This window comes from Mustelus asterias, chromosome 1 (genome assembly GCF_964213995.1).
Source record: "Mustelus asterias chromosome 1, sMusAst1.hap1.1, whole genome shotgun sequence".
Lineage (NCBI taxonomy): Eukaryota > Metazoa > Chordata > Chondrichthyes > Carcharhiniformes > Triakidae > Mustelus > Mustelus asterias.
The window spans coordinates 150,537,152-150,681,330 of NC_135801.1; the positions used below are offsets into that span (position 1 = coordinate 150,537,152).

Consider the following 144,179-nt stretch of genomic DNA (forward strand, 5'->3'; position numbering starts at 1 on the left):
ACTAGCTTGCTCAGAATGTGGTCAGGAAATCCTGGAAGTGTAGGATCTTGTTCTTCCTATCTGAATCTTATATTTAAAATACTGATATCTCCTTACTGGATCAAAGTCATACATTTATTTTTCTTCTCTCCCCTGCTGAAAGCACTGGGTCACGTTTGCATATGTTTCACTGAGTACTAGCAGGCTTCCTGAATATTTAGAGTGGGTATACCTCATGCTCAAGTGTCAATTTATGAAGAGTATTAATAACCAAAGCCTGGAAAACATGCAAGGAACTTACTATTCCCACTGGGGAGCTATGTAGATTAAAGAATCAGGGCTCCAGTGTTGTAGCTTTATCTCTTAACTCACAGTCCCTGCAAACGCAACTTCCTGCCTGGGAGCATCACTATCACAGACTTAACCAAGCCAGTCTCCAATTATTCATCTGTAGCACATAAAAATTGACTGTGAATGTTCTGCTGGATAGACTGTCAATAACAGATTCAATTCCAAACAAATTAACTGATCAAAATTATTCCGAGAGATTAATGCCACGGAGGTCAAACAGTTTTGCTTTTTCAGATAGGGTTCCGAATATTCAGGAACCCTACTCACTTCTGTCAGATAAAAGGTGTTGCTATGGGAATCCACATGGGGTCCAGTTATTTCTGTCTTTTTTGTAGGATATGTAGAACACTGTTCCAGCTTTCCCAGGCCCTGAAATGACCTTTTGGTCTATTACATTTGACGACTGTGTTGGTGCTGCTTCCTGTGCTTAATCCAAATTGAAAAAAAAATCACCCAAGCTTCCCATTTCTACTCACACCTCATCTTTACATCTCTGACTCTTCAATTCCTTTTCTGAACTGACGCATCACCATTTCAGAAATTGATTTTTGATAGTCCTTTAATACAAGGCCATTCCTTTCTACCAGTTTTGCAGTATCCAATCATATCTCTTCTGATGATTCTTTCGCTACTTGAGCTTCTCAAATGGCCTTCTGTAACCTCAACCAAATTGTCATTCATCTGTAGTCATGAGGGCTTTGACATATCTGTCTCATTTCCCACGATGGCACCCGTTGTTTACACCTTGTATTCTCCATATCAACTGCATGACCTCTTTCACCAAGCACATTTTGCCTCTGCTTTCCAGAGATTATTTTGTCCAGGATATTCTTATTTATTCTTCCATCGCCCTGACTTTCGAGCTGCCTTTACCATTGGAACTTTCCTCTCCAGCCAAAACTGCTATCCCTTTGCCTTTTCCCGGACTAACATCCAAGAATACCAGCATTCCTTCCAGCCTTCTCCCCATAACAGTAAGTTTCTTTTCAAATAATCATCCAATTCCCTCTTGACTGCTTTGATTGAACCTGCCTCTACCACACTCTCATGCAGCGCAGTCCAGATCTGCGAGAAAATATATTTTCTCGTATTGCTTCTTTTATCATTACCTTAAAACTGTGCCCTCCAGTTCTCAACCCTTTCGACAATGGGAACTGTTTCTCTCCGTTACCCTGTCCAGACCCCTCATGATTTTAAAAATATCAAATTTCTCAGTCTTCTTTTCTCCAAGGAAAACAATCCCAATCTGTCTTCGCAACTGAAATTTCTCATCCCTGGAATCATTCTCAGAAACCTCTCCTGCACTCTCTCCAATGCCATCACAACTTGTTTTACACAAGTTCAACATAATTTTTTTGGACTTGATTTATTGTCACATGTATTAGTGTACAGTGAAAAGTATTGTTTCTTGCGCACTATACAAAGCATATTGTACATAGAGGAGAGAGTGCAGAATGTAGTGTTACAGTCATAGCTAGGGTGCAGAGAAGGATCAACTTAATGCGAGGTAGGTCTATTCAAACGTCTGATGGCAGCAGGGAAGAAGCTGTTCTTTAGTCGGTTGGTTCTTGAACTCAGACTTTTGTATCTTTTTCCCGATGGAAGAAGGTGGGAGCATGTCCGGGGTGCACAAGGTCCTTAATTATGCTGGCTGCTTTTCCGAGGCAGCGGGAAGTGTAGACAGTGTCAATGGGTGGGAGGCTGGTTTGCGTGATGGACTGGGCTTCATTCACGACCCTTTGTAGTTTCTTGTGGCCTTGGACAGAGCAGGAGCCATACCAAGCTGTGATACAACCAGAAAGAATGCCTTCTATGATGCATCTGTAGAGGTTGGTGAGAGTTGTAGCAGACATGCCAAATTTCCTTAGTCTCCTGAGAAAGTAGAGGCATTGGAGGGACCATGACAGGTCGTTGGTGATCTGGACACCTAAAAACTTGAAGCTCTCGACCATTTCTACTTTGTCCTCATTGATATAGACAGGGGCATGTCCTCCACTACGCTTCCTGAAGTTGATGACTATCTCCTTCGTTTTGTTGCTCTTGTACTCTATACCCCTATTAATAAAGCCTCAGATATTGTATGCTCATTAACTGCTCTTTCAACCTTCCCTGCTACCTTTAATGACTTTGGCACATATACACACAGGTCCCTCTGCTCCTGCAGCCCCTTTAGTGTTGTACCTTTTATTTTGTACTGTTTCTCCATGTTCTTCCTATGGGGCAGCATGGTAGCACAGTGGTTAGCACTGCTGCCTCAGAGCGCCAGGGTCCTGGGTTTGATTCCTGGCTTGGGTCACTGTCTGTTCTCCGTGTCTGCGTAGGTTTCCTCCCACATTCTGAAAGGTGTGCTGGTTAGGTGCATTGACCCGATAAGGTGCTGGACTGTGGCAACTAGGGGAATTTCACAGTAACTTCATTGCAGTGTTAATGTAAGCATTACTTGTGACTGATAAATAAACTTTTTAAAAAAGTATCACCTCATAGTTCTCTGCACTGAACTTCATCTGTCACCTCTGCACCAACTTATCAACGTTCTTTTGAAGTTCCACACCATCTCCTCAAAGCAGCTGAATAAATTAGGCCTATACTCTCTGGAGTTTAGAAGGATAAAAGGGTAACTGAAACATGCAAGATTCTCAAGGAGCTTCCTATGTGGACACAGAGGTTTCTTCCTCTGGCTGGGGCATCGAGAACACAGGTCACTGGCTCTGGATATGGATGAACCTTGTAGGACTGAGATGAGAAGAAATTTCTTCAATCAAAATGTTTGTAATTCTCTAGGCCAGGAAGTTGTGGATGCTCCATTGTTGAATATATTTAAAGCTGAGATTGACAGATGTTAGGTTTTTCTGGGAACCAAGGGATAGGGGGAACAGGCAGGAAAGTAGAGGTAAGACAGATCATCAACCACAATCATTGAATAGCAGAGCAGGGGCTATATGGTCTCACAGTGCCAGGGACCTGGGTTTGATTCCCGACTTGAGTCACTGTCTGTGCGGAGTCTGCATGTTCTCCCTGTGTCTGCGTGGGTTTCCTCCGGGTGCTCCGGTTTCCTCCCACAGTCCGAAAGACGTGCTGGTTAGGTGCATTGGCTATGCTAAATTCTCCCTCAGTGTACCCAAACAGGCGCCAGAATGTGGCAAAAAGGGGATTTTCACAGTAACTTCATTGCAGTGTTAATGTAATCCTAATTGTGACACAAATAAATAAATAAATACTCTTTCCCCTATTTCTTATCTTATGTTCTTATGGTATAACACCCCTTTCCAAATTTCACGTTTAGGTCCCCGAGTTATCAATAAGCAAGCTAGGGGAATGTACAGGTACAAGGCCACACTGGACCTTTTGGCCAGGGCTGAACTGTGAATAAAGGGAGATGCACGGTTCATCTTTCAGAACAAAGTTTAATGGATAACAGATTACACTAGTAAGGCTACAGTGGACATTAAAGGTTTTAATTGTATGTTTTACAAAAAAAAATTCCTAAAAGACAAGACATTTTAGACACTCATCAATACAAGGTAAAATTGTGATGACGCATGTCTGTTACAATTTATTTGAATCCCTTCATTTTTCTGGCTGATTCTGCTTCAGCTTGTAGTGAACTTCTGGTAGATTCCTCAAGCGCTCAGCAGCCTGCAGGTTAAAGGATGGTTCAGTCACAGCAAGTCATCATTGAACTGACACAATAGATTAATTAAAGTGCAATTTAGGGACTGACAGGAGATTATGAACATAATACTGCTGCAAAATCTTCTGCCACCTGCTCCAGTAACATCTGTCAGGTGTAGATTATGTTCAGCTGAGTAACTCGTGAGTCTAATGGGGTAACGTTTTCAAATCTATGCCTGATCTGCTTAGCCTTTCATCTATCCAGGTGTCTCCAGGTGGGTGAGATACGTACTACACAGGTCACAATGTCTGGCAGAAGCTAGAGACTGCAGGCAGTGCTTGCTGCGTTATTACAGTATCTGCTACAAAGCTCCCTGACTGCAGCAATGGAAATAGAGAGCAGCATCTCATACAATTGTGTAATTTCTAAGCAGTCTCCTCGGAAACTTGCCCTTCCTAGTTTGATAGCTTCTATAAATTTGATCGCTTTGCACAGTTTTTGTGTCCAAATCATTGATGAAAATTAGAAAGAGGAGTGGACCCAGCATTAATCTTTGGGGTTCATCACTTTACTTTTCCCCTTCTCATTATAATTCCTTTAACAGGTATTTTTAGCTTTCACTCCTTCAATCAAAGGTTTAAGTTGAACTAATAAACTGTTATTGAGAATGTTGTCAAATGCCTTTTGGACATCTAGGTGCAATGTCCTGAATGACTTCTTATCTGTTGCATTGCTTTCTCAGAAAAGGCCAGGAAATATATCAGAGAGCAACTGTCTCTTCCAAATCCCTGCTCACTCCTGACAATCAATTCCACTGGGCGGGATTTCCCAGCTGGTTCCACTGGCGGGATCTTGGGGTATTGGGTGGGGGGAGGGAATCACATCCATTATTTTACATGGGGTTGAAGTGGGGTTAATGGGTCTGTGGTTACCCATGTCTATGTTTCCAATCTACTGGTACTTACACGGTGTCCGTAACTCCTCCTTCATCTTTCTGAACACACTGGGATAAATGTTGCCCCTGGATTATAACAGTTTTGAGCCCTTTTAATCTGTCTACAATCCTCATCTAATTTATATCAATTTTACCTACTGTCATTTTAAACTTTTATGGTGTAGGTCTCCTCGCAGTGTTGCGAGGTAGGGAGTTCTGGCATTCAGATGATGAAGGTGGATAATATATTTCTAAGTCAGGGTGGTGAATCACCTTCTCGAACCACTGCAGTCCATGTGGCTTGGCACACTCAGTGCTTTTCGGAAGGGAGCTCCTGGATTTTGACCCAGCGACAGTGAAGAAATGGCAATATGGTTTCAAGTCCAGATTGTGTGGGGCTTGAAAGAAAACTTCCATGCATGTTCCTATGCATCTGCTGCACATGTCTTTCTAGGTGGTAGAGGTTGTGGCTTTGGAAGGTGCTGTCAAAAGAGCCTTGGTGAATTGCTGCAGTGCATCTTCTAGATCAGACACCACTACAGCTTCTATGCACCAAGAGTGGAGGGATTGAATATTTAAGGTGGTGGTGGATAGGTGACAATCAAGCAGACTGCTTTGTCTTGGATGGTGCTGAGCTTATTGAATGTTGGCAGAGCCGCATTCATCCAATCAAGTAGAGAATAATTCTTCATACTCCTAACTTGTGCCTTGTCGATGGCAGACAGGCTTTGGAAGTCAGGAGGCAGGGACATGGCTATCAAGTCTTCCTTAGTGAAGCAAGCACTCAAAATATTTGCTCATGTGGAAGTAAGTCAATCTGCATCTGTTATGCCTCTTCATTTTAGAGAGTAGTAAATTCCACAGAGAAAAATTAGCAATTCTTCTAGTGGACAGTTATTATTGTTTCAATGTATATTCTGCGATGTGACTATGGACGTATACAAAGTGACCTCTGTGCTCACCTGTTCAGGTGTCAGATCTCTTTGGGCCTGAGCTAGCAGCTCGTACCCCACCATGAATTTCCTGATTGTTGCAGACCGTAACAATGGTGGGTAGTAGTGAGCATGAAGCTGCCAATGAGAGTTGTCATCAAAAATGGACTGTCCTGTGGGGGCACCTGTTGAAATACAATTGTATTATTAACACAACAGTGGCAGGTGTTGTTTTTATCAGTGTGAGATCGAGTACAACTTGACATTTCTACATCCTAAACTACCAAACTGTGTCTCGAATGATTAACAAATTAGTGTCAAATTAATAACCACTTAATGCTGTGGCCCCATGCCCATTTGGAATTACTGCACAAAATGAGCAAAAGAGCCATTTGACTGCTTTTTAGAGTCAGTACGTATTGGTGTTCTCTCAGTGGTATGCCAGCATTTTATACATATTAATTTACATGTTCACCTCGAATCTAAGGAATTCACCTTCACTGCTTCATTTGGAAGCTATGGACTGACGTTAAACTTGCGGTAGGTGTACCGCAGAAAGGACGAACAGCAATGTGTGTGGGTCCGCTAGAGTAAGGCCGGGGCTATTTTAAACTTTTGGGTTTTCAATACCATCTCTAAAGATTGACTGTCATCTGACTAGGAGTGGGATTTTGTCCGTTGCCAAGATTAATTCTTCTGGGTCCAAGTGCAGGGAAGCCTGTGGCAAAGGAGATCTTAATTTGTTGAACCTCTTCTGGTGACAGATCCATCTGGCAGCCAATTTCCACACTGCATTCAGCACTGTGGCGGGATTTAACATTCTGGAGACTAAGTACAGTAGCAGGTAGGAAAGTCGCTATGATTCCCACTGGGCAGTGGGTCAGATGAATCTACGTGATCTTCCATTTTTTAGTTAATTAATTATGCATCAGTGAGGAGTTTGGCAGCTGGGGGAGGCAGGCAGGGATTTGTTCATCCCACCATTACCTCATGGGGTCAAAGGTCCTGACATCATATTTAAATGGCACCTGGGCAAACATTCACTCACTGCAAGCCAGATGTTGTGTTGTTCAGGGAATCCACAGTATCTCAATGGTCCTAACCTTATGCTTCACTGTTCAGCAAGGCCACTCTGGGGATTCTCCTCCAGGCTGTTCAGGAAAGGTGGATTGTCCTCTTTCCTTGGGATGTGGGCAGGAGGCCCTCCCACCTGTTCACACCGGCTTGGGAGGAGGTCGCCAGGGAGGTCGCCAGGGAGGTCAGCACCCATGGTAAACAAAAAAGAGCCACTCTCCATTGCAGGAAAAGGAGGAATGATCCGCTGCTCTCCGCCACACTAAGTGAAACTTCTACTCACTCCAAACTTACATTCTCAATAAGGGCATCAGGTAGTCAAAGGGTTAGAGAGACCATACATGACCAGCAGACGGGACATCAGCAGTAGATGTCTGCTAGCTACTTTAACATCCCCAATCGCATGCAAGATCCCACAAAAACGGTGTCTTAATCTCTTATTGGCAAGGACTGAGCACACACAACAGGCATGCATGCTTCTGAACTGCTCTTATATCCATGGTGCTTATAGGCAATCGATCTGTCTTTATACAGGACAAGGTAACCCAAAACAAAAAAAAAAGAAAGTGAGGACTAGAGTAGAGGGGACCCAGAATTGAGGATGCATTCTCCCTATAACAGGCCACAGTGCCGGCCTGGAGGATAGGAATCATCCCTGCATGAAAGACGATATTGTCCTTCCCAGCAAGCCAGTGAGGGTGCATCCAGCATACATCGGTCATATGCAGGCAATGACTGTGAGTGACCACAATGTAGGAGACTGCTTACTTAATCACTACTGATCTCTCTACTCCAGCTATCAGCAAGCAAAGGTGAAGGATGTCCTCCTGCAAGAACTCAGCCCCTGCCCCAGACCAGCTCAGATGAGGATGCAGAACAACCATCTGGCGTACACCTGCATTCTCCACCAGCACAGATACAGGCACATCCATGGGACAAGTTCTCGAGTCGACTCGGGTTCAGAATCTGGTAATTATCAACAGACACAGCTGGCGGATACATTGTCAGCCGAGGTACCTGACACTCAGAACACTGCTAAAAACCACAGCTCGGCTGAATCTGAATCTGATGATGAGCCTCTGGAATTGGCCCTGAGAGAAATTTTGGAGATGCAGATACAGGCAGGGGAACGTTAGGCAGAGTTTTCAAAGGTTGTAAGCAGACTGGACTGAAGGCTGGAGGAGTGTGTCCATGTTTTATCTGCTGTCATGGGTTCACATTACGAACACTACAAAGTCTCTATAGGAAAGGCGGTGGCCACTTTGGAATCTCAGGTCCAGCAGATTCTGCTGGATTTGTGCTCAGAACTGCACACCATTCTGTGCACGGCCGTCACTGCACAGAGGGGCTTTATCTCACCCAAGACTGGAACCACAACATGTGTGCCATGCAGAGCCCTCTAACATGGCCCGTACAACCCCAGGACAGCCCCTTCAATATGCCCCGATGATGGGGCCTCAGCCCAGAGAGAGACTCTGACTCTTCCATGGACAGTCTTATAAACCTTTTCCCTGGACAGTCTTTCACTACTCCACTCCGTTCCTTGACCATCCCCTACTCCTGTCTCCATCACAGCCCTCCTCTCTCATGTGTCCCCACCCGCCTCCCTGTCCGGCCTCCATCTGCACTCTTCCCCTCTCGTGTCAACACCCAGCCCTGCCTCACCTGTCCCCCCTCATGTTTCCTCACCAGCCGTGCCTCTGTCTCCCCTGCTGCCTCTAGTATTTCACCCCTTTCCACCCAGTCAAGTCTCTGTGTCATCCCTCCCCAATGGACTTGCCTCCCGTGCCTGGCCTCGGTGCCACTTGTGCTGCAGGAATGTGATATTTTGCTGTCACGGTCTTAAAAGACGGCGAAAGTAATATCTATTGAGCTCCAGGTCCTGGCAGAATAGAAGGTCGCCAGGTGCTGGAGCACCATAAAGTTGGGAAATGCAAATATATTTCCCAATATCGATCGTCGGGAAATCTGACCTGCTATCAAAATGTCAGCAGAACAATATTCCAAATTAATTTTCCACCAGCGGAAACAGTCTCTTCTAATCACACCAAAACCTGCCACGATTCCCACTGCCATCAGCGAGTCACGCAACCTGGAGTTAAAATCCTGCCAAGATCCAAATGAAGTCAGCAGACCCCAATTGACTGTGGTGAGTGCTTCACACTCTTTCATAAACCTGGCAGTGAAGCTGGCATTGGGCAAGAGTGGCTCAAACCCTCCTCATTCTCACCGGCTGCAGGGGCTTAAATTCAAGGTTTCGTCATACATTATAGAGGGCAAATATTGAAACAAATAACCTTTCACCACATTAGCCACTGTGGAAATGAGTTGTCAGAGACCAAATTAACTGATGAACATCATAATAAATCAATAAGGGAAACACAGTTTAAACACTCAAATCCCTGATCAGCAGAATAGCCTGGGTTAATGTGAAGTAGTTTATATATTACTTTACCCAAATGATCGCTATATCCATTTCCAATTGAGAATAGAACCACATTTTCTAAATTGAACTGTCAGACTTTGAACACTCAGTACTACAGCCACCACCCACCCCCCAGTCATCTCCTTCCAAGAAAAAACTGATGAGGTCCTGGAACTGACATCTACACCAAGCACTCTAAATTCTCTTAAAATACGACCAGAAGGTAAATCAGGACTTAAATGAAGTAAGTTTTAGCTGCTGTTCCAGCCTCTTCAATCCTTTTATCCACTCTTTCCTCAAGCAGCAGTCTGATCCAAGATCAAGACGTTAGGGGCCTATTTTACCATTTTGATTCTAAGTGCTGGGCGGACTTGAAACTGGGAATGTTTCAGATCCGTCTTTTAGACCTGTTCTGAGGCGCCCCCATTCGCACTCTGCCTGCAAAAATATCAGTGATTCTGAATGGCGCTGCACAAGCTCCTGTGGGAGGAACTTAACTCACCCGAAATTCTGCAGCTCCGATCGGCGCCTCCAACTGCGCAAGCGCAGAAAAAAATGATAGAATGTTGCTCCCCTGCCACATCCATCCTGAGCTGGATAATGCCTCCCCCGGCCCCCAGAAACATTACCCCATCCCCCAACAACATTACTGACCCCTTCCGCCACCCAGACTGATCATGGGCACCCTCCCCTTTCCCTCCACCAATCTCAGGCAGAGTGGTAGTGGACCCCCCTCCACCCCACTGATCTCAGGCAGAGTGGCAGCGGACCCCCACTTCCCCGCCACTGATCTCAGGCAGAGTGAAACCCTCCTCCCCACCACCCCGGACCCTCCTGAAAAGGTCCCCATCTTCACCTGACTCCAATGGATGTACGACAACTCCCTATCTCTCCTCTGTCCCCAATCATTGAGGCACGGATCCGGCCCACCCCATCAGCACACCTGCAAATGCTCAATTGCCTTCCCCTCAATGCTAACACGCAAACTGCATGAAACTTGCTGGAATGCTCTGCCAAACTGCCTGCAGCTGACCTGCCCGAATGAGGGGCAACTCCATAAAAACCCAAGGATGGACAGGCAGGCAGTACAGGAAAAATTGACTACATGACAAGCCCTCCAATTTACTGAGGGCGACTTAGGGAGGCAGCTGGATGCGGCAGAGGCGAGGCAGGACACTCTCTTCTGTCCAGGATGCAGATCCAGGGGGGCTGATGGCAATGGAGCCTGGGAGTCAGTTGCCGCCTTGGTCAGTGCCATGGCACTGGCCCCCAGAACCGGGAAGCAGTGCCGCAAGGAGGTCAATTACCTTATCCAGGCAAGGGTGAGTGCTGAACCCCATCTTGCATCTTCCCCCAGATCTCCTCATGCCCAGCACCCTGCATGTTTCCAGCCTCTGAACCCCAAGCACCTCCAACCTATCCTCCCCAAGAACACCACTGTGCTTGCCCTCTAAGGGCCACCACCTGATACAGGGGGGTCACATCATCATTTCTTTCATGGCTCCTTCTGTCTCCACAGGAGAAGATCGACCATTACAGCAGAGAGAGGGCGGAAACAGGGGGTGGTGAGCCAGACCTCCGGGTCCTCACCCCCTTTGAAGAGCGGGCGCTGGAGATGTGCAGGGAAGGGGAGATGTGGGATGTCAGCGACAGCATGGTCGGGCTAGAGTCAAGAAGTGAGCACCTGTCATTCCTCCATTCAGTTTGAGGCAACTTTTCGGGGGCATGGGTTTTGGGTGCGAGGGCTAAGGTTTAAAGGCGATGTAGGAGGCATGTTTATTTGCACAAATAGGGGGGTAGGTGCCTGGAACTCACTGCTGGGGGAGGTCACGGAGGCAGATACGAGAGTGACCTTTAAGGGGCGTCTTTACAGCTACATGAATGGGATGCGAATAGAAGCATGTGGTCCCCAGAAGGTTACAATTCAGATGGGCAGCCTGGTCACTGCAGGCATGGAAGGCCGAAGGGCCTGTTCCTGTGATGTAATCTTCTTTGTGCTTGTTTCTATGTTCAATGGTGAAATGTGAATCATGTTGTTTGCATCCCAGGTTCCTCTCCCTCCCTTGTGTCCTGTGTTGCAGATTTATGAGCATTTAGAGAGGGTTGGTATGCTCAAGAATACTCAGCATGGCTTTGTCAAAGGCAGATCGTGCCTTACGAGCCTGGTGGAGTTCTTCGAAAATGTGACTAAACATATTGACGAAGGGAAAGCGGTAGATGTGGTTTATATGGATTTTAGCAAGGCGTTCGACAAGGTCCCCCATGCAAGGCTTCTAGAATAAGTGAGAGGGCATGGGATCCAAGGGGCTGCTGCCCTGTGGATCCAGAACTGGCTTGCCCAAAGGAGTCAGAGAGTGGGTATAGATGGGTCTTTTTCTAAATGGAGGTCGGTCACCAGTGGTGTGCCCCAGGGATCTGTTCTGGGACCCTTGCTCTTTGTCATTTTCATAAATGACCTGGATGAGGAAGTGGAGGGATGGGTTGGTAAGTTTGCCGACGACACGAAGGTTGGTGGGGTTGTGGATAGTCTGGAGCGATGTCAGAAGTTACAGAGGGACATAGATAGGATGCAAGACTGGGTGGAGAAGTGGCAGATGGACTTCAACCCAGATAAATGCGTAGTGGTCCATTTTGGCAGGTCAAATGGGATGAAGGAGCACAATATAAAGGGAAAGACTCTTAGTACTGTAGAGGATCAGAAGGACCTTGGGGTCTGGGTCCATAGGACTCTAAAATCGGCCCCGCAGGTGGAGGAGGTGGTTAAGAAGGCGTATGGTGTGCTGGCCTTTATCAATCGAGGGATTGAGTTTAGGAGTCCAGGGATAATGATGCAGCTATATAAGACCCTCGTCAGACCCCACTTGGAGTACTGTGCTCAGTTCTGGTCGCCTCATTACAGGAAGGATGTGGAAAAGATTGAAAGGGTGCAGAGGAGATTTACAAGGATGTTGCCTGGATTGAGTGGCATGCCTTATGAGGATAGGCTGAGGGAGCTCGGTCTTTTCTCCTTGGAGAGACGTGGGATGAGAGGAGACCTAATAGAGGTATATAAGATGTTGAGAGGCATAGATCGGGTGGACTCTCAGAAGCTTTTTCCCAGGATGGAAATGGCTGCTACGAGAGGACACAGGTTTAAGGTGCTGGGGGGTAGGTACAGGGGAAATGTTAGGGGGAAGTTTTTCACACAGAGGGTGGTGGGCGAGTGGAATCGGCTGCCATCAGTCATGGTGGAGGCAATCTCAATAGGGTCTTTTAAGAGACTCCTGGATGAGTACATGGGACTTAATAGGATGGAGGGTTATAGGTAGGCCTAAAAGGTAGGGATATGTTCGGCGCAACTTGTGGGGCCGAAGGGCCTGTTTTGTGCTGTAGTTTTTCTCTGTTTCTATGACAGATCTGGATGCCCTGAGGCCATCTGGCATCGTGGTCCCCACTACGGCTCCAGCCCATCCTGCTCCAGACAGCTTGGACAAGTCCTCGGGGGATATGGGTGAAGGGTCCTCTGAGGGTGGCACCATTGTGGCGTCAGCTTCCACCTTGCAGTTCACCATCCCAGATACTGACATGTTGGTGGGCCCAGTCAGTGGTGAGGCTTCTGGGTCACTCTCTGGTGAGCATAGCACATCTGATAATGTACATCGAGTGGAGGAGGGAATGTCCGAGGCCTCTGGCATGTGGGGCCGGCTGGAGGCGGGGACTCAGCTGGCCCCAGGTTACATGCTGGGCCTCTGCGATCACTTCTACCTCAGCTCCTGCAGATGCAGCAACAGAGCAGTCGCTGGGTCAAAACCCTGGAATTCCCTCCCTAACGGCATTGTGGGTCAACTCACAGAACATGGACCACAGTGATTCAAGAAGGCAGCTCACCACCACCTTCTCAAGGGCAACTAGGGATGGGCAATAAATGCTGGCCAGCCAGTGACGCCCATGTCCCACGAATGAATTTAAAAAGCCAGGGAATGCTGGAGAGGCTGACGGCCACACTGGACCGACTGCGAGGCTGTTGGGAGGAGTCCCAAAGCTTTCAGATGGACCAGCTATTGCCTGTCTTGTGTGGTTCCCAGGCTAACACTGCAAGGGTGGCGTCTGCAGGGAAAGCCTGGGGCAGGGGATCCTCACCATGAGTGGCAGGCCCCAAGTGATGGCCGAGTCACAGCAGGCCACAGCAGAGTCCCAGAGGGCCACGGCCGAGTCGCAGCAAGCCACAGCTGAGGGACTGAACAGATTCTGTGGCCCAAGGCTGAGAGGTTCGAGAGCTTGCAGGAGACCCAGCGGGACAGCACTGAGACACAGCGGGCTATGGCTGCAGCCCTTGAGAATGTGGCTCATTCACAGACGGCCACGTCTGAGGGGCAAGGCCGAGTCTCAAAGGGCACTTGTTGCAGCTGTTGACAAGTGGCCCTTGACTCAAGCCGCCATCGCAGAGGGTTCGACCACCGTGGGTAGAACGCAGCTGGTCTTCCAGGACGAACAGGGCCAGGTGATGCCAGAGTTCCTGGAGCTCACTGCAGAAGCACCTCCGTCTCATGGAATGACCCAGGGGCCTACAGGAACCCCAAGGGAGGAGGGAGGGCTCGAGCCCATGCCGGTGCCTTCCAGCCAGGAGACTGTGACTACACCTTCTGACCCCCACCCCCTCCGTCCTCCCCCTCCCCTCCTGACACCGGGGCATCTCAGGAGCAGCGGGATGAAGAGGGTGTCATGGAAATGTCCCAGACGCCTGGAAGCAGGCCAGGGCCCTGAAGATCCACGGCCTCCAGAGGATGCCCGCCACGCACATCACAGGCAATGGGGCAAGGTAGGCAGCTGGTCCCCTCCATCTCCGATGTACATTCTGAAGAGTCACTGAGACGTAGTGATGGGCCATGTAAGGTTAGGAAGTTGTAGGTGCACTAAGATGGCTCGGGTGAAGGGCTGCACTAGTTAGAAAGATCTTGAAGCACCTTAACGTTTTCCGTTCACAAGTTTTTATGTTAGAACTTATTACTTGAACACCTTTACTGGCATCATTAAATGCTTTTTCATCACCCACCTGTGACTAATTGTCTCGAATAGAAATCCTCTTCCATTGATGATCAACGGAGGGGTGCTGCATGTTAATGTCAACTGGGGAGGCCACTCAGTGCTGTGTCACTGAGAAAAGGAAGCCATGGGTTCCCCAGAACCCACGAGCGATTCCCTCCCCTCCCCTACTCCACCCGCTCCAGAGCCCTGTATGGGGGTTTCCGATCCCTTACCCACTACATAGACATAGGCTCAGGTGCCAGCGTGCATGCGGAGCTCAGATAGGAGTCAGACTAGTTTGCACCCAGGCATCATCATAATGGTGCTTAGCGAGTTGTCATCACCCTCCTGCCTGCCAAAGAAACTCGCTGACACAGCGTATCCAGGCCCACCACTCTGGTGTGACAATATCGCAGGAGATAGAAGGACTTTGGGGACTGGAGGGATGGAACCCACAGACACAACACAAGCACCGAACGACTGAACTGCCTGGTGATCAGGGCCTCCCTAGCTGCCCTCGCAGCCTCATTCAAGCTGCCAGCCCTCCAGTGGTGTTGCTTGGCATGCTCTTCCTCCTCTTCTTCCTCCTTCTCCTGCTGGGCAGCCTCCATGTCCCCCTCCTCACCTCTCTGCTATGCCAGATTGTGCAGGGCACAGCACACCACGACAATGCAGGAAGAAATCACAGGGCTGTATTGTAGGGCCCTGCCAGGCACCAGAATCTCAATGAGGAGCCCAATGCACCTCTCCACTATCGCGCAGGTGGCTACATGGGCCTCATTATAGCGGGTCTCCGCCTCAGACACAGGCGTCAGTAGCCATGTCCGAAGCGGGTAACCCATATCACCCACAAGCCACCCCTGCAGCCTAGGCTCATCCTCAAATGCCTCAGGGATGTCAGAACTCCTGGCATGAAGGTGTCATGCACGCTGCCTGGGTGTCTCGCACAGACATGCGTAATGTTCATATTGTGGTCACGCACCAGTTAGACATTCAGGGAGTGGAACCCCTTTCTGTTGATGAATCTTCGTGGATTCTTCAGGGAGGCCTTGAGGGTGACGTGGATGCAGTCGATGTCCCCCTGTACATTAGGCATCCCCGCAATGGCTGCGAACCCTCCAACCCGGGCTTCCTGATGAGCCTGGTCCAGGTTAAAATTGATGTACTGCCCTGTCCAGGCATACAGGGCTTCCGTGATTTGCTTGACACAGGTGTGCACAGCTGACTCCGAAATACCACATAATCTCCGCTAGGGGTCTGGGAGGAGTCAGTTGCATAAAAGTTCAGAGCGGCTGTCAATTTGACAGCCACTGAGAGTGGATGCCACCCCTTGCCCTGAGGTGCCAGGTCCTGCAACAGGTGGCACAGGTGTTGCACTGTCTCCTTTCGGAGGTGGAGACATTAGCGGCACACGGTGTCCGACATCTGTTCAAGTGACACTCGTGCACGGAGCTGCCGGGGTCTCTGCTCATGAGGAACACATGTAGAGATTAAGGAACGCTGCTTGCCCAAAGCCCATCTACAGTCACTGTTCATACTGCCCATTCCCCCACATACATGCTCCCCAGAATCACAGCTCCTTGAAAAGTTGAGTGGCTGCAGCAGTGCAATTTGCAAGGGCTTTTGTGCACATTCTTTAGTTGGCAGAGTGCTGAGTGCACTAGGACCCTGCAGCATCCACAAGACCCGATGTCAGTGCTGAGACCCGGGTCAGTGCTGCAAATCGGACACCCTGCTGAACAACAGCCCCCCCACCCCTCACACACTCGCAGAGCACCCACCGACCCTAGAAAGAAAATGGCCGCAACAAAAGGAGTAAGCAACAGAGAGCCTTTGGACCCTAATCTTTTACCTCCTCACTAACCCTCACTGATGCAGCGCATTTAAATGGCTGTCCCAATCACGGCCATTTTTGGGCCTTGGTTAAAGGGTGCTGAGGCAGGCACGGATTGTGCTACTCGCCTCACGCCCAACTTTACCAAGTTTTCGCACCTGAAAACTGGCGCAATTTGATGGTAAAATCGGGCCCAAAGAGCCTCTTCTCATTTCATGAATATTTACTTCTGGGACATCTCATAACATGGCTTACCTTATGTTAGAAAATTGACATGTTTTGAACATTTTTGGATCACGATTCCAGTAGTTATGCAGTGTTTGAGGCATCTGCTTTATTGTGAATGGTAACATAACAGCAGCCTGCTCTCTCACACAGTTCATTATAAGATTTCTTTAACCTTACCATGCCATCCCATAGAGTAGGGAAACGAGACTTCAAATAGATTGTCATATTTTGTCAAGAGTCTTTTCATAATAGAAGCAAGACCTAAGAAAATGTCAAATGAAAAATTAGTTCAAATAATACATCTTCATCATCAACATTTGAACATAAATTAAAGTAAAAACTTGCCTGGATAATTTACACATAACTCCCCCTCCCCAAACCAAGAAATTGGATTTAAGACAATCAATTTTAGTTGGAAATTAGTTTATTTGATTGTCTCCCAAGGAGTTAAAACCAGCTGCATTCACACAAGCTATGCCCATTGTGTGCTATCATGAGAATCATTTTGACTCCTGACACCAACTTGAAAGCATTCTTGGAATCTTTACCATACTCATATGTCAGGCAACAGGATATGGGTTTCTTAATAGCCCGCATAAGGAAGTGCATCCTTTGTAATTTCAGCATCACCAAATGCAACGAGACTAGAACTATTTCCGCTAACTGCAAAGACTGGGACTAGAGGTACTGTCTACAAATCAGACTTTTCAGGAGTGAAACTAGGAATCATCTCTTCACACACAGGGCAGTAGAAGTTCGGAATAGTCCTCCACAAATGGCAATTAATGCTGGACCAAGTGTTAACCTTAAAACTGAGATATTAAGATTTTTCGTAACCAAAGGTCTTAAGAGAAAAGGGGCAAGGGTGGATATCTGGAGTTAAATCACAGATCAGCCATGAGTAGCAAAATAGGATTGAGGGTTTAAATGGTCTACACCTGTTCCTGTATCCATAAGCAATGTGCACATAAGGAGGTTCCACAAGCAGCAGGCAACTGGAGTCATACCTAGCATAAAGAAAGGTGGTTGTGGTTTTTGGAGGCAATCATCTCAGTCTAGGATGCTGCTGCCTGGGTTTCTCATGGCAGTGTGCCAGGTCCAAACATCGTTAACTGCTACATCAATGACCTTCCCTCCATCACAAGGTTATAACATAGGAACTAGGAGCAGGAGCAGGCCATTTAGCCCCTTGAGCTTGCTCCGCCATTCAATAAGATCTTTTCGTGGGCTCAGCTCCACTTACCCGCTCGCTCACCATAACTCTTAATTCCTTTACTGTTCAAAAAATCTATCAATCTTTGCCTTAAAAACATTCAATGAGGTAGCCTCAACTGCTTCACTGGGTAGGGAATTCCAGATTCACAACCCTTTGGGTGAAGAAGTTCCTCCTCAACTCAGTCCTAAATCTGCTCCCCTTTATTTTGAGGCTATGCTCCCTAGTTCTTGTTTCACTGGCCAGTGGAAACAACCTTCTTGCTTCTATCTTATAACATTTTGAAGGGAATAAATATGTTTCTGTAAGATCCACCCTCATTCTTCTAAATTTCTAAAGAGTATTGTCCCAGTCTACTCAGTCTCTCCTCATAAGCCAACTCTCTCAACTCCGGAATCAACCCAGTGAATCTCCTCTGCACCCCCTCCTGTGCCAGCATATCCTTTCTCAAGTAAGAAAACCAAAATTGTACACAGTACTCCAGATGTGGCCTCACCAGCATCTTATACAGCTGCAACATAACCTCCCTGTCTTTAAACTCCATCCCTCTAGCAATGAAGGACAAAATTCCATTTGCCTTCTTAATTACCTGCTGCACCTACAAACCAACGTTTTGCAATTCACGCACAAGGACACCCAGGTCCCTTTGCACAGCAGCATGCTGCAATTTTTAACTATTTAAATAATAGTTCATTTTGTTGTTATTCCTACCAAAATGAATGGCCTCACCTTTACCAACATTAAAGTAGAAATGTTCACTGACAATTAGCGTTTGGTTTCTTTTGTCATTTCATAACTAATTAAACAGTCTGTACACATGCAGCGAGACCTGGACACTATTTAGGCTTGAGTTGATGGCAAATGGTCAGTTACATTTGCATCATACAAATGCCAGACAATGACTGGGATGAAGTTAAAGTTAAAAGGGGATTTTCACAGTAACTTCATTGCAGTGTTAATGTAAGCCTGCTTGTGATTAATAAATAAACTTTAACTTTACCTTTTTTAACTTTGAGAAGTGTGTTTATTATCTAGCCCCACTACATCACAGGTTTTTTAAAAATTCATTCACAGAATGTGAGCATTGGGCTGGACCAGCAATTACTGCCCATCCCTAACTGCCCGCCATTTCAGAGCATTTGAGAGTCAATCACATTGCTGTGGCTCTGGAGTCACATGTAGGCCAGAATAGGTAATGACACCAGATTGCCTTTCCGAAAGGACATTAGTGAACCAGGTGGGTTTTTATGACAATCGACAATGGTTTAATGGTCATCATTACACTTTAATTCCAGATACTGAATTCAGATTTCACCAACTACCGTGGTGGGATTCGATCCCAGGTCCCCAGATATTTCCCTGGATTACTAGTCTATTGACAATACCACTATGCCACTGCCTCCCCTCCAAGTCGCACACCATCCTGACTTGGAGCCATATCGCTGTTCCTTCATCATCATTGAGTCAAAATCCACAAATTCACTGCCTAACAGCACTGTGGGTACATCTATTCCACACGAACAGCGACAATTCAAGGCAACTCACCACCACCATGTCAAGGGCAATAAATGGTGGTTTTGCCAGTGATGCTCATTCCTGTAAATGAATTTAAAAAAGACCAGGCAATCTGTTTCTTCATGGTGTTGTTTGAGAAAGGAAAGTTGGCCAGAACACTGGACGATTTCCTCAAATGCTCTTCAAACATTGTGGACACAATAATATTATGCTGTGCCTTGATTGGTACTATATTAAAGGAGGCATGCCAGGGTAATCAATAAAGTTAAATAGCTTCTAATAAGGCTGTTAAATGTTATTGGGATGAGTAAAAATAAGCTTAACATAAACATTAGTTTAAAATTCAGAAAAAGTAAACCTTCGAGCTAAGTAACATATTAGCTACACCAAAAATAACACCACTACTGGAGGATAAATTAATTTATACATTGCCACCAACTCCACTGCAAAGCAGATATCGTGCTAAAAATATCCATCACTGATGTAATCATTGACCTACAAATGACTCCCAAACCAGCAAAGCCTCAATTTTAAAATTTTCTAATTCCTCCATGGCCTCAGCCCTGCCTATATCTGTAACCTCCTCCAAACCGAACCGTTGAGACCTCTGTGCTCCTGCTATTCTGGCATCTTGAACATCCCCAGTTTCATAGAAACATAAAAAAAAGGTGCAAGACTAGGCCATTTGGCCCTTCGAGCCTGCACCACCATTTAATATGATCATGGCTGATCATGCACTTTCAGTATCCCACTCCCACTTCCTCTCCATACCCCTTGATCCCTTTAGCCACAAGGGCCATGTCCAGCTCCCTCTTGAACATATCTAACGAACTGGCCCCAACAGCTTTCTGTGGCAGAGAATTCCACAGGTTCACAACTGTCCGAGTGAAGAAGTTCTTTCTCAACTCAGTCCTGAATGGCTTACCCCTTGCTCTTAGAATGTGACCCCTAGTTCTGGACTTCCCCAACATCAGGAATATTCTTCCCGCATCTAGCCTGTCTAGTCCCATCAGGACTATGAGATCCCCTCTCATTCTTCTAAATTCCAGTGATACAAGCCCAGTCGATCCAGTTTCAATCATTGTGCCTTTAGCTGTCCAGGCTCTTGGCTCTGAAATTTCCTTCTGAACTTCTACACCTCTCTCTCCTCTGTTAAGGAGCTTCTTAACAACTAACTCCTGACCAAGCTTTTGGTCATCTGTCCTAATATCTCCTGATGTGGAGATGCCAGCGTTGGACTGGGGTAAACACAGTAAGAGTTTTAACAACACCAGGTTAAAGTCCAACAGGTTAATTTGGTAGCAAATGCCATTAGCTTTCGGAGCACTGCTCCTTCGTCAGATGGAGTGGAAATCTGCTCTCAAACAGGGCACAGAGACACAAAATCAAGTTACAGGATACTGATTAGAATGCGAATCTCTACAACCAACCAGGTCTTAAAGATACAAACAATGTGAGTGGAGGGAGCATTGTGTATTGTCTCCAAGTGTATTGGAGACAATACACATCTCTTTAACCTGTGCTTAATGCTCCCTCCACTCACATTGTCTGTATCTTTAAGACCTGGTTGGCTGTAGAGATTCGCATTCTAATCAGTATTCTGTAACTTGATTTTGTGTCTCTGTATGCCCTGTTTGAGAGCAGATATCCACTCCATCTGACGAAGGAGCAGCACTCTGAAAGCTAATGGCATTTGCTACCAAATAAGTCTGTTGGACTTTAACCTGGTGTTGTTAAAGCTAATATCTCCTTACATGGCATTGTCAAGTTCTATTTAATAATGGCTCATGTGAAGCATCCTGGGATATTCGATTACTTTAAATGTGCAGTGTAAAAGCCAGGATGCATAAGGAAAGCCTCACATTCTTATAAGGACCCATGACAGAGTCACATTTTAAAGCAAACTAAACTTTCATTCTGTTACTGGCACTGGATTATATTTATATATTCAGCAAAAGATATCATTTAAAAGAGGCAGTTTAGCCAACACTACTGGAACATTTATATTGTCCCTTGCTTGAAAGATTTATGCAATTAACTAAAAGCAATGAAATGTTTGTGTATTATATTTCTTCACCCCTCCCCATCTCCCCCCCCCAATCCCATTCCATGAGATATGAGATAACTCTGTCCTTTTCACAAGGCTGGAGTGAATCCAAGTGGTTTCTCTGGAGTTGGCCCCATGCTTAGGGTGTTATCCTAAAGATCTGACAGAAATCAGATATTCCCAACTCTGGTAATTACTCACAGGCATATATCCTATAACTCTCATTACGGGACCACCTTAGTTTTAAAAAAAAATCCAAAAAAAGCTCTTTGCCAGTTAGCAACAGAGATCACCATCTATCCAGAAAGAAGTATTTCATGGTCATGGCATTGGGTGCGTGCTACAATGACAAGGATAGGAAGAACACAACAAAAATTTAATACTATGTAGAGTTTAATTAATTAATGTAAATTGGTCACTCATGTCTTTGTGTCTTAACTTGCTTCATGTTTTTACTTTGGTAATGCAATACATTACAAAATGTTCTAAGCCAAGTTAAAGAATGAATTTTGGCTGCACGCATGACAGGAAAGGCACTAACGATATAATTAACTGCTTTAACCTCCCTCACCTTATGAGAAACTCTTAAATATGTACACGCACAAGAAATAAAAATAACTTTCTTACTGTCCCTTTCTTTATCAGACAAGTCTTGTAAACGAAGAATGCGCCTCCTTGGAAGAAGTAAAGTCTGAAAAGGCCATATCGCCCAATATGGAACGACCACCAACCAATCTTCATTTTCAACCACAATACGTTCCTTCAAAACAAAAAAACCATTAAAAAAACATTAAGGACTGTTTACTTCATTCAAACCACATAATTACAACTGGGCAGTTAGCTGTAGGCCCATCAAAGTTTGCTAACTTCGACTGGGAACATTAGAGACGCAGAATTACATCCATGTGAGCATCTTTCCAGTTTGCAAATTTAAAGGAGCTTTAGCTGCAATGGTGAGGTCATTAACCCTTACATTACCTGCATAATATTTTGCTATGACTGGGTATAAAGTAATGAGAAATACAAAAGGTAAAAGCAAGATGCCATTTACTTCCCTCCTAGGTTTATCGCATCCCAGGCTAAAGCAAGTTTGGTCCAGAATTCTCCCGAACAGGTCTATAATCGCTGGCCTTCAGGGTAGATCGAAATAACACCTGAAGACAATGGGCTTTAGTAATGCATTCAGGACCTGGCAATCTTATGGTACACTTTTGATCTTTGCTCTTCTCACATAAATGTTAAATACGCCCTCACAATTTCTTTGGCACTATTTTGAATTGTACCTACCTCAATTTTCTTAATTTCTACGTTTACACTCAAGCCTGATCCACAATTCCTGTCCCAGCGATAGAAACCAAGCAAGGATATTACCTCCACATTTTATGTTCAAGTTTATTCATTAGTGTTATAAACAAGTTACTGTGAAAATCCCCGAGCTGCCACAATCCGGCACCTGTCGGGGTACACCGAGGGAGAATTTAGCATGGCCAAAACACCTGACCAGCATGCCTTTTGGACTGTGGGAGAAAATTGGAAATCCAGGCAGGCACGGGGAGAACGTGCAAACTCCATACAGACAGTGACCCAAGCCGGGAATTGAACCTGGGTCCCTGGCGCTGTGAGGCAGCAGTGCTAGCCACTGTGCCACAGTGAATTGCTATTATACATTTGATGAAAGAAAATACTCTTTAATTTGATTTATTACTGTCGTATGAATTAGCATATAGTGAAAAGAATTATTTCTTGCATGCTATACAGACAGCATACCGTTCACAGAGAAGTAAACGAGAGACTGCAGAATGTAGTGTTACAGTCATAGCTAGGGTGTAGAAAAATATCGACTTAATGCAAGGTAGGTGCATTCAAAAGTCTGACGGCAGCAAGGAAGAAGCTGTTCTTAAATCGGTTGGTATGTGATCTCAGACTTTTGTATCTTTTTCCCGACGGAAGGAGGTGGAAGAGAAAATGTCTGGGGTGCGTGGGGTCCTTAATTATGCTGGCTGCTTTGCCGAGGCAGCGGGAAGTGTAGACGGAGTCAATGAATGGGAGGCTGGTTTGCATGATGGATTGGGCTACATACACGACCTTCTGTAGTTTCTTGCGTCTTGGGCAGAACAGGAGCCATACCAAGCTGTGATACAACCAGAAAGAATGCTTTCTATGCTTCATCTGTAAAAGTTGGTGAGAGTTGTAGCTGACATGCCAAATTTCCTTAGTCTTCTAAGGAAGTAGAGGCGTTGGTGGGCTTTCTTAACTATAGTGTCGGCATGGGGGAACCAGGACAGGTTGGTGGTGATCTGGACACCTAAAAACTTGAAGCTCTCGACCCTTTCCACTTTGTCCCCATTGAGGTAGACAGGGGCATGTTCTCCTTTCTGCTTCCTGAAGTCAATGACAATCTCCTTCGTTTTGTTGACATTGAGGGAGAGATTATTTTTTGCCGCACCAGTTCACCATATTCTCTATCTCATTCCTGGACTCTGTCTCGTCATTGTTTGAGATCCGACCCGCTACGGTGGTGTCATCAGCAAACTTGAAAATCAAGCTGGAGGAGAATTTGGCCACACAGTCATAGGTGTATAAGGAGTATAGTAGGGGGATGGGAACACAGCCTTGTGGGGCACCGGTGTTGAGGATGATCGTGGAGGAGGTGTTGTTCCTTATCCTTACTGATTGTGGTCTGTGAGTTATAAAGTTCAGGATCCAATCACAGAGGGAGGAGCTGAGGCCCAGGTCACAGAGTTTGGAAATGAGTTTCGTAGGAATAATGGTGTTAAAGGCTGAGCTGTAGTCAATAAATGGGAGTCTGACATAGGTGTCTTTGTTATCTAGGTGTTGCAGGGTTTTGTTCATGAATTGACAGTCCAATTTCATATGCCATTGTTCATCTTCCTCTGAAACATTAATAAATTGTCATATGCTTTAAACTCAACTAATTCAAAACTGAACTCTCCTTGCCCAAGTAGTCTGTGTGTAACAAATAATCATAACCATAAGTCCCCAGTGTAGAAGGAGGCCATTTAGCCCACCTCGTCTACACTGACTCTCTGACAGAGCATTTTAGCTAGGCCCACCTCCTGGCCTATCCATGTAACTCCTTGCATTTAGCAAGTCATCTTTGATCTGAAGTACTGGCTAAAGTGACCTTTAAACTTAACGATTTGAGCATTCTTCAAGCCAACTTCAGCTCATCCAAAATTCTGCTATCCATATCCAGACTTGCTCCAAGTCCGGTTCAACGATCATCATCTCCATGCTCGCTGACCTACAGTAACTCCCTGTATTGTAAATTCTTGCGCTTTCTTTAAATCCTTCCATAGCCCTTTTCTATCTCTGTAACCTCCTCTAATTTTACAATCCTCAAAAATGCTACAATTCTTCCAATTCTGACCTCTTGGGCAAAGCTGATTTCCTTCACAGCTTCCTTGGCATTTGTATCTTTTGATTACCTAGGCACTAAGCTTTGGAATTCCCTCCCTAAACCTCTCCTCCTCATTCACCTCCATGAAAATGTTCTTTTTAAAACCTACCTCTACTTCCTAAATCTCATTGCGTGTCAAATTTTGTCTGATTAAACTGTTAGAAGAGCCTTGGGACATTTTGCTATTGTTAACTGCAAGCTGTTGCTGCTGATACAAAGAGTGCATCTTTCCCTGCCTCACTCAGTCATGTGTGCAGAAATAAGTGGAACATCCTGGAAACAGTGGAATTGGGAAACACATCTAAAAATAAATAACGAATGACACTCAATCTTGTCTCCTCTGCTAGTACTAGAATATCAGGAAACTAATCATGAAATTTCTCTGAGCAGATAGAAGAACACATACAGCTTAAAATAGTTTTAATTTTGTAAATGAAGGGGACTGAAACATCTTGAAATATGATGCAAGCACTATTAAGGAGCTTGCAACCTGGCCTCTCAAGTTGTTTGTAGGTGGACAAGTCAATACATTCCTCATTAATCAAGAGGCTGACATTTCACATAAACTTATGGAAATGGACCCCAGTGCTAAAACATGGAGGCTTCAGAACACTGCTGTCATGATCAAATGGGATTCGGAAGTCTGCACAGTGTTGGGAACAGTCATCCAGCTGGGACTTCCCTGAAATTGGACAATTAATGGCCAGTGGGTGGGCTTGTCATCCAATTAAGAATGTCAAGTGGCCTCTCAAAGCTAAAGGGCCAATATGAGATCCACCAGCAGCGAAGAAGCATAAGGCTGTCTTTTCAGGTAAATGAGAGAGAAAAAAAACAATTCCACATCCTCTCACCTTGGTACCCACACGACTAGGGCCTGAAAATCAACCCGACACTGACAACAGAATTTATAGATTTTCTATGCAGCAAAAGGAACTTCTTGCATTTCCACCCAAATGGCAGATATTTTCCAGCTACTTGTTCTGGACTCGATTGAAACCTGGATCTCCAGCAGTGATTAGCAATCTGTGACAGAAGCATCAGCTAAATAAGGTCACTTAATTCCTGGACTATTGGTGTTTGAAGGGAACATGATCAACGATTTTGGAAATCCAACGCATTAATTAAAAGGACCATCAGTGGCATCCATTTGAATAAAACTGGCTTCTACCATGTAAAATACATGGTAGAATACAGGTGCGGACATCAAAACTACCTCTGAGGCCCTGGTGCAATTTATTTTTAAACAACTGGTCACAGTACATATTCATGAAAATTAAAAAGCTACATAAAAATCATGGGTCAAATTAATAATTATTGAAAATAATGATTTTTAGATAATTTTGAACTAAATCATTGTGTTGGTGTTCAGTAGTGAGAGGAATGATGTGGGTATAGGAATCAGGGAGAAAGACTGTGATACAATTAAAGAAATTAACAAACTGTGAGGTGGTTCTGAGTGATCTGGCAGTCTTAAAAATAGATAAATCTCCAGGGCTGGATGAAATGTATCCCAACTCTTTTGAGTGAGGCAAGGGAGGAAATAGCAGGGGTGCTGGCAATAATTTTTATTTCTTCTCTGGCCACAGAAGAAGTTCTGGAGGAGAGCCAATATAATACTATTATTCAAGAGGGGAGGAGGGGATAAACCAGGAAACTACAGGCCAGTCAGTCTAACCTCATAGGTGAGAAAACTATTGGAAGCAATTCTGAGAAACTAAATTAAGCTGCATTTAGAGAGGCAGGGATTAATCAAGAACAGTCAGCATGGTTTTGTTAAGGGAAGGTCATGTCTGACTAACTTGATTGAATTTTTCAAAGAGGTGACCAGATGTGTAGATGAGTATACTGCATTTGGACTTCAACAAGGCTTTCGATAAGGTCCCACCTGGAGACTGATAGCGGAGGTAAGAGCCCATGGGATCCAAGGAAATTTGGCACATTGGATCCAGAATTGGCTGAGTGGCAGGACAAAGAGGGTGATGGTTGAGGAGTGTTTTTCTGACTGGAAGCCTGTATCCAGTGGAGTTCCAGACTCCCACCACCCTTACCGTTTGTGGTTTATATAAATGATTTAGACTTGAATGTAGGAGGGTTGATCAGTAAGTTCATGGATGATACGAAACTTGGTAGGGTGTAAATAGTGAGAATAGCCTTCGATTACAGAGGATAGAGAAGGGCTGATTGATGGGCTGATCTGTGGCAAATGGAATTCAATCTGAATAAGTGTGAGATGATGCACTTGGGCAGGACAAACAAGACAAGGGACATACATGATGAACGGGCATGTCAGTGGAAAACACCGAGGATCAGAGAGACGTGTACACCAGTTCCTTGACGTATCAGGACAAATGGATAAAGTGGTTAAGAAAGTATATGGTATATTTGCCTTTATTAGCCAAGGCATAGAGTTCAAGAGCAGAGAGGTTATGCTGGAACTATACAAAATGTTGGTTAGGTCACAGCTAGAGTACAGTGTACAGTTCTGGAATCCACATTATAGGAGGGATGTGACAGCACTGGAAAGGGTGCAGAGGGAATTTACCAGGATGCTGTAGGGGCTGGAGAGTTTGAGTTATGAAGAGAGATTGGACAGACTGGAGTTGTTTTCCTTGGAGCATAGCAGACTGGGGGCGGGGGGGGGGGGGGGGGGGGGAACATGATTGAGGGGCATAGATAGACAGGAAGAAACCTTTTCCCTTGGTGGAGATCAATGAGCAGGGGCATAGCTTCAAGGTACGGGGCAGAAGGTTTACAGAGGATGAGAAGAAAAACATTTTCACCCAGAGGGTGGTGGAGTTTGAAACTCACTGCCTGAAAGAATGATGGAGACAGAGGCCCTCATAACATTTAAGCAGTACTTAGATGTGCACTTACAAATGCCAAGACATATAAGGAAATGGGCCAAGCACCGGAAAATGTGATTGGAATAATTGGGTGACTTGTCTTTGACTGACGCAGACTCAATGGGCTGAAGGGCTTTTTTCTGTGCTGTAGACCTCTATGGCTTTAATTGTTCACTGTGCCTTAACTGAAAGGATTTATGGGATGGTAAAGAAGGCACCCAACAATTTCAAACAAATAGGGGGTGATTTTCTGGCCTCCGTGCGGCATGTTTCTCATGGCGGGAGGCAGCACAACCTTTTGCTGGTGACAGGATCTTCTGATCCTGCCGTTGTCAATAAGATTTCTCATTGACTGCACTCTATGATGCCCGGAAAGCTGTTGGCAAGACCAGAAGATCCCATCCGCGTTAACCGCTGGAAAATTCCAGCCGTGGTCTCTGTTACAGAGTTAGCAACACTGGAGGCAATTGTTATCTTGGTGAAATTTTCAAAATTATGTATCCATATCATGTTGCTGAGAGATAATTATCCTTAGGGCCTTAAAATTACATTCATTGAAAAAAAGTTAAACCATATTGATATTTCAGAAATGTTTCAATGCTCATACTTAAAGAATTAGAATTAAATAGATATAGAATTAAAGAGGGAAAGGGTTACAACATATTGCCAATAGGTCAACTTAGCTCAGAAATCCAGGCATGTTTGTGTTTTTTTTAAATCACTGTGAATTTCATTGCAGCAGGCCCAGGAAATAGTTAAAATATGCCTGCACCCAAAATGTTGTCCAATAATACTACTAAATTAAACACTATGGAGATTTCACAATAAATCTTCACCATATGATGAGCAGATACAAGAAAAGTTAATAAAAACAAGTTTGCTTTGAAATTTTATTAATTAAGCAAAATGATGGTAAGTTGTGTGGTTTTGGGGAATTGTCGGTCGTCCTTAAAAAAGCCAAAAACAGGAAGATGCATGTTATGTTTCTGCTGGTAAGAAATCTGTCAGAATCCTTAATGTGGTAGAAGGAAGGCATCAGCTGTACTATTTCAAACAAAACCTTTGGTAATGGTTCCCACAGTTTAAAATCAAGAACCTAAAACAACTCAGTCAGATAAGAGATCAAAAGTGGAAAGCAGTCTGCATGCATTTATTGTCAGCAGATTTGGTATTTTCCAGCATCTTAGGGTCAAGCAGGTTACAAGTACTGACTTGCAAAGGCGTTTGTTTCTCATCTCAATGTACATTCTTTGGTCGCTTCTGACAACTTAAAGACCACTACACATTTCATAGAAATGGGATAAAAATTAAATTCTTCTTTACCGAAGATTAACTTTATTCTTTCCTGGTGCTTACTGCTGGCGGACAGATTATTTATCGACTGGTGATAAGCTGCCTCATGCAGAGTTACACAGGAGTTACTAAATCTAAGATAACGAATGTCAACACCAAGCAATTAAAGACTAGATATTCTATGGATGAGGTTACCTGTAGGACTTTTAAATTAGTTCACGTGCTTGGTTTGGTCCAATCTGAAAGTGACGGTATGAAACTCTCTTGACACTTCCCTTTCTCAACAATACACCTTTGCCACTTACTACAGAGGATGATATTACTATCTGAATCATTCTTAGTCTCTCTGAACAATATCAAAAGAAATGTTACCTTTTTGGAATTACAATAGAAAATATTGGAAATGTACAATTCATCGATCAGCAATTGTCACTACTTGCACTAATCCAGCTTTTACCATATTAAAATATATATTTCAGACAAAGAAATTCATAGAAACCCTACCGTACAGAAAGAGGCCATTCAGCCCATCGAGTCTGCAACGACCACAATCCCACCCAGGCCCTACCTCCATATCCCTACATATTTTACCCACTAATCCCTCTAACCTACACATCTCAGGACACTAAGGGGCAATTTTTTTTTTAGCATGGCCAATCAACCTAACCCGCACATCTTTGGACTGTGGGAGGAAACCGGAGCACCCGGAGGAAACGCACGCAGACACGAGGAGAATGTGCATACTCCACACAGACAGTGACCCAAGCCGGGAATCGAACCCAGGTCACTGGAGCTGTGAAGCAGCAGTGCTAACCACTGTGCTACCATGCCGCCCCAATGAATTACTTGTTGAAATGCAATAATTGTTACGAAGTCAACTGAAACGTCTGCTTACAGGTTCCAACTTAAACATCTCTATCAAATACTGAGCAAACAAATGTAGTTTTATCTTTATATTCGTTCATGGGATGTGGACGTCACTGGGCCAGCATTTATTGCCCATCCCTGAGGGCATTTAAGAGACAACCACATCGCTGTAGGCCAGACCAGGTAAGGATGACAGAGTTCCTTCCCTAAAAGATTTTTTTAAAAACAATAATTGACAATGATTTCATGGTCATCATTAGACTTTTAATTCCCGAGTTCTACTGAATCCAAATAACACCATTTGCAGTGGTGGGATTTGAACATGGGTTCCCAGAGTGCCACAAGCAAAATACTGCAGATGCTGGAATCTGAAACAAAAACAGAAAATGCTGAAAAATCTCAGCAGATCTGGACAGCATCTGTGGGGAGAGAATAGAGCCAACATTTCGAGTACACATGATCCTTCGGCGTATTGCCCTGGGTCTGTGCATTATTCGTCCAGTGACAATACTGCCTCCATGCCTCCATGACAAGGTGGAATCTGTTTCTCCCAGTGAACTGCCTGCAGGAGCCAGGTCCCCATATGTGTAGCTTCCATCAACAGACATATTGCAAGCCCAGCTGGTAATCTTAAACTGGCTGTTGTTCAACAAGCGCTGCCTAATTTTAGAATTACATCTAACATTGGACATTATGTTGAGCTTTGCAAGCATGGACTGGTTGAGTATGGTCAGTGCTCTGCCTATTGCGTACAGCCAAAGGGACATACGATCTACCAGTTGTTGACCTATGCACCTAGCATAGCACTGGCACTGCAGGCAAAAAGAATACGTCCAGACATTGCAACTTTTTGAATAAACAAAAACACGGGGGACATTAGTTCCCTGGTGCATTTGCCATTGCAACGTTTCAATCATTCACGGCCAACTTCCCAACCACCAGCAAACCCTTTCTCATACAGTATAAATTGCTGTTCCTTTTGAAACTTGTCATTCCTTTCATGCGTCTGAACCAGCACATCTTTCAGACTGTGGGAGGAAACCGGAGCACCTAGGGGAAACCCACACACAGTATCCATAAAGTTCCATACGTGCAAATTCCACACAGACAGTGACCCAAGCTGGGAATCAAATGCGGGTCCCTGGCGCTGTGTGGCAGCAGTGCTAACCACTGTGCCGCCACCTCATTCCATTCATGCGTGCAAAATGAAAAGCTTCAGCATCTCTTTTTTCAGCAATACTCAAGATCTAAGCCATAATCTTCCATGTTAGTACACTGACACTGGAGGGATTGAATGCTTAAGCCAAGGGATGTGGTGCTTGTCAAATGCACTGTTTCGAGGACAGTGAAGAATATTCCATTACTCCTGACTTCTGCTATGCATATTTTAGGGAGGCTAGCCACTCACGACAGAATACAGAGCCTTTGAACTGCTCTAGCAGCCGTGGAATTTAAGTGACTGCCTTATGATATGGTTTACCAAATCATCAATGTCCGCAGATTACCCTCCCATTCCTTCCCTTTAGTTTCTAATCAATGGTAACACCCAGGATGGCAAAAGTAAGAAACTCGACGATGGTAAATGCGGCATGGTGGCACTGTGGTTAGCACTGCTGCCTCACAGTGCCAGGGATCTGGGTTCAATTCCTGGCTTGGGTCACTGTCTGTGTGGAGTTTGCACGTTCTCCCCATGTCTGCGTGGGTTTCCTCTGGGTGCTCCGGTTTCCTCCCACACTTTCAAAGATGTGCGGGTTAGGTGGATTGGCCATGCTAAATTGTCCCTTAGTATCAGGGGGACTAGCTAGGGTAAATGCATGGGGTTATGGAGATAGGGCCTGGGTGGGATTGTGGTCGGTGCAGACTCGATGGGCCGAATGGCCTCTGTAGGGTTCTATGATTCTATCTACAAATACCATTGAAGAAATTATTGTTATGTTTAGCAGTTTCTACGCTTGTTTTTCCGTTCATTATCATCCCAGACTTGGATCTAGCTAAAGTAGGGTATGGAACTTTATGGATAGTGTGTGCACCATATTTCAGGCGAACAAAGATTCCGGCCAGGAATTTCAATAACATAAAATCGGCAGATTGGCAGTAAATTTCTGCACAATCTCCTTAGCACACATTGGCCGGCATCTTCTGGACGTTCACACTGGTGGGACCTTCTTGTCTCACTGATGACAAAGCCACGTGTTCCTCGGGGGTGGGGGGTGCAGACAACGGAAAACTCCATTGACAGAGGTGGGACCAGAAGACCCTGTTGCTAACCAATGGCGGGTCGCCTCCGCTGCTGTGAAACATGCTGCAGGTGTGTGGGAACACAGACCCACTGAAATGTAAAATCGAGTAGAAATGCAATCATGGCACCTTTTCAAATTTTAAAACAAAAGATTTTGCTGCCATAAAAATGTAGGTACAGAAAATATCCTGCAGGTCTCAACAAGTTATTGACAAAGAAAAATTATCTTAAAACACCAGAAGTATACTTTGAGTCCTGTTGCGCAGAAGATTTTAGGTGTGAATTTAGAACATTTGTGTACATTGCACTTTAGCATGGAGGTGGGGCTCTGTTAAAGAGTGGCTGAGAGGGCTAGAATACAAGAGCAGGGATGTACTTCAGAGGTTGTATAGGGCTCTGGTCAGACCCCATTTGGAGTATCGTGAGCAGTTCTGGGCCCCATATCTTAGGAAGGATGTGCTGGCCTTGGAAAGCGTCCAGAGAAGGCTCACAAGAATGATCCCTGGACTGAAGAGCTTGTCGTACGAGGAACGGTTGAGGACTTTGGGTCTGTACCCATTGGAGTTTAGAAGGATGAGGGGGGATCTTATTGAAACTTACAGGATACTGCGAGGCCTGGATAGGGTGGACGTGGAGAGGATATTTCCACTAGTAGGAAAAATTAGAAGCAGAGGGTACAACCTCAGGCTAAAGGGACGATCCTTTAACACAGAGATGAGGAGGAATTTCTTCAGCCAGAGAGTAGTGACCTGTGGAACTCTTTACTGCAGAAGGCTGTGGAGGCCAGGTTATTGAGTGTCTTTAAGACAGAGATAGATAGGTTTTTGATTAATAAAGGGATCAGGGGTGATGGGGAAAAGGCAGGAGAATGGGGATGAGAAAAATATCAGCCATGATTGAACGGAGGAGCAGACTCGATGGGCCGAGTGGCCTGATTCTGTTCCTATGTCTTATGGTGTCAGTGCAGATTTCATGGAATTGATACAAAAAAAGTGCAGAAATTTGAAAGCAGTGTACAAATCAGTTACAGGTCGTTGACACCTGAATTTACCCAGTATTTTGTGCCGAAGATCTGCATTTCACATGCCCTTCATTGAGGAAGTGACAAAAACGGTTGATGAAGGAAGGGCCGTGGATGTCGTCTATATGGATTTCAGTAAGGCATTTGACAAAGTCCCACATGGCAGGTTGGTTAAGAAGGTTAAGGCTCATGGGATACAAGAAGTGGCTAGATGGGTGGAGAACTGGCTTGGCCATAGGAGACAGAGGGTAGTGGTCGAAGGGTCTTTTTCCGGCTGGAGGTCTGTGACCAGTGGTGTTCCACAGGGCTCTGTACTGGGACCTCTGCTATTTGTGATATATATAAATGATTTGGAAGAAGGTGTAACTGGTGTAATCAGCAAGTTTGCGGATGACACGAAGATGGCTGGACTTGCGGATAGCGAAGAGCATTGTCGGGCAATACAGCAGGATATAAATAGGCTGGAAAATTGGGCGGAGAGGTGGCAGATGAAGTTTAATCCGGATAAATGCGAAGTGATGCATTTTGGAAGAAATAATGTAGGGAGGAATTATACAATAAATGGCAGAGTCATCAGGAGTATAGAAACACAGAGGGACCTAGGTGTGCAAGTCCACAAATCCTTGAAGGTGGCAACACAGGTGGAGAAGGTGGTGAAGAAGGCATATGGTATGCTTGCCTTTATAGGACGGGGTATAGAGTATAAAAGCTGGAGTCTGATGATGCAGCTGTATAGAACGCTGGTTAGGCCACATTTGGAGTACTGCGTCCAGTTCTGGTCGCCGCACTACCAGGAGGACGTGGAGGCGTTAGAGAGAGTGCAGAGAAGGTTTACCAGGATGTTGCCTGGTATGGAGGGTCTTAGCTATGAGGAGAGATTGGGTAGACTGGGGTTGTTCTCCTTGGAAAGACGGAGAATGAGGGGAGATCTAATAGAGGTGTACAAGATTATGAAGGGTATAGATAGGGTGAACAGTGGGAAGCTTTTTCCCAAGTCGGAGGTGACGATCACGAGGGGTCACGGGCTCAAGCTGAGAGGGGCGAAGTATAACTCAGATATCAGAGGGACGTTTTTTACACAGAGGGTGGTGGGGGCCTGGAATGCGCTGCCAAGTAGGGTGGTGGAGGCAGGCACGCTGACATCGTTTAAGACTTACCTGGATAGTCACATGAGCAGCCTGGGAATGGAGGGATACAAACGATTGGTCTAGTTGGACCAAGGAGCGGCACAGGCTTGGAGGGCCGAAGGGCCTGTTTCCTGTGCTGTACTGTTCTTTGTTTCAGCATCTTAGGTCTTCAGGAAATTCCAGGTCCCCCTGTCTGTGTGAATTTCAGTAATATGGTTTGGAATTATCCAGCTGACTTAAAAAAGGAAATTTGTTTCTTGAACAGATGCAGGACATTAAAATCTTTGAACTTTTATAAATGTTCTAACCATATCGTTGTTTGCACACAAATACTTGGGAGAACACATTTTCTGTATCTTTGAGTGATTGTTATCTTAAGTTGAAAAAGGGTATACGGTTCCAAAGACCATCAACAAATTAGTATTCTCCACCTAACATTCGCTATTCGTAAATAAATTGCTTCATATTTGACTTTGTTGCTGAAACACTACAGCTCTTTTCAGAAGAAAATAAAATATCCTAAAGGAAGTCCCACTTGTTCTGAAATGTGTGCCTTCAGCTTTTTGCTGTCAAAAGCAAAGAAGACAAAGCTGAACACATGCAAGATTTTCTTCATAAGTTTTTCCATGCAACCCATACCGACTGAGCCAATGCCATGACTGGCATGCACCTTTTCTATATCATAACAATATTATATATAAGTAATATTATTTAAAAGAATCTAATTGAGTAGATCGGATTACATCCATGTCAGCTGGTTCAGTGAGAAGACCATGATCCAATTACAGAAGGAATCTGTCCACTTCAATTTATAATTGATTTCTGATTGAGCGCAGGCTTGTAATAGACCAGCACTTTGGGTACTAAATCTGGACTTCACATTAGTTAGTAACTAATTTATTGTGAAGGAGGTTAGGGTCAAATTAGTGTCAAATAATTTATCAACGTCACAACATTACACAAGCAATGTCTCTATTTTTTTTTAAATGGGACACCGTTTACATTTACACACAAATGCCCTAATCATCAGAAAAGATCTAGAATCTGCAGAACCTTTTCCCAGAATAAAAAGCAGCATCCTTCAGACAGGGCAGAAAATAAAGAGCAGAGATCCCTCACAGTAAACTCTCTGTGCTAATGATATCACTGATGGTGAAAAGGGCTGGTTTTCACAAGGAGAGATGAGGAAACAGGGCTCCGTACTGGTTGCCACTTACATAGTGAAGTTGATATAAGACCTGAAAAAAAGTCACCTGTATGGTGACCCAAAGCAGTTGGAGGTGGATAAATAAACATTCAGGATTTTTTCAGCATAGATACTTGGATTTTTTTTAAATAGTAGAAACAGAATGCAGTCCAAACAAAAGGCTCGCCACAAATGATTACAGCATTTCACATTTAGTCCAATAGAACACATGCAGGGATTAACTTCTGAAGTAAGCCATGACAAAAGCCTACAAACACTAAAGGCATGGCGAGTAGAACAATTTACAAGCATAGTTAAAGTATTGAGCATAATGCGCATTTTCCTGGCATAAAACTACGACACAAACGGAGCTCTTATTCATTCTCTTAGCCTCATTGCATGAAAATGTAATTGTAAATAAAGTGAAGGGAATGTGCACGTAAAGTCACGGCTAACAAAAGAAAGACAGATTCTATGTAGCATTTTATCAAGATGTTAAAACCAACCATTTTTTGAGATTCTAACTTGGCATACTCCAACAGCATTGGCACCTTGTGGCAGTTGTAATAGTCCCGTTGCGTCTGATCCGCTACTCTTGGCTCATTGGGAAGAAAGGAACTAGCCCACACCTGAAAGATGCAAAAATGACTCTTGTAAAACTGAACAGTAGACCTTAAAGATGTTAGTTTGTGCAGATGTCTGAAGGCAAATATAACCAACTAATTTGATCTGTGACATTTTGATCCTTCCTAAAAGTACACAACTGGTAAAGAGTTAAACATTTATTATTTGAGTACTGAGACAACTTTTGAACATTCAAAAGAGAATTAGAGCAATTGACCATAAGATGTAGGGGCAGAATTAGGCTATTCGGCCCATGGAGTCTGCTCCACCATTCAATCATGGCTGATAAGTTTCTCAACCCTATTTTCCCTCCTTTTCCCCATAACCTTTGATCCCCTTACCAATCAAGAACCTACCTATCTCTGTCTTAAATACACTCAATCTCCTGGCCTCCACAGCCTTCTGTGGCAATGAATTCCATACATTCACCACCCTCTGGCTGAAGAAATTCCTCCTCATCTCAGTTCTATGCCTTCGGATCCTCGTCTCTCCTACTAATGGAAACATCTTTCCCACGTCCACTCTATGCAGGCCTTGCAGTATTCTGGAAGTTTCAATGAGATCCCCTCCTTAACCTTCTAAACTCCATTGAGTACAGACCCAGAGTGTTCAAATGCCCTTCCTTAAATTGAGGTGCCATACAGCTGTGCCACAAAATTATCAGGACTCCAGCTTTGGTATTAAGTTCCCAATTGGTAAATTACCGGTTAGGTTTAGAGATGAGGGGGCCCCAGGGAAGAGGGTGGGGGGGCCTCCAATTTGCAGAGGGCAAAGGTGAGGATGGGAGCAGGAAATTCCATGGGCGAAACACGGTTACATTGGCAGGATTTCCTGTTCCAATTGTCCTCACCCCCACCAATGACGTCACGGGAATCCCGACATTGAATGTCTGGATCGCTATTTTAAATGTATTAAAATTAAATTATCACGTCTTTAAGCCTGCTAGCGACCCCCCCTCCTCCCCGCCATTAGATTGAGCACGTCAACGTGAATCACAACACGCCCCCCACGACGTGCATCTAGTGAGCAGAACCCGGTGCGCAGGTGAGTACATCCCCAGGGGGAAGAGGGTCATGCCCGAGTAATAGACTGGCACTTAATCTGATTGAGACCCACCCCTTAATTTTTTTTAAAGCAAGTCCCTAACTGCCCCAATCAATTGCCACCTCTTGTCAACCAGCTTTATTCTCAAAGAACTAACACCAGGACCTAAATATTTCAGATGGTGGGGTTTCCCTTCCCGCCATCCAAAAGAATCTGCAAGGAAAATATCCCCACTGACTCTGACTGCCACGTAGCCATTTCACATTTGAATGAGCATTAATTAGCTGTAGGCGAGACTCCTGTCCCTCACTCAGGAGGAAGTCCTGCCTTAGATTGGCAGGCAGCCAATCTGATTGGCCAGCAGCTCTCTGGTCCCTGCAGCAACAGGAGCTGCAGTGGACAGAAGAGGACTCTTGCTTCAACAAGCTCGAGTCTAAGCTATGGGACCGGACAGGAAGGTGCATTTTGGGGGTTCCAGGGTAGGCCAGGGGCAGGGTGGAATGTGAGCATTTGGGGCAGAGGCCTGGCGGCCGTCACCAGATCTTAAGAGGGTGGGAACCCAAAGTCAGAAGGGAGCTTCTGACAGAGGCGTACCCCATCCCTGCCCTTCTCACCCAAGACCTAAGCTTGTTTATTTTCAGGTTTCCCCTATGTCAGGTAACCCTTCCCACTATTGCATTATGGGTTAATTTGACATCTCAATGATGAGATCTTGAAATTTGTATGTTGAAACAAAAACCATTAATTGTTGACCTGTAACTATGCATGGATCGCAGTTATTGACATGAATGGCATTACCTCCATGCCTCTAGAGTCTTATATGAGTCTATTACCATGTGACCCTACACATCATACTGTGGGCAGTGCTATTCTCTAGTCTCACGTTATTCCTTGCTCCGCCAGCACTTTTATGTTACAATGGCGCACAGGCACACAGAACATCATACAACACCCACCAACCTAAAAAACTGAGGCTGGGCAGGAAACAGCCTTTAAGTGGCCAATAATTGGCTACTAAGGGCCTCAACTGGGGAAAGGATGGGAGGCCCATCTAAAGCCTTGCCCTCCCCGGTGTAAAATCGTTGCGCGGTCAGGGCGTGCGGAAACTCAGTTCCTTCAATTTCATTCTCCGCTTTCCCCACCCCTGCCTAAAACCCTGCCAGTGGGGCAGCACGAAATTAAGGCCATCGGACTGCGAAAAGATGTGCCCTTTATATAAAAAGATTAAAATGATGACAGAAGTGGTGATATTAAACAAACCTTACAATTAAGAAAAGCTAGAGCGTCCCTTTAAGGAAATAATTCATTTGGAGACAAGTCTTTTATTAATTTTGTTGTTTTGTGTTTTCCTTCAACATCCTGTTAAATTTACTTTGATGAATTCTATGGCTTCTATCCTCAGAAATTTAACACTAACCCAAAAAAGTTACACGTGGATCTGTTAAATTAGACTACAGACTTTGAAGTAAGTAATTTCCTATGTATGATGATATCCAGGTGCACTCAGGGTCTGTGCTAACATGAAGATATCCAGGTGCATCACACGCACACTAGAAGGGATCTGCATTTAATTTCAGGAGACAAAGTACACGTTCTCTTGCATCCCTGCAATGGACTTACCAGAGATCTTTCACACCAGTAGATCTAGTCAAATCATCACTCACATGGAAAGAAATATAACAGTGAAGAATTATAACTTTTGGGGTAGGCAGCTCTTCTAGTTTTCTTAACAAAACCGTTAAAATGGAACACATTGCTATTTGTCAATCCGTGCAGGGCAATTTCTGTTCCTTTATTAATTTTAATGGAATCTGGCATTTCAGACTTGCCCGAGAGTCAATCTGGAGCCGCCCAAACCCAGCTGGGTTAAATGGGTCATATTTGGTTGGCAAGCTGTAACTAGTGGAGTGCCACAGGGATCAGTGCTGGGACCTCAACTATTTACAATATACATCAATGACTTGGATGAAGGGATTGAATGTATGGTAGCTAAATTTGCTGATGACACCAAGTATGTATGTAAATAAGTTGCAAAGAGGAGGTAGAGAGTCCACAAAGGGATGAGGACAGGTTAAATGAGTGGGCAAAGATCTGGCAGACGGAGTATAAATGGGCAAATGTGAACTTTGGCATGAAGAATATAAAAGCAACATGTTACTTAAGTGAAGAGAGATTTCAGAAATCGGTGGTACAGTGGGATCTGACTATCTCATACAGGTATCAAAAAAGGTTAGTGTGCAGGTGCAGCAAGGAAGGCAAATGCAGATTAAGAAGGCAAATGGAATCTTGGCACGTATTGCAAGGGGGAACAGAATATAAAAAGTAGGGAAGATTTACTGCCGCTGTACAGGGTGTTGGCAAGGCTACATCTGGAATACTGTGCACAGTTTTGCTCTGCTTATTTTTTTAAAAAAGATACAAGATCATAATGTACAGGAGCAGAATTAGGCTATTTGACTCATTCAGTCTGCTCCGCCATTCAATCATAGCTGATAGGTTTCTCAGCACCATTCTCCTGCCTTTTCCCGTAACGGCACGGTAGCACAGTGGTTAGTACAGGGACCTGGGTTCAATTCCTGGCTTGGGTCACTGTCTGTGAGGAATTTGTACATTCTCCCTGTGTCTGCTTGGGTTTCCTCCGGGTGCTCCGGTTTCCTCCCACATTCTGAAAGACGAGCTGGTTAGGCGCCAAACTGTGGCGACTAGGGGAATTTCACAGTAACTTCATTGCAGTGCTAATGTAAGCCTTACTTGTGACAAATATATAAACTTTATTAAACCTTTGATCACCTTACCAATCAAGAACCTATGTCTGTGTCTTAAATATACTCAATGGCCTGGCTTCCACAGCCTTCTGTGGCAATGAATTCCATAGATTCACCACCCTCTGGCTGAAGAAATTCCTCCTCATCTCAGTTGTGAAGGGTTGTCCCTTTACACTGAGGTTGTGCCCTCAGATCCTAATCTTGCCTATGAATGAATACATCCTCCCCATGTCCATTCTATCCAGGTGTTTCAGTATTCTCGAAGTCTCAAGGAGATCCCACCTCATCATTCTAAACTCCATCGAGTACAGACTCAGTCATAGAATCATAGAAACCCTACAGTGCAGAAGGAGGCCATTCGGCCCATCGAGTCTGCACCGACCACAATCCCACCCAGGCCCTACCCCCACATATTTTACCCGCTAATCCCTCCAACCTACGCATCTCAGGACTCTAAGGGGCAATTTTTAACCTGGCCAATCAACCTAACCCGCACATCTTTGGACTGTGGGAGGAAACCGGAGCACCCGGAGGAAACCCACGCAGACACGAGGAGAATGTGCAAACTCCACACAGACAGTGACCCGAGCCGGGAATCGAACCCAGGACCCTGGAGCTGTGAAGCAGCAGTGCTAACCACTGTGCTACCGTGCCGCCCCAATGTGGCAATGAATTCCATAGGGTCCTCAAATGCTCCTCATATGTCAAGCTTTTCATTCCTGGGATCATTCTCATAATTGTGTTAGAAGCAGTTCAGAGAACGTTCACTTGACTCATCCAGAGGAAGGGGCCTGATCTTATGATGAAAGGTTGAACAGGTTGGGCCTGTACCCACTGGAGTTTAGAAGAATGAGATGTGAGGATGTTTCCACTCGCGGAGAGACTAGAATTAGGGGGACACAGTTTAAGAATAAGAGGTCTCCCTATTAAGATGGAAGTGAGGAATTTTTTTTCTCTCCGAGAGTCATTAGCCAATAGAATTCTCTTTTCCAGAAAGAAGTGAAAATTGGATCAATTAATTTATTCAAAGACAGAGTTGGACCAGATTTTTGATAGATAAGGAAATCAAGGGTTATGGGGAGATAGAGGGGAAAGTAGAATTGAAATCACAACCAGATCAGTCATTATCCTATGGAATAGCGGAGCAGACTTAGAGGATCAAATGGCTTATTCCTACTCCTAAGTCCTATGTTCCAATGACTCAGTACTCAGCTGGTAAGTAGGTTTCCAGCACTGTCAAGTCCCAGATCAACAGTATACTGGTCCAAAGCAGTGAGCCCATTGATATCAATGGAGTTACTCCAGAGTATGTACAACTCCTCCCAAGAGCTTGTATCATTGGTGACCCAAATGGACTCCAGGGATTGTAAACCAACAAGATCTATGATAAATAAGGTAATTCCTGTCAAATGGACACTGAGAAAATACTTAGAACAGAAAGTCCTTCTCCAATGTTGTTTTGTTCACAAAAATCAACACCTTCATAGGGGACTATTGAAAAAATTGTTTGAAAAGCGTTTTTACAAAGCAGACCAACAGCCAACACAAACATTGGTTCTGTACCTTGATTGAACTGTTTTTTTATGCACTTTGCTCCCCTCTACACGTCCCAGTTGTTTTTTCCTGTCTGTAACAAGTAGAAAACAACTCAGGCTTCCAGCCTTAACTGTTTCCAAAAGAATTACATCTATTACCAATGTCATGGTTAAATGGCCCATCAAAATAGAACCAATTTCTTACTGATTAGCTGTTTATTTCCAGCTACCTTTATGCTTAAAACATATTTTAGATGGTTCTCAAATATTATACTTATCCATTTTAACGCAATTCCTGTTTCTGTTCAGTCTTTGGCTGTGTAATTCTTTTGTTCAATTCCCTCAGCATTTGAGTTGCTATCCTAAATAGTTTTTGTTGCATTTATTGATTTTTTGCATCATTTTTGGTCCATTCCCCTTACCCTCACTTTCATTCTCTGTTCAACTCCCCAAAGGGAAACAAACTACTGACCACAGTATAAAAAGAGAATGACAACTGAAATTCTCAAAATGTCAGGGAGAATATGCATAACCATCAATACAGCCACCGGGTCACTTTAGTGGAACACAGGACACAACCACCAGCTCAACACTGGAAAGACCAAAACCATCTTTGGTCCTTGCTGCTTAGCCTGTGGGTGGATTACTCCCATCCCTCCCGTGGCAGGTTAGCTGGTGGGCAAAAACTGAAAAGAATCTAGCAGGAGTCAAAAAGTTGGAAACCCACCAGTGTAAAATCACTTTTCAAATCTCCCAATGACGGGATAATGGCGGGTCAATTTTCTGCTAGCTGATGGCATGAATGTATTTGCATCTCATGAATGCTCATTTAAACAGCTGCCCTTTGGCATCTCCTTAGGCCTTCCAAACTTGCATCATGCCAGTGTGAAATTCTGGTGGTCTAAAATCCAATGGATAAAGGGTGGTGGGCACAAGGCAATCTTCAGTTCACTAGAGACTTTGGGGTCAATGCAACAACCTTCCTGCCATAATGCTGCACTGCTTCTGATACGGTGCTCACCAGTCTGTTGGGACAGACCGGTTTGTGCCCTCTATCTCCATGCCGAGCTGGTCTTCATGGACAACACCATGCTGCTGGACCCATGGACTCTCTTGTCTTACCATCAGTACAGGTAAGTACAGTGCCTGGGGTTGGCGAGTACAGGGTCTCCTTCCCCTTGATGCTGCACATCAGTGTCTATCTAGAGAGCACTGTGCTATAGGACTCATGTAGCCACTGCAAAGGTTCACAATTCGGCCAGGGGTGGAGTGCAAGGTGAGGCTGACAGGGGAGAGGGAGGGGTGGTACTGACTAAGACAAAGAGGGGAATGTGGAAGGAGAGCTGTGCAGGAAGGGTGGGGGAATGAGTGAGGTCTCACGACGGCAAGCACAATGGCAAAGAGGTGGATGAAGATGACGAACAATGGAAGGCAGAGGGGGGAAGACCGAGGGGAGAGAAGCTGCACCCTAACAAAGCTGCATGAAAAGGTCACACACAAGGGAGTCAAATGAATACCACATTGTTTACTGGAAGGCGATGCACCAAGACTCCAGATGCGGTGGGTAAAGTTCCAAGTTGGTCATGGGTGCCTCGCAGGTGATGTGGTTGAATTGAGGAACAAGCTTCTTCTTGAGGCTGCTGGTCTTTTTCCTCTGGCATCCTGCACAGTCTGGTGAAGTCAGGTGGGCTGGAGAGATTGACACGATTGTGCTGGACTGGTATTTAAATATGGCACGTGAACCTTCGAACCCACCAACTGACAGCAGGCATGCCAAGTGACTTGGGGGGGAGCTCCTGTGCATAATTAGTGAGGTTTCAAGCATAAAATCTGGCGTGGGATTCTGTCATTCTTACCATCAGTACAGCCTGCAGAAAAAGAACCATTGGAGCTGCCCGCCACAATGCGTAGTCTCAAAAACTGAGAATTCCATCTATATTATTGTTGCAGATTCCATGCCACTCACCAAACTTTTGACTCAGACTGAACCAGATTGTTTATAACCTCAACATCCCATATAACATTGAGCTCTGTTTCTGACCCCATACGCTCTCTAGCACAAAGCCCCTACTTTCACACTCAAAATATTGCCCTTCTTTCCACTTCAGTCTATTCAATGCTAAAATCATCATATATGCCTTTCTCAAAGATTTAATTCCTCCAATGTTCTCCTTGCTGGGAAATCACCCATTACAATCTCAATATTCTCCAAAACTATTCTGCTTGCATCCTGTTCTGTGCTAAATCTCATTTGCCTGTTCTCCTCAACCTAGAAAACCTACACTGGAACCAGTCTAATCCCTGCATTGCCTTGCAATCTCCATAAGCCTAGCTCCATCACAAGCCTCAATGCCCTAATCCTATGACTCAAGCCTTTTGTGCATATCCTCCCGCTCTCTTCCAGTCAATATGCCCTTGGCCGCCTGAGCCCCATGCTCTGGAAATCCCCATCTAAACTGCTCCCTTTACTCCTTCCAGAACCTCCAGCACCTCTGCAATTTTTCAGATTCTCCCATCTACATTTTCATTCCTTGGCATTTGCATTTAATCCACTTGGTTTTGATGTTAAATGTTTGTGCCGCCATGTTCTGGGTTCCCTTGCCAGGAGGATGAATCATTCTGTCATTACCTGGTCTGGCCACAGCAATGGAAACTCCCAGCAATTCCTTCTTGTATCTGTATGTGGCATCAGAGCATGGGAATTCCACTAGAAGTTAAAAATGTAGCCTTTCTCAGTCACTCAAACAGGTTGTTTCAATTAGCCTGAGGAACAGAAATAGCACTCAGGCTCCCTCTGGTGTGTGAAGCAATCATTGTGCATTACTCTTTAAAATATGAAAGATATGCATATTTTTAAACTTTGTGTTATTAATTTGTGGCATACGGACATCACCAGCAAGGTCAGCATTTACTGTTCACCTTAGTAGCCTTTGCAAAGGTGGTGGCGGTTCAAGAAGAAAGCTCACAGCCACTTAAAGGGTCTCAATTGGTGTGAGGATGTGTGTGCTGCCTGAGGCCTTACCCGCTGCCCATTAAATCACAGCCATGACAGGGGCGGGCGGGTAGGCAGGCAGTGAGAAAGGGACCCGTGGAGTTTTACAGCTCCCCTGCCCCCTCCACAAGCCCACCTGCCGGGGATTGCAAAATTCTGCCTAAGCCGCAGACACCACGAGCAAAAGCACATTTATTGTCAAATCCTAGTTTGCCCAAGGCAATGTGTGAGACCTTTCCCGTGGACAACTGCGGTCCTTCTACTGATAACAAATCTACTTGAAAAGCTTAATAATAAAAATGACAGAACCCAAGCAGAATACAGACTATTTTGTTCACTGCTTCGAAGTATTGAAACCCACTTCAGGTATGTAATTAGAAATGATTTTGGAGTCGTTTCCCACGGATACAAATCAGTAAGGTTTTTTTAGTCTTGCTCACTTTTAGTAAAGCATTCACATAAAGTGGAATATTTGCACGATTATTCCTATTCATAAATTCCTTGGAAACTCTACATTGGCTACATTTGTTTGTCCTGTGTAACACTGATGTTACTGCAGCGTGTTTTTTGGAATACAACAGCTTGAACTGCTGTTTTTTTTCCATCTCTAAAGTGATCATTCAACATCAAAGAAATGGCATTTGCAGAGAACAGCAACTTCTTAAACAAAAGTTTCATTCCCCCTGCCTGTGTGCCTTCCAACAATGGGATCATACTGCCACCTAGTGATTAAACTATTAACCATAAAAACTGTATATAAGGGAGGTCCCACTAAAGAAGTCATATTTACACATAACAGTGGACACTAAAACGGGAAGCACAGGACAAGAAGCAACTTGATGCCAGAACAGCAAAGTGTGTACAGGTACATGGATTGTGACCATGGAGGGAATTGAAAGTAATCAAGAGAATATTGAAGTAATTTACAGAGGAATCTCAGAGAGGATAGAGCGATTGAATTTGGAGAATTGAATGAACCAGGATGTTGCCTTTTGTCTTTTCAATGAATGGTTATCTGTGGAGGGTTGAGACAACAAGGCAGGCAAAGTGAGCATTCAAGAAACTGAGGTTCAAAGTGATAAAAGGCCTGGGTTCTGACAACAGTGAGGGGAGATAGGGACAAAGTTACAAATGTAGATGAAAGCAGTTGTGGTAACAAAAAAGGTTTTGAAGTCAGGTATTGGTGGATAAGCTTTTGGTCACTTGTCCTAAAATTTCTTTAAGAGGCTCAGTGAAACTTGCACTAATTTATTTATTAATTTCAGAAACTTTGGCAGGAATTTTCCAGCCTTTCCTGCCACCAGGATCTTCCCGTCCCGCCAAATTCAATGGAATTTTTAACAGCTCATTGCATTTTCCATCCCAAAATTCCACCCATAAAACGGAGTGAATTTTGTTCAGTTAAAAATGTATTTATTAGTCACAAGTAAGGCTTACATTAACACTGCAATGAAGTTACTGTGAAATTCCCCTAGTCGCCACAGTCCGGCGCCTGTTTGGGTCAATGCACCTAACCAGCACGTCTTTCAGACTGTGGGAGGAAACCGGAGCACCCAGAGCAAACCAACGCACACATGGGGAAAACATGCAAACGCCACACAGACAGTGACCCAAGCCGGGAATCGAACCCGGGTCCCGGGCGCTGTGAGGCAGCAGTGCTAACCACCGTGCCACCCAATAGTCATAGCCATTACATAGCCATTATACAGACATACATCAATTCCCTGCAGCAGGGCGCATTGCGGGCCTTTACTAGCATGGCCCAGACAGCATTCTTTATCAATATCATTGAACACTGCTTTACACTTCATGGCCTATAACACTGCCTGTCCAGTGGAATCAGGCTAAGGCACTACAAGAACAAATTTTTCCCCCAAAACCTATTACCTAATTTTTCTTTCTAGTGTGCTTACAATTATCCTTGTAAAGGAAAATAATTTACATCTGTTAAATACTCAAAAAGATGTCAACATTTTACATCTCTTCCCAATGTCAAACATTCTCAGGTCAGACATTGATTAATCACGGGGTCATGTTTTCTACAACTTCCCCAATGGCAAGTGATTAAAGATGCTGCCTGGTTTAGATCAGCGAGCTCCAATTCCAATTCCCAGGCTCTGCTGGGGCACTACAATGACCCCCAGTGCTCCAGGAGTGGCAACAATAAGGAACACCTCTGCTAAGACTTGTGCTTAAGATGTACACATAAAGAACAGACACCTGAAAAATGTATTTTCAACCTAACCTGAGAGAAAGACCCTTCTTTGTACACCAGGAGCACTTTCATTTCCAATGCTGCATTTTTGTGGCATCTAAAAGGCGCACAAGTGTCGGTATGTTTTAAGCACCAAGCCAACAAATAATTGTAACTGAATGAAAGCTACTAAACCTTTTTTATTCATCCATCAATGGACATGGGCTTTGATGGCTGGGCCAGCATGCAGTGCCCATCATAATTGCCTTTAAGAAGGTTGTGGTGAGCTGCTTTCTTGAACCATCGCAGTCCATGTGGTGGAGGTATGCCCAGAATGCTTTTAGGGTGGGAGTTCCAGGATTTTGACACAGCAGCAGTGAAGGAATGGCAATATGGTTCCAAGTCAGGATGGTGAGTGGCTTGGTGGGGAACTTTCAGGTGGTGGTGTTCCCATGTGACAGCTACCCTTGTCCTTCTAGATGGTAGTGGTCATGTGCCTTAATGAGTTCTTGCACTGCATTTTGTAGGTAGTACACACTGATGCCACTGGGAGCGAGTGGATGTTGAAGGTGGGATAGCGTGCCAATTAAGCAGGCTGCTTTGTCTTGGATGGTGTCAAGCTTCTTGAGTGTGCTGGAGCTGCACTTATCCAGGAAAGGGGAGAGTATTCCATCACACTCCTGACTTGTGTTTTGCAGATTGTGGCAGGCTTTGGGGAGTCATGGGATTCCTAGCCTCTGACCTGCTCGCACAACCACAGTATTTATATGGCTGGTCCTGTTAGGTTTCTGGTCAATGGTAACCCCCAGGATGTTGATATGGGGGAATTCAGCAATGGTAATGCCAGGGGCAATGGTTAGATTCTCTCTTTTTGGAGATGGTCATTGCCTGCTACTTGTGTGGCACGAATGTTACTTGCCGGATACTGTCCAGGTCTTGCTCCATTTGGACATGGACTGCTTTTAGTATCTGAAGAGTGCAAAAGGTGCTGAAATCATCAGTGCACTTCACTACTTCTGACCTTATGATCTCAGTGTTAGGATGGCCACAAAGGCCACAGGGGATTGTTGATAGATCTCCCTGTGGGCTTCATGGAGTATGAGCTCCAAAGATGTGCAGGTCAGGTTGAATTGCCATGCTAAATTGCTACTTAGTGTCAGGGGGACTAGCAGAGTAAATATGTGGGGCTACGGGGATAGGGGCTGGGTGGGATTATGGTCAGTGCAGACTCGATGGGCTGAATGGTCTCCTTCTGCACTGTAGGGATTCTATGATTCTATAATTGAGCAGACAGAGGCTTGCCCAGTAGGAAGTGTTCAGCATGGACATTTAAACCTCTTACTTCACCCGGACCAGTGTTGTGAGGTGTTGCACTACCTAGCTGTGAGCCGTGGGAGTGGTCTCTTCCTTTGTTCAAGATAAAGGGCTCTTGGTGATGGGAAATTGGCTTTTGGCTGAATTATTACATTGGCAACAAGGGAAAAAAAATTTCCATCTCCCTCCTCCGGACAACCCTTAAGTCAAGAAGCTTCTCCGGTAAGTAAAAGCCATTATGTCTCTTTTCAGAAAGTCTGAACCCTATGATACCAGTGGGAAGACTGGGCCCAGTACACTGAGCATGTGTTACTTCTTCCATGCTAATAACATTGAAGGAAATGAAAAACAACAGGAGATATCATTGATGGCATGTAGGGCCCCACTTCCAGATTCCAAAAACAAAAATAAAACCAAAATGGTACCGTTTATCACATAGCAGGCAGACAACTACTAAATCACAGCACAGTAAAGAAGAGCATTGAAATCTCACAAATCCCTACATTTAAAGATAAATTGGTTTCAGTCTATATTTCTTTGTACTAAAACAGAAGGTTGAATATTCTTACTCAAACAACTTGTGGAATAGCGCAGGATTAACACACTTCATGACCCTAATGAAAGATGCACAACCCAGTTTGTCACTGGAATGTGCGAATACAAGGTGCACAATGTGTAACTGCCTTACCTGACAATGTGGGTGTGGGTTTGAACATCCCATCATAGCACCTTTATTTTCAAAAATCTGAAATCAAAATAGTAACCAAATCTGTGAGAAACAATGACAAAGAAAGTTACCATTTCATTCAAGTTGATCAGCAATGGATGCATGCATTCTTTTCAGATGTTTTCTCTCAGACTTGTAAAGAACTGGATCAGAAAAAAAATCTGCTCTTTAGAATATTTGGTGTTGCTAAATCAGAATGTGGTTTCTGATCACATCTACAACGTTCCTGTAATCATTTTTAAAAGGTACTTCATGTCACCCAACTTGGTGAAAATCCAGGCCTATATCAATAAAAGGTTCAATAGTTCTTACTGAGCCTTTTATTGATATAGTCCTATTGATATAGTGGAGGTTCTCCTTCACTGCAATCTTAGTGCCTCAGTAGCTGTTCACTCAAGTAGTGGCTATTCAGCAGTTTCTGAGTCTCAATTACTTACTAATCCTGGTCAACATCAATTCACAGCCCTGGCCCTGCAGTTTCAGTACAAACCTCAGATTCCCTCAGCAACACAAAACAAAATTCCAAATAACTTTAGCCCAGATGTTTATGTACTATCTAAACTGTATAAAATTTTGAAATTTTGCCACTCAAGCTTCATGGTGGTCAGTAAATCTTATGCCTGGTTATAAGAAAAAGATTGCATTTATGTAGTATCTTTTATGACTTCAGGATGCCCTGAAATGCTTTCCAACTAATAAATATACTTTTTAACTGTATACGCACATAAAGTATCATGTGATGAAAGTATCATGTGATGCAAGTTATTGCAGTAAACTCTGGGTACTGTAGTCTACTACTGATTTATGGTGATTACAGCACTCGATGCATCGCTAACAAATAACATTTAAAATCCTTGCATCCAACCCAGGTTATATTTCTAAGTCAATCCCCATGCTCCAGAAGAGTAGGCCCATGGGGAGGACAAAGTATTAAGTAACCAACTTTTCTCAGGATTCTGTATGTTTTTGTGGCTGTGTCTTTTCCAACTTCTTACGCTAACCTGACTGAAGGCGAAAACGGATAATGGAGAATGATAAAACAAAATTAAAAAAGCAATTTGATTAGTTGACATTGTGGTGCATACTATTATGGAATAATCTGACAGCACAATTTTGCCAAATACTTGCTTTTTGCTGCCATAGTATATACACACAATGATCTTTTACTAGCATACTGTAAGCCATTAAGATTTTAGGTCACAATCAATTCATATGATAAATAATGTACCTATCCATAGAATTTTCCACAAGACTTCATTGACATATTTCTACATTTCAATAATCCCGAACTGACTAATGACAACGAAAGTTGTCATGGTGCATTGGGGAGACCATGCAGACGCTACGACAGCGGATGAATGAACAGCGCTCGACAATCACCAGGCAAGAGTGTTCTCTTCCTGTTGGGGAACACTTCAGTGGTCACGGGCATTTGGCCTCTGATCTTCGGGTAAGCTTTCTCCAAGGCGGCCTTCGCGACACACGACAGCGCAATCGCTGAGCAGAGACTGATAGCCAAGTTCCGCACACATGAGGACGTCCTCAACCGGGATCTTGGGTTCATGTCACACTATCTGTAATCCCCACGATTTGCCTGGGCTTGCAAAATCTCACCAACTGTCCTGTCTGGAGACAATACACATCTCTTTAACCTGTGCTTAACCCTCTCTCCACTCACATTGTCTGTACCTTTGAGACTTGATTACCTGTAAAGACTCGCATTCCAACCATTATTTTGTAAATTGAGTTAGTGTCTTTATATGCCCTGTTTGTGAACAGAACTCCCACTCACCTGACAAAGGAGCAGCGCTCCGAAAGCTAGTGGCTTTTGCTACCAAATAAACCTGTTGGACTTTAACCTGGTGTTGTGAGACTTCCTACTGTGTTTATCCCCTTTTAAAGCCCATCAGTTTCTTGTTTTACCAGCCTTGCTGTTCTTTCTGTTCTTTCTAACTGACAAAAGCTTATTTGCAAAGCAAAACATCTCAAGCCTGTTGTAACGTTGAATACTAACAATTTCTACTTACGTAGTGCATTTAACATGGGAAGGCAATGGCCTAGTGGTATTATCGCTACACTATTAATCCAGAAACTCAGCTAATGTTCTGGCATCCCGGGTTCGAATCCTGCCAAGGCAGATGGTGGAATTTGAATTCAATACAAAATATCTGGAATTAAGAATCTACTGACGACGTGAAATCATTATCGATCGTCAGAAATACCCATCTGGTTCACTAATGTCCTTTAGGGAAGGAAATCTGCTGTCCTTACTTGGTCTGACCTACATGTGACTCCAGAGCCACAGCAATGTGGTTGACTCTCAACTGCCCTCCAAGAGCAACTAGGGATGGGCAATAAATGCTGGCCAGCCAGCGACGCCCATGTCCCACGAATGAATAAACAAACTTAACAGAGTAAATGTCACAATCGCTTTACAGGAGCGTTATCAAACAAAATTTGACATCGAACTATATTCTGAGATCTTAGGATAGGGGATCAAGAACATGATCCAAATATGTAAGTTTTAAGGAGTTTCCTGAATGAGGAGAGATAGATAAGATAGAGATGTCCAAGTATTCTGTTACTCGGGGAAAACAGCACATGAAATAGGGATGGAGGACCGTGTTAAAACAGATACACATGGTTCTGTATGCTAGGAATATAGAAGGAATATGGCACATCTACTTAAAACAATAAAATGAATGGCTTTCTGCCTCTGGTTACCTGCACCCACTGATATGTCGATCCTAGTTCCACCATGAGTTCTGCCCATTTGTCAATCACGGCTCTGATTTCTGGAATGGACATCAATGGCAGGGTGATGTCGGAATGTGGATGGAAACACATGACCTTACTGAAAGAGAATGTGCAACTGAGTACAGGACACAAAGCAATAATTAAAGGATTGAACCATCCCTGTAATATGGAACACTTAATTACCACAAAACAATTATTGCAATATTGAGCTTGCAATGGGTGTCCAAAAATAGAATTGCCACCAATGCAGTTTTTATCTAACAGTTCACTTCTGCGTTATCCAGAAATTGCTGAAGTATAAGCCAAGAGGCTCCTTCAACAGCGCCTTCCAAATTTACAACTTCTATCACCTGGAATGGCAAGGGCATAAGACACAAGGGAGTGCTACTACCTGCGATTTCTCTCTAATCCACATACCATCCTGACTTAGGACTATAAGCCGTTTCATCGCTTGCACTGGGTCAAAATCCTGGAACTACCTTCCTAACAGCACTGAGTGGTACCTACATCGATTCAAGAAGGCAGCTCAGCAACACCATCAGAAGGGTAATTAGAACATAGAACAGTACAGCACAGAACAGGCCCTTCGGCCCACGATGTTGTGCCGAGCTTTATCTGAAAAAATAATTACAGCTGGGCAACAAATGCTGGCCTTATCAGCAATGCTCACATCCTATGAAGGAACTAGAATGCAGAAAAGATTTACTAGAATGCTACTGAGACTTGATGGTTTGAGTTATAAGGAGAGTCTGGATAGACTGGGACTTTTTTCTCTGGAGTGTAGGAGGCTTAGGGGTGATCTTATACAGGTCTATAAAATAACGAGGGGCATAGATCAGCTGGATAGTCAATATCATTTCCCAAAGGTAGGGGCGTCTAAAACTAGAGGGCATAGATTTGAGGTGAGAGGGGAGAGATACAAAAGGGTCCAGAGGGGCAATTTTTTCACACAGAGGGTGGTGAATATCTGGAACAAGCTGCCAGAGGTAGTAGTAGAGGCGAGTACAATTTTGTCTTTTAAAAAGCGTTTAGACAGTTACATGGGTAAGATGGGTATAGAGGGATATGGGCCAAACACGGGCAATTGGGATTAGCTCAGAGGTTAAAAAAAGGGGCGGCATGGACAAGTTGGGTCGAAGGGCCTGTTTCCATGCTATAAACCTCTATGACTCTATGAATTAAAAAATGCCAACAAAGTGGCAATTTTACAAACCCATGCTCCCTATAAAGAGTCTCCCACCAGAAGTGGATATGAGGGACTTCAGCATCAAATTCCTCAATTTTTTCAATAAAAATAAAATCCAATTAATATTTCCCTCTCTTTAGGCCTGACTTGACATTGAATTCACTATTACTTACTCGAACTGGAGTTAGTAATAAGAGTCTTTGCTGTTCATTTCATAATTCTTCAATCCGAGTGGTTAAGGAGATAGTTGTTTATCCTGTTCATAAGAACATAAGAACTAGGAGCAGTAGTAGGCCATATGGCCTCTCGAGCCTGCTCTGCCATTCAATAAAATCCTGGCTGATCTTTTTGTGGACTCAGCTCCACTTACCTGCTCGCTCACCATAACCCTTAATGTCTTTATTGTTCAAAAATTTATCTATCCTTGCCTTAAAAACATTCAATGAGGTAGCCTCAACTGCTTCACTGGGCATGGAATTCCACAGATTCACAGCCCTTTGTGTGAAGAAGTTCCTCCTCAACTCAGTCCTAAATCTGCTTCCCCTTATTTTGAGGTTATGCCCCCTAGTTCTAGTTTCACCCGCCAGTGGAAACAACTTCCCTGCTTCTTTTTTATCTATTCCCTTCATAATCTTATATGTTTCTATAAGCTCGCCCCTCATTCTTCCGAATTCCAATGAGTATTGTCCCAGGCTACTCAGTCTGTCCTCATAAGCCAACACTGTCAACTCCGGAATCAACCTAGTGAATCTCCTCTGCACCCCTCCAGTGCCAGTATATCCTTTCTCAAGGAGACCAAAACTGTACACAGTACTCCAGGTGTGGCTTCACCAGCACCTTATGCAGCTGCAACATAACCTCGCTGTTTTTAAACTCCATCCCTCTAGCAATGAAGGACAAAGTTCCATTTGCCTTCTTAATTACCTGCTGCACCTGCAAACCAACTCCTTGAGATTCCTGCACAAGGACACCCAGGTCCCTCTGCACAGCAGCATGCTGCAATTTTTTACCATTTAAATAATAGTCCATTTTGCTGTTATTCCTACCAAAATGGATGACCTCACATTTACCAACATTGTACTCCACCTGCCAGACCCTCGCCCACTCACTTAAGACTATCTATATCCCTTTGCAGACTTTGTGTCCTCTGCGCACTTTGCTCTGCCACCCATCTTAGTGTCATCTGCGAATTTTGACACACTACATTTGGTCCCCAACTCCAAATCATCTATGTAAATCGTAAACAATTGTGGTCCCAACACTGATCCCTGAGGCACACCTGTTCACAAAGGTCCCAGATGCCATGTAAACAGTACCGTACCATTTCCATCTCCCTTCCCAGCAACTTCTAGTGCATGACCTCTTGGAAATAAAAATGGGAAAGAGTAACTCTATGTCATGGATCTGCTGGGCAACAGCAGTAATAAGAATTTAACCAGGCCTGATAGGATGCGATCTGCCCAGCAACAGTTAAAAATCTGCCTAGCAACAGCAAACCAGCATTCCAAAAGGCATTTCCAGTAACAAAATTTGCAGGAATCTAATCATGAAGCAGTTGCAAATTGCCCTATTAGTAGGAAACAGCTTATCTGGAAGTCTGAGAGATCAGTGGAGGTATGCACATGCTAATTTCTAGAGGCCAGGAATTTGAGATACAGACAACCAAATGCACAGAATGACAAATCAAAGAGGAAAATGGTATAATTGTCAATATCCTCAGAAGCAGGCAGGCAGTTTAAATCCAACAGCCCGTCCACAACTCACAGCCAGAAGGCCCGCATACAAGTCCTAGAGCTAAGGCAGCAGAGGAACCTTTGTAAAGGCAGTTTAAATATCTTTGCTAGACCAGGAAAAGATGTTTCCGAGACTTGATCCTCAGCCTTACATTGGGTGCCAACGAGAAGCTAGATTTGATGTAAAGATATATTTTTGAACAAAGGGGTAATTTCTACACGTGTATTTAGTGATTCATATGCTTAATTTTCTTATTGTAATTTTACATGTGTATTTGTCTTTTTTATAAATTTATTAAATAGTCTTTAATAATTGGTATACGACAACTGGACTGACCTGAGTAATTATTGTCACATGTATTAAAGTGAAAAGTATTGTACCTTGCACGCTAAACAGACAAAACATGCCATACATAGGGAAGGAAAGGAGAGAGTGCAGAATGTAGTGTTACGATCATTGCTAAGGTGTAGAGAAAGATCAACTTAATGCGAGGTAGGTCCATTCAAAAAGTCTAATGTTCTTGAGCCAGTTAGGGCCATAACAGAGGTTTACAGCATGGAAACAGGCCCTTCGGCTCAACCTGTCCATGCTGGTTGGTATGTGTCCTCAGACTTTTGTATCTTTTTCCTGACAGAAGAAGGTGGAAGAGAGTATGTCCGGGGTGCATGGGTCCTTGATTATGCTGGCTGCTTTTTCGAGGCAATAGGAAGTGCAGACAATGTCAATGGATGGAAGACTGGTTTGAGTGATGGACTGGGACTTAGTTCACGACCCTTTGTAGTTTCTTGCAGTCTTGGACAGAGCAGGAGCCATACCAAGCTGTGATACAACCGGAAAGAATACTTTCTATGGTGTATCTGTAGAAGTTGGTGAGAGTTGTAGCGGACATGCCAAATTTCCTTAGTCTCCTGAGAAAGTAGAAGCATTGGTGGGCTTTCTTAACTATAGCGTTTGCATGGAGGGACTAGGATAGGTTGTTAGTGATTTGGGCATCTAAAAACTTGAAGCTCTCAACCATTTCTACTTCGTCCCCATTGATGTAGATAGGGACATGTCCTCCACTATGCTTTCTGAAGTCAATGACTATCTCCTTCGTTTCCTTGATATTGAGTTAGAGATTACTGTCATCGCACCAGTTCACCAGATTCTCCATCTCTTTGCTGTACTCTGTCTCATCATTGTTTGAGATCTGACCCACAACGGAGGTGTCATCAGCAAACTTGAAAAACGAGTTCCATGATATACAGAGGGAATCGTTCGGAGAATTCTTTGTCATGTTTGTTTCCTCTTCCTCCACTACATCAAAATACAATCACTTTGCTTAAAAAAACAAAGCCACTATAAAAGATACAGATTTTCCATTGATACCATATATATTCACAGCATCTTCACTTTATAGGTTCTCACAGAACAGGTATTTACCAAGCTCCTCTAGCAGCTTTTGTCTGGAACAACGGGTGCTCACCGAGACCTAGGGGTTCAAAAGAAAATAGGGTATTACTTAAAAGAAGTGGAATCCAAGGAAATCACTTTTACTGAGTATTTAAATTGATTTTATAATACAACTGTGACAAGAGTAGTCCTTGTACATGATATAATTTTTGCCCTTTAGTTCAAAACAAGTATTTACAAAACCCTTAAAACCCAGTGGTATAGTGATATTGACACTGGACTAGTAATACAGAGATCCAGGGTAATGTTCTACAGACCAGGGTTTGAATCCCACCATGGCAGGTGTGAAATTTTAATTCAATAAAAATCTGGAATTAAATGTCTAATTGTGACCATGAAACCATTGTTGATTGTCGTAAAAACCCATCTGGTTCACTAATGTCCTTCAGGGAAGGAAATCTGCCGTCTTTAACTGGGCTGGCTCACATGTGACTCCACATCCACAACAATGTGGTTGACTCTTAAATGCCCTCAGGAATGGGCAATAAATGGTGGCCTAGCCAGCAACATCCACATGTCATGAATGAATAAAAAAAAGATTATCTGGTCACTTCTGTTTGCTTCGGGAAACCTTGCTATCCACTATTTGGCAGCTATATTATAGTGGCAAAGGTAGTTAATTGGTTATAAAGCACTTTAGGACATCCCAAGGTCATTAATGACATGATAAAAATGCAAGTTCTTCCTTTCTTTCTCTACCATTGACTGCTTCCCTTTTCCTCTTACCTCCTATGAAGACCTGAAACCAGAATTAGAGCTCTGAAGCAATTATTTCATTGATTGTTGTTTAAATTTTAAGTTTATTTATAGCGTTGCAATAGGCTTACATTAACACCGCAATGAAGTTACTGTGAAAATCCCCCAGTCGGTGCCTGTTAGGGTACACTGAGGGAGAATTTAGCTTGGCCAATGCACCTAACCAGCATGTATTTTGGACTGTGGGAGGAAACCGGAGCACCTGGAGGAAACCCACGCAAACAGAGAGGAACAAGCAGACTCCGCGGAGACAGTGACCTAAGTTGGGAATCGAATCCGGGTCCCTGGCGCTGTGAGGCAACAGTGCTGACCACTGTGTCACCATGCTGCCCCTTGTTTATGAAGGATGGCAAGCCATCAGAATCTCAGCCTACAGGGGAGATTTTGATATGAGGATCTTGGGGGGGCTTTAGATCTAAGATCCAATGGATACTACAGTAAGGACAGAGCAATACCCTGACCCAATGCTGACTGGTCTTCCTGCCACTTTGAAACTGAATATTGAGCTGTACTATCCACCATTACTGGTAAATCGGAGAAGTGAGGTAACAAGCCTAACACTTGGGACTGGGCTCGGACAGAGAGTGACTGACGTTAGATGGTGGATGAGGAGCAAAGTTTGAATTCTGTCGCTGCGCATGTGGCTAGCATTGTATTCCTCAGCTCGCACGAGGATGGAGGTGAGAACTATTCTTCAGACTGGGACTGAGAAATCAGGACTCATGTTTATTGTGGAGAAACTGTGATCTACCTAACAACACTAAGGATATATTGTAATGTGAGAAAACACTTGCAGATGATTAACAATAAAATTCCCAATCCATACAAGACAATTGAAACTGTTGAAAGATTTTAGAAAATATTATAATAGGTGAGAATAACATGGGGTTTAAAGTACCTGGGTCTGGAGCATCTGGTTGTAGACTTGGAAAATCATTATCAAACACGTAAGTACTTTCATACTCTGGGTTCACCTTTACAATGTGAAATGAAAATATAAATTATTTTCTGCCATATCTGCAACAAGCATCATTTGAACAGTCAACTTTACAGTAAATGTTTCCTTTGGGAGATCAAATGCAACCCTTCCAACAGACAATATGATTTAAAAGAGCCGTGTCACCATGCAACATTGAATGTTAGTCTATGGGCTCAAGAATGGTATCAGTTACAGGAATTACAATGATTTTTATTTCTAAATATGTTTGAATCTTTGAAAAAAAATCTTGCAAAGCTAATCACACAAATTTACAACTGTGTAAGCCCCACCCACCAAGAGCTACCATCCAATCCAGCTCTTCAATGCTCGGCACCGCCTGGGCACTAATTTCCTCATTGAAGGGCCTCAATTAGTGATGGAGGTGAAAGTCTATCCACAAGAGCCTTCCTGTCATGTACTTAATCAGGCAGGGTTCCAAACTGATTAAATGCCCCTCACTACCAAACTCGCCACCGAGACCGGCATTAATTTCACCCATTATTAGTCAAGTGACAACTACCCAGGCATACATTTTATCATATACCAGAATTGCCAAATTCAGTAATTAAAGAGTGCAAAGCCAGTTTGTTGTAAAAACACAGGTATATACAAGGTATCCTTTTGATAAGGGAATCTGTAATCCCCTAGTCAGTCTGTCCTGCACACAATTCCAATCCCAGAGTGGCAATTGACTCTTACTGCTAGCAATGAAAAATAAAATCTCATTCTTCCCGCCTCTCCCCAATTAGGAAAGAATAGAAAAGGGTTTTCTCATGAAACAATTTTAATTTTAAAGGGCATTGATCCCCCTAACTTGACAATTGAGATTCACAAATCAGCCTCTCAAATTTTCTGAATCCTTTTCAAGGCATCAAGATTTTTTTGAAGGCAACACGGCTAAATTTGAAGATGTGATCTTACAAATGAACTATTTCAAGCAACTTCAAGCAAGGTTTCAAGCAAAGCATTTTGTTCTATTAAAGAATCTTGAGATGAATCCTTGTATCTGTCTAACCTGACTAATAAAATCTCACATTGGATAAGAGTTTTGATAACCATGTCTTAACTTTCGACCTTAACTACACTATGGACACCTTGAAGAAGTGAAGTTACCTATCGGCTGTTGTACATATTTAAATTCCCTTGGCCTTTAATATATACCCATTTAGTGTGTTTAGATTAGTTTGAATGTTGTCGGGAAATGTAATATTACCAATCCTCGATCTGCCAATTTTAAAAATTGTTTGTAATTCTCCTATTCCTGTGATATCAGTAAAACAAAATACAAATTGTTTCAGTAAAGACCAATGGTAGTATACCCTGCATCCAACTTGTATCTCAATGGGGCCCAATTTTAACTCATTCAAAATCCATTTACCTGGACAAATTAAACTCAATGTATTTGTACAAAGGTTTCTGTGAAGCAGTATTTCCAGAAGGTTTTGAGAACTAGAGCTATACTTGAGGCAGAGAAGAGAAATACCAATCAGCACGACTGCTGACTTCATAATTCAAAATGCTGAATAGTTGATGTAGAGCAGCGTTACAGTATAGCCCACTGGACTACAGCACCATAGATCAGCTATCACAGAGCATCTGTTATCCTGTCTTTTCGGCTGTCCATGTTTGCTCTTTTATTGACTTTTTATACACTGTAGCTACAACATGGCTTGCAGGTTGTGGATACGATTGGCTAATTGAGGGATTAGCTCAACCACCTTTTAATGGCATTTCCACCATGAAGAGCTCAATTGCCTTCCTGCAGGGACCCATCTGCCCAAAGGCACAGACATTTTCTGGAGTTGATTGCTCACCTATTCACCACTTGGTAATTGACCAGTCTGCCATCAATACAATTGCAGGTTTTAACACCTGACCTAACAGTCGACTCAAGCGCAGCAGAGGAAACAATTGTAATAGCTTCCAGATTATCTATTGAAATAACAACCCTATGCAATTAATTTCAAGAAGCCAGGACTGTAGAGTGACCAAGGACCTAATCTAAGAACTAATCTTGCTCTTCTATTGATGCTTCAATGTGGCAAACATGAAAAACGTGTCGTGTATCAGGGTTCAACTGAACAAGGTTCGTTAACTACTAACACTAATTTCAATACTGTATGCATGCTATGTATACGTTACCTCCCCATTTGCCCTCGTCGCTCCTGGACAGAGCGGGTTAGCTGGATCATGACGTGCAATGTTCACCTCTGTTTGTTTCTCAACTTGTCCCTTCCAGGGACGTTTCATCCGGTGAGCAGAGACCAGGACCCACTCATCACGAAGAGGATTGTAGCGGATGTGCTGGTGTTCTAGTTTTAGAAACAAATTGAAAACATGGTGAGAACTATCTTATTTCTTTATTTTTCCTTACCAACTACTCATTGCTGCATGACCAGTGCAATGAAGCTATTGTGAAAATCCCCTAGTCGCTACACTCCGGCACCTGTTTTGGTACACTGAGGGAGAATTTAGCATGGCCAATGCATCTAACCCGCATGTCTTTTCGACTGTGGGAGGAAACTGGAGCACCCAGAGGAAACCCACGCAAACATGGAGAAAACTTACAAACTTGCACAGACAGTGTCCCAAGTTAGGAATTGAACTTCGGTCCTTGGCACTGTGAAGTGGCAGTGCTAACCACTGTGCCACCGTGCTGGTAATAAATGGAGAAGCAAGAGGAAACAATTAGAGGAAGTCCAAGGTCTGGACGTTCACCATGATGGAAGAGGCCGAATCCTAAAGTCCTGCCCCCAAGCACAATACCTACCATTTTCACAGGAGCAGGAATAGACTTGGGTCAGGATTTCCACATTTACATAGACAGTCACCCATAGAAATCAGCAGCTGACCCCACTCACGTGTGATTTTGTGTTACATGTGTCTGAAATCTGACATGCACACATTAGACCTGATAGGAAAGGTACCTTTGGATATGGTCTCAGTACATATTTGGGGGCAATCAGATACTTTTTGGTGGAGGTCAGGTGTCCTTTGCAATCACTAAACATAGACATGAATGCAAGCAAAAAGTGCATAAATTCATTGGAACTGTGAAGCTCATTGGAGCTGTCCAAAACAAGTGTTAAACATGCCAAGATTAACTGTCAAAGTGAGCTATTAAAAACTGTCAAGATGAACTGTCAAACAGTCTGAAAGATGTGCTGGTTAGGTGCATTGGTCATGCTAAATTCACCTTCGCTGTACCTGAACAGGCACCGGAGTGTGGCGACTAGAGGATTTTCACAATAACTTCATTGCAGTGTTGATGTAAGCCTACTTATGACACTAATAAATACTGCCAAGACATGGAAAGCTCCTGCCTTTTAATTCTTTGAAAAAACTGTTTTGACTGTTTAAAAAAAAAGACTACTTGCTATTTCACTCTGTCCATTGACATAGGCCTTAGGCTTACCATTACTGGATTAGTGCTGCATCACTGATTGCACAATTATCCATCTCCACGGTAGGATGCCTGCCATTTCACTGTTTGACAGCTCCAAGTGGTTATGGAATTCCAATGCTCGTTTAAACAGAGGATTATGCATTTGAATGAAATGCTTATCAGTAATAATGCAGGTGAAGGAATGTAAATGAAAGAGCGTGTTTTCTTTTAGTCTTCAAAAGTCACTTGGACTTTATTTTGTTTAATCTCAGCATGGGTCCTGAGATCTGCCCATGGTGGGTACTGGTTAAGTTCATATGGTAAGTGCAAGGGCAAAGGGTGGCAGGGCATAGATGTGATATGGGGAGTGTGAGGACTGTTTTATGTTTCTTTTAAGTCTTCCACAAAGTGCCAGTGCACGCGGTATGCTTTCCACCCAGCACACCTCTGCACTTGGAAACCTTCGCACTTGCTCTGGGGTTGCCCAGCCTGACTCCCTGAGAAACCTACAACCCAGAATGAAAATCCCAACTTTCCGGCTACTTTCTCCTTGGTTAGGTTTGTGGGGCTGGGAAATGTCCGAACTCTGCGCTGCAGACCCGAAAGCAAAAATTCAGGCCCAAATTCAAAGTCAGTGACACCTTGGTGGATTCAGGGTGAACTGGTGTCTATGTTCAGACAAAGGTATTGTGTGCAGGGGGTGGGGGCAGCGTGGGTTGTAGTTTTTCAGAACTTGTAACACTGATGGTATTTCAATTGAATATTAGGATGTGTGCAGAATCAAATAGGACTGAGAATTATGGTGGCAAAGTTGAAGATGACTATAAAATTTAGGAGAAGTGACAAAGACTATGACCCAGGAGAACAAAATTCTGACCAGGACTTCCTGTGTAGCAAATAAAGCTGAAAAACCAGTAGAAAACAGCCATAAATTCAAGTGGTAGGAGATGGGTTGGAAACTCTACAAAGTTACCTTAAAACAAGCATTACTCCCTCCTCCTAGTCATATCGAACTTTCATGATGAAGAAATTTAAAAAGTAGCACAACAAGGGTGTCACATCTCAAAGATATTAACAGACTGATGTAAATTAAGTGGGGTATGCTGAGAGAGGACAGATGGCAGAACATGGGGATGGACATGGACAGATTCTTGACATTCCTGAGACACATTTGTGATTGCCTTACACAATCAGGCACTTATAAAAGGTTTATTTCAGCACGGAGCATACTAATTAATTGAAATAGGGGAAGGGGGTGATCAATTTAAATATCGGTGACTTTTTCCTTGATACTCCAGGTTACAAACTTCGGTATTTGGGGCTTTTTTTTCCCCTGCTGACTCCCTTTAAACTAAGCTACGGGGGGGGTGTGATGGGAGGTAGGGTTGAAAGTGTTCGTGCATTTACGGTAGTGACTTTTAAGGGGCGTCTTGACAAATATGTGAATAGGATGGGAATAGAGGGATATGGTCCCCGGAAGGGTAGGGGTTTTAGTTAAGTCGGGCAGCATGGTCGGTGCAGCCTTGGAGGGCTGAAGGGCCTGTTCCTGTGCTGTAATTTTCTTTGTTCATTGCTAACTTCTTTACAAGTGCTCCAAGCAAATGAAAATCAACCAGTCTAAAGGACTAACTAACAAAACTAATTCAGAGTTCGATTAAATACTTACACTAGGGTTGTATGTGCATATATCTATTCCAGGCAAGGGGATGACCAAGTTGGTTAACTGAATAGCTTCATGCATCTAACTGTATTTTACATATGCGTAGTGATGTTCAATTCTGAAGACTATTACTATAAATTAGAAACCAAGGTTAGGTGGCTATTAACAGTATCCATAATAGATAACTACATTAAATCAATAGTTCTGCAAATGAGCAACAGTAACCCATGTACATCAACCTTAGCAAACTTAATTATGCTTAAAATACAAAAGTTTTAAGTATTACAATCAGAAATTAAGATGGAATAGATATTTCTTGTAACTTCACAGAAGACAAACTCACCAGAGGAAGTTAAATCCTGTCTGATACCATCTAGATACTATTTTAATGATGCAATAAATGCTAATTACAACCAAAGACACAGTAGCAGTAGCAGTGCTGCTTCACAGCGCCAGAGACCTGGGTTCGATTCCCAGCTTGGGTCACTGACTGTGTGGAGTTTGCATGTTCTCCCTGTGTCTGCGTGGGTTTCCTCCGGGTGCTCCGGTTTCCTCCCACGTTCTGAAAGATGTGTTGGTTAGGTGCATTGACCCGAACAGGTGCCAGACTGTGACGACTCAGGGAATTTCACATAACTTCATTGCAGTGTTAATGTAAGCCTTACTTGTGACTAATAAATAAACTTTACTTTAAAAGTTTCTGGTGCTGAAAATTAACTGTTAGAAATATGAGGTCTCATTCATTCAAGTTTTAAAATCAGACCCAATTTTTAAAAACTTTTCCTTTGTCTCTTTTTTCTCTCCCTTAATCTAATTTTACTCCCCCCTCTCTTTGCTTCTCTTTCTGTTCCTGATTCAACACTGAATTCACCCACTCTAAAACTAACGCCACTTTCTCAATCCTGGTGCTTTTTTATTTAACACTCCTTCAGCCTGATTGATTAAGGAGATACTCTCCCCATCAGGACCCAGGTGCCTGTGTCAGCTTCCAGAAAACCTGGCGCACAAAAATGTTTGAAAACCTAAGCGTGTCTAAGAGCAAAAGAAGTGATGCCCTTTGCTACAGAAAATTAACATGCAGCTCAGCAAACTAAAGTTCCAAGTAAGTAGATTAAACTGGATTTCGCACAAATAAATGGATCACAGCAAAAAAATAACTTCTCTGCAGAATTAACCATTCAGCTTTTCCAGTAAAACAAGTATCTGTTTTAATGTTGTTACCACTGGGCTCGAAGATCTGCTTGCTGGTGACCTGAGGGTCCATTGCGAATCCGAGACTGTCAATCACCGACCCCTCCCCTGCAGATTCTCTGGAGATCAGTTACCGCAGAGCTCTGTGTCGTGTGACATTTAAGGAATGTGTTTGATTGCAAACAATGGCAGCGATTGTATATAAAACGAAGCAAAATGCACTTGTCTCCAACCTTTGACAAAATCACTTTTAAACCCACTTTCCTGGATGTTTTTTTACCACCCCCACACTGATCAGGCCAACCATAACTAAACCCTATAACATGGCTGTTCCTGATCTCACCCCTCCCTTTTCCTACTCCTCCCCACGTATGCAAATCACTAAAATCTAAAAGACGAGAATTTAAACATAACAATAAAGCTAATAATTTGTTAGCCTTTAGTTCTGGGTTCGATTAACCTGGGTTCGATTTCCGGCTTGGGTCACTGTCTGTGTGGAGTTTGCACATTCTCCTCGTGTCTGCGTGGGTTTCCTCCGGGTGCTCCGGTTTCCTCCCACAGTCCAAAGATGTGTGGGTTAGGTTGATTGGCCATGCTAAAATTGCCCCTTAGTGTCCTGAGATGTGTAGGTTAGAGGGATTAGCGGGTAAATATGTAGGGATATGGGGGTAGGGCCTGGGTGGGATTGTGGTCGGTGCAAACCCGATGGGCCAAATGGCCTCTTTCTGCACTGTGGGGTTTCTATGATTTAGAATTAGAGGGTGAGAATATAGAGAGGGAGTTTTCCTAAAAAGTAAACTAAAAGTAAAGTTTATTTATTAGTCACAAGTAAGGCTTACATTAACACAACAATGAAGCTACTGTGAAATTCTCCAATACCATACTGATGTGATATATCCCTGGTTAAACAACATCTGAATCATAGAATCATTGAATCCCTACAGTGCAGAAAGAGACCATTCGGTCCATTGAGTCTGTACCAACTCTCTGGCAGAGCATCTTATCCAGGCCCACCCCATCCCCGTAACCCCATATATTTACCTCGCTAATACCCCTACCTTACACATCTTTGGACACTAAGGGATAATTTAACATGGCCATTCAACCTAACCCGCACATCTTTGGACTGTGAGTGGAAACTGGAGCACCTGGAGGAAACCCACGCAGACATGGGGAGAATGTGCAAACTCCACATAGACAGTTGCCCAAGGCTGGAATCAAACTCAGGTCGTTGGCGCTGTGAGGCAGCAGTGCTCACCATCTGGAATACTTTGTACAGTTCTTGTCATCCATCCTTAGGGAGAATATATTAGTCCAGGAGGAATGCAAAGTAGATTCACCAGAATGCCATCCAAATTCCAACGAAATTTTTAGCTGGTTGGGAATTCTGGGACAAGGGGAAACAACCTTAACATCTGGCCATTGGGCATTTAGAAGAGAAACTAGGAAAGACTTTTCATGCAAGGAGTGGTAGACATATGGTACTCTCTCCCACAAAGACAGTTCAATAAATAGTTCTAAATCTAAGATCAATTGATTTTTTTTACTAAGAAAGGAGGATATAAAAGAGTGCCTGCTAAGATTGAAAAGGTAGGAATCAGTAAAGCAATAGAGGAATTGAAACAAAAAGCTGATGATTTACATAAAAACAAAAAAGTGCTGGAAATATTCAGCATTTGTGTTGTTAGCATCTGTGGGGGAGAGAAAGAGAGAGTTAACGTTTTAGGTCTATGACCTTACATCACAAATTTACTCGAATCTTTCAAGGAGTGGGCAGCACGATGACACAGTGGGGGCGGCACAGTGTCACACTGGTTAGCATTGCTGCCTCACAGCACCAGGGACCCGGGTTCGATTCCCGACTTGGGTGACTGTCTGTGTGGAGTTTACCCATTCTCCCTGTGTCTGCGTGGGTTTCCTCCGGGTGCTCCGGTTTCCTCCCAGTCTGAAAGACATGCTGGTTAAGTGCATTGACCTGAACTGGCGCCAGTGTGTAGCGACTAGGGGAATTTCACAGTAACTTCATTGCAGTGTTAATGTAAGCCTTACTTGTGACTAATAAACTTTTTTTAAATCGTCATCGGAATGCCACCCCCCATTCAAACTTTCCCTGCTTCAACACTTCTCCACATTTCTTGACCAGTCTTCAAAGCTCGCTTTACAAGAGATGTGCAGTGCAATGTCTCTTCGAGAGGTCTGTTACAGGGCTGTAGAGTTGCAGGAGAAGACAGGACATACCTCCTTTTAGGGCGCTTGCTGCTGCATAGTAAGTTTAAGTGTAAAATGTTAATGAATGGATGTGTAGCTAAATGAGTAGGGTAGCAGGTGGATGTGACGGCAGGGGAGAATGTGGTAGCTAGGTGGATGAGTAGTAGTTGGCTATGGAGGGTGTTAGCGAGGTGGTCAGAGATGGTAGTTAGATGACCGGAGATGATGGTTGGGAGTAGTCAGGGGTCACGGGCTGGGGGAGGACGAATGTTGCGTATTCAAGTAAGTACATTGGATCTGTCCAATTTCTCTGACTCTAAGATAAAATCAAATCACTGCAGATGCTGGAATCGGAAACAAAAACAAAAATTACTAGAAAAATCTCAGCAGATCTGACAACATTTATGGAGAGAGAACAGAGCTAGCGTTTTGGGTCTGGATGACTCAGTTAGCCATTAGGTCTGTTCTCACTCCACAAATGCTGCCTAACCTGCTGAGCATTTTATTATTTTTTTATTTCAGATTTCCAGAATCTTCAGTATTTGGCTTTACTTTGAGATCATTAAGGTGAGATGCACAGGATGAACAGCATGGAGATGAGCTCTGCATGAGTTGAATTGCGTTTTTTCAGTTGCAAGCAGTTTTTGTAAATCGATGCTTGTAATGATCATTCTCAGTCAGTTTCCATCATGGTGATGGCGAGGGGGAGGGGTGATGGAGAAACCTCGGGATAGCTTCCAGTCGGCCTCATCGTCCATGAACGGGCGCCCCGCCCCCTGAGCTTAGTTTGGCGCCGATTGGTCAGGGGGGTGGGGCACTTCGGGCCGCCTCGGGCTCCGATAGGTGGATGGAGCTGTCAGTCAGGGAAAGGGGGCTGTCCGGTGACAGACTGCGTCTTGGGAAGCAGGCCGGGCGGCTGAGGAGAGAAGCGGCGGCCCCTGTGAGCAGGTGCTGGGCGGATCGTATCGACTGTGGACCCGGACCGAGTGCAGTGTCCCGGCCAACTCCGCTTCGCCGGGCTCCGCTATCCGAACCGCCCTCCTCTCCGCCCCATTCCCCCCCCCCCCCCCGCGCCGCTGACTATGAAGCTCGCGGTGTGCCGCGCCGTTGTCTTGGTGATTGTGGCCGGGCTCGCGCTCTGGCTGTTCCGCGCGTGGCTCAGCCGCAAGCAGCACGTGTTCAGTAAGGAAGAAGTGGCCAAGCTGGCCAGGCAGTACTCAGGTAGGTGACTGATGAAGCAGCACCCAGCAGTGTGTGTGTGAGAGAGAGCTGAGAGTGCGGGCTGCACCCAGCAAGTGTGTGTGATTGCAGACTGCATTGCAAAGCCGCATTCCCTGTTCAGGCCGCATTCACTCCTCAAAAATCCGCACTACACCAATTACCATTTCGCCACTCTAGATCATTAACATCCATCATGACAGAAAAAATGTTGCTGGAAATCTGAAATGAAAACAGAAAATGCAAGAAAGATTCAGCAAGAGAGAGAGAGAACCAGAGTTAACCTTTCCAGTCGATGTGACTCATCTTCAGAGCCTTTATCTCACCAGCTGAGTGAAGACAGGTATCAGTCCTTTTGACAGTGCTGTCAGTCAGCACTTTCAACAATAACCTGTTCACCAGTACTCAGTTCATGCTCTGCAGGGCCATTCAAGTCCACACGGCTTTAGTTCAAATGTGGACACGCGAGCTGGATTCCACACGGGTGATAGGTGCGATCTTTGAGGATCCTTTGCTTTTTTTAGTAGCACTGTTGCCCCTGAGGATGAGTTCAAGTCCCATTGTAAGTCCACAATTCTGGCACTGTATTCAAGAATTGTCTTTTGGTTGAGATGTTAAAAACAGAGGCCCTGTCTGCCCCTCAATTCCCTGATTTGACGAAGGGCAGCAGAGAAACAGATTCTTTGATCATTATCTTATTGCTGCTTTCCATGTACAAGTTGGCTGTCCCATTTCCTTGATTACAATCGTGACCACTTAAAACAAGGTACGTAATTGGCTATAAAGTGCTTTGGGGTGTACTGAAGTCATGAAAGGTATTATGTAAATGCAAGTTTTTTTCCCTTGATATCAAGGGAGCATTTGAATGTGTGGCATCATGGCACCGTAGTGAAATTTAAGTCCGTGAGTATCGAGGACAAGGGCAGCAGACGTGTGGGAACAGCACCAGATGCAAATTCCTCTCCCAAGTCTCACCCAATCCTGGCCTGGAACTACATCATTGTTCCTTCATTGCGAGATTAAAATCCTGGAACTTCCTCCCGAATGATGCTTTGGGTGTACCTCCACTACACAGGTACTACACAGACTGCAATTGTTCAACAGGGCAGTTTATCACCACCTTGAGGGAGATTAAACAGGAGCAATAATTGGCTGGCTTTTCCAGTGACATCCACATCTCGTAAGTGAAAAAAACTACAGTTTTGAAGGGCCCTTGGAAGGTAATACATCTTAAGTATGGATTTGGGGCCACATATGACACGAGTGAAATGTGATGCTCTAGCTCCAGAACTAACTTTGGATTGAAATCTCAAGTTTACTGTTGCGATGGGAAACTGCTTTGCATTTGTGTTAGTGCATGGCAAATACTACTGTGGCTGCTGTCCTTTACACTGGGTTTGGATTGGTCCTTGGTTCTGAATTTACACTGCAACCAACTCCTGCCTGCAAAGTGAATCAGCTGTGAACGCACCCCTGGTTCAATAGTAGTTTACTGAAATGTAGGCAGTGTAATGGAAATTATGTTTGCTGGGTCAAAATGTTGGAACTCCTTTTCTCACAGCATTACGGATGTACCTGCACCACAAGAACCTCCTTCTCAAGGGCAATTGGGGATGAAATGCTAGCCGAGCCAATGGCAGTTGCATCCCGTGAAATAATAAAAACATTACACTTTATATGCTGACCGAAATGAGTGTAGGCAGCGTAATGGAAATTGTTTATGTCAAGTGTCAATTCCCAACACATGTTTGTCTTGCAGCTTCAAGATGAATTATCTAAGGTATTTCTTAAAGAAGGAAATTCAGATGCACCTGGGACTTTCTGAACCATGCATGTTGTTGTTCTGACAGAATTTTGAACCAGACAAGCTACTGAAGTTTTGTACAAAATGGTTAAGCTTGAGTCATTGTTAAAGAAACAAAGGGTAGCTTTTGCTGTGAAAATAATGGTGAAACTACCAGTGCAAAGTGGATGGGAACCCTGGACATGGTTAAGTGCAAAAATCCAGAGGTCGCTGTCTGAGTTGCACTCTACTCAATTGGAAATTGTATTCACTATTTGGACTTGGTTCAGGATGTACTGCCCATTAACGATCCTTGGTACACAGTTGCTTCTCCTGTTCATGTCGGTCTCAGGTGCCCTGCAGCGGGCCCTGTATACAATTCAGATGTTTCACTGTCAGCAAATAGCTGTGTACAAGCTCACTTAAGGTAACCTCCATAAACTTAAGGTTATCCTAGACTCTGCCTGTATCTTAACTGATTTCATGTCCCTTTCACCCATCAACGGCATGCTTACTGACCCACATTGGCTCCATCTGTCAAATTTCAGTTTTAAACATTTTATCCCTTGTTTTCAATCCTTCCATGGCCTTGCCCTCCCCACCCCCTCTATCGCTGAAACCATTCTTGAGATCATTGCACTCAAATCAATTCTGACCGTTGTGATTTCTGATTTTAATTGCTCTATTATTGACAACTGTGTCATCAGCTGCCTTACCCCCGAACCCTGGAATTCCTTCCCCAAGTTTGTCTCTTTGCTTTTTAAGATATTCCTTTAAAACCTTTGACCGATGTTCTGGTTACCTGTCCTTATTTGAATTGCTGTCAAATTTTGTTAATGCTCCTTTGAAATGTCTTGGGATGCGTTCCTAAGTTAAAGGTGCTCTACAAATGTAAGTTTTTATTAATTTGTTTACTTAAATTGATGGCTGTTGGTCTGCTTCCAAGTATTTGGCATTTTGTGCATTTCCCAAGGACAGCACAAAGAACCACAGGGGACAATTGATAATTCACTAAAACACTAACATTTCATTACTGATGGAACCATACATGATCCTGTTCCATCGTGTCTCGCCCTTGGAATATGGCACATTTTCTGCTTTGCATTTATTTATATTTTTCTGAGATTAAGCACACAGCATTTTCAATTACGACATGGGGTATGACCAATTTTAAATCTTATTTCATTTGTGGTGTCTAAGGTTTTCTTTATGGCTGATGCAGTTCCTGCATTGAGAGCAAATATCAGCTGATCGTAAATTGAAATACTTAGAACTAAAAGAGAGTGTTGAATTCCAGTTAAACAAGAAAATGCACAAGTAGCATTGAATAGCAAATGACATTTTGCTCAAATAATTAGAATGAAAATTCAGTGCACAAATTAGTGTTCAGTTCATTTTTTTTCTACTCACTGTTAATGACTGAACTGCAAATTTAGTTTGCTAAAGATTGACTTTATACTGGAAATCTGGTATCAAAGAAAATGTGAATTTCTACTTTACTGTCCTGTCTATCTTACTGACAACAATAATCTCCCTCAATGCCAACAAAATGAAAGAGATTGTCATCGACTTCAAGAAGCGTAAAGGAGAACATGCCCCAGTCTACATCAACGGAGACGAAGTAGAAATGGTCAAGAACTTCAAATTTTTAGGTGTCCAGATGACCAACAACCTGGCTCCCACCTTCCCCCCCCCCCCCCCCCCCCCGCCCCCCGCCACCCCCCCTGCCCCCACCCATGCTGACACTATAGTTAAGAAAACCCACCAACGCCTCTACTTTCTCAGAAGACTGAGAATTTGGCATGTCAGCTACAACTCTCATCAACTTTTACAGATACACCATAGAAAGCATTCTTTCTGGTTGTATCACAGCTTGGTGTGGCTCCTGCTCTGCCCAAGACTGCAAGAAACTACAAAGGGTCATGAATGAAGCCCAGTTCATCATGCAAACCAGCCTCCCATCCATTGACTCTGTCTACACTTCCTGTTGCCTAGGAAAAGCAGCCAACATAATTAAGGACCCCACCCACCCTGGACATTCTCTCATCCAACTTCTTCCATCGGGAAAAATATACAAAAATCTGAGATCACGTACCAACCGACTCAAGAACAGTTTCTTTGCTGCTGCCATCAGAATGGACATACCTCACACTAAGTTGATATTTCTCTACACCCTAGCTATGATTGTAACACTACATTCTGCGCACTCTCCTTCCCTTCTCTACGAATGGTATGCTTTGTCTGGATAGCGTGCAAGAAGCAATACTTTTCACTGTATGCTAATACATGTGACAATAATAAATCAAATCCTAATATTTTTATTTGTGTTTCTTTGCAAATATGCCATCCTTTTTTTGTACAGGATCTGAGGGGCTTCAGTATTGCAGTAACAAAACTGGGTAATGTTGACTCTCTTTTCTTTTGAACCAAAATACACATACTTAATGATCCATGAATTCAGTTTTTAAGATGCGTTGAACATTTCAAACAGTCCATAGTTAGATTGACTACTCTATTTAGCTAAATTGTATGTTTAATATTTTTTATGTACCAGTTTTCTTGAATACATAATTGTGAGCAATGCTTTTTCTGTATTTGCACAGAAAAAAATAAAAGCCACTCCTATCTTTGGAAGGTGCTGATGAATTGCTGGGTGTGTGCTTCTAACGCTCATTTCGGTCAGCATATACAGTGTAATGTTTTTATTCGTTCACGGGATGCAACTGCCGTTGGCTCGGCTAGCATTTCATCCCTAATTGCCCTTGAGAAGGAGGTTCTTGTGGTGCAGGTACATCCGTAATGCTGTGAGGAAAGGAGTTCCAACGTTTTGATCCAGCAAACATAATTTCCATTACACTGCCTACATTTCAGTAAACTACTATTGAACCAGGGGTGCGTTCACAGCTGATTCACTTTGCAGGCAGGAATTGGTTGCAGTGTAAATTCAGAACCAAGGACCAATCCAAACCCAGTGTAAATGACAGCAGCCACTGTAGTATTTACCATGCACTAACACAAATGCAGAACAGTTTCGCATCGCAACAGTAAACTTGTGGTTTCAATCCAAAGTTGGGAAGGAATGGCAGTATAGTTCTAAGTGAGGATGATGTGTAGATTGGGGGAACTTGCAAGTTGTAGTGTACCCATGCATGATCAAATGCTGCCTTGATGTCAAGGGCAGTCGCTTTCGCCTCCCCTGTTGAGTTCCATTCTTTTATCCACGTTTGGACCAACGCTGTAATGAGGTCAAGAGCTGATTAGCCCAGCATTTTATATAATGTTTATCCAAAGCGTTTTTTTTTCCTCAAAACAAAGATGTCTTTTTGTTTTTCAATTTGCTTCCAAACCACATTGGCAACCTATCAATTATTACTTAACAGTTAACTACATCACACCATGAAAATATAATAAATTACACCAATCCAACTGCAATCCAGGAAGGTACTTCAAGCGTTCTCTGGTAGTTATGCTTGGAGCAAGAAATGGAAATTTGAATAATGTGAACTTTTTTGTGGCACATAATTTGCTTATTCACAGTGTGTTGCACCATCTGCAGATACCCACATTGGGTGACTAAATGAATGATTCAATGTACAGTGTACCAGTGAGAGAAACAAAGCCCAACATTTTTGTGCAGAATTGTGCAGTAAATTACTGAAAGTGAGAAATGCTTTAATGAAAGACACTTATTGGAAGCAGTAGATTTTTTTTTGAATCATAGTAATATAAAATGGTGCTATATTTCAGGTCTTAATCACGAGCAGGCATTCACAAAAATTGTGATTGAGTTGAGGAAAAAGTACCCTGGTCACATACTTCCAGATGAGGACCTGCAGTGGATCTTCGTGAATGCTGGTGGTTGGATGGGTTCCATGTGCCTTTTGCATGCATCCTTAACCGAATATGTGTTGCTCTTTGGTACAGCATTGGACACTGGGGGACACTCAGGTACAGTATAATTGTTTACTCAGTTGCATTATATTAAGAAATTTTTAAGAATTCCAATGTTGGGTTTCTAGTTTGGGAATTTTAATATTATACACAAAAATGAACTTGTATTAAAAATAGTGATTGACATCCTTCCATCTGTGAACGATGTTGGGAATGCAGCCTGAGAAATCTGGTGAGGTTAGGTGAAATCATCTGCGCATCTTTTGGTGGCTGAACAAGTGGATTCTGGAAAGGCAAAGCCTGCCGCATGTGCCACAAGTGAAGTTGTCCCTTGCTGATGGCACAGGAAGATCTCTGCTCACGCCTTGTTTGCTGGACTGGCATCTGCTTCAGAAACAGCATGTCAACGTGGTGGCAAATTCCTGCCCACAGTTGGCATCATTATTTTCATCAGCGAGAGATTGTGATTGATGTTGAAACCTTTCATTTCTCTTGTCAGCGTCCTTGAGTTGGAGCTTTGGGCACCCACTCTTATGGTCTCTTGGTAGGGGCTATCTCCCCACATAGCATATCCATTGGAGATGCAGCCATACTGTGCTTATGCCCAAGCCAGTGAAGCTGCCTATGATTAGTGCTAGCATGTTTGCCCAAGAAAGGGCTGCTTCATTGTTGACTTTGTCTTTCCATTTGATGCTGAGAATATGTCATAGACACCAGAGATGGAAGTTATTGAGCCTTTGTTCTCGGTAGATGTTGGTTGTCAAGGATTCACTGCTGTGCAGCAGTGTGCTGAGGATACAGGCCTTGTAGATATAATCTTGGTTCTGTGGGTCAGTTTGTTGTTTTGCCGTGCCCGTTTTATTAGTCGGCCAAAGTTGGTGGCTGCCTATCCAATATATGTGCTGAGTTTATTAAGGGAAGTGTTGTCACCAAGGTAGCGAAATTTGCTGACTTCTAGTGGTGGTTGTTGAGTCCAATTATACAATCAGATGGGAAGCTCCTCCACGTATCAAAACCAAAAGCCAAGGCGAAAGTATGGCATGACCTTCTCAGAAGACTTCTGTATGTTGATCCTGAATCGTCCATCCCATGCTTGTCATGTTTTTCCCTCCCAGTCAGTGTCAGGAAAACTAGTTATGAAACAGAGTTGTCTTTGCCTGTGATTTTAAAAAAATAGTAAAGCAAACTAAAGAGCTTTTGAGCTACAGTGATATGAAAGAGATAAAATAGGTCTGTAGATACGTTGGGAATACAAAAGTTATACATATTCTATTCCTGTCAAGGTTAAACAGATCCGACAAAATAATTGTGTTAAAAACCAATTAGGCTCACATCTGGCAAAGATGGTGAGCAGATGAGCTATACAGAGAGTGGAAGGTCTCGCAGATGTATAAATTAGGTAATCTTGTTCAACGTGGTTGTGGTGCTTCAGTTGGCCTTGATTCTCCTGGAATAGTGAAAGGGGAAATGAACCAGTGTGATTCCTATTCCTTATTACTGTCCAGGCACACCTGGTAGAAGTAGGTCTGGGGATGTTGCACCAAAAACTGATCAAGTTTAGTTGTGATAGCCCCACAATCAAATTAAACCCTGATTCTAGAGTTGCACGTGAATAATGGACCCTTGGGAAAGATACCAGAGGGTGTCTATAAAACCATATCACAATAAGTAGCATCGCATTTGGGGTACTAAATTGTCAAACAAGTGAAGGCATAGAGTAATGAACCAGAATTGTTAAAATTGCAGTGCAGAAGATCATTGTGTTTATTCGGGTGGTAAGTCTCTAACTGGAGGTGTCTACTCTAATACTTTTTCTTGTCCTTTCCCTTCTTCCTTTCTTTCTGAATATTATGTTAAATGATAATCTCTGCTTCATTCTTCTGATGAAGCATTTCATCTGCTAAAAATTCTCATTATTAAAACTCTTTCTTGGAACATCTACATCAAAGTTGCAATATAAATGAGTGGATTTATACTTTGGATGTTTCTGTTCTCCAAACTTCACTGTTCTCTGCATTTAATGCAGCTGTACTGATCCCGCCCCCCCCCCCCCCCCCGCTATTCTGCTCAGTTATATATTCTTCTGCAGTCTATTGTGCCTGTGTCCAAATTATTTATGAAGGGAAGCAGAATTTCCACACACATCCTTGAGACACACAGCTACCCGCATTCCCGTTTTTAAAAAAAATTGCCTCTGCTCTTTTGTTTTGTCCTTTCAATATCACCCACCAATCCAAAATCATCCTAGAGAACAAATGTAATCTGTCATTTTCTCCACTACCAAACCTCACCTTAAACCCATGCCATCTGTCACTTTCTAACATCTCTAACGAGAAGTGTAAGGTGCTCATAGCCACCTTCAGAGACCATCCACTCTGCTTCCTCTGCTCTTGACCACTCCTGCATCTTAGTTCCTGCAAGCTCATCCTATCCCCAGGTTTAGCTTCATTCCCAATCTTGTTTCTGTTATCACATTTTAGCTGATATTTAAATCAAGTATCTTCTTGAGATTGTTCCCCTCATTATGAACCACCTTCGTAACAACTCCTCAAAAAAAAACACTTTGAGATCTTCTGTACTAACAAACTGCCTCCCCCAAATCTCTCAACTCCTGAGATTTTGGAGGCGTTGGTTTCCCCCTCGAGTGACTTCAGGAATAAACTTTTCAAACTCGTGACCATCTCAACAACGATAACTTGCCTTTTATACTGCACCCTTAACATAGCAAATTATCTCAAAGTACGTCATCTGCAAATTGGACTGAAGCCTTCAAAACTCTGGCTTCAGATTCCATTTGCCTTCTGATAACCACTTAAAGAATAGGAGCAAGCACACCGATATAACTTATTAAGGCAAGGCAAAAGTCTGTTAAGCCCAGAAAAACATGTATTTTATTTTCAATTGACTCTTGGCCTGTTATTTGGGAGCATAAATAAGCCAATTACATGGCTGTCAGTCCCAGTTCTCTGTTTAGATGCATCTTCCCCTCTGCACATCCAAAGCTAAAGGAAAAGGCACTCAATTTTCAGGGACTATTGCCTACCTCAAGACAAATTCTTTAATTGCAAGATGTTTACCTTTCGATAATATACTACCAGCTAGTTCTCTCCATTGTCTTTGTGATTCAGGCAATGGGTCAAATGGAAGTTAAGAAAATGTGTGAAATTTGCAAAGCTGCGATTATATTGGTGCTGGATAGTTCTCAGCACTTTGTACAAGACAACAAATGTATCAATGTTTAATGTATTTCACATTTGAAATAGAAATGAGCGTTGTAAAATTGCAGCTTGTTGCCTCCACAGTTATTCTTGCATGTGTATAGCCAATGCTTATTACTTATTTTTACATGAATTTGCAGGTCGATACTGGGCTGAGGTGTCCGACACTATTGTCTCAGGAACATTTCAACTGTGGAAAGAAGGGACAACTAAAAGTGAAATGTTTTACCCAGGTTAGTTGTCAAGATGCAGAGAAGCACTTGTCTCCATTAAAGTTAAAAAGTAAAGTTTATTTATTAGTCACGAGTTATGCTTACATTAACACTGCAATGAAGTCGCTGTGAAATTCCCCTAGTCGCCACATTTCAGCACCTGTTTGAGTCAATGCACCTAACCAGCACGTCTTTTGGACTGTGGGAAGAAACCAGGGCACCCAGAGGAAACCCACACAGACACAAGGAGAATGTGCAAACTCCACACAGACAATGACCCAAGCCAGGAATCGAACCCGGGTCCCTGACATTGTGAGGCAGTAGTGCTAACCACTGTGCCACCATCACTCTTAATGACAGTGAGTGTTCTGTTGATCTTTCCTAACTGTAGATGTATTTCATAAAATCCCTACATGCAGACGGAGGCTATATGGCCCATCGAGCTATATGGCCCACCGACAACTATCCTACCCAGGTCCTATCGCTGTAACCCCACATATTTACCCTGCTAATTCTCCTGACACTAAGGAGATTTACCTAGCAATCAACCTAACCTTGCACAACTTTGGACTGTGGGTGGAAACTGGAGCACTCGGCGGAAACCCACGCAGACACAGGGAGAACATTCAAACTCCACATAATCACCCAAGGCCGGCTGTGAACCCAGGTCCCTGGAGTTGAGGCAGCAGTGCTAACCACTGTGCTGCAATGTCAACATCAAATTTTTCTTCATCCAGCACAAACACAAGGTGACAGATGGCCTCTTTCTGTGATTATTCTATGATTCTATATTCATTGTAATAACCCTGGAATCATAAAATAATACAGCACTGCTGTTCAGCCCTTGGTGCATCTGCTGACTGTATCCAATCAGTCACACTCCTCTGCTCTATCAAGTTGTACAACTTTATTCCCTTTTTAATTCTCTGGTTTTTAGCCAATCATCATAATCAGGACAACAACTTGTCTTGAATATATAGCAAAAATATCTCCAGGTGCTTCACATGAGTGATCAAACCAAGTGAGTAAATTGGGACATAACTGCTCAGAGTTGGCTATATGATACCGATGGTGTTGCAATGAAAACCAAAGAAGCACAAGAGTCTAGAATTGGAGAAAAGAAAGCTGAGAGGCAACTTGATAGAGGTATTCAAGATCTTGAGGGGTATGAGTATGGTAAATAAACTGTTCCCACTCAAGTGAGCATCAAGGACTAGAGGGCACAAATTCAAAATCATTGCCAAAAGAAATAAAAGTCTTTGAGGAGGTGAAATTCACCCAGGGTGGTTGGAGCCTGGATCAAATTTCCTGAAAGGCTTGTGGAGGCTGATTCAAGGGAATTGCATTGCTATCTGAAAAGAGAGAATGTGCAAGGTTCCGGGGGTAAGACAAGGGAATGGGATGAAGTGGAATGCTCTTTCAGAGAACCATTGCATACCTGATTTGAGGAATAGAACATAGAACATTACAGCGCAGTACAGGCCCTTCGGCCCTCGATGTTGCGCCGACCAGTGGAACCAATCTAAAGCCCCTCTAATCTACACTATTCCAATATCATCCATATGTTTATCCAATAACCATTTGAATGCTCTTAATGTTGACGAGTCCACTACTGCTGCAGGCAGGGCATTCCACGCCCTTACTACTCTCTGAGTAAAGAACCTACCTCTAACATCTGTCCTATATCTCTCACCCCTCAATTTAAGGCTCTCACTATCAACCATATCTAATCCACTGATCATCTTGTATGCCTCTATTAAGTCACCTGTTAACCTTCTTCTCTCTAACGAAAACAACCTCAAGCCCCTCCGCCTTTCCTCATACGATTTTCCCACCATACCAGGCAACATCCTGGTAAATCTCCTCTGCACTCTTTCCAACACTTCCACTTCTTTCCTATAATACGGCGAACAGAACTGTACGCAATACTCCAAATGTGGCCGCACCAGAGTTTTGTACAGTTGTAGCATGATCTCCTGGCTCCGAAACTCAATCCCTCTACCAATAAAAGCTAACACACCGTACGCCTTCTTAACAACCCTATCAACCTGGGTGCCAACTTTCAGGGATCTATGCACATGGACACCCAGATCCCTCTGTTCATCCACACTACCAAGTATCTTACCATTAGCCCAGTACTCTGTATTCCTGTTACTCCTTCCAAAGTGAATCACCTCACATTTTTCCCCATTAAACTCCATTTGCCACCTCTCAGCCCAGCTCTGCAGCTTATCTATGTCCCTCTGTAATCTGCCACTTCCCTCCGCACTGTCTACAACTCCACCGACTTTAGTGTCATCCGCAAATTTACTAATCCATCCTTCCACTCCCTCATCCAGGTCATTAATAAAAATGACAAACAGCAGTGGCCCCAAAACAGATCCTTGCGGTACACCACTAGTAACTGAACTCCAGGATGAATATTTCCCATCAACCACGACCCTCTGTTTTCTTACAGCTAGCCAATTCCTGATCCAAACCACTAAATCACCCTCAATCCCATGTGTCCGTATTTTCTGCAAAAGCTTACCATGGGGAACCTTATCAAACGCTTTGCTGAAATCCATATACACCACATCAACCGCTTTACCCTCATCCACCTCTTTGGTCACCTTCCCAAAGAACTCAATAAGGTTTGTGAGGCACGACCTACCCTTCACAAAACCATGTTCACGATCCCTAATCAAATTATTCCTTTCCAGGTGATTATAAATCCTATCTCTTATAATCCTTTCCAATACTTTGCCCACAACAGAAGTAAGACTCACCGGTCTATAATTACCAGGGTTGTCCCTACTCCCCTTCTTGAACAAGGGGACAACATTTGATATCCTCCAGTCTTCTGGCACTGTTCTTGTAGACAATGACGACACAAAGATCAAAGCCAAAGGCTCTGCAATCTGCTCTCTAGCCTCCCAGAGAATCCTAGGATAAATCCCATCCGGCCCAGGGGACTTATCTATTTTTACCCTTTCCAGAATTGCTAACACCTCTTCCTTATTAACCTCAATCCTATCGAGTCCAACAGCCTGCATCTCAGTACTCCCCTCGACAACACTGTCCCTCTCCAGTGTGAATGGCTTCCCTCACTAAAGATACTGAGAATAGAAATTTGTAATAGATTAAAATGTTATTGAAACAATTTTCACTTGACCCAAGTGGGCATAATCTGGCAGGGGATACATCACCTGCCCCTTGTAGTCAACGGGCTGTTATCGGGCCAGTTTTACAATGGGTAGTCAATCTGCTTTATGTAGCCCATAAAGGTGGAATGCTTGGATGCTCCTAATTTTTGTCATGACTAATGCTACCTACACCAGCGAATACAAAATCTCTAATTTTACAGATGCACCATAGAAAGCATTCTTTCTGGTTATATCACAGCTTGGTATAACTTCTGCTCTGCCCAAGACCGCAAGGAACTACACAAGGTCGTGAATGTAGCCCAGTCCATCATGCAAACCAGCCGCCCATCCATTAACTCTGTCTTCCCGTTGTCTCGGCAAAGCAGCCAGCATAATTAACCCCATGCACCCCGGACATTCTCTCTCCCACCTTCTTCCGTCGGGAAAAAGATACAAAAGTCTGAGGTCACATACCAACTGACACGAGAACAGCTTCTTCCCTGCTGCCAACGGACTTTTGAATGAACCTACCTTGCATTAAGTTGACCTTTCTGTACACCCTAGCTATGACTGTAACACTACATTCTACACTCTCTCATTTCCTTCTCTTTGAATGGTATGCTTTGTATAGAAACAATACTTTTCACTGTATGCTAATACATGTGACAATATCAAATCAAATGAAGGGAGACGACAGATTCCGAATGGGTTGTGTATTCATTCTGGATACCAGTTGAAGAATTCTCATCCGGTCTAAACTATGAATTTTTTTTTTTGTACACTCTGTAGGTGACACTATAGTCCATTCTATAGGTGAAGCCACATCAGTTCGCTGGAGCGCTGGAACTTGGATGGTTGAATATGGTCAAGGCTTCGTTCCGTCCATGTTGGGATTTGCACTGTCCGATACGATCTTCAGTACACAGGATTTTCTTACTCTTTATTATACAATATCCATCTACGCAAAAGCACTTATTTTGGAAACCAACACTTACCTCACGGAAGCTGGGTTATTTTGAAGCTCGGGAGGAGAGCCTTTTGTAGTGTAAACTCTCTTGTTGGTGTCCATTTGACGTCAGTTTATATCACCCAAAGGCTGAAAATTGTGTTCATGCTCCTCAGTCCTAGAAACTTTGCTTTTTTGTACACAATAATTTTTCAGACACAATTCCAACCTTTTAGGTACTCTAAATTGAACATCACTTTCCAAGTATTATGTAAAATGCAAAATCTAAAGTATGGAATAATAGATCTTTGACTGTTTCCATAATCTTGCTTGTGGTGTCAATTTAGATATCCGTGTTTTGATGCATCTTTTATAATTAATTTAAATGATAAGTTAAAAAGTCCTGGGCTATGAACATTTTTTAAACCCCTATAGGTGAATCTTTATTAAATCTAAGCTGGTCACCTGGATGTTTAATTCTGCAAATCCAAACCATTAAATCAGACAGATTTATTACTAGGTTAAATTGTTAATGGGGTTTAAATATTTAATTTTGTGTACTTCTATATTGTATACAAACTCAAGTTAATTGTCACCATTTTCCACATCATATTTGAATGTTTATTTTTATAAACTGAACCACTGTAACAGCTTGAGCTGTGATAAGGTGTATATTGTGAATATCTTTAAATACAAAAAATCTCATTAGTTTGTTGAGTTAATTGAATTGGTTTGGAGTTGTAAGCATTTTAGGGAATTTCAGGATCCTAGACTGGTCAGATGCATTTCTCATGTTGGTTCTGGCAGTCAATAACAGCCCAGCTTCATCTAATTTTCATTTGGGTGAATGCCTTACTTTTCCAGTCGTGCATTCTGATCTCTCCTGCGCAGGGCAATGTTCCAAGCACCCCCAACGCCCCCCCATCCAACCTCCAAACTGCCCAAAATTAATAAAAGCAAAATACTGTGGCTGCTGGAGATCTGAAATTATTTTTTTTAAATGCTGGAAAAATTCAGGTCTGGCAAGATCAGTGTGGAGAAACAAAGTTACCATTTCACATCCAATATGACTCCTTTTCGGAACCAGTTTTTTTTCTTTCTAAAGTTATTTAAGCGCTGGGGAAATTGTTCTCTCTAGTTCTGGTAATGTGATCATCGCTCTTGATGTTTGCCCAAGTTCAACCAGTAAACGGGGAAGCTTAACAAAATCCTTGAGGTGTGTGTCCAGACTAATCTTCATCCAAAGAGAAAAACTTGTCTAAAATATGCTGCTTCTGGTTTGGGGTCAGTTTAATTTAAAAATTTATTTTTGCTTCCGGAATCCTCAGAGCTGTATGCCTCAAACTTGGGATAAATGTGTAATAATTCAAATGTAATCTTAAAACACAGATAAACAATGCATGGATTGTAATTGTGTGTGGGTAGATTTTTTTTAAGCATCAACTTAGTTAACAAAAACAAATGGTTTAAACTGTTGTACAAAATGAACTTTAACATGACATTTCCATCTGATTCTTAAATTGTAACTGTACACTTGACCTTGCTGCTGTTTTTTTTTTGTAATCCTGTTTTTCTTATTTAGTCAACCTCAAAGGAGTCGTCCAGCCTTCCACTAGCAATTCTACAAAAGGATCATCACCCAAAATAACCTGTTTTTCTCCCAACATAGGCCTGTTGTGCACTTCCTGTGTTTTCTGTTTAAATTTAACATTAATTTCAACTGCCCTTTTGACACTTTGGCTTTGATTTTAAAGTGGTCTTGGATTGACACATGAAGGGTGTTCTTGGCCAGCAACCAATTTGGCATGCTGAGGCCCAAAGAAATTTGACATTCAAGGTCTGGCTTGTCCATAAACCTGGTGAGTATCAATGCCTGGCTGGTAGCAGGGAGCAAACATTTGGACTACATGATATCGCCACTGGGGTCCATAGAACCATTCCCTGTAGTCGAATAGGTAATGAGAGGGAAGGTCCAACAGTTCCAAGAGTGGGGTGGAAGCCTGGGAGCTAAAGAGGTCCAAGATTTACTGTGTCCCAGCTCACAGAAAACTTCACAATTAAAACATGCCAATTCTGATCCTTGACCCATTTGGCAGCAGATTTGGCCTGGCCAGGGAACCGAGGTTATTTAGGCCTCTGGTTAAAATGGCAGGGGGTGGGTCTTGGTGATTTTCTTGGAGCCCAATTTGTTTATTTAAAGAGTCCCACCAGCGTAGGTTTGTAATCCGTCAGATCGTAGCAAGAAATGAGTGGGTAAGTCCCTGCACCATTTAAAACTTGGTTCCACTGGGCAGGGAGTTGACATTGAAGCCTTTGTATCATCTGATAATTAAAAATTAAGAGTTGTTTACTATCTGCTGTTAGGCAGTGCAGGCAAGATAGTGCTGCTACTGGAAGCAAATTCAGAAGATGTGTTGCATATGGAATAGAGTTAATGTTCCAAAATTGTGGAATATAATAATTGCACTAATTTGTAAATGTGTATAAAAGCTCTGGAATTCTACTAAGTCAGTTAAATGGTTTGACGTTAAGTTCATTTCTGGGGGTGTTCAGTGGAACATTTAGGATTTTGGCTTTTCTCTATTTGTACTTATGAGGTAATGAGTACTTATGATGAAATAGTGGAAGAAAGGTAACTGAAATATCTGTCTTGATGACTTCTGATATAATGATGGCATTTGCTTTATAACCAAACATTTCTCCCTTTTCCGGAAATATTCTTCCAAGTATTGAAATAATTATTTTTGTTCCAGCCTATTGTCCTACTTGTATTTGAAGTAAACTGCTATATTCCTGCCTGAAATAAATAGTACTGGGTGTAAGTGGCCTTTTGTTAACTGTTATTTGCATTGCCTTGTAGTCCTAGTCTGAAACTATTTTAGTAAGCAAAGCTAGATTGCTGTTGTGATCACTCTTCAGTTCGAACCTCAACTCCCCCCACCTCCCCAAAAAAAATCTATCAGATGTACTGTATCAGAAGTTGCAAATTTTGCATTCTTATTACAATCTACTTAAAGTGAAGAGTAAACCACTTCTGTAAATGGTTTATGAGAGAAAGCAAGGGATATCCCAAATCTTTGTTTTATTGGGATATTTATTTTAGGCAGTTTTATTAATTTTAAAAATGAGTCACCTATTTCCCCCCTCCCCACTTTTTTCACAACACACTAACTCTGGAGCTTGATCTGTAAGTTTGTAAGTAATCCCCACCAAGTTTCTATAACCGAACCTCGTCCAAGGACAAGTGGAAGTTGGTTGGCACATCTGACCTTGAGAGACTGGGGGAATGTGAGAGTTGCATTTTGAAGCTCAGCATCTAGGTACGTGTATTACTCAGACACTAGATTTGTAGCTGCAATACCGATACAGTTAATCTTTCATTTAGCATTCATATGGTTGTCTTCAAAGATTTCGTTCCAGTTTATATTCTTAAGAATATTGCTACAGGAATTCAGTACTAAGGTGATTATTCAAACATGGTAGTGCAGTGGTCTAGTGATCCAGACACTCAATAATGCTCTGGGGACCCGGGTTCAAATCCCACCATGGCATATGGTGGAATTTAAATTCAATAAAACACCTGAAACCATCTGGTTCACTAATGTCCGTACTTGCAGGGAATTTGCCATCCCTACCTGTTCTGTCCTACATGTGACTCCAGACCCACAGCAATGTGGTTGCCTCTAAAATGGCCTACCAAGCCACTCGAGGACAACTAGGGATGGGCAATAAATCTGGCCTAATCAGTGATGCCCACCTATGGTAAGAGGATGCTCCTTGTTTTCTCTAGGGCGACACAGTCACCCTAGGCACTGCTGCCTCACAGTGGCAGGGACCTGGGTTCAATTCTGGCCTTGGGTGATGGAGTTTGCACATTCTCCCTGTGTCTGTGTGGGTTTCCTCCCATTGTCCAAAGATATGTAAGTTAGGTTGATCGGCCATGCTAAATTGCCCCTTTGTGTCCCCAAATGTGTAGATTAGCGGGGTAAATACGAGGGGTTACAGGGATAGGGCCCAGATAAGATACTCTGTCGGAGAGTGGGTACAGACTAAATGGATCGAATGGCCTCTTTCTGCACTGTTGTAGGGATTCTCTGGTTGATCTTGAAGTTTACATAAGTTTACATCAATGCAACATAATTTATGAATTTCACGCACAGCTCCTAAAGTTATATGTTCTAAAGTTGCATACAGAAGGTTTTTTGATGCCTTAACATTGAAAACATGCCTGATTCTTTAAGCTTACTTTTGTAACTGCATGTGAGGGATGTATGCAATATGATGTCCTTCTGTACAGTTAGCTATACAGTGAATGTATTCAAATCATTGCCTTTGACTTGAAGCTTTTAATGTGGTGTTTGAAACTTATTTGAACTTTAAAGATTGTTAAAAGTAGAAAAATATTGAATCATTATGTAAAGTGCCACAAAGAGCCTTACCCAATTATTTATTAATACATAGTCTAGTCTCTTTTAAAATGTCAGATTTTAGCATTCTGTAAATCAATTGGTCTCAAATTATATCTATTGTCAAACTTGAATTCAAACTATTTATGTATTTGACAGGCAAGCTTTCAAAATAAATATATAATCTGCTTTAATAAATGCTGCATCTTAATGACAGTGTTCCACGCACTTCATGTCTTTATCAGTTAAAGCCATTGTAAATGACGACTCTGCTGGTTGAATCAAGTATTACGCTGCCAACTTGTGTTTGAGTTGGATAATTGATATAACCATTGACAAGCTTACTGGACCAGCCCTATCAGTACTGGTTAAAACAAGATAGAAGCTAAGTATTCTATAATGAGCAGCTTAAATTGTAATCTCTCAATCTATCACAATTGACAACATTAGAAATATGGTGGAATACTCTCTCATCCACACCATTAGAATGGTTCACCATGGTTTAGTACATATGATCTACAGGGGACACTGCAGCAACTCACCAAGTGTACTTTGAAAGAAGTTGAGAGGAAGGTTCTGGTCAGTGAGAAGGATAAGAGCAATGATGTGGGTGTTTATCCTAATTTGGATATGTATAAACGATTTGCTCTCATTGTTGCTTGAAACTGTCTCCCTTGGGGCAGCATGGTGGCACAGTGATTAGCACAGCTGCCTTACAGTGCCAGAGACCCGTATTCGATTCCTGGCTTGGGTCACTGTCTGGAGTTTGCACGTTCTTCCCGTGGCTGCGTGGGTTTCCTCCAGGTGCTCCGGTTTCCTCCCACAGTCCAAAGATGTGCGGGTTAGGTGAACTAGCCATGCAAAATTGCCCCATGGTGTCAGTGGAACTGGAAGGGTAAATGCATGGGGATTGGTGGGATTGTGGTCAGTGCAAACTCGATGGGCCGAATGGCCTCCTGCACTTGGACTCTGAACATAATTTGAGGAGCAGGGAAGGTGGTTAGACATCATAAGACTGCAATGATTCAAAAAAAAAAGCCCCCCTCTTCAGCAATAGATGTGCAAAAAAGAAAGTGGCTTTGGCAGCATTGCCCATAATCCTACATAATTAGAATATAGTTTGATGCTTTTGTTTCTAATGGTCTTCTGTTCATTTATACCCATAACTTCCTGGCTCCCACTGTCAGATTCCAGGATGGGGGGGGAGGGGGTGGATGTACTGGGGAATCCCTCTTGCAAGTTCCCAGGTAAGAGTTTGCAGAGCAATTGTCCAGAAGTACTAACTTCCCCTGGACAATTGTGCTGTGCTGGGAACCATCCAACCAAACAATTTGAATTTCCAACTTTGGATGGTTCTGTCAGTGTTACATTCATAGTTACTCTGAAAGAGTTTGGAAAAATAAAAGCACTTTTAAGTTCAGCATAACCATTTTAAATACCCAGATCGGGCTCCACATGGAATAGCACTCCCAACACTCCGGTCCTCCAACCACCTCTCTGACTCTGCATGGGATTCTTTACCCCTTGTGCCGACAACTGAAACCTCCTCCTCCCCTCCCCTCACTCACCCTATGTTGGCCTGACCTCTCTCTCCTCCCTGCCCCCCCAAATGATCCAACCTCAGCCCCTTGTGACTCTATCCCTGCAGTCCCAACCTCCCCTCTCCCTCTTTCCCCCCTCCCTCACACAACTCTTCCAACCAGCCAAATCCCATTCACTTACCTTGGATACTTTCCTTCTCCCTGGCCTGTTAATTTCATTGGGCCCTTTAAACCTACCTGTTTTACGGCAGCCAGTGCAGTAATAAAAAGGTGTGCCATGGCCTCCATGATTACATTGGGGCTTGCAGGGATTATTTTTCTGCAGGCCTCAAGCAGCTCAAGCCAGAAGTTTTAACGAAGTTCTCCTGAGCAGGTAAGTGTGTTTTTGCAATTCTAGTGGGCCATGACTTTCTGATAGTTGGAAGTTACGGCCCATTGGAGGTCAGTGACTCATTGGGTGCCAGAGGCAAAATAATATTTATGGAAATTGACTTTTTGTTTCACCTATTTTTGGTTACTTGTGCCTCCAATAGTTAGCACATGGTGGTAGCACACACTTATTCAAATCTGCAAGTCCTTCATCCATTTCATACAACTTTTATCTAGGTGATGCTAAGCAGATAGTTTATACTACAAATACTGACCCTTCAATCGCTACTTTAAGCGTATAACATATTGAACACAACCAGTTGGTCTAGTTAGATTATCCTAAAGCGTTATGATGCCTTGTTCCTAGTGATGCAGATGTTACCTACCCATTTGGAGCATTGTCACCGTCCAGGAGAGTTCAAAACCAGATAACCTTGAGGGTGGGGGGTGGTTTAGGTGATCAAAACTAGTCCAGGCGACCACATTAAGCCTGAATGTACAAATGCTGGGTAGCCAGAAATATCAATGTGCCTAAGCCAGAGTTAGGTCCAGCACTCCTGAAAATATAGGAAACAGATTTGTCGCACAAGCCTGCTCTCAGGATAAAAAACTGAAAACAGACAAATAGAGTCCAATGTCGGGGAAGTGTGAGGCTATCTCCAGGTACAAAGGAACTGGAGGACCAGATGGATTTAAAAGCATTTCTCAAAAAGCTGGTGGACAGGTACAAAAAATAAAAGACTAGAAACATTTTTTATTCATTAATTATATCCAATCAAAACCAAATTGGTTCAATCAAAGTCCCTACAAAAGAGACATTACAGATCCAAGCTGATAAGACAGGCCCCACTTTTCCTGTCTTGGGCTCGATCAACAATATCCAAGCTGATAGGAGCAGGCATTACACCCCCTCCAGTGCTTGATCTGAGCTTCATCTTAGCCAAAAGGCCCAGATAGCGTTTTTAAAAATTGCTTCAAATGAAGACTCAGTGTAACCTCATTGCCTTCTATCAAGTGTGGGATCAGCAAACTACACTTGATCTTAGCCAAAAGGCTGAGAAAATTACTGCACAGAACGAGGCCATATCTCTGCTGACTCAAAAGAGCCATTTACCATAATCCCCTTTCCAGACCTTGATCTATAACACTAAACTCAGTGTTGTAAGTTAGAGGCCTTGCAAGTGTATATCCAAGTTTTTTTATGCAATGTAGTTTCTGTCTCTATCATCCTTTCAATCAATGAGCTCCAGATCCCCACTATCCTTTTGGGTGAAAATATATTCTCCTCAACATCCTTCTAATCCTAGCAGTTAATTTAAATCTATGCGCCCTAGTTATTGACCTCTCCTAATGGAAGTAGATCCTTTCTATCAATGTGATCTCAATCCCCATAATTTTATACAACTCAATTAAATCTAAACTTAGCCTCCCCTATTTCAAAGAAAAACTCAGCCGATCCCAAATAAGCAAAATACCGTAGATGCTGGAATCTGAAACAAGAACAGAGGACACTGGAGAAACTCAACAGCTCTGCTATCTATCAGGAGAGAAACAGGGTTAATGCTTTGAGGCCACACTCTTCATTAGAACTGAAAGGAGAATGTAGAAACTGCAACAAAAAGTAGCAACTTGAAGAACAAAAAACATGGCCTGTTATGGGGGAGGAGGGTATATTGCATTGAGGCAATGAATGTATGGAATACTTTTTTAAAAGGGATGCTTAAGGTGGAGTAGAAAGGTCAAAAGTGGAAGTTGCCGAACTCAATATTGAGTCCCCAGGGCTATAATGTGCCCAACCAGAAGATGAGATGCTGCTCCTCCAGCTTGTGCTGGGCTTCATTGAAGCATTGCAGCAGGCCAAGGATGGACATGTGGGCATGAGTCAAAATGGCATGCAACAGGAAGATTGGGGTCATGCTTGCAGACTAAGCGAAGTTGTTCCACAAAGCAGTCACCAAATCTACATTTAGTTTCCCTTCCCCTGTGTAGAGGAGAATGTAGCCAAACGGGCCATCTAAAATAGCGATTTGTAAAGCACTCTGGGACAATTGGACAAGAACTAAAACGACAGGCTGCAGTTTAAAAGACAGAGATAAACAGGCTGCAGCTCAGATAACTGAATACACAGGATATGGGTCATCTCCAGGACAAAAGGGACTGGTCAAACTGGGTTGTTTACCAGACATAGGGGTGCCGTAACCCCTTATTTGGGAGGGAGGTGTGTGTTCTATGTGCCCCATCACCTACAGACATGGCCGTTGGGAACACACCCAGAGATTGGTGTGGCAGCACCCGATTGGACTTTATCGATCAGGGTGATCAAGTCCTGATTGATTGATTGGCAATGGCCAAAAGGGGCGCGAAACCCAACGGGGTATAAAGGGTGCTGCGCAACCAAGAATCTCTCTCTCTCTCTCTGACCCCACGAACGAGCTACAACAACGGTGACCGTCGCCAGCAATGACCACGAGGTGAGCCACCACACCCGAGAAGGAAGGAAGACCAGTGCCAGCCCAGACAAAAGGACCAGACTACGCAGAGGACAGCCGAGACCAACGCACAGATAAAGGCCAATATCTGCTTGGGTACTTGCCAGTCATGCAAAGTTAAGTCAAGGTCTCATATTGGACTTGAACTTTAGTATTTTCTGTAAGATAACATTGTTGGTTGGGTGGGTGTTTATTGATTGTGTGTTTTAAATAAATATTGATTGTACTAACAAGACGTCTACTCGCAGTTTTTTGTCTATTGTATAAGGGTTAAAACAGACTGTGCAGCAGGCACAACAAGACCGCATTGGGAGCAGCGAATACAATAACCCAAATTGAAGGAAGTGCAAGTGAAACACTACTTAACCTGAAAGGAGTGTTTGGGACCCAGAACGGTGAAGTGAGAGGAAGTAAAGGAACAGGTGTTGCACCCTCTGTGATTGCACGGGAAGTGCAGTGAGAAGGGGATGGGGAATTGGGCGTGATGAAGGAGTGAACCAGGGTGTGATGGAGAAAGTGATCCTTGCAGAATGTTGACAGGAGGAGTGAGAGCAAGATGCATTTCATGGTGTCATCATGCTGGAGCGGGCAAAAATGGCGGAGGATGATCCTTTGAATCCAGAGACTAGTCAGGTGAAAAGTGAGGACAAGGGGACCATATCATGGTTCTGGGAGAAAGGGAAGGGGTCAGGGTAGACATGCAGGAGATGTGCCACATCTGGTTGAGTACCCTGCTATCCATAGGTTGGAGGAAACATTGGTTAAGAAGAAAGGTTTTTGTGTTTCGTGCACAAGTACCCCCAAGTCCCTTTGTGTTGCAGCTTTCTGCAGTTGTTCTCCATGTAAATAATACTCTGTTCTTTTGTTCTCCCTTCTAAAATGAACAACTTCACATTTTCCCAACTTATACTCCATTTGCCAGCTTCTTGCCCACTTACTAAACTTATCAATATCTCTCTGTAAACTATTTGCATCCCTCTCGCCTTTCCACTTATTTTTGTCATTTGCAAATTTGGTTACAGTATTTGATTTTGATTTATTATTGTCATATGTATTGATATACAGTGAAAAGTATTGTTTCTTGTGTGCAATACAGGCAAAAACATACCATTCATAGAGTACATAGGAGAGAAGAAAAGGAGAGGATGCAGAATAAAGTGTTACAGTCATGGCCAAGGTGCAGAGAAAGATCAACTTAATATAAGGTAAGTCCATTCAAAAGTCTGATGGCAACAGGGAAGACGCTGTTCTTGAGTCGGCTGGTATGTGATCTCAGACTTTTGTATCTTTTTCCCAATGGAAAAAGGTGGAAGAGAGAATGCCCAGGGTGCGTGGAGTCCTTAATTATGCTGGCTGCTTTGCCGAAGCAGCAGGAAGTGTAGGCGGAATCAATGGATGGGAGGCTGGTTTGCACGATGGATTGGGCCACATTCACAATTCTTTGTAGTTTTTTGCGGTCTTGGTCAGAGCAGGAACCATACCAAGCTGTGATACAACCAGAAAGAATGCTTTCTATGGTGCATCCGTAAAAAGCAGTAAGAGCCATAGCAGACATGCCGAATTCCCTCAGCCTCCTGAGAAAGTGGAGGCGTTGGTGGGCTTTCTTAATTATAGTGTCAGCTTGGAGGGACCAAGGCAGGTTGCTGGTGATCTGGACACCTAGAAATTTGAAGCTCTCGATTTAAAGATGAAGTTATTGTTTATCAATTAACTGAAGCAAGGGTCTCAGTTAATGGGAAAACTGTTCCCATTAGCAAAGGGGTCAAGAACCAGAGGACAGAGAAGGTAATTGGTAAAACAGTGGCTCGAGTCTGGAGTGCACTGCCGGAGATTGTGGTGGAGACGGTTCCAATTGATTCGATTCTAGATGGAAGTGGTCGTGGGGCATTCATGACCACTGAGGCATTCAAAGGAAAATTAGATGATAATTAGAAAATAAACAATGTGCAGGGTTAGAGATAGAAAGCAGAATGGTACTGGGTGAAATGCCCATTCAGAGAGCTGGTGCAGACACAATTGATCGATTTGCTTTCTTCTGCACTATAAAAATTCAATACACCATGATTTACAATGGTGGTGGGTAGCCTGTAGCCCGGGGACTACATGCAGCCCATCTGGGTTCTGAGTGCAGGCCACATGACATTTTGTTGACCGTTGCCCACTCACAGGGTTGCCACATTCCACTGATTGCAGTCCACATTTTTTTTTCCTATTGGTATGACTGAATAGATACACACATAAAGCAAGGGCAAGTAAAGTGAGGTGCATGCTGATTGTACACAATATTGACTGTGAGAGCCACGCACTCTCTCTGCATCCAAAGTGAAACATTTGCCCTGTATTAAATGTTATTCATGGGGTCATGGTTAGTAAACAAGCCCAATTTCAATCTTGCAGCCCACTGAGATGAAGGAGGGCCAATCATTCAGCCCACTCACTAGCCTAGGTTGCATTGCGCATGTGCCACAATGACATCAAGAAACGGTCCAAGGCACTGGATACTGCAAAGGCAATGGGCCCTGATAACATTCTGATACTGATGCAGTCCATGTTCAAATGCAACAAGATCTGGACATATACAGGCTTGGGCTGACAAGTGGCAAGTGACATTTACGCCACACAAATGCCAGGCAATCACCATCATCAATACTCTAGCCACCGCCCCTTGACATTCAATGGTGTTACCATCACTGAATCTCCCATTGTCAACATCCTTGGAGTTACCATTGACCAGAAACTCAACTGAACTCCCTACATAAACACAGTGGCTACAAGAGCAGGCCAGAGGCTAGGAATACTGCAGCGAGTAACTCACCTCCTTACTCCCCAAAGCCTATCCACTACCTACAAGGCACAAGTCAGGAATGTGATGGAATACTCCACACTTGCCTGGATGGGTGCAGTTCCAACCACACTCAAGAAGCTTGACACCATCCAGGACAAAGCAGCCCGCTTCCACTCCACAAGATGCACTGTAGAAATTCACCAAAGATCCTTGGACAGAAGCTTCCAAACCCATGGCCACTTCCATCTAGAAGGGCAAGGGCAGCAGACAAATGGGAACACCACCACCTGTAAGTTCCCCTCCAAGCCACTCACCATCCTGACTTGGAAACCACACAGTTGCTGGGTCAAAATCCTGGAATTCCCTCCTTAACCGCATTGAGGGTCAACCCACCGAACATGGACTGCAACAATTCAAGAAGGCAGCTCACCAGCACCTTCTCAAGGGCAACTAGGGATGCCCATGTCCCACAATAAAAAAAACTACATTTCCCAGGGGGGGGGGGGGGGCAGAGGTGCGCCTGCGCAGTGACAGTCCTGGCTGGTTTGCCAAGGTAGCGGGGTGGGCGTGTCGGAGGAAGAGGGCGGGGCTTCTTTACGGTCCGCCGACAGTAAATAAAGGAACATGTTAAAGGGGAGGGGGAGCCAACCGCCAGGAGGGCGAATTCAAAACCGGAAGCGGCTTTAAATCAGTGAATTCAAAACTTTGCTCGGTGTGTTTTTTTATCCCCCGTGTCGACGCCAATCATCCACAATATTTTTTTGGAGGTGGGGGGTTACATTATAAAGTGATTTTAATTGATGATTGCCCTGTGGATTGTAAGATAGTTTATAATCTGAATATTATTGAGTGCTGCCGCTTGGTTAAGACTGGCTCAGGGCCTCTCCGCACACCAGGCCCCGCTCCCTCACTCCACTCACAGCCGGAGGCCCGTATCTCCCCTCCCCCCCTCTCTCTCTGTGCAGACGGGAGGCCGGGTGCACTGTCCGTGTTTCTGGGACGATGGAGGATGGAGGCTGCGGCCAGGTGGGGAGGTGCGGCGAGCACGGCAAGAAGCTGGTGTATTTCTGCCGGCTGGAGCAGCTGAAAGTGTGCAGCAAGTGCGCCATCCTGGGCTCGCACCGAGGGCACACGGTGGTGCCGGTGGAGGAGGCGCTGGGCGAGCTGAAGGTAAGGTCCCTGCACACACACACACACAACAACCCCTCCATCCTTAAAGTTACAAAGCCAATGCTCAGAGTGCCTTTGACAAAGGGTCATCTGTACTCGAAACAGTAAGTAGCCTCACAACACCAAGTCCAACAGCTTTATTTGGCATTCTGGTGTTGTGAGACCACTTACTGTGCCCACCCCAGTCCAACATCAGCAACTCCACATCATGGCTTGCACTCGAAACGTCAGCTCCAAACATGACCTCCAGATTGGGATTGTTTTTGTGCTGGAGTTCGGACCAATGAGTTAAAGTTAAAACTTTATTTAAAAGTTTACTTATTAATCACAAGGCTTACAATAAATAAAGGCAAATTGCTGCAGATGCTGAGATCTGAAACCAAAAGAGAAAATGCTGGAAGATCTCAGCGGCTCTGGCAGCATCTGTAAGGAGAGAAAAGGATCATCTGAACTTGAAACGTCGGCTCTTTTCCCTCACAGATGCTGCTAGACCCACTGAGATTTTCCAACGTTTTTTTCTCTTGGGTTCAAGCGCGAGGGGCGGACCATGAAAAGGTCTGTTGACCTCGGGTGTGATTTTCTGGTTTCTGGGCGAGCGCAGCCAGAAAATCCTGCCCAAAGAATCTGGCGAAATGGTGCGATGACAATCTCTCCCTGAATGTCAGTAAAACAAAGATGATACTCATCGACTTCAGGAAGCATAGTTGAGGACATGTTGCTGTCTAAATCAACGGGAATGAAGTGGAAATGGTCGAGAGCTTCGAGTTTCTAGGTGACCAGATCACCAATAACCTGCCTTGGTCCCTCCACACCGACGCTAAAGTTAAGAAAACCCACCAACACCTCTATTTTCTCAGGAGGTTAAGTAAATTTGGCATGTCCACTAAAACTTCCATTAATTTTTACAGATGGACCAGAGAAAGCATCCTTTCTGGATGTATGCAGCTTATATGGTCCCTGCTCTGTCCAAGACCGTAAAAAGCTACAAAGGATCGTGAATGAAGCCCAGTCCATCCAGTCTCCCATCCATTGACTCTGTCTATGTTTCCCGCTGCCTTGGAAAAGCAACCAGCATAATCAAGGGCCCCACGCACCGTGGGCATACTCTCTCCCACATTCTTCTGTGGGAAAAAGATACATAAGTCTGAGGTCATGTACCAACCGACACATAAGTCTGAGGTCATGTACCAACCGACTCAAGAACAGCTTCTTCCCTGCTGCCATCAGACTTTAAAATGACCAACCATATATTAGGTTAATCTTTCTCTACACCCTAGCTATGACTAACACTACGTTCTGCACCCTCTCTATGAACGGTATGCCTTGTCTGTACAGTGTGCAAGAAACAATACTTTTCCCTGTTTCTCAATGCAAGTGACAATAAATCAAGTCAAAAAAAGAGAAGCAAGTTTATTTAGTGCTGTGTGTACGCTATTTATAGCTGGTGCCGCCATCCTGTCTGTAATAGGTACCACCGGACTGCTGATTTGAACTCCCCCCGATTTCTCCTGCTACCTGCCACCCAGTGGATCTGGGTAATTCTAGAAGGGCTTCCATTCATTTTCTATTCCTGTATTTCCTGAGAAAGTTGTGGTGGAACTGCTTCCTGGACCATTGGCAGTCATTGTGGCATGTCAGTGGAACTCCCAGGATGTTAAATAGGGACTATTGATCCACTGATGCTGGGGGAATATATTGATATAGATATTCATGTGTTGTATTGACTTAGTTGACTGTAGCACCACACCAGCAAAGATAGTGACACACTGGTAATGTTGTTGGATGAGTAATCCAGAGACCTGCTCTGGGAACACTGGTTCAAATCCCACTATGGTAGCTGGTGATTTTTTAATTCAGTTAATAGTCTGGAGTGTAAGGCTAATCTCAGTAATGCTGACCATGAAATTATCATTGATTGGTGTAAAAGCTGTTTTTTAGATGTAGTCCACTAATTTCCTTTTAGGGAACGAAATCTGCCATCCTGATCTGGTCTGACCTACGCATGACTCCAAACACACAGCAGTGCGGTTGACTCTTAACTGCCCACTGAAATGGCCCAGCCAAGGGGTGGCACTTTGGTTAACACTGCTACCTCATAACACCAGGGGCCCAGGTTCGAAGCCTTGAGTGACTATATGGAGTTTGCACATTCTCCCCGTGTCTGCGTGAGTTTCCTCCGGGTGCGGAGGAAAGTTAGGGTGGCATGCTGGCGCAGTGGTTAGTACTACTACCTCACAGCTCCAGGGACCTGGGTTCGATTCCTGGCTTGGGTCACTGTCTGTGCAGTGTTTGCACATTCTCCTCGTGTCTGCGTGGGTTTCCTCCGGGTGCTCCAGTTTCCTCCCACACGCCAAAGATGTGCGGGTTAGATTGATTGGCCATGCTAAATTGCCCTTAGTCACCCGGGATGCGTAAATTAGAGGGATTAGTGGGGTAAATATGTGGGGTGACGTGGATAGGGCCTGGGTGGGATTGTTGTCGGTGCAGACTCAATGGGCCGAATGATGACCTCCTGCACTGTAGGGTTTCTATGAGATTCTGTGCTCCGGTTTCCTGTTCAAAGATGTACAAGTTAGGTGGATTGGCCATGTTAAATTGCCCCTTAAAGTCCCAAGATGCGTAGGTTAGGAAGATTAGCGGGTAAATACATGGGGTTAAAGAGATGGGTAAGATACTCTATTAGAGAGTTGGTGCAGTCTTGATCGACCGAATGGCTGTGAGGATTGTATGAAACTATTAATTTCAAGGGCAATGGGGACAGGCAACAGATGATGGCCCAGCCAGCGACACTCACATGCTATCAAAGAATTAAAAAGTCAGTGTATCAAAGCATCCGAGGACCCAATAGGTCATGTTGAAACGACTATTGCAATTGTCCCCTTGTGAATTTGTCCAGGCCACACTTGAGTAACTCAGCCATTCTTCACCAGGATTGGAACCTGACCCTTCCTGTTCTCTGGTGTTCAGAACAATAAGAGTTTTAACACCAGGTTAAAGTCCAACAGGTTTATTTGGTAGCAAATACCATTAGCTTTCGGAGCGCTGCTCCTTCGTCAGATGGAGTGGAAATCTGCTCTCAAACAGGGCACAGAGACACAAAATCAAGTTACAGAATACTGATTAGAATGCGAATTTGGTAGAATGCAAATTCCTGTCTGGAGACAATACACATCTCTTTAACCTGTGCTTAATGCTCCCTCCACTCACATTGTCTGTATCTTTAAGACCTGGTTGGCTGCAGAGATTCGCAAACCGCAAACGTTCCGAACAATAGCAGATAAGATGGGACGATTTAGCACAGACTGGTGAAGAAATCTAGGCCTTCTCTGCTCTTCAGAGCTCTATTATATTTGATTTATTATTGTCACATGTATCAACATACAGTGAAAAGTATTGTTTCTTGCACGCTATACCGACAAGGCATACTGTTCACAGAGAAGGAAACGAGAGAGTGTGGCATGTAGTGTTTCAGCCATAGCTAGGATGTAGAGAAAGATCGACTTAATGCAACGTAGGCCCACTCAAAAGTTTGACGGCAGCAGGGAAGAAGCTGTTCTTGAGTCGCTTGGTACGTGACCTCAGGGTTTGTATCTTTTTCCCGACGGAAGAAGGTGGAAGAGAGAATGGCCATGGTGCCTTGGGTCTTTAATTATGCTGGCTACTTTGCCGAGGCAGTGGGTAGTGTTGACAGAGTCAATGGATGGGAGGCTGGTTTGCGTGATGTATTGGGCTACATCCACGACCTTTTGTAGTTTCTTGCAGTGTTGGGCAGAGCAGGAGCCATACCAAGCTGTGATACAACCAGAAATAATATTTCCTACGGTGCATCTGTAAACTTTGGTGAGAGTCGTAGCTGACATGCCAAATTTCCTTAGTCTTCTGTGAAAGTAGAGGTGTTGGTGGGCTTTCTTAACTTTCGTGTCGACGTGGGGGGACCAGCACAGGTTGTTGGTGATCCGGACACTTGAAGCTCTCGACCCTTTCTACTTCGTCCCTGTTGATGTAGACAGGGGCATGTTCTCCACTACACTTCCTGAAGTCGATGACAATCTCCTTTGTTTTGTTGACATCGAGGGAGAGATTATTGTTGCCGCACCAGTTCACCAGATTCTCTATCTCATTCCTGTACTCTGTCTGTTCATTGTTTGAGATCTGACCCACTATGGTGGTGTCATCAGCAAACTTGAAAATCGAATTGGAGGGGAATTTGGCCACACAGTCATAGGTGGATAAGGAGCATTGTAGGGGGCTGAGAACACAGCCTTGTGGGGCACCGATGTTGAGGATGATTGTGGAGGAGGTGTTGTTGCCTGTCCTTACTGATTGTGGTCTGTGAGTTAGGAAGTTCAGGATCCAGTCGCAGAGGGAGAAGCCGAGGCCCAGGCCACGGAGTTTGGAGATGAGTTTTGTGGGAATAATGGTGTTGAAGGCTGAGCTGTAGTCAATAAATAGGAGTCTGACATAGGTGTCTTTGTTATCTGGGTGTTCCAGGGTTGAGTGTAGGGCCAGGGAAATGGCATCTGCTGTAGACCTGTTGCGGCGGGAAGCAAACTGTAGTGGATCCAGGTATCCGGGAGACTGGAATTGATTTGTGCCGTGACTAGCCTTTCGAAGCACTTCATAAAAACTGGACTGTGGACTGTGTGAGGAAACCCACGCAGACATGGGGAGAACATGCAGACTCTACCCAGACAGTGACCCAAATTGGGAATCGAACCAGTGAGCCTGTGGAATTCATTACCACAGGATGTAGCTGATGCCAAAACATTGAATGTATTCAAGAGGCGGCTGGATATAGCACTTGGGGCGAATGGGATCAAAGGTTATGGGGAGAAAGCAGGATTAGGCTATTGAGTCGGACGATGAGCCATGATCGTAATGAATGGCGGAGCGGCTCGATGGGCCAAATGGCCTTCTCTTGCTCCTATCTTCTATGTTTCTATAATGATGGATGTCAGAGCCACCGGACAATAGTCATTGGTTTTTCTTAGGTACCGGGATGATGGTCATCTTCTTAAAGTAGATAGGGACCTCAGATTGTGGTAAAGAGAGGTTGAAGATGTCTGTGAATACCTCTGCCAGTTGACCCGCGCAGGATCTGAGTGCTTGTTCAAGTACCCTGTCTGGGCCAGTCGCTTTCTGTGGATTGACCTTCGAGAAAGCTGCTCTGACATCTGCAATGGTCACCCCAGATACAGGTTCATCCAAGGCTTCCAGGGTGGAGGGCATGCTTTCGCTGACCTCTTGCTAAAAACGGGCATAGAATGCATTGAGCTCATCAGGGAGGGGTCCATTGGAGCCGGTGATTTTACATGCCTTAATCTTGTAGCCTGTTATGTCTAGCAGACCATGCCATAGTCGGTGGGGGTCGATGTGGCTAGCCTGGTACTCTAGCTTGGTCCGGTACTGTGTTTTGGCATCTTTGATGGATCTCCTTAGATCGTATCTGGCTTTCTTGTATAGGTCAGGGTCGCCTGACTAGAACTCCTCAGACCTGGACTTCAGCAAGCAATGGATATCCCTGTTCATCCATGGTTTCCGGTTGGGGAACATATTTGCTTCTTTTGCACAGTCTTCTACACATTTATTGATGAAGTCAATTACTCTAGTGGCGTACTCATTCAGGCTGATTGCAGAGTTTAAAAATACTGACCAGTCCACTGACTCCAAGCAGTCCCGTAGCAGATCATCCGATTCCTCAGACCAACATTGCACGACTTTGATGGATTCGCCCGCTTCAGTTTTTGCTTGTAAGCCGGGAGCAGGAGCACAGCCTCGTGGTCTGATTTGCCAGTGTGGGCGGGCGATAGAACGGTAGGCATGTTTGATATTTGTGTAGCAGTGGTCTAGGATGTTTGGGCCTCTGGTGGAACAGGAGGCATGTTGGTGGTAACTTGGTCGTATACTCTTGAGCTTGGCCTGATTGAAGTCCCCGGCCACAATGAACAAGGCCTCGGGATGTTTCTTCTCAAGGCTATTCGTAGTGGTGTATATTTCGTCCAGCATGTCTGCATGGGGTGGGATGTAAACTGCCATCAAGATAACGGAGTTGAACTCCCGCGGAAGGTAGTAGGGGCAGCATTTTAGCGTCAGGTATTCTAGGTCTGGGAGCAGAAACTTGCCAGTATTGCTACGTCTAGGCACCACGAGGTGTTGATTAAGAAGCAGACCCTACATCCCCGAGCCTTGCCTGAGGCTGCTATATGGTCCATTCGATGGACTGAGAAGCCCTCTGGTTGTAGGCCACTGTCCAGTGAAGCAGGAGTGAGCCATGTCTCTATGAAACAGAGTACACAGCAGTCCTTCAGTTCTCTTTGGAAAGTGAGTGGCTCTAAGTTCATCTAGCTTGTTTTCCAGAGATTGGACATTTGCAAGCAGTAAGCTGGGGAGGGGGGCCTTGGAACCGCGTTGTTTCACTCTCACCTGCAGGCCTGCACGTTTTCCACGCTTCCTAGGGTGACTGCTTCTTTTTGAGCCTGGGAGACGGTGAGAATAGTTTGTGGCGTTAAGGGTATAGATGTGTCCAATGAGGTTCTTCGCTCTGATCAGTGTGTGGATGGAGGATTTGTTGCCTCGCTCGCGGTTCCTGCATTGGTAGATGGGTCTGCGTGGCCAGGTGTTCTGGGTCGCTGTCGGGCTGTAGTTTGGCTTCGCTGGTCAGTGGATATCCAGACCACGCTCCAGCGTGGACGGGTCGAAAGCCGGTAAGTGGATGACATCCCTGGGGTCACAGATGAGCCGGTAGTGGGATCCGCTGGGTTGCTGCCAGGTCGGGGTCTTCCTTTTGGAGGTCGGAGGATCTCTAGGCCTGCAAGTAAATTTAAAAGAGCACTGTTAGTGGTAGGCAGCGGGAGTTTATTTTTAGGAGTGTGGGGCGACTGTAGAAGGGGGGAGTGGAGGGAGTGCTTGGAACCTGCAGGAGGTCGCAGCTCCCCGGGTCAGAGGAGTTGGGGGGAGAGGCTCCAGTCTCAGGGATGCAGGTCGTTGGAGACCAGTGGAGTGAAGGTCCCGGCTCCCGCGGTGTTTTCCTGATCTCTAGGAGTCTTCCGAGTGTAGGCCCAGACTTCTAGGGCATTTTCCTGGTCTCTGGAAGCCGGTGTGGTGTCATCCCCTGCTCTGGGACTGCAGTGCAGGCTGCTGCTCACACCTGAACAATTTCAGGTCAGTCAGATCGGGTGTCTCCACGGTCCTAAGGATCGTCAATTCTGTAAAATATTGAATTAAAGCATTTGAAAGAGTTAGATTGAAATTTGAGAAGCTTAGAACAAGAGTAAATGATAGAATTTGAAGGTATGCTGGGCACAGCTTGCAAGAAGTCACCTCGCAGTACAGCCCAAGGATAAAACTAGACATGGTTTTCAAGAATTGTTTTTAGGCTCTCCCTGATGCTTGTTGGTAATGTTCTTCTCCCAATAGAATTTTCAAGCATTTTGTTTTGTATTTAAAAAGGAATTGCTGTCTGCACACTTGGTGAAATTGGAAGCAGAGAGTTCGGAACAGACCTCAAGATTGGAGGAGATTGAGCGCAACATGACAGCAGCCCAGGTAAGGAATTCTGGGTGCAAACGGATAATTATCTCCTAACCCTTCGCAGAATGGGCCCATGTGTGCACCCTTAATACCTTGGTCGTCTTCACGGGAATCCAGCCAATGGTTAGCAGCAGGATATTTGACTTTACAGTGGCATATTAGAGCTGAGTTTCACACACTTTCCTGCAGTACTTTGGACTAGAAGTTCGATCTGACCTTTTCTCCTCTGCCCTAACACTTAGGGGCACTAGATTAGCTAGTTTAGCAGAGACTAGGGACTGGTTAGGTGCATTGACCTGAACAGGCGCCGGACTGTGGCGACCAGGGGAATTTCACAGTAACTTCATTGCAGTTTATTGTAGGCCTTACTTGTGACTAATAAATAAACTTTAACTTTTAACTTTACTGGTCTGTCTGGCTCTAGATAGGGTATTCAGGTGCTGTAACATTGTGGGAGAGGGCTTATCGCATTATTTGTACCTGTGGAGTGGGCAGGAAATTATGATTCAGCAAATGATGGGTAACTGAGGCATTGAGATCAGACTCCTTGGTGCAGTTGTATACGCGCCCCTCAGACCCAGCCTAAATTATGATTTTTTTTTTCTGTTCTTCCATTCCAGGAAGAAGCTGAGATGCTCCAGCAACAAGTGCAAGAAGATTTTGCCACTTTGCGGAGCTTCCTAGACTCTGAGGAAAAGGTTTTGTTGGAATGGATAGCTACTGAGAAGCAACGTGTCCTGGAGGAGTTGGAAAGGCTAAAAGCCAAATGCTTACAGAGGGCTGAGCATCTGAGTTTGCTGGCGGATCCCTGTAAGGCAATGCTGCAGACCACCAACCTGAGTGATGTATTTAAGGTAACCTATTATGAGCATAAGGGCAGGTGCCTGTTTATTTTACCTGCCCTCTTTTTACCCATTCACTAAAAGAAATGAAACAAAATGTATTTGTTTTTTCTGCATCTGCCATAAGTTTAGCACCAGACATTGCCAACTGTAACGTGCTGTCCCTGGAATTGGAGAGGTGTTGGAAGGAGAGGAAGAGCCGTGCACATCCTCTGATATCAGAATTTGGCTTGAACAAAATCTTAGTTCCCCATTCAAGAGGTGAAAGTTCAACACCTGACACGTTGCACCATCAGTGAAAGGATGCCCTCATTCATTTTGCCTCCCCTGAATTTGAGCCCAAATCTCAGATGTTGTGGGAGCACTATCCTACCCAAGACGTGCCGCATTCTGATTGGGATATTTATCACCATGCCTTCATCCTTGCTGGATTAATATCTGGAATTTCCCATCAATGTCATTGTGGAAGCACCATCACCACAAGGAATCTCCGTAGTTCAAGGAGAAATACAGCATCCGCTCTCACGGGAAATATGTAGGGGCAATAAATGTAACCTAGCTAGAAATTGTCCACAAACTGATTTTTTTTAAAAATAGAACAAGATTGGACTCTTCTCACCTGAGCCCCTGTCAGTGAGATGAGATTTTCATGCTCTCTGTGCTGGATTTTAGTGGCAGTCACAATGATGCTAGGTGCTTTCAACCTTTTTTGTTATGTTTCAGTCAGCTGCCTCTCTGTGGTGTTTGGCGGGGAAGTCAGGAGATGGTGCGGTCACCAGAGCTTTTTCAGTAATTCGCTCCCAGTTCTCTCAATTTGCTCTCTTCTTGTTTCAGGTGCTGAACATTTCCTCTGATGGGTGAGATTAAAGTATAACCTCTGCATTTTGTTTCATTTCAGTTTATGCCTTTATCTTTTCACCTGTCTTTCTTTCTTTCTTTCTGTCTTTGTCATGTGCTATATTATGATCTTTGTCTCTCGGCTGACTATTTTGGTTTCCTTACTCTCTCACGTGGTCTCTTTCCTACCACCTCTCTTTTCCTCCATTTCTCCATGTGTCTCGGTGAAGCCATTCCCATATTTCCTGCAACATTAATCAGCTAATTGTTTCATTATAGTTGTCCTTATGAAACAGTGAATGACCCCATTGTGCGGTTTGAGACTGAGAAGTTTTGTGGTCCGCTACAATACAAAGTTTGGAAGAGGATGCTTCAAATAATTCAGACAGGTAATTAAATGATTTTTAATCCCAACTTATTCTGGTGAGAATTTTAACTTCCTCCTCTTCATTTCATCCTTGATACTCACATCAGTGGAAACTAATCAACAAATATTCTCTAGTACGGTGTACAGACTGAGCTGTTCAGCATTCAAGTTCCAGCACAAATGAGACCAATGGAAAGGAAGTTGGATGGAAGACAGCTCAGCCTACCAGTGCATTATCTCCCAATTTTCACAACCTGCCCCCCTGCCACCAAAGTGGCTTTTTAACCATTGGAACTCCCTTCAGCACAGTCCAGTGGGGAATATATTCAATATGATACATAGAATCATAGAATCCCTACAGTGCAGAAGGAGGCCACTTAGATAAGAACATAAGAAATAGGAGCAGGAGTAGGCCATCTAGCCCCTCGAGCCTGCCCCGCCATTCAATAAGATCATGGCTGATCTGACGTGGATCAGTACCACTTACCCGCCTGATCCCCATAACCCTTAATTCCCTTACCGATCAGGAATCCATCCATCCGCGCTTTAAACATATTCAGCGAGGTAGCCTCCACCACCTCAGTGGGCAGAGAATTCCAGAGATTCACCACCCTCTGGGAGAAGAAGTTCCTCCTCAACTCTGTCTTAAACCGACCCCCCTTTATTTTGAGGCTGTGTCCTCGAGTTTTAACTTCCTTACTAAGTGGAAAGAACCTCTCCGCCTCCACCCTATCCAGCCCCCGCATTATCTTATAAGTCTCCATAAGATCCCCCCTCATCCTTCTAAACTCCAACGAGTACAAACCCAATCTCCTCAGCCTCTCCTCATAATCCAAACCCCTCATCTCCGGTATCAACCTGGTGAACCTTCTCTGCACTCCCTCCAATGCCAATATATCCTTCCTCATATAAGGGGACCAATACTGCACACAGTATTCCAGCTGCGGCCTCACCAATGCCCTGTACAGGTGCATCAAGACATCCCTGCTTTTATATTCTATCCCCCTCGCAATATAGGCCAACATCCCATTTGCCTTCTTGATCACCTGTTGTACCTGCAGACTGGGCTTTTGCGTCTCATGCACAAGGACCCCCAGGTCCCTTTGCACGGTAGCATGTTTTAATTTGTTTCCATTGAGATAGTAATCCCATTTGTTATTATTTCCTCCAAAGTGTATAACCTCGCATTTATCAACGTTATACTCCATTTGCCATATCCTCGCCCACTCACTCAGCCTGTCCAAATCTCTTTGCAGATCTTCTCCGTCCTCCACACGATTCACTTTTCCACTTATCTTTGTGTCGTCTGCAAACTTCGTTACCCTACACTCCGTCCCCTCCTCCAGATCATCTATATAAATAGTAAATAGTTGCGGCCCGAGTACCGATCCCTGCGGCACGCCACTAGTTACCTTCCTCCAACCGGAAAAACACCCATTTATTCCGACTCTTTGCTTCCTGTCGGATAGCCAGTCCCCAATCCACTTTAACACACTACCCCCAACTCCGTGTGCCCTAATCTTCTTCAGCAGCCTTTTATGGGGCACCTTATCAAACGCCTTTTGGAAATCCAAAAACACCGCATCCACCGGTTCTCCTCCATCAACCGCCCTAGTCACATCTTCATAAAAATCCAACATGTTCGTCAAGCACGACTTTCCCCTCATGAATCCATGCTGCGTCTGATTGATCGAACCATTTCTATCCAGATGCCCTGCTATCTCCTCTTTAATAATGGATTCCAGCATTTTCCCTACTACAGACGTTAAGCTGACCAGCCTATAGTTACCCGCCTTTTGTCTCCTTCCTTTTTTAAACAGCGGCGTAACATTAGCCGTTTTCCAATCAACCGGCACTACCCCAGAATGCAACGAGTTTCGATAAATAATCACTAACGCATCCACTATTACCTCTGACATTTCTTTCAATACCCTGGGATGCATTCCATCCGGACCCGGGGACTTGTCCACCTTCAGTCCCATTAGTCTACCCAGCACTGCCTCTCTGGTAACATTAATTGTATTAAGTATTTCTCCTGCTGCCAACCCTCTATCGTTAATATTTGGCAAACTATTTGTGTCCTCCACCGTGAAGACCGACACAAAAAACTTATTTAAAGACTCAGCCATATCCTCATTTCCCACTATTAACCCCCCCTCTCGTCCTCCAAGGGTCCAACATTCACTCTCGCCACTCTATTCCTTTTTATATATTTATAAAAACTTTTACTATCATTTTTTATATTAATTGCTAGCCTAGCTTCATAGTCTATCCTTCCTTTCTTTATCGCTTTCTTAGTCTCTCTTTGTTGTTTCTTAAATTTTTCCCAATCACTTGTTTCTCCACTATTTTTGGCCACTCTGTACGCAGCTGTTTTTATTTTAATACTCTCCTTTATTTCCTTCGTTATCCACGGCTGGTTCTCCCTTTTCTTACAATCCTTGTTTTTTGCTGGAATATATTTTTGCTGAGAACTGAAAAGGATCTCCTTAAAAATCCTCCACTGTTCCTCAGCTATCCTACCTGCCAGCCTGCTCTCCCAGTCTACCTTAGCCAATTCATCCCTCATCCTATCATATTTCCCTCTGTTCAAACAGAGGACGCTGGTTTGGGACCAAACTTTCTCCTCTTCCATCTGAATCAGAAATTCGACCATATTGTGGTCACTAGACCCAAGAGGGTCCTTCACAATAAGATCCTTAATTCTACCTACCTCGTTACACAATACCAGATCCAAAATAGCTCGTTCCCTCGTCGGTTCCGTAACATGCTGTTCAAGGAAACTATCCCGACAGCATTCTAAGAACTCTTCCTCCATTCCACCCTTACCGACTTGAGTCTGCCAGTTAATGTGCATGTTGAAGTCCCCCATGATTATTGCCGTTCCGTTTTTACACGCATCCCTTACCTGCTTGTTTATAGCCCTCCCTACCTCAACATTATTATTTGGGGGCCTATATACCACACCTACTAGTGTCTTTCTCCCTCTACTATTCCTCATCTCTACCCATAATGATTCCACGTTTTGTTCCTCAGAGCCTATGTCATCCCTCAGTACTACCCTGATATTATCTCTTATTAATAGCGCGACCCCACCACCTTTTCCTTCCTGTCTATTCTTCCTAAACGCCTGATACCCCTGGATATTCATCTCCCAGTCCTGGTCACCTTTCAGCCACGTTTCTGTAATGGCCACTAGATCGTACCCACTTGTGCTGATTTGCACCACCAACTCATTTACCTTGTTCCGAATGCTTCGTGCATTCAGGCAAAGTGTCCTTATTCCAGCTTTTATCTGGACCCGCTTTGATGAGTCGCGAACACCCTCTCCCTCTACTCCCTTATCTAAATTACCGCCTTCATTCACTTGCACCCTCTCCTCTACCATTAATTTTGTAATTCCCCTTACCCCTGCATCCTCCCCCCCATCAATTAGTTCATTGATCCTAGTCAACTCTTCTAGCTCCCCTCCCCCCAACCTATCTAGTTTAAATTCTCCCCAGTAGCCTTAGCCAACCTACCGGCCAGGATATTGGTCCCCCTGTGATTCAAGTTCCACCCGTTTTTTGTATACAGATCACCCCTGCCCCTAAAGAGGTCCCAATGGTCCAGGAACCTGAATCCCTGCCCCCTGCACCAGTCCCTCAGCCACACATTCATCTTCCACCTCACTCCATTCCTGCCCTCACCTTCCCGTGGCACAGGCAGTAATCCTGAGATTACTACCTTTGCTTTCCTCTTTCTCAGCTGCCTCCCTAATTCCCTGTACTCCCTTTTCATGACCCCTTCTCCCTTCCTACCCACATCAGCGGTACCAATATGTACCGCTACCTCAGGCTCCTGTCCCTCCCACCTCAGGATTTCCGGGACGCGACTAGCGACATCCTGGATCCCGGCCCCAGGGAGACAGACCACCATGCGAGACTCCCGCCTACCTCCGCAGAAACGCCTGTCTGTCCCCTTCACCATCGAGTCCCCGATTAATACCGCCTTCCTCCTCTTTTCCTTAGCCCTCTGAGTTACAGGGCTGGACTCCACTCCGGAGACACGGCCACTGCTGCTTCCCCCAGGCAGGCTGTCCCCCCCAGCAGTACTCAAGCAGGAGTACTTGTTATGCAGGGGCAAATCCACCGGGGTGCTCTCAACCACCCTAGCCTTACCCTTCCTGGCCGTCACCCACTTGGCCTCCTCCCGTGGCCCTGGTGTGACCACCTGATGATAGCTCTTGTCTATCACCTCCTCATTCTCCCTCATCAGCCTAAGATCCTCGAGCTGCAGTTCCAGCTCCCTAACACGGTCCCTCAGGAACCGCAGCTCGACACACCCCTCACAGATGTGGATGTCCGGGAGGCCAGATGCCTCCAGGACCTCCCACATCCTACACTGGGAACAACACACTGGTTTCACACTCATACTGGACACTATGTCAAGTAAGACAGTGAAAAGTTAATAAGAATGTAAGGAAACAAAAACTCACCCCTGCTCGTCCAAGCCCTGTGAGCCAAAGCCCTGACAGCTCACTCAACTTCCCACTCACTCTGCTGCCCACTGTATACTTTGGTGCGCTTTTAAACCCTCCAAAAACTTCCCCAGGCCTCTCCTGGGCCTACTTCCGGTTTTGAAAAAAACCTCCGATTTTAAACCCAAAATTAACTGAAAAAATAAATAATTAATTAAAGTCAGAAAACCAACTCTCTTACCCTCAGCCTGCTCCTGGGAACAATCTTGACCCATGGAGTCTGCACCGACCACAATCCCACCCAGGCTCCTATCCCCATAACCCCACTTATTTACCCTGCTAACTCCTGACGCTAAGGGTCAATTTTCCATGGCCAATCAACCTAACCCGCACATCTTTGGACTGTGGGAGGAATCAGAGCACCCAGAGGAAACCCACGCAGACACGGAGAGAATGTGCAAACTCCACACAGACGATGATCCGAGGCTGGAATTGAATCCAGCTCCCTGATGCTGTGAGGCAGCAGTGCTAACCACTGTGTCACCAATACACATCATCTTGGATTCTAATAAGGATAATGTGAAGGCAGCCTTTGACAAGATCCCCATTTTTCTGTCTGACATTTGCTGACCGATTTCTGTTATGTTTTTATTTTCCATTCAGTGCCTGAAGCTTACACTTTTGATCATTTGACTGCTCACCCTCACCTTGAAATCTCGACAAACCGACGGTCTGTGATTCCACGTTGTGAATCTTTGCCAGTTGATTACAGAGATGGCCGATTCGACAGCTGCCTTTGTGTTCTTGGCACTGAGGCAATTTCGATGGGGAAACACTACTGGGAAGTGACCGTCAACAAGAAGGCCAAATGGGATCTTGGAGTTGCTTACAGCTCTGTACCCCGTCATGGGGATATTATCTACCGGCCTAGCAGAGGTATCTGGTGTTTGACATTCAGAGATGGCTACTGCTACGAGGCCTGTGATGAACATGACATCCAACTGGAGGTCAAACACAAACCGAACCGTATTGGTATCTATGTGGATTATGAGGGTGGGGTGGTGTCATTCTTTGATGCTGAGATGATGCAAACTCTCTATGCCTTTCGAACCCATTTCACAGATCAGCTTCTGCCTTTGTACAGCCCATGTACAGTTGAGGAGGGGCTCCCAGGTGACCAGCGGATCACCATTTTCAAATTGAATATGTGATATCAATGAGAGTATTCCCTGCTACGTGCTGCCAGGTTCAATCAGTAAAGAGAGTGAACTCATTGCGTTTGGGGCCAATATGCATGAACAGACAAAATAAAGCTTTGTTTTAATGCTGCATGTCTCTGTTCCTTCTCTCCTGTGTTGATGCTCCTATTATTAGAATTTGATCAAGAATGTTTTGCTACCCACAGTGCCAGCTAGGCTGTGTGTGGAATTGTCACCCTTTACATTCTGAGTGTTTCATCGATGCAGTGCACTCTCCATGTGAGCCCGCCTGGTAATTGATGACCAGATGTTAAACAAGGGAAGCAGGAACTCCGGCAAGCTTGGTCTTGTCCTCGCATGTTCACTTTTCTGTTGGAGCCACTGGATAGTGATCAGGAGCTAATTCTCACTGCTATTAACCCAACAGGGCTGGAGATGATTATGATGCTATCTCATGGGGGTTAGTTAACATAAATTGGGCATGGAACCTAGGTCATTCCTTTTCTGTGACACTGAAGATCACAGGAGGCTAGGCAGTTACCAACAACGAGTGGGGAGCCAGAGTGCAACTTCAGGGAACGGTCACCAGGATGGTGTAGCAGCTCAAGGAACTGATGGAAAGAAAGACTGACCATGGGAATAACTTGTGTTGCAAAGCGGCCTTTGTGGTTGAATAACGTGTGAGACAGAATGGTGTGGTTAACTGTCATGTGAATGGACTTGGTGGTGAACGCTGAAATGAAATTGCAACTTCCCCTTCCCATCCCACAGATTGAGGAACTGCTTCATGATATGCAAACACTGGACTTTGTTCACCACTGCTGGTTAAATTCAATGTGTCCAAACACGAACCTAGGCCCTTGTGAACGGACAGGGACGGCCCCTCTTCCTCACCAACGGCACTCCCCAACCCCCACCAAATGAACAAAGCTCACAGGAGTAAAATTCCATTGTTGAAATCAGCTAATTCAGTCGAAACAAGACTGTTTATTAACCATCTGTAACTAGTTAACTACACTGCGTGTTAACAATAATACACAAAACACATTTTAAGACAATTATTTATTTAATGCAGTTATGACTTAATAGCAAGAAGTCACAGGAAGAACACAATTCAGTGCGGGAGCTCTGCTGGGGAAATGGGTGGATTTGCAATTGGATCTGGGAGACACCGGGATTGTTGTTCAGAGGGGCTGATATCTGGTGATCTATTTAGAAGGTCTATTGATGCACATAACAAACCCTGAAAATATTTGTGGTGGTTGGATCAGGAATACATTCCAATCTGTGATAGTTAAAACTGGTTTCAGCCACATCCAGAGGGAAAATCATTCTAATCATTATCCAGTGAGCTCTGTGGTACAATGTGCATGTGTGTACAGTAGCTGCCGACAGCTATGAGATAATCTACAATACCCTTCCTTAGTCAAACTCCTTTCTGATCTTCCTAGTTAGGTTAACTTGGTGAACACCTGTGAGACCAAACAAAGACCATCTGACGAAGGAGCAGCGCTCCGAAAGCTAGTGGCGTTTGCTACCAAATATACCTGTTGGACTTTAACCTGGTGTTAGACTCCTTACTGTGCAGACCAAACTCCAACAGAGCCCAATACTTTGAGGCAAGGAGAGGAGAAATAGTACAAGGTCGAATCCAAAAGAATGGATAAAGATACCACTTTGATTTTTTAAATTATATCTGCAATGTTTTAAAACTGCTGGTCGTGCAAATGTATCTGTATGGAGGTTTACAGTCACGATTGCAAAGTTACCCACGCTTATTGGAAGTGCTCCATCTAATGGCCAAGATGAGCACTAAGAAGTCTAACAACATCAGGTTAAAGTCCAACAGGTTTATTTGGTAGCCAAGATGAGTGCTATCAGATCCTGTCCACCGAATGGCAGTTTGCACAAAGCCATTGAAAAGTATAGAGTACTTTGGCATAGCCCCCACTCTGCTGCAGCAATGTCAACAAAACTCCACTTGGCAGTGGGGTTTCCAATAAAAGCAAATTACTACGGATACTGGCATCTGAAACAAAAGAGAAAATGCTGGAAAATCTCAGCAGATCTGGCAGCATCTGTAAGGAGAGAAAAGAGCTGACGTTTCGAGTCCAGATGACCCTTTGTCAAAGTATTGACCAAGGGTCATCTGGACTCCTGCTGAGATTTTCCAGCATTGTCTTTCTTTGGGTTTCCAATAAGCCCTGCCAAGTCTATGACGGTAGCGCAGCAGAAACTCCCAAGGCCTGCACAGTCAGAATCAATTTCTGATGATCAGCTACCTTTAATTCACAAAGTGATATATAAAAAATGTACATCATAAAGTGAATTTTTTGATGGAACACATGAGGCGTAAGGGGATAGGTGCCACAAGAACCAGCCACTACCCCCACCCCGTCTTCCCAGAGAGTCTCGGGGCAGAGGCTCAGAATAAGAGGTTATCCGTTCGAGACTGATGAGAGGAGAACTTTCATTGCTCAAAGGCTTGTGAATCTTTGAAATTCTCTATCACAGAAGGCTGTTGATGTGCAGTCAATGTATACATTCATGATTGAGATCGCTTTTTAGACTCTAAGGAAACCAAAGGCCTTATCAAAAGCATGACCTTATTGAAATGTGGAGCAAGCTTGAAGGATATATGGTCCTATATATTACTGAAAAATCCTTACAGAGACTATGGGAACCAGCTTTGTGGGGAGAATGTCCATAGCACCTTCACAGCCAGGCTCTATCATATTTTCCAGTGTGCTCAAAGTGATGGGCATATCTAAAAGCTCTGATGACTTTAGCAGATTAGAGACCGCCCCCTCCCCCTTGTGGGTGTAATTCCAGTGTAATTGCTACAATTTCTTACTGTATTTAATCACAATGTCATGACAAGCCAGTTGCAAACAGTTTGTCTCCAGCTTCTCTGTCTTTGACAGTCTCTCCTGTACATTTTCCTGTGAGTTGAAGCATTTCCTCCGTGTAATCAATAAAAGAGGCTGCACCTCTCTTCCCCCAAACCCCCACCTTTGGAACCTCCTTGCTATGATTGCAGGCAATTCTTACCCTTGCAAAGAGAATGCAAATTGAAAAATAATCTGACTGGTGCAACATTTTATTTCACTCGTGTGTCAGTAATAATTCCATGGATAGAATGCTTCCAGGTCTGGAATATGTAGGAATCGTTTCTCTTTTTGAGACTAAGGGGCCAATTTTAAGATGCCTGTTTTTTTAAAATAAAGGAGGCATTAGTGCCCTGGAACCACTGCTGGGGTCACTTACCACCTTAATTATGATGTGGAGATGCTGGTGTTGGACTGGGGTGGACAAGATGAGAGGTCACACCGCACCAGGTTATAGTCCAACAGGATTATTTGAAATCACAAACTTTCGGAATGCTGCTCCTTCGTCAAGTGAAGGTCAACCCTTAGAACATAAGAAATAGGAGCAGGAGTAGGCCATCTAGCCCCTTGAGCCTGCCCCACCATTCAATAAGATCATGGCTGATCTGAAACGAATCAGTTTCACTTACCCGCCTGCTCCCCATATCCCTTCCCTTATCGATCAGAAATCTATCTACCCTTGATTTAAACATATTCAATGAGGTAGCCTCCACCACTTCAATGGGCAGAGAATTCCAGAGATTCACTACCCTCTGAGAGAAAAAGTTCTCCCTCAACTCTGTTCTGAACCGGCCCCACTTATTTTGAGGCTGTGCCCTCTAGTTCTGGTTTCCCTTCTAAGTGGAAAGAATCTCTCTACCTCTACCCTATCCAGCCCCTTCATTATCTTAGATGTCTCTATAAGATCACCCCTCAGCCTTCTAAACTCCAACGAGTACAGACCCAATCTGTTCAATCTCTCCTCATAAGCTACACCCCTCATCTCCGGTATCAACCTGGTGAACCTTCTCTGCACTCCCTCCAAGGCCAATATATCCTTTCGCAAATAAGGGGACCAAAACTGCACACACTACTCCAATTGCGGCCTCACCAGTGCCTTGTATAGTTGCAGCAAGACCTCCCTGTTTTTATATTCTATCCCTCTCGCGATAAAGGCCAACATTCCATTCGCCTTCTTGATCACCTGCTGCTTTGGTTTGATTGTCAGACAGCTCCATGTAAGAGTCAGAATCGATTCAATTTCCAATTATCCCCAACTGATAAGCTCCCTTGGAGTGTTGATTTGGTGCCCAGCACACATAATCCATGTAAATGACACACGGATCTCAGAATACCTGGGCTTCATGGTAATAAGTGTGTTATAAAACAAAGAATGACACTGAGCTACATAAGGAGTCAAATAACTAAAGGTTTGGTGAAAAATGAAGATTTAAAGAATTGTCTTAAAGGAGGAAAATGAGTTGGAGAGGCAAAGAGGGAGGGTGTTCCAGACTTGGAACCTAGGCATCTGAAGCCAATGGTGAAGAAATTAAAATTGGGGATGCTCAAGAGGCCAGGTTTAGAAGAATCTGGGAGGATTGTGAAACAAAGACATGGTGAGGTGAGGCCATTTGAAAACAAGAATAAGAATGATGAGATCATTTGACTTGTGATGTTGATTAAGAGATAGCAAAAACACAAGCATTTGGAGTAGGACTAGGCCATTCGGCCCCTCAAGCTTGCTGTGTGATTCAATAAGATTTGATTGTGGCCTCAGCACTCCCCCCCCCCCCCCACCCCCCCACCACCGCCACACACACACATAAGGATGCGATTGTACTGGAGTGGGTGCAGAGGAGATTCATCAGGATGCTGCCTGGATGAAACATTTAAGTGTAGGCTTGGGTTGTTTTCGTTGGAGCAGAAAAGACCTGATCGAGGTTTATGCGATTATGAGGGACATGGACAGAGTGAATGAGAAGCAGCTGTACCCCTTAGTTGAAGGATCAGTCACAAGAGGACATAAGTCCAAGGTGAGGGGCAGGAGGTTCAGGGGGGATTTGAGGAAATACTTTTTTATCTAGAGGGTGGTGACAGTCTGAACTGCACTGCCTGGGAGGGTGGTGGAGGCGGGTTGCCTCAATCCTTTATAAAAGTACCTGGATGAGCACTTGGCACATCATAACATTAAGGACAATAGGCCAAGTGATGCCAGATGTGATTAGGTGGGAGTTCAAGTGTTTCTAATGTGTCGGTGCTGACTCGATGGGCCGAAGGACCTCTTCTGCGCTGTATGATTTTATGATTCTATAACCCTTGACTCTCTTGTCGATCAATAATCGATCTAACTCTGCCTGGAATATATTCAATAATGCAGCCTGCACTACTCGCTGAGAGTGAAAAAAGTTTATTTATTAATCACAAGTATGCTTACATTCACAATGCAATTAAGTTACTGTGAAAATCCCCTGGTCGTCACACTCCAGCGCCTGTTCGGGTATACTGAGGGAGAATTTAGCATGGCCAATGCACCTAACCAGCATGTACTTCGGACTGTAGGAAGTTACCGGAGCACCCAGAGGAAACCTATGCAGACACGGTAGAAACATGCAGACTTCACACAGACCCAAAGCCAGGAATCGAACCCGGGTCCTGGCACTGTGAGGCAGCAGTGCTAACAACTGTGCCACTGTGCTACCCATATTATACCCTTTCTTAAGTAAGGAGACCAAAACTGTACACAGTACAATTGTGTATACAGAAACCAGTAGAACTCCATTGTTCTTTTTCAAATAGTACCATGGGTCCTTTTATATCCACCTGAGGAAGGGCAAGCTCCTGTTGGCTGACCGCACAAGAAACATAAGACATTTACCTATTTGGGCCTTTTCTGCCCTTGCCCCCTCTTAACGATGACTACATCTGTCAGGAAAACCACTGCAAAATCCCTGCTCAGGCCACTAGCAAAAATTTTAATTGGGTCCGAATGATGTAAGCAGGATGCTACATGCAAGTGTGCAGAAAAACTCCACTGGCTTTGGGTTGGTGCCCCTTGCTGCTCTCTATTCAGTCGAGCCCGTTAAGATAAGGAATGTGAGCCCTTGGTATCTATGGGGAGACATGTAACCTGAGTGACTTTAACTGTGGACCTGCCCTGCTTCTACTGGGTACTGGGTAAGGTTTAAATCACCTTATTTAGTTTTGCATAGTCCTTACATTTCACCAGCAGGTGGCATCCTTGTCCTGTGAGAAGCTTCAAATCTCTCACTCGTGACACCAGCATTCAGAAGACATTTTCAAAAAGCAATTTTCTCAGGAATTCTTCAATCAGTTCCAACTTTGGAAGAAGTTTGATGGAAACCCTGGATAAACTATGTACGTGGGGTTTCAGCTGATCTGCCAAATATACAGTGGCTGATCAGAAGAAACCACCCCCTCTGCCCCCCGCTTCCCTCCGAGCTCTCCACCCCCAACCTGACCCCACACCTCCAGAGGAATTTCCCAAAGATGGGGTTTTGTTCTGCCAGATTGCTCATTATCCTAAATTGTGAACCATTTTGTTTTCAAAGCCTGCCAATACCGACTAATACGTTTCATTTGCCATCATAGTTTTTTCCTTTTGATTGCCGAATAAAATGGTGGACCTTGTTTGAGGCATGCCACAAAGGAACTCTTGCAAACATTGCTCACAATTTATTGGTTAGTTTATTTCCAAGTTGACTGGTTTCCCTGTGGCATGCACTACCTCAATGCTGCAAGTACCATCAACAAGACATATGCTAACTTTCTGCTGAGGGGTTTACTCAGCCTTTCTCTCTCACTTTCTTCTCTTTCCTCTGAGGTAAAGGTTTTAACCTTTCTGTGGTGGCTGATAAGCTGGCTGACATTCAAGCAATCTCTCTGCGGGCAGTTAAGGACTGGAATCTGCACCCATCACTCAATGGGCAGGAATGCGAATGGGTTAATCTGTCACTAAGAGACTACACCAGCACTGTTTAAAGATTTAGATGAGTACAGCTGGTAAGAGTACTGTGCACTGTACCCTTTCCCATTTAAATGTACTGTACATGCCACATACCTAAACACAACCAAGAAGTCACAGCCTTCAGAGTAATGTAAGAAGTCTCACAATACCAGGTTAAAGTTCAACAGGTTTATTTGGAATCACGAGTTTTGGGGGGCGCTGCTCCTTCATCAGGCAAAGGAGCAGCGCTCCGAAAGCCCATGATTTCAAATAAACCTGTTGGACATTAACCTGGTGTTGTGAGATTACTTACTGTGACCACCCCAGTCCAATGCCAGCAACTCCACTTCAGAGTAACAGACACCATTTAGTGCCATAGGCACTGTGTCTTAGAATCTATTCTTAAGCTTTCATAAAGTAACTGTTTCAGTTTATTGTCCTTTTTCTTGAAATGTACAGTTTAGAAAAGAATTCTGGGTTGTGAAAATCTGCAGTGAAAATAGTAAATGGAAATGGACAGTATCTGAAAGAAGAAGAAAGATTTAATTTTAGTTTAATTCTCTTGATGTGTCTCATCCAAAATGCAAGTCTGGCCACACTGTCAGATTTGGAAATGTTATGCAGTAATGACATCACTAGACCAGTGCACCAGAGATCTGGATGAATAATAATGAGAACAGGAATGCAATTTTTACCAAGGCATTTAGAGAATTTGAATTCAGTTCATGTAAAACCGCTAACAGCAGTAAGTGTGAAAGATGTCCATAAAGCCAAACTGTTTTAGAGTGCGTGGTGGAGGGGGTGGGGGGTGTTTTGCATGGAGGCCGTGGCCCCCATCCCCAGCTTAAATGTCAGGAGCTTGCCCGCTTCTGTGAACCCATTTTATATCCATCAACCTGTTGATTAACTCGGAATGTGACTTCTGCCCCTATCAAGGAGGAGTTCCGGCCACAGGGAGCTGCCAGTTAATCAGATGGCTGGCAGCTCTCCATACCCAGCAGATAGACTGGGAGTGATGCTTAGTACTGGGACTAGAGGCAGCCCCTAACAAAGAGCAGCAATGTTGGCAGAACCCCCAAGTAAGTCTGGGGTTTCACTGAGGCCAAGCTGGCAGGCTCCCGGTGAGATGGGTGTAGAACATAGAACATTACAGCGCAGTACAGGCCCTTCGGCCCTCGATGTTGCACCAACCAGTGAAACCAATCTAAAGCCCATCTAACCTACACTATTCCAATATCATCCATATGTTTATCCAATGACCATTTAAATGCCCTTAATGTTGGCGAGTCCACTACTACTGCAGGCAGGGCATTCCACGCCCTTGTGGGATTGGTTTAATGGAATAGTGATGGGGGACACACGGTGAGGAGACTATAGCTACCTTGAGAGGGATTGACAAAGTGCCCGAACAGGACACAATTCCCCCAGCCGGCAACAGGGCTGCCAGGTGCTTAATTGGCCTTGGCATTTGCCATGCTGGTAAAACACCATCAGTGGAGGAAGCAGGTCCATGGATGAGTGTTCCATGGTTAAAGTACCAGTGGTGATGATAGGCAATGGGCACAACCCCATCATGGTGCCTGATTTTATGCCCCCCTTGCCTGCTATCTTTGCCCAATATGGCCTATGTGTAAGTCCGATTCCACACACAAATGGCTTTGACAATTAACCTCCCTCTGAAGTGACCATGGATTGTATCAAACATTTACCGATGGCTCAAGAAAAGGGTCCACCATCAATCTCTCAGAGCAATTAGACTTAATGGTGCCCACATCTCAAGAATGACTTTAATGTTTACATTTTGGATTCTCCTGTTGGACATTTCCAATTAAAAAAACAGACTTTGGGTGGGATTTTTCAGCGCCGCCCATCACCGGGATCATCCGGCCCTGCTGATAGTTAGTGGGCTTTTGGCTGGGCCACTGAATCTCCTGTGACGGATCCTGCTATGATGGACCTGAAAAATTCCAGTCTTTGTTGCTTAACTAAGACATTGGAGTTAGGACCATTTCAGAGATACATCTCATCCAAGGTTCAATAACTGAAGCGCCATTTCATTTTATGACAAAGAAACCTTCTGAAAACTCTCTGTGGATTATTAATATACATTACTAGAAACATACATAGAAACTAGAAGCATTTAATTCCCTCTTCCAAATCATTAATATATTACATGAACATTTGGGGTCCTAGCACAGATCCCTGCGGTACCCCACTAGTCACTGCCTGCCAATCGGAAAAAGACCCATATTCTAACTCTTTGCTTCCTGGCTGCTAACCAGCTTTTGATCCATCTCAAGACACTACCGCAATCCCATGTGCTTTAGTATTCTGCTATGTGAGACCTTGTCGAAAGCCTTCTGAAATCACATCCATTGGTTCTCCTCGGTCAATTCTACCAGTTACATCCTCAAAAAATTCCAGTAGATTTGTCAAGCCTGATTTGTCTTTTGCAAATCCATGCTGACTTTGTCTGATTACAGCATTGCTTTCCAAATGCTGTGCTATGAAATCCTTGATAATGGACTCGAGCAACATTCCTACTATCGATGTTAGGCTCACTGGTCTAATGTTCCCTGTTTTCTCGCTACCTCTCCTTTAGAGCTTCATTTAATCTTTTGCCAAATTTGTCCCCTTCTCTCCCTATCCTGCTTATCCCAGATTCCAGTCTGGTTTACAACTACATTTGTATATATCTTGCCCATGTCTCCACACACAAACTTTGACAATGATTGTTAGCAACTTAGTCCATCATTATCAATGATATTACAGCCAAGCTCCCATCCTCTCGTCGACCAATGTAAACAAATATGCCCTTCCAGCATGAGTTGCTGAATAATGGTGTGGAGTGGGGATTCTGAGCAATTTTACTTCCTCTAACCGAGAAAAGCTGATTGTAGCTATTCAACCCAGGACGGAGGCTTAGCTAAGATTGAGTAACAGTCCTGATTGGAGATTGAAATTGTACACCTAGCATGGTGAGTCATAGGGCGAGCCACATTGTTTTTTTACATTTTAATCTTCTGCTGTAAACTGCAAAAACTATTCTTTTGGTCTGAAACTATTACTGCAACCCGAGATGCTTGTAAATGTCATTGTAGCCTGCAGCCAGGCCTATAATAGTTACTGCAGATCTGTTAAAGCTGTAGAGAAAGAGATGTGACAGTCCCATAAGTGCTGAGTATTATAGTTTCTATACAAATATACTTTTCTTTTAGTGCTTAGTGTGTAATTTTTCTTTGTAAAATAAATTGCAACTGAAAAAAGGCCAGCGATAACAAGCTTCAGTCTCACTGTACCGCACTTGACAGGAACTTTAATCATTGGGATCTGATGCCTGCTCTTTTAAGCCCTCCATCTCCTTTTTGAAACCTCTGAGAATTCTTTCCAAGTATTCTTGCAATAAAGTCCTGTTTGACAGGACAAATTTTTATATATATTCATGTGGCACCTTTTCATATGAAATTTCGGGGTGCTTCACTATGAACTACTTTTGAAATATAGTTAGTGAGGTAGGTAAATATGGGAGTCAACCTGTTCACAGCATGATACCACAAGCATGAAATGAAATGATCAGCTATCTATTTTTTATATCTGCTTTTGCGGTACAATCATAAAACTCCCTGGTCTCCTTCAAATAGTGCCACTGGCTTGTTTATGTTCACCTGAACTGGCAGAGTTTGATTTAATTATCCAACAATGCAATACGTCTTCAGTGCTGTTTTGATGTGTCAGCCTGGATTATGTTCTCAAGTCTTGGAAATTAAATCTGAAAATGATGTCATATTTAGCCCCGAGAAGAGCCATCATTAAATTCTCCCAGTCCCACATCCACAACATCAGCCGACTCTAGCCCTGCCTCTGCTCATCTGTTGCTGAAACCCTCTTTCATTCCTTTGTTTACCTCCAGACCTGACTATTCCAGTGCACTCCTGACTGACCTCCCACATTCCACCTCCATATCATAGAATCATAGAATCCCCACAGTACAGAAGGAGCCCATTCGGCCCATTGAGCCTGCACTGACCGTAATCCCATCCAGGCCCTATTCCCTTAACCCCACACATTTACCCTGCTAATTCCCCTGACATTAAGGGGCAATATAGCATGGCCAAACAACCTAACCCGCACATCTTTGGATGTGAAATACCCGCACATATTTGATGTCAGCCCAATCACGGCTGCCCGTCCTAACTCGCACTTTCATCTATATAGGGTGGCATGGTGGCACAGAGGTTAGCACTGCTGCCTCACAGCGCGAGGGACACGGGTTCAATTCCGGCCTCAGCTGACTGTGTGGAGTTTGCATATTCTTCCTGTGTTTGCGTTGGCTTCCTCCAGATGCTCCGGTTTCCCCCCACATTCCAAAGATGTGCTGGTTAGGTTGATTACCCTTTAGGTTGATTACCCTTTAGTGTCAGGGAGATTTGCAGGGTAAATGCATGGGGTTACGGGGATAGGGCCTGGGTGGGATTGTGGTCAATGCAGATTCAAGAGCAAAGAACAAATAAAATTACAGCATAGGAACAGGTCCTTCGGCCCTCCAAGCCTGCACCGACCATACTGCCCGACTGAACTAAAACCCCCTACTCTTCCGGGAACCATATCTCTATTCCCATTCTATTCATGTATTTGTCAAGATGCCTCTTAAAAGTCACTATCGTACCTACTTCCACTACCTCCCTGGCAGCGAGTTCCAGCATCCACCACCCTCTGTGTACTATTTGGCCTTTGTCGGCCAAATGGCCTCCTTCTGCCCTATAGGGATTCTATGATCTATCACCCGCATACTTGCTGAACCTACATTGGCTCCCAGTCAGACAATGCCTCAGTCTTAAAATTCCCCTCCTTGTTTTCAAATCCCTTCATGGCCTCTTCCCATCCCTATCTCTCTAATCTCCTCCAGCTCATAACCCTGTCTCACCTCTTTGTTTATCTAATTCCAGCCTCTTGAGGATCCCTGATTTTAATTGTTCCACCATTGGTGACCATGCCTTTAATTGCCAAGGCCCTAAACTTGGAATTTACTCCCTAAATATTTCTGTCTCTCCGCTCATCTTTCTTACATTAAGATGCTCCTTAAAATGTACTTCTTCCAATAAAATTTTGGTCTCTTGCCCTATTATCATCTTGTACATTCAAACATACGTACGAGTTAGGAACAGGAGTAGGTCACTTGGCCTCTCAAGACTGTTCTGTGCCATTCAGATGGTTAATCTGGTTTGTAACTCCAACTCCCTTTATTATATATTACATGGTGACACAGTGGTTAGCACTGCTGCCTCACAGCACCAGGGACCCGAGTTCGAATACGGGCTTGAGTCACTGTCTGTGTGGAGTCTGTATGAGTGTCTGCATGAGTATCCTCTGGGTGCTCCGGTTTCCTCCCACAATCCGAAAGACGTGCTGGTTAGGTGAACTGGACATGCTAAATTCTCCCTCAGTGTACCCGAACAGGCACCAGAGTGTGGCGACGAGAGGATTTTCATAATAACTTCATTGCAGCGTTAATGTAAACCTACTTGTGACACTAATAAATAAACTTTATTTCCCACCTAATCAGATACTGAAGCAGTTCATACCCAAATGCAGCAAACCTGGACAATATCCAGGCTTGGGCTGACAAGTGGCAAATAACATCCCTGCCACACATTTGATAGGCACTGACCATCTTCAGCAAGAGTGAATCTATCACCTTTCACATTCAATGGTATTACCATCACTGAATCCCCCACAAACAACCTCATGGGAGTTACCATTGACCAGAAACTGAACTGGGCCAGCCATATAACTACTGTGGCATCAAGAGCAGGTCAGAGGCTAGGAATCCTGTGGAGAGTAACTCACCTCCTGACTCCCTAGTGCCTGTCCACAATCTACAAGGCACAAGTAAGGAGTGTGATGGAATACCCTACACTTGTCTGAATGAGTACAGCTCCAGCAACACTCAAAAAGCTTGACACCATCCAGATCAAAGCAGCCCACTTAATTGGCACCCCATCCACTAACAAGTGCTGCCCCACCAGCAATGCACAGTGTTTATCATCTGCAAGATGCACTATAGGAACTCGTGAAGGCTTCTTAGACAGCACCTTCCAAATCCATAACCACTACCATCTAGAAGCTCAAGGGCAGCGGTAAAAATGCTCATTCACCAAATTAGAAAAAACACAACTTTTTATATTGCATATTAAAGTGGCCAGCTTACTTTAGCAGCAAAGATAAACAAATGAAAAGGTTGCCACACAGTGGGTTACTTAGCCAGTGTTGCTTACTTACAGTCCAGGATGGGAGAGAGGGAAAATCTCCCAAATGCCTCTGATGATGTCACAATATAATCATGTGACGCTTTGCACAGAGATGCATTGGTTTACAATACGTAACATCCCTCCCCCTTTACTCCAGTTGTGCGACAACTAACATGAACTTTACTCTTACTTGCTATGAAGAACAATTATTTACAATCAGTACGATAGTCTTTTAGGTAGGCATCAGTTCTGCTTAAGCAGAATCCATCTTTGCTTTCATGCTCTCAGTAATCTGTTCATCACTTGTCTCTGACACATCATCTGATAAAGTTGGTTCTTCTTCAGCTTCTACAGATGCTATTAGTTCAACGGTATAGAATCAGAATTCGACTCAATCGTGATCATAGGTTCAGGGATTTCCAAAAGCTGAGCATCAGATATTGGCCTTTCAGATACTGGCTCTGCAAATTCGTTTTTTGAAGCAAGAATTTGATCTGTGTGGCTCCTTCAAACACTCTCATTATCAGTATACACTGTATATGGAACAAGTCCCGTCTTTGCAAGTATTGTGACATGTACCCACTTCTCACTTGAAGAATTTCTCGCCAAAACGCTTTCTCCTTGACCATAACGTCTTGATTTCGATGTCTGTTCATGGCGAGTAACTTGGTTTTGTTGTTGCTCTATTTGGGTAGAAGTATCAGGTGGTTAGAGCAATTCAAATTTGGTTCTCAACTTGCTCTTTAAAAACAATATTGCCAGTGAACTTTTGGTTGTTGCATGGCTGTAGGATATAAGAAGTTGTTTTTTATTTTTACTAATGTACTTTATCCTTTGATGCTTTCATGGCATTCTTCATTAACTGTATCAACCTCTCTGCCAATCCATTAGTGGAAGGATGATAAGGCGCAGTCCTGATATGGTGTATGCCATGGTTTCTAAGATAGTCCACAAATCCCTTGACATGATCTGAGTTCAATTATCGCTAATTAATTGCTCCAGGTTTCCAAATCGTGCAAGTACTTTGTCTGGTCACTCAATTGTCTTTTCAGTAGTCGTCGACTTAATCGCCATGATTTTGAGCCATTTGGAATGGGCAATTACTAGGAAGAGAACATATATCCTTCATTGGTCCCGCAAAGTCAACGTGAACTCTTTGCCATGGCTGTCTCGGCCAATTCCATGGGTGATGTGGTTGAAGAGGTGGAGTATTTGGTATCCTAGCACAGGAATGATACTGTCTTACTCTTTCTTCAATCTGTGAGTCTAATCCTGGCCACCAGAAATAACTCCTTGCGAGATTTTTCATACATATGACTCCTGGATGCCCATCATGAAGTTAATCCTGTATACGACTCTGCAAGCATGGAGGGATGATCACTCTAATTCCTAAAAGCAGTTGTCCATTTTGTAGCATGAACTCAAATTCCCTTGTTTGGTATGGCTTGAATTTCGGATTCCTCCTTTGTTTATCCAATGGTATTCCTTTTAAGATCATGTCCATGACCTTCCCCATCATTGAATCTGACCTGTTATATTTTTGCACTTGAGAGGTTGTAATAGGTAAGTTTAAGTTTATTTATTAGTGTCACAAGTGGGCTTACATTAACACTGCAATGAAGTCACTGTGAAAATCCTCTAGTCGCCACACTCCAGCGCCTGTTCGGATACACTGAGAGAGAATTTAGCATGGCCAATGCACCTAACCAGCACATATTTCCAGTACACTATCAACCTGGGAAAAGTACAAGATGTTCACATAATTCTCTTGTGATTCAGATTTGTCATGAAATGGTAGAAGTGATAGAGTATAGGTGTTCACATGCTCCTCAGATCTTCTGTATTTTTCTAAGAGTTTCTGTAATGTGTTCTTTCCATCAAGCAATTGGTTAATTGCTTGCCAATTTTGTTTAACCACATTCTTCCGAAAAGTGCAGGAAAGTTCCCTTTCACCACAGGTCATGGCAATTTTTCAGATTCACCACTTGATTCAAGTTGCACCGTGATATAACTGTTCACTGGAACCACCACTTCTGTGTAAATTCTCAGGTTTATATTAGACACTTTATGGTCCATTCTTGAGCTTTTGTTGATATTAATTTTCAGAGATAAGAGATACAATGGCCCCATATTTACTTCCATTTTAATTTTTCTTCCCATTCAGTTTTGGATAGACCCAAAATCTCTGTATCACCTTGCATTGATAATACACCAGGTTTTAGTACTTCAACTTCCATAGACATTGCGGCTTCCTGGGAATCTTCATTGTCTTTGGTTATTCTCTGGCCTTTTTTGCAGATTTGTGTGCATTCTTATATTTACCCACCTTCCAGGTTTGAGGATTCTGTCTGGTCCAATATGCCTTTGTTATGTGACTGTCTTGCCACAATTATGACATTTGTTTTCTCGACACCAACATTCCTGTGGAAAATGCCCAACCTGGGCATGTCTATAGCATGCTTGTGTCCTGAGGGATTTTCTTTTCTCATTATACATCTTGTCTATTTTAGTGCCAGCTCCAATTTGGAAAGCGTCTTTCGTGGCCAATTCCATGGACACTGCAATCACAACAGCAAGTTTTAGTGTTACGGAGCTTTTGGTGAACAATCATCTTTGAATTGATTCATTTTGAAATCCACAAACAAGTTGTCTTGCAGAGTGTCTTTGAGGGTCAGGCCAAACTCACAACTCTTTGCTAGTTTCTGTAGAACGGCCACAAATCGTGGAACATTTTCACCCTCTTCTTGGTTCTGTCGATGAAATCTGAATCTCTCTCCACTATGATTAAAGGTTTGGGTGAGAAGTGTTCTTCAAGGGTCTTATAAGTTTTTGTACCAGGTTTGGCAGGATGGACAAAACTTTGCAATAGAGTGAATGTTTTCTGTCCTATTACACTCAGAAAAGTTGCTACTTTAATTTCATCCGGTATCCTGTTTGCAGCAAGGTAATATTGAAATTTTGCATCATAGCTACTCCACAATTCCACATTATCATCAAACGGTTCCATAGTGCCACCTTTTCCCACCATCGCAATTACCAATTCTTAAGTTGCAGTAATTTCTTTAACTTCTCTTCCCCTTTAATTTCTTCACTCTTCCAATTTACTTTGCTTTTTTTTGTTTCTTTATAATATATATTTTTTTCCTGGTTGAACTGTAGTTTTAAGAAAATGTTTTTTTTCCTTTTTTATGAACACCAATCTGTTTTAAAACCAGGAGATTTCAGCCAGAATTCTCTCATCTCGCCTGCCACTGGAATTTTAGTGGATGGGTTGCAGAGAATGTGAAATGCCATTAACGGTCGGGCGGGAATTTCGGGCTTTTAGACCAGCACAGCCGGAGAATTCCGTCCTTCATCTTTAATTCTGCTTAATCTTGGTTACTATTATGTTATTTGTTTGACTTTTTGAGCAGTTGCTTCTCCAAAATCAAGTTTCTCTCTCTGAGTCTCTTTCTCACTGAGTTTGAGGACCTGACTCTGCAGCCTGCCACATATGAGGACATGCAGCTGAAAAAGACTCCCCAATTTCAGTAAATTTGTTTTTACACAGCCTACTCCTTTATTTTCTTATTTTTCTCAATTTCTATGAGATTTTGAGTCCAACGATTGTGTTATTTGTCTAGTATTACCGTTGATGTTCTGGCTGAAGTATTTTTTTCTTTTCCTGCCTGCGACTCTCCGAGCATTCCCGAGGTCACGGTTGAGTTAAAAATGAAGGAACGGTCCAGAGTGCTTGTTCTCAATTCTAAAATTAATGTACATCCTTAGCAAAGGCTAAAAACCCATTCCCAATGGTCAGATTTACTCAATGATGGAGTGGTCTCCTGAAAATTGTTCCTTGATTCGAGGTCGAACTTGTTTCTTCTATTTTTTTTACTGGAAAAGCATCCTCACCAGTTTTGTCTTTTGCCGTTGCATACTAAAGTGGTCAGCACTTTAACAGCAAAGATAAAAGAATGAAATGTTTGCCACACAGTGGGTTGCTTAACCAATTCCTCAGACAGATGAAATATATGAAGAAGTTTGAAGAATGCAGCAATTGCTTTACTCTGTTGAAAGCTTCTTTCTGGTGAACCTTCCAAGACCAATGCCAGTGTTTCTTTAGCAGAATATGCAAAGGGACCAATAACAACAACAAGTTTAGTAAAATAACACCCATAGTAATTTAGCATTCCCAAAAATGACTTGTGCTCAGATGTGCTTTTGGTGGCCACTACCTCCTTTATGACCTTCACCTTGTCTTCCATGGGGCGTAATCCTTGTACATCTACATGGTACCCTGGGTAGGTTATCTCAGTGGTTTGAAAAGTACATTTCTCTTTCTTGATGCAAGCTCCAGCCTCTTGAAATCTCTGCAGCACCTCCTCTAAGTTTGTCACATGTTTGGCTTCTATTGATCCAGTGATAAGAACATCATCGAGGTATACCACAACTCGTGACAGCCCCCGCAGCAGACTCACCATTGTCCTCTGGAAAATTGCACATGCTGAACACACGCCAGAAGGCAGACACATGTATTGGAACAACCCTTTGTGTGTGTTAATCGTGATATAATCTTGGGGCGTGTCATCTAATCCAAGTTGCTGATACGCATGACTCATTTCCAGCTTTGCTTAAGATTGATCTCCAGCCAGCTTTGCATACAGGTTTTAAATCTTCAAGATTGGATGTTTATCCAACATTGCAGCACAATTAACTGTAAACTTGTAAGCACCACAAATGCGGATGTCTTGTCTGGTTTCCAAACAGGAACTATGGGTGCTGCCCAATCCGAAACTGAATTGGCTGGTTAATGCCCAGTTCTTCCAATCACTTGAAATCAGTATCAATTTATTTCATAAAGGATATGGTACTGGTCTCACCCTAAAGAATCAAGACATCACCTTTGGATCCATATAGATCTTTGCTTGCAGGCCTTTTATTTTGCCTTATTCACTCATATTTTTTCATCAGTTCGAGCAGTCCCCCTCCTGCAATTGGAAAATCTCTGTGCAATTTAACTTGATTTCTTTAAGCCAATCGTGGCTGAGAAGGCTTGGTCTCTGCCTGTCACTATGATCAGTGGGAGTTGGGCAGACTGTGCCCATGGCTTACAGGTATCAATGCAGTGCTCATTATTTTTATCACTTCTCCATTATAAGTTGTTAACTTCCCCACTGCACTGTTCAAGTTCAATGGTTGAACTCCTTCTCTCAAGCATTGATATGTACGCTCACCTATCAAAGCAGCTGATACTCTTGCATCAACTTCCATCTTAATAGGCTTCCCATTTATCATAGAATTTATCATAGAATCCCTACAGTGCAGAAGGAGGCCATTCGGCCTATCAAGCCTGCACCAAGGACAATCCCACCCAGGCCCTATCCCCGTAACTTATTTACACTGTTAATCCCCCTGATACTGGGGGTCAATTTAGCACGGCCAATCAATTTAACCTGCAAAATTTTGGACTGTGGGAGGAAACCGGAACACCCGGAGGAAACCCACGCAGACACGGGGAGAATGTGCAGACTCCACACAGGCAGTGACTCAAAGCTGGAATTGAATCCGGGTCCCTGGCACTGTGAGGCAGCAGTGCTAACCACTGTGCCACCATGCCACCCTAAGCATTACATTAATAGGGGCTATCTTGCCCACTTTTATATTAAACAGTGAGCAAATATTTAAATTGTTGGTACTCGAATCTTCCACATTGTAAACTTTGGACACATTATTTAATTGGCTACTTGGTAGACTTGACTTGGCTCTGCAACTATGCCTTAAGTGACCTCTCCAATGACAAAAAGATCAGCCTCTTCATACCTGCAGGATTCAGGGAAGTGGTTAACTCCACATGAACTCCGACCTCCAAAGGAAGACCCCGACCTGGCAATGACCCAGCAGAACCCAACACACGGACCCAACAATAGGCTCATCCGCGACCACGACCCCAGATACGTTATCCACTTACTGGCCTTTGATCCATCCACGCCAGAACATGGTCTGGCCATCCACAGACCGGCGAAGCCAAACTGCAGCCTGACAGCGACCCGGAACACCCGAACGTGCAGACCCATCTACCGACGCAGGAACCGCAAACAAGGCAACAAATCCTCCATCTACATACCGACCAGAGTGATGAACCTCATTGGATCCACCTATACCCTGAACACCGCAAACTACTCTCACCGTCTCCCAGGCTCGAAAAGAAGCAGCCACTCCAGGAAGCGTGGAAAACATGCAGGCCTGCAGGTGAGAGTGAAACCTCACAGTCCCAAGGCTCCCCTCCCCAGCTTACTGCTTGCAAATGTCCAATCTCTGGAAAGCAAGATAGATAAACTTAAAGCCAGACTCACTTTCCAAAAAGAACTGAGGGACTGTTGTGTGTGCTGTTTCACAGATGTGTGGCTCACTCCTGCTTCATCGGACTGTGCCCTACAACCAGGGGACTTTTCAATCCATCGAATGGACCGTACAGCGGCCTTTATTCTCAGCCCTTTACTATACTTCTTATCCACCTCTGACTGTGTGGCCAAATTCCCCTCTAACTCGATTTTCAAGTTTGCTGATGACACCACCGATCTCAAACAATGACGAGACAAAGTACAGGAAAGAGATAGAGAATCTGGTGAACTGGTGCGGCGACAATAATCTCTCCCTCAATGTTAACAAAACGAAGGAGATATTCATCAACTTCAGGAAGTGTAGAGGAGAACATGCCCCTGTCTACATCAATGGGGGTGAAGTAGAAATGATCAAAAGCTTCAGGTTTTTAGGTGTCCAGATCATCAACAACATATCCTGGTCCCCCCATGCTGACACTGTAGTTAAGAAAGCCCACCAATGTTGTTACCTTCTCAGAAGATTAAGGAAATTTGGCATGTCAGCTATGACTCTCACCAACATTTACAGATGCACCATGGAAGGCATTCTTTCTGGTTGTATTACAGCTTGGTATGGCTCCTGCTCTGTCCAAGACTGCAAGAAACTACAAAAGGTCATGAATGTAGCCCAATCCATCACTCAAACCAGCCTCCCATCCAATGTAGACTCTGCCTGCACTTCCCGCTGCCTCAGCAAAGCAGCCAGCATTAAGGAATCTATGCACCCCGGAAATACTCTCTTCCACCTTCTTCCTTTGGGAAAAAGATACAAAAGTCTGAGGTCACGTACCAACCGACTCAAGAACAGCATCTTCTCTGCTGCTGTTAGACTTTAAAATGACCTACCATATATTAAGTTGATCTTTCTCTACACCCGAGCTATGACTGTAACACTACATGCTGCACTCTCTCGTTTCCACCTCTAAGAATAGTATGCTTTGTCTGTACAGAATGCAAGAAACAATACTTTTCACTGTATGCTAATACATGTGACAATAATAAATCAAATCAAATGGATAACATTTCACTTCAAACTTTGTTAATTGATTCTAAATCTTCTTGTCTTATTTGTAGCTGAATTCGTTTCCCACCTCATGGCAATTTCTTACGTTTTGGTGCCACTGCTGACTGTAGGTTCCCACCCCAACTGGTGAATGGCACCATTTTGCATGCTCTGTAACTGTTGTGGACCTTTTTCAGCACTTTCCATTGCTAACACTATCTCTGTTGCTTGTTTAAGATTTATATTGACCTCTGCAAGTAATCTGTTGAATCACCTTATTATTCACTCCACAGACTAATCTGTCCCACAACATATCATTCAGCGTGGTTCCAAAATTGTAATACTCCACCACATATTTCAATCTAGTGATATAAGTCATAATCATTGCACCTTGTGCTCTCCTCCATGAATTAAACTTGAATCACTGGAGTATGACTGATGGTTTGGGCTGGAAATGTGACTTCAATCCACAAACTCACTAAATGATTTGGAGTCGGGCGTGCTTAGAGTTGTGAGACTGCAAGTTTGGGTTCCACACACACTCAGGAGAATTGCTTTGTGTTTCACCTCCTCCTCTATTTCCTTCTCTGGGAAGTAATACCAAGGCGCACTATGGTGTTCAGTCCTCCATGGAGGAGTCAAACAGATCTATCCATCCAAAAGTGGGGCATCTTAGTACGTAATTATTTCTTTTCTCAGCTTCAATCTAAACTGATACTCAGTCTAAAGATGATTCTGTAAAACATTTGTTGCCTAGGGAAAGCACAACTCATTTATTTACAGTTAAAACTATACAGAGGCTTGCAGCCTTGTGGCTGCAATCAGTTCCCAAGATGAGTATAGAAGCCCCCATCCTGCTTCCTGATTGGTTCACCAGGTCATGTGACCTTTACCCGGCAGACAAAGGAAATTTGGCATGCCAGCGATGACTCTCACCAACTTTTACAGATGCACCAAAGAAAGCATTCTTTCTGGTTGTATCACAGCTTGGTATGGCTCCTGCTCTGCCCAAGACTGCAAGGAACTACAAAATGTTGTGAATGTAGCCGAATCCATCACGCAAACAAGCTTCCCATCCATTGACTCTGTCTACACTTCCCGCTGCCTCGGCAAAGCAACCAGCATAATTAAGGACCTCATGCACCCCAGACATTCTCTCTTCCACCTTCTTCCATCAGGAAAAAGATACAAAAAAAAAAAGTTTCTTTGTTGGTTAAAAAGAAAAAGGAGGCTTATGTTCGGATGAGACGTGAGCACTCGGGTAGTGCACTAGAAAGCTTTAGATTGGCTAAGAGGGAGTTGAAGAGCGAGCTTAGAAGGGCTAAAAGGGGACATGAGAAGACTTTGGCGGATAGGGTTAAAGAGAATCCTAAGGCGTTCTATAGGTATGTCAAGAACAGAAGGTTGGTTAGAGCAAGTTTAGGGCCAGTTATAGATGGCAGAGGGAAGTTATGTGTGGAACCGGAGGAGATTGGTGAAGCATTGAACCAATATTTCTCTTCGGTGTTCACGCAAGGGGACATGAATATAGCTGAGGAGGACACTGGGTTGCAAGGGAGTAGAATAGACAGTATTACAGTTGATAAGGAGGATGTGCAGGATATTCTGGAGGGTCTGAAAATAGATAAATCCCCTGGTCCGGATGGGATTTATCCAAGGATTCTCTGGGAGGCAAGAGAAGTGATTGCAGAGCCTCTGGCTCTGATCTTCAGGTCGTCGTTGGCCTCTGGTATAGTACCAGAAGATTGGAGGTTAGCGAATGTTGTCCCATTGTTTAAGAAGGGGAACAGAGACTTCCCCGGGAATTATAGACCGGTGAGTCTCACTTCTGTTGTCGGCAAGATGTTGGAAAAAATTATAAGGGATAGGATTTATAGTTATTTGGAGAGTAATGAATTGATAGGTGATAGTCAGCATGGTTTTGTGGCAGGTAGGTCGTGCCTTACTAACCTTATTGAGTTTTTTGAGAAAGTGACCAAGGAGGTGGATGGGGGCAAGGCAGTGGACGTGGTATATATGGATTTTAGTAAGGCGTTTGATAAGGTTCACCATGGTAGGCTTCTGCAGAAAATGCAGATGTATGGGATTGGGGGTGATCTAGGAAATTGGATCAGGAATTGGCTAGCGGATAGGAAACAGAGGGTGGTGGTTGATAGTAAATATTCATCATGGAGTGCGGTTACAAGTGGTGTACCTCAGGGATCTGTTTTGGGGCCACTGCTGTTTGTAATATTTATTAATGATCTGGATGAGGGTATAGTTGGGTGGATTAGCAAATTTGCTGATGACACCAAAGTCGGTGGTGTGGTAGACAGTGAGGAAGGGTGTCGTAGTTTGCAGGAAGACTTAGACAGGTTGCAAAGTTGGGCCGAGAGGTGGCGGATGGAGTTTAATGCGGAGAAGTGTGAGGTAATTCACTTTGGTAGGAATAACAGATGTGTTGAGTATAGGGCTAACGGGAGGACTTTGAATAGTGTGGAGGAGCAGAGGGATCTAGGTGTATGTGTGCATAGATCCCTGAAAGTTGGGAATCAAGTAGATAAGGTTGTTAAGAAGGCATATGGTGTCTTGGCGTTTATTGGTAGGGGGATTGAATTTAGGAGTCGTAGCGTTATGTTGCAACTGTACACAACTCTGGTGCGGCCGCACTTGGAGTACTGTGTGCAGTTCTGGTCCCCACATTACAGGAAGGATGTGGAGGCTTTGGAGAGGGTGCAGAGGAGGTTTACCAGGATGTTGCCTGGTATGGAGGGGAGATCCTATGAGGAGAGGCTGAGGGATTTGGGATTGTTTTCGCTGGAAAGGCGGCGGCTAAGAGGGGATCTTATTGAAACATATAAGATGATTAGAGGTTTAGATAGGGTGGATAGTGATAGCCTTTTTCCTCTGATGGAGAAATCCAGCACGAGGGGGCATGGCTTTAAATTGAGGGGGGGTAGTTATAGAACCGATGTCAGGGGTAGGTTCTTTACCCAGAGGGTGGTGAGGGATTGGAATGCCCTGCCAGCATCAGTAGTAAATGCGCCTAGTTTGGGGGCGTTTAAGAGATCCGTAGATAGGTTCATGGACGAAAAGAAATTGGTTTAGGTTGGAGGGTCACAGTTTTTTTTTTTTTAACTGGTCGGTGCAACATCGTGGGCCGAAGGGCCTGTTCTGCGCTGTAATGTTCTATGTTCTATGTTCTACAAAAGTCTGAGGTCACGTACCAACCGACTCAAGAACAGCTTCTTCCCTGCTGCCATCAGAGTTTTGAATGGACCTGCCTTGCATTAAGTTGATCTTTTTCTACACCCTAGCTATGACTGTGACACTACATTCTCTAATTTCCTTCTCTATGAACGGTATGCTTTGTCTGTATAGCGCGCAAGAAACAATACTTTTCACTGTATGTTAATGAATGTGACAATAATAAATCAAATCAAATTAAATCTAATCAGATTGATCCTTAAAGGGGCAATCACCACAGCAGCAGATACATGAGAACATCAGCACCTGGAGGTTCCCCTTCAGGCCACCCACCATCCTGACTTGGAAATATATTGTCGTTCCTTCACTGTTGCTGGGTTAAAATCTTGGAACTCCCTTCCTGACAGCACTCTGGATGTACCTATGCCACATAGACAGCAGCAGTTCAAAAAGGCAGCTCATCAGCACCTTCTTAAGGGCAATTAGAAATGAGCAATAAATGCTGGCCTAGCCGGTGGTGTCCACATTCCTTCAATAAAAGATAAAGACTACAGTGGCAGAGAGGTCGAGTTGGATATTATTAAAGAGCATTTTAAAACTGAGCTTGAGCCAATAGATAATGGGCAGATTCTTACCAAAAAATGGCAGTGTTGTTTCCGGTGAGAAAACTGACGTGTTTCTCTCCAGAGAAACCCATTGATTTTCCCTTCAGACCTTACAACACACTCAAAAATATTCACACAGGTGGAAACATCAACATACCATCAAAACCCCACTGCTCGGCGATCAGGGCACCATCTTTAAAGGGTGGCATGATCAAACCCTGAGTAAACCTCCCCCGCAACCCACCACAGAGGTCTCAGGGATCCCCCTCTCACCCCCTCCCCCTCTCACCCCTCCCCCCCCCCCCCCCCCCCCCCCGCTAACAGTCGGCACTTCTCCACTTCCCCCGATCATCTGCCCCTTCTCCGCCTCTCCAAACATCGGCTCCTTTCTTCCCAACCCCCCCAATCATCAGCCCCTTTCACCCCTCCCCGATTATTGGCCCATTCTCCCCCCCCACAATCATCGGCCCCTTCTCTCCTTCCCCGATCTTTGGCTCCTTTTCCTCCCCCACCCGATCACTGGCACCTTCACATCTTGCCACCAACATAGCAGTGGTGCCAACATGGTAGTGTTAAACTGTGCCAAGGGTCAGTGCCAGGAGGCATTGCCAGGGCACTACCCGGCTGTGTCCCAATCCCCCAGGGACTATACCTACTTTTACGATCCCAGGGAGACCCCCACGACACGTCCACGTCTAGGTCAATCTGTGGTAAATGGCACTGATGCCCGCTGAATATCCAATGATGGGGGAAGTCCCCGAGAGAGTGCTCATTAATGACATGCTAAACTATGATAATGAGTTTTCTGCGGTCCCGTGGTGTGTTCCAAGCCAATCCACCGGCGAGGGGCTGGTAAGATCGGAACTGGGAAACTCGTCAGCATGAATCGTGCTCTCGGATTTTGAGTATGGGTCGCCATTCTGGCAGATGGAGCGTGCGGGGGTCAAAATCACCTCCAGATCATTGATATAGATGACAAACAACAATGGACACAACACCGATCCCTGCGGCACACCACTAGTCACAGGCCTCCACTCAGAGAAGCAATCCTCCACAACCACTCTCTGGCTTCTTCCATTGAGCAGTGGGCTGAGGATAGAAACTATAGGGGACTGGAAAGTGAAAGAATGTGCTTTTGATTATCAGCAAATCATGTGAGCAGCTAATATAAAAATTCAGTGGTATAGTCCACTGAAGGTTAATACCTGGAAATCACTGCAAAACATTTTCTGGATGTGTGCCAAATACACCAATGTCAACTTCTCTACTTCTTTTCTGAAGGCATCAGCCCCTTTATTCAAAATACCTCAACGTTTCTATTAAAATAATGGAGAATGAAGTATGTTAAGAATTTGTGCCTTAAGTATATGTGTGAAGCTGGATGTAAATCACTATAAAGTGAAGGAGTAGTTTTCTGACCAGTAAATTAATAGACTATATGATAATTATATACCAGTACATCTCCAGGGATAATCAACACTTGTGCAGTGACTAATTCAGATTAAATAGTGGTTGGGTCCCATACTGAACTCGTTCCGCTGCTTATTCGCGCTTCTGTTTGCAAACAAAAGATCTACAGATCAAAAAGGAAACCAGGAGCTATCTTGGGATGAATCATCGTTCATTACACTTTGGAATGCTACAACAAGATAATGAAATAACTCCCAGCATGTTGCACACAACATCTGTAATGTGTAACATCTGTAATACTGACTTTTTTGTTTTATAAAACAGATGTTTTTATCACCTTGCTCCCTTTCCAAGGTTGCATTCAGCCCCTGATACCATGCCCCAGTGACTTTTGTTTAAAGTCTGAGTCAATGGAGTGTGTTTAGTGGAAGTATTTTTGTCAGTGGGAGGGGGTATCACAGGTGAACCAAGTTTACCCAATTTTTACTCACACACGTACACACAAATGCACTCACACAAATTCACCTCATGCATGCATGAATACCCATGCATACATGCAGACACACACACATGCACACATCCATTCCACAGAACATAAGAACTAGGAGCAGGAGTAGACCATCTGGCCCCTCGAGCCTGCTCTGACATTCACTAAGATCTCAGCTGATCTTTTCATGGACTTAGCTCCACTTACCTGCCCGCTCACCATAACCCTTAATTCCTTTACTGGTCAAAAATCTATCTTTGCCTTAAAAGCATTCAATGAGGTAGCCTCAACTGCTTCAACGGGCAGGGAATTCCACAGATTAACAACTCTTTGCGTGAAGAGGTTCCTCCTCAACCCAGTCCTAAATCTGTTTCCCCCCCTTATTTTGAGGCTATGCTCCTTAGTTGTGGTTTCACCCGCCAGTGGAAACAACCTTCCTGCTTCTATCTTATCTATTTCCTTCATAATTTTCTGTGTTTCTATAAGATCACCCCTCATTCTTCTAAATTCCAATGAGTATAGTCCCAGCCTACTCAGTCTCTCCTTATAAGCCAACCCTCTCCACTCTGGAATCAACCTAGTGAATCTCCTCTGCTCCCCCTCCAGTGCCAGTATATCCTTTCCCATCAGCACCTAAACACTGCCTTTGTTAACTGAACCACTAGATAATCCTTTGCTGCACCTTTACATTCATAAAGTTGCATAAGAACTAGGAGTGGGAATAGGCAACCTAGCCCCTTAAGCCTGCTATGTCATTTAGTATGATCATGGCTCTTCTCATCTCGGCCTCAACTCCATTTTCCTGCCTGTTCTAAAGATGATCCAGAAAAATATTAAAAACTTCAAAAAATCTAAACTGCCAAATTTTCAATGTTGCATTAATTAATAATTAATTTTATCAAGGTGCAATGATGCTAGTATATTCAACAAATCTATCTGAGAGTACTGAGCTACTGTCCTCCCTGTAGGGTTTTAAATTCTAAAATATTGGCCCAGATCTTCCAGCCTCCGGATCATTGGAGATCCAAGATAAGAGTTGGGACCGAGCAGATGACCAACATTCTGACGTCTGGGCAAAGCGTCTGGGCTGTTTTAACTCCTGGTGGGCAATTCCACAGTTCCACAAATGTCTCTGACTCTTCTTTGGACTGTTCCGATTTACTTACCTGAATAATTACCTTAGAAACATTAGATAGAAACAACTGAGACTAACTGCCGTGCAACTACAGATCTAACACCCCCCAATCACTCACACTGAATGCTGGCTTCTCTATAAACTCCACGACTAAACCTTTTAATCCCCCAAACTGCACCCTCTAACACCCCCAACAACATCCGACCAAAACCCTCAATCTAACCCAATAATCCCTCCCAACATTAACCCTGGCCATCCACTAACCCTCTGAGTACCCCCCATCTCCCAACACCACAAATAGACTCAACTAACCCCCCAAAAAACACCCCAATTAGACCCGACTAACCCCCTCATCCAACTTTCCAACTGGACCCAACTAAACCCCCTCAAACAACACCCCAATGAGACCCGACCACTCCCCCCAAAAACACCCCAAGTAGACCCAACTAACTCCCAAACAACACCCCAACTAGACCCGACACCCCCCAAACAACACCCCAAATAGACCCAAATACCCCTTCATCCGGCACCCCAACTAGACCCCACTATCCCAACCAACACCCCAATTAGACCCGACTACCACCCTCACCCAACACCCCAGCTAAACCCCCTCAAACAAACCCCAACTAGACCCAATTAACCCCTCACATAACAGCCCAACTAGACACAGCTACTCCCCAAACAACTCCCCAACTAGACCCAACTACCCCCTAACCAACACCCTGACTAGACTTAATTAACCTAATCAACCAACACCTCAACTAGATCCAACTAACCCCCTCAATCAACACCCCAACTAGACCCGACAACCCCCAAACAACACCCCAACTAGACCCCACTAACCCCCCCAACCAACACTTCAACTAGACCCGACTAACCCGCTCAACCTACACCCCAACTAGACCCAACTAACCCCCAAACAACACCCCAACTAGACCCAAATAACCCCCTCAATCTACACCCCAACTAGACACAACTAACCCCCTCAACCAACAACCCAACTGGACCTAACTACCCCCAAACAACACTCCAGCTAGACCCGACTACCACTCCTGGCCACGTGAATTCCAACCACTTGACTATGCCCATCACCTGACAACTACAGCCCCTGAACCATTTGTGGTGAACCATCGTTGGTTCCCACTGTGGGGTTGTTCTAATGTTGTTGTTGGGCTAGGGTGTTCACACTGTGGGATTGTTCTAATGTTGTTGTTGGGCTAGGGTGTTCACACTGTGGGATTGTTCTAATGTTGTTGTTGGGCTAGGGTGTTCACACTGTGGGATTAATACACCTGTGGTTGTTACTGTTGTGGCACATCCCAGTCGGGCTCCGCCTCCTGGGAGAGGTATAAGACCCCCTGCTCGGGCGGGACCTCGTCAGTCTGGGGTGGTGTACTTACGTTCTAGTAGTTCCATTGTTAGGCAATAAAAGCCTTCAGTTACCGAAGCCTTGTGTCTTGAGTTCGATTGACGTGCATCACCATTCTAACTAAATCCGATCTGACGAACCCTCCCAACCCACTCTCGACTATCCACTTCACCCATCTATCCACTCACCCGCCTACCCACTCATCTGCTTGCCACCCTGTCCAAGTACTCTACTGCCACCTGTTTCATACCCTATCTATTCCCAGCTTCTACCCTACTTACTGTTCACCTCACACACCTCCTACGCCACTCAGGGACCACCCTATCTACTGGCCACCTCACCCACCTGTCAGCTCACACACCTGTCACCTACCCACCTAACAGCCTTCCACCCTACTCATTGGCAACGTCATTCATCTATGGGCCACCTCGCTCACCTGCCACATTACCCATTTACCTCATCGCCCTGCTCACTTATCCACTTAGCTAACCCACCTACCCACTCTACCGCCCTGCCCATTCATTCATTCATTCACTAATATTCACACTGGACATTTCATAGAATCATTACAGTGCAGAATAAGGCCATTCAACCCATTGTGTCTGCACCAACTCTCCGACAGAGCATCTTACACAGGCCCTATACCCGTAACCGCACACATTTACCATGGCTAATTCACCTAACCTATACATCTTGGACACTAAGCGGCAATTTAGCATAGCCAATCAACCTAACCTGCATATCTTTGGACTGTGGGAGGAAACCGGAGCACCCGGAGGAAGCCCACGGACTCACGGGGAGAAAATGTGCAAACTCCACACAGACAGTCACCCAAGGTCAGAATTGAACGCGGGTCCCTGGCGCTATGAGGCAGCAGTGCTAAGCACTGTGCTACCGTACCATCCACATTCAGCCATTGGAAATGCCAAGGATTTGGGGTAGTGGGGGTAGGTAGGAGTAGGGGGGGAGGCGAGGGGTGGCTGTTTCCTTCATAATGGAGGTTGAGTTAATATTAATGTCAGTAATGAATTATTCACATTTATCGTGTTATTAGAATTGCACATCCAGTGGTACACAGCCCAGCAAGACATACAGAGCAGGAAAAGAATGAACTTGAATTCATATAATGCCTGAAACGTCCTCAGGATGTTCCAAAGCACTTTACAGCCCATGAATTTCCTCTGAACTTTAATGTCTGCTGTTTTGTAAGACAATTAAAGCAATTAATTTATGTGCAATGAAGTCCCACAAACAATTAAACATGTGTGCAGGTAAGCTACTCTTGGCACTGTTGGCTGAGGAACAAATGTTGGCCTGAGCAACCACACAATTTATCAAGAACCAGCAAAGAATTCTCTGACATGCCATCAATGACTTAGAGCTAACTAGCTGTGAGCATTCCAATCAAAGTCGCTGCTGGTGTACACATCAGCTCCAAACTGAATCAAACCTTTTAGGACTGAGGTGAGGAGAAATTTCTTCACCCAGAGGACGGTGAATGTGTAGAATTCACTACCACAGAAAGTAGCTGAGGCCAAAACGTTGGGTGATTTCAAGAAGAAATTAGATATGGCTCTTGGGGCTAAAGGAATCAAGAGATATGGAGGGAAGGGAGGGTCAGGAAATTGAATTTTATATCAGCCATGATCATAATGAGTGGCAGAACAGGCTTGAAGGGCTGAATGGCCTACTCCTGCTTCTCGTTTCTATGTTTCTATGTCTGCTGTGTGCATGCAAATCCAACACAGAGAGATTTTTATATGATTCAAATTTGCAATGAAGTTCTGAAGTGCTTCCTTCTGGTCCTATTATATCAGACTCTATCTACAGCACAGAGGTGTATATGCACATTTTCTGCCTCAATGAAAAAATATATAAAATGTGAAGTACATGTTTTTTTTTCTGTGTTTTCCTGATACTTCCAAAAGTGTTGGCACCTGCCTTTCGGTGCTTGTCCAAGTACAAAGAACAAAGAGCAAAGAACAAAGAAAAGTACAGCACAGGAACAGGCCCTTCAGCCTTCCAAGCCTGTGCCGATCATGATGCCTGCCTAAACTAAAACCGTATGCACTTACGGAGTCTGTATCCTTCCATTCTCATCCTATTCATGAATTTGTCTCGTTGCCCCTTAAATGTCACTATCATACCTGCTCCCACCACCTCCCCAGGCAGCACGTTTCAGACATTCACCACCCTGTGTGTAAAAACACTTGCCTCGCACATCTCCTCTAAACTTTTCCCCACACGCCTTAAACCTATGTCCCCTAGTACTTGACTTTTTTACCCTAGGAAAGAGCATCTGACTATCCACGTGATCTCTGTTCATGCTTAAGTAGTGAGCATCAGCAGGCTATTCTTCTGGGACAATTTTTCAAGTGAACTTCATTCTACTCACACCTAATGTACATGCAGCTTCCCACAGGAGTTACTGGAATGTGCTCAGGGAACATGAGCCCTAGCTCCCCTTCGCCGGTCCTGGAAGGACTCCCTATTACAGCCCTGAATAATCTAGCACATGAGACTGAGGTTCCCCTGCTCCATGGGGTAAAATCAGGATCCATGGATTCCTGGAAGGCAAGCTGGATTCAAAGGGAGTGGATGGAAATCAGGATGCAATCTAAAAGTTAAACCTATGCTTCCTTTGAGCACAGTTCCTGGTGGGAGCATTGAGTCTGTAAACCTACCTTTATTAGATATTTTTTTCAGATCCTTCCTTGACTTTGTTCCTTCCCTATCTTTGCAACCTCCTCCAGTCCTCGAACCCTCCAAGACTTTGGCACTTCTCCAATTCTCGTCTCTTCTGCACACCAGAATTACTCTGCACCATCATTGGTGCTGTGCTTTAGCCAGCTAGGCCAAAAGCTTTGTAAGTCCCACCTCCCCTCCTGCCCCCCCCGCCCACTCAAAAGTTTCTCCACATCTTCACTTTCCTTCCTCCTGTAAGGTGCCTATTAACACTTACCCAACTAAGCTTTTAGCCACTGTCCTAATGACCCCTCTGAGTCAGTGTCAATCTTTTTCTGGTCATTCTTCCGTGAAGTACCTGGACCTATTTTACTATATTAAAGGTACTCTGTTAATTTAAATTATTGCAGATATAACATGTTACTGCAGTTTAAATCCTTTGAACCATTTTGGAAGCTTTTCATTATTTAAATGAGACTTTCTAGCCCCTACTCAATCATGTAAGATGCTACTTTTTTTTTGCTTTGTTCTTTTCTTGGGATGAGAGCATCACTGGAAAGACCAGCATTTGTGGCCCATCCCTAATTGCGCTTGAACTGAGTGACTTGCGAGGCCATTTCAGAGGACAGTTAAGAGTCAACCACATTGCTCTGGGTCTGGACTCACATGTGGGGCAGACTAGGTAAGGATGGCAGATTTCTGTCCATGAAGGACATGAGTGGCCCAGGTCAGTTTTTATGACAATCAGTGATAGTTTCATGGTCACCATTACAAACTTTATATTCCAGATTTGTTAACTGAATTCAAATTCCACCAGCTACCAATGGTGGGATTTGAACCCACATTCACAGAACAATTGATTGGGTCTCTGAATTACTAGTCCAGCAACATTACCACTATACCACCATCTGCCCCACAAATCCATCAGAAACATACTACTAAAATAATTAGTAATATCAAGTAATGTATTCTTTAAAATAAATCTCCTTGATTTCTAGAACTATTACTTAACAACGATAAAATTCCGTAGCACTGTAGAGAAACGATCCCATGTTGAATGTTTGAGACAAATAGTCTCCTTCTGTACTATAATCTCTATCATCCCATAACTATGATTGATATATGTAATATCTTGGAGTTGTATTCCAGAAATAAACTTGCCTTGTCACAAAGGCATGATGTATAAAACTTGAAATGGTCAAAACACTAAACAGCAGGTACTGAAATTTCATTGTAAAGATGTATTAATCAGAAATGAAATTTCATATTCTTTCTAATTACAGAAAATTTCACTAATTACAATTCTTAATCTTTACATTGCACACTGTTTATACATAGCACTAAAATACAATTATTCAGAAATTCAAGAAGATATGAACTGAAACATTTAATACTTTTTCTTTGCAAAACTACAAATTTAAATGTTTGGTTTTATCCAAGGTGGCAACCTCTTGCAAGCTGTTCCCAGCATACCCTCTAATTCTATATTTTATTCTCATTCTATGCTTCTAAAACTGTATTCTAACTCTTTTATACTCTCCAACAAATCGCTTTCACACCCTAGCTATGACTGTAACTCTACATTCTGCACCCTCTCCTTTTCTTCTGTATGTATGGTATGCTTTGTACAGTGCGCAGGAAACAATACTTTTCAATGTATACTAATACATGTGACAATAATAAATCAAATCAAATCAAAAACATGGAACAATATTTTGTTGCAGTAAATGTGCTGTCCCAGTGAATTGTGAAACACCATTTTGTGCTTGCGATATACATATGTTCTAGGTCTTGGCTTGACAATCACTTGGAGATGAAAGAGCGTCAAATTTCCAGCATTTGCTGCTTTTTTCTCAACAAAAAAATAACCCCAATGTACATGCACAAGCCACTCAAAGTGTGATGTCTGTCCGATTAACACCATGCCATAAAATGACTTACTTGTTGGGAATCTCCTTTTTCACCAGCCTCTTGTAACGTTAATGATTGCAAGTGGCTCACTATTTGTTAATGTGTATATATTGTATATACAAACTGCTTTATTCACCCACACTATCCATGCAAACACATCAGAAAGTGCAGATTATTTCCCTGTAATTTTGCACTTCTGATTTCAGTCCTCCTTTGTGTTGGAGCAGATGGGATATCACAAGTATTATTCTTCATTACTGTCGACCCCCCTCACCTGTGCACTCACCTCATCATGTCCTGAAGCTAAGACAGTTTTTATGCGTTGAAAAATAACAGATGGTGAGTGAGTGAATGAATTACAAATGAGTACAATATCCATCCATCCTTCATTTGAGACTTGAAAATGTATGAACAAAGGAAGAAAAACAACACAGCCCACCTACACATCTGTACATCACATGAATTATCTGTAATTCAGTGCATTGGTAACTGTGGAGTCAGAAATTCTATTCTTCAAAAGAAGAAAATATTATAGTCTATACGGACAGGTAATCGCTGATTGAAGAGATTTATGGAGAATAACCAATAGCTAACAAAATAAGTTTTTTTTCAGATGCTTTTTCTTATTTGTTCATGGGATGTGGGCCTTTTTGGCTGGACTAGCATTTATTGCCCATTCCTGAGGACATTTTTCTTTAAGAGTCAACCACATTGCTGTGAATCTGGAGTCACATGAAGGCAGACTAGGTAAAGACGACAGATTTCCTTCCGAAAGGACATTAGTGAACTAGAAGGAATTTTACAACAATCGACAATGGTTTCGTGGTCATCATTAGATTTTTAATTCTAGATTTCTTTTCTCATTGGATTCAATTTTCACCATCTGCCATGATGAGATTTGAGCCAAGGTCCCCTAAACATTACCCTAGGTCTCTGGATTACTAATCCTGTGATAATACTACCAAGCCACCGCCTCTCCATATGGATAAGGAAATTCATATGAATATTATCTATATAGGTTTACAGGAGGCATTTGATTATCGTCCACAGAGATGCTTTTTTGTAGACAAAATGAGAGTAATTCAAATTAGAAGTAATCTTGAGAGAGGGTTGGTAACGAATTAGGAGACAGAAGACAGAAAGAAGGACCATAAGTTAATGTTCTCTGATGGATCTTATAAGTAGTGCTCCATAGAGACTTTTATGGAGCCTCAACTTTTATCCTATATGTTAATAATTTGGTTAAAAGAAGGAGAGTTTGCACATGACATTAGTTAGGAGGCATGATAAATTGTGTGGATAGGAGCAGAATGCTACAAAAGAACATGGGCAGAATAAACGAATGGGAAAAGCAATGGCGGTGGTCTTCAATGTCGGGAAGAGTGAAGTCAGCATCTTTGGATCTGAAAACAATAGATCAGAATATTTTCTTAATGGTGAGAGAGTAGGAGTTGAGGATGAGCAAAGGGATGAGCACAAGTAAACGCATCTGGTTCGCTAATGTTCCTTTAAGGAAGGAAACCTGGTCTGGCCTACATGTGACTCTAGAGCCATAGTAATGTGGTTGACTCTCAACTGCCCTCTGAACAAGGGCAACTAGGGATGGGCAATAAATGTTGGCCAGCTAGCAATGCCTATGTCCCACCAATGAATTAAAAAAAATTAGGCACCTATGCGCATAAGCAAGTACACAGATGCAAAATGTAATCAAAGGACAAAAAAAAAGTTAGTCCGTCTCCAAATGGAGTTGAAATGCAACACTGAGCATGTGATGCTTCAATTGCACTAAAGCCTTGCTCAGACCTCATTTTGAATAATGCATTACATTTTGGGTACTGAACCTTGGGTAAGAGACGTTTATGGCTTTGGAAAATGTATAATGCAGCTTCATCAGAAGGTTATCATGGCTTTGAAGGTTATATTGTGAAGATAAGATGCAGATTATCTTGTATTATCTTGAGTTCAGAAAGTTGAAAAGTAAACCAATTGATGTGTTTGAAATGATAAAGACATTTGATAGGGTGAGTACAGGCCGCTAAACTATTTGCTCTGGTGTGGGAGTCCAGAGAAGGCCACAATTGTTAAATTATAAGTACCCATTGAAAATTGAATTCAGGAAATACTTCTTTACATAAAGGTTACTGGAAATCTACAACACTCTCTCCTCAGAATGCTAAGGATGGCAGGTCAATTGAAATTTACAAGAATGAGATAGATTTTGTTAGGTAAAATATGAAGGAGTATATGGCCTGAAGGTGGATAAATGGAGTTAACGTACAGATAAGTGACAAAGTAATTGATCAGTGAAGCAGGTTTGAGGGACTGAATGGCCTAGACTTGTTCCTGTATGTCAAAATCAGGTGAGCACATGTCAGTCAAAGAATTTAGCAATGAAATATGGAAGTTCTCCAAATAAAGGGTGATGAATGTGAAGAATGGACTTCCATAGAGTCATAGAGGAACATACCCCGGAACAGTGTCTTATTACGTAAGTCATATGCTTTAACATAGAGGAGAGGTCCTGTAGAGTTTCTATAAATGAATGAGCTAAAATGGGCTGAATAAACATCCTCAACTTGTGAAATTACTATGCTATTTATAGATTTTATTTTTGGGGGGACTGATTTAAGATTCACAAGCAATTGCTTTATCTGGGGAGAATGCAGCAGATGCTGGACAACAGGATAATAATTCATTTTACCTGGGAAGGTGTTACTTTGTAGAAGGCTCAATGCATTTCTTTTTACTTAAGTTCTCCTGGGTTTTCAGATTGAAGTGTTGACCAAGTCATGTGATATTAGGTTAATGGGAGGAGCTAAGCTTGTAGCAGGAAAAAACAGTTTCATTTTCAATTTTTAAAGGGAGTTGGTGATTGGAGCTATTAAAAGGAAGAAGCCCTACCTCTCTCGCT

At 43.8% G+C, this 144,179-nt stretch overlaps 3 protein-coding genes across 6 annotated transcripts; 2 read left to right on the top strand and 1 right to left on the bottom strand.

Annotated features, from left to right (window-relative positions):
• Positions 1–3,715: 3,715 nt before the first annotated feature.
• Positions 3,716–63,787, bottom strand: galt (galactose-1-phosphate uridylyltransferase). Of its 3 annotated transcripts, none has more exons than XM_078220482.1 (11): positions 63,472–63,787; positions 59,348–59,517; positions 57,125–57,200; positions 55,441–55,489; positions 51,066–51,195; positions 48,303–48,359; positions 35,653–35,775; positions 21,777–21,909; positions 16,552–16,635; positions 5,840–5,994; positions 3,716–3,966 (listed from the first exon to the last, which is right to left on the bottom strand). In XM_078220482.1, the coding sequence occupies exons 1-11, from the start codon at positions 63,512–63,514 to the stop codon at positions 3,898–3,900; spliced, it is 1,089 nt and encodes a 362-aa protein (XP_078076608.1). In that variant the 5' UTR covers positions 63,515–63,787; the 3' UTR covers positions 3,716–3,897. The 3 variants fall into 3 exon arrangements, with proteins under 3 accessions (XP_078076608.1, XP_078076617.1, XP_078076626.1); XM_078220491.1 differs by lacking the exon at positions 63,472–63,787 and adding an exon at positions 62,257–62,381; XM_078220500.1 differs by lacking the exon at positions 35,653–35,775 and having other exon boundaries at positions 3,724–3,966.
• A 2,767-nt stretch (positions 63,788–66,554) lies between these two features.
• Positions 66,555–81,570, top strand: sigmar1 (sigma non-opioid intracellular receptor 1). Its single transcript, XM_078220456.1, has 4 exons — positions 66,555–66,870; positions 72,398–72,598; positions 75,900–75,992; positions 79,886–81,570. The coding sequence occupies exons 1-4, from the start codon at positions 66,732–66,734 to the stop codon at positions 80,113–80,115; spliced, it is 663 nt and encodes a 220-aa protein (XP_078076582.1). The 5' UTR covers positions 66,555–66,731; the 3' UTR covers positions 80,116–81,570.
• Positions 81,571–92,285: 10,715 nt separating this feature from the next.
• LOC144501714 (zinc-binding protein A33-like) lies at positions 92,286–108,167 on the top strand. 2 transcript variants are annotated; one of them, XM_078225709.1, is made up of 6 exons: positions 92,286–92,802; positions 100,252–100,347; positions 100,953–101,186; positions 102,009–102,031; positions 102,291–102,400; positions 107,501–108,167. In XM_078225709.1, the coding sequence occupies exons 1-6, from the start codon at positions 92,635–92,637 to the stop codon at positions 108,046–108,048; spliced, it is 1,179 nt and encodes a 392-aa protein (XP_078081835.1). In that variant the 5' UTR covers positions 92,286–92,634; the 3' UTR covers positions 108,049–108,167. The 2 variants fall into 2 exon arrangements, with proteins under 2 accessions (XP_078081835.1, XP_078081914.1); XM_078225788.1 differs by lacking the exon at positions 100,252–100,347 and having other exon boundaries at positions 92,299–92,802; positions 107,501–108,165.
• Positions 108,168–144,179: the final 36,012 nt, after the last annotated feature.

Excerpts from the sequence above, each read along its gene's own strand:
- galt (XM_078220482.1), bottom strand. The coding sequence starts at position 63,514 with ATGGACCCTCAGGTCACCAGCAAGCAGATCTTCGAGCCCAGTG. Across the intron at positions 35,776-48,302 it reads ACCCACACCCACATTGTCAG|GTGTGGGCTAGTTCCTTTCT; the intron begins GTAAGGCAGTTA and ends TGCATCTTTCAG. Across the intron at positions 5,995-16,551 it reads CTACTCTATGGGATGGCATG|GTGCCCCCACAGGACAGTCC; the intron begins GTAAGGTTAAAG and ends GTATTTCAACAG.
- LOC144501714 (XM_078225709.1), top strand. The coding sequence starts at position 92,635 with ATGGAGGATGGAGGCTGCGGCCAGGTGGGGAGGTGCGGCGAGCACGGC. Across the intron at positions 92,803-100,251 it reads AGGCGCTGGGCGAGCTGAAG|GAATTGCTGTCTGCACACTT; the intron begins GTAAGGTCCCTG and ends GTATTTAAAAAG. Across the intron at positions 100,348-100,952 it reads GCAACATGACAGCAGCCCAG|GAAGAAGCTGAGATGCTCCA; the intron begins GTAAGGAATTCT and ends CTTCCATTCCAG.
- sigmar1 (XM_078220456.1), top strand. The coding sequence starts at position 66,732 with ATGAAGCTCGCGGTGTGCCGCGCCGTTGTCTTGGTGATTGTGGCCGGG. Across the intron at positions 66,871-72,397 it reads GCTGGCCAGGCAGTACTCAG|GTCTTAATCACGAGCAGGCA; the intron begins GTAGGTGACTGA and ends GCTATATTTCAG. Across the intron at positions 72,599-75,899 it reads GGACACTGGGGGACACTCAG|GTCGATACTGGGCTGAGGTG; the intron begins GTACAGTATAAT and ends ATGAATTTGCAG.